Source organism: Dendrobates tinctorius, unplaced genomic scaffold (assembly GCF_039654945.1).
Source record: "Dendrobates tinctorius isolate UK_male_01 unplaced genomic scaffold, ASM3965494v1 ptg000473l, whole genome shotgun sequence".
Classification (NCBI taxonomy): domain Eukaryota; kingdom Metazoa; phylum Chordata; class Amphibia; order Anura; family Dendrobatidae; genus Dendrobates; species Dendrobates tinctorius.
Window position 1 is genome coordinate 702,627 of NW_027362135.1, and position 144,179 is coordinate 846,805.

Here is a 144,179-nt window from a genome sequence, read left to right on the forward strand (position 1 = left end):
GGCTGTAATATTGGTGCTGATCTGTTATCCGGGAGTCTGTGATGCAACATATCGACTGTAATATTGGTGCTGATCTGTTATCGGGGAGTCTGTGATACAACATATCGGCTGTAATATTGGTGCTGATCTGTTATCTTGGAGTCTGTGATACAACTTATCGGCTGTAATATTGGTGCTGATCTGTTATCGGGGAGTCTGTGATGCAACATGTCGGCTGTAATATTGGTGCTGATCTGTTATCGGGGAGTCTGTGATGCAACATGTCGGCTGTAATATTGGTGCTGATCTGTTATCGGGGAGTCTGTGATACAACATATCAGCTGTAATCTTGGTGCTGATCTGTTGTCGGTGATTCTGTGATACAACATATCGGCTGTAATATTGGTGCTGATCTGTTATCTTGGAGTCTGTGATGCAACATGTCGGCTGTAATATTGGTGCTGATCTGTTGTCGGTGATTCTGTGATACAACATATCGACTGTAATATTGGTGCTGATCTGTTATCTTGGAGTCTGTGATGCAACATGTCGGCTGTAATATTGGTGCTGATCTGTTGTCGGTGATTCTGTGATACAACATATCGACTGTAATATTGGTGCTGATCTGTTATCGGGGAGTCTGTGATACAACATATCGGCTGTAATATTGGTGCTGATCTGTTGTCGGTGATTCTGTGATACAACATATCGACTGTAATATTGGTGCTGATCTGTTATCGGGGAGTCTGTGATACAACATATCGGCTGTAATATTGGTGCTGATCTGTTATCTTGGAGTCTGTGATACAACATATCGGCTGTAATATTGGTGCTGATCTGTTATCTTGGAGTCTGTGATACAACATGTCGGCTGTAATATTGGTGCTGATCTGTTGTCGGTGATTCTGTGATACAACATATCGACTGTAATATTGGTGCTGATCTGTTATCTTGGAGTCTGTGATACAACATATCGGCTGTAATATTGGTGCTGATCTGTTATCTTGGAGTCTGTGATACAACATATCGGCTGTAATATTGGTGCTGATCTGTTATCTTGGAGTCTGTGATACAACATGTCGGCTGTAATATTGGTGCTGATCTGTTGTCGGTGATTCTGTGATACAACATATCGACTGTAATATTGGTGCTGATCTGTTATCTTGGAGTCTGTGATACAACATATCGGCTGTAATATTGGTGCTGATCTGTTATCTTGGAGTCTGTGATACAACATATCGGCTGTAATATTGGTGCTGATCTGTTATCTTGGAGTCTGTGATACAACATGTCGGCTGTAATATTGGTGCTGATCTGTTGTCGGTGATTCTGTGATACAACATGTCGGCTGTAATATTGGTGCTGATCTGTTGTCGGTGATTCTGTGATACAACATGTCGGCTGTAATTTTGGTGCTGATCTGTTGTCGGTGATTCTGTGATACAACATATCGACTGTAATATTGGTGCTGATCTGTTATCTTGGAGTCTGTGATACAACATATCGACTGTAATATTGGTGCTGATCTGTTATCTTGGAGTCTGTGATACAACATATCGGCTGTAATATTGTTGCTGATCTGTTATCTGGGAGTCTGTAATACAACATATCGGCTGTAATATTTGTCCTGATCTGTTTTCGGGGAGTCTGTGATACAACATATCGGCTGTAATATTGGTGCTGATCTGTTATCTTGGAGTCTGTGATGCAACATATCGACTGTAATATTGGTGCTGATCTGTTATCGGGGAGTCTGTGATACAACATATCGGCTGTAATATTGGTGCTGATCTGTTATCGGGGAGTCTGTGATACAACTTATCGACTGTAATATTGGTGCTGATCTGTTATCGGGGAGTCTGTGATGCAACATATCGACTGTAATATTGGTGCTGATCTGTTATCGGGGAGTCTGTGATACAACATATCGGCTGTAATATTGGTGCTGATCTGTTATCGGGGAGTCTGTGATACAACTTATCGACTGTAATATTGGTGCTGATCTGTTATCGGGGAGTCTGTGATACAACTTATCGACTGTAATATTGGTGCTGATCTGTTATCGGGGAGTCTGTGATGCAACATATCGACTGTAATATTGGTGCTGATCTGTTATCGGGGAGTCTGTGATACAACTTATCGACTGTAATATTGGTGCTGATCTGTTATCGGGGAGTCTGTGATACAACATATCGACTGTAATATTGGTGCTGATCTGTTATCTTGGAGTCTGTGATGCAACATGTCGGCTGTAATATTGGTGATGATCTGTTGTCGGTGATTCTGTGATACAACATATCGGCTGTAATATTGGTGCTGATCTGTTATCTTGGAGTCTGTGATGCAACATATCGACTGTAATATTGGTGCTGATCTGTTATCTTGGTGTCTGTGATGCAACATGTCGGCTGTAATATTGGTGCTGATCTGTTATCCGGGAGTCTGTGATGCAACATGTCGACTGTAATATTGGTGCTGATCTGTTATCGGGGAGTCTGTGATACAACATATCGGCTGTAATATTGGTGCTGATCTGTTATCTTGGAGTCTGTGATACAACTTATCGGCTGTAATATTGGTGCTGATCTGTTATCGGGGAGTCTGTGATTCAACATGTCGGCTGTAATATTGGTGCTGATCTGTTATCGGGGAGTCTGTGATGCAACATGTCGGCTGTAATATTGGTGCTGATCTGTTATCGGGGAGTCTGTGATACAACATATCAGCTGTAATCTTGGTGCTGATCTGTTGTCGGTGATTCTGTGATACAACATATCGGCTGTAATATTGGTGCTGATCTGTTATCTTGGAGTCTGTGATGCAACATGTCGGCTGTAATATTGGTGCTGATCTGTTGTCGGTGATTCTGTGATACAACATGTCGGCTGTAATATTGGTGCTGATCTGTTGTCGGTGATTCTGTGATACAACATATCGACTGTAATATTGGTGCTGATCTGTTATCTTGGAGTCTGTGATGCAACATGTCGGCTGTAATATTGGTGCTGATCTGTTGTCGGTGATTCTGTGATACAACATATCGACTGTAATATTGGTGCTGATCTGTTATCGGGGAGTCTGTGATACAACATATCGGCTGTAATATTGGTGCTGATCTGTTATCTTGGAGTCTGTGATACAACATATCGGCTGTAATATTGGTGCTGATCTGTTATCTTGGAGTCTGTGATACAACATGTCGGCTGTAATATTGGTGCTGATCTGTTATCTTGGAGTCTGTGATACAACATGTCGGCTGTAATATTGGTGCTGATCTGTTGTCGGTGATTCTGTGATACAACATATCGACTGTAATATTGGTGCTGATCTGTTTTCTTGGAGTCTGTGATACAACATATCGGCTGTAATATTGGTGCTGATCTGTTATCTTGGAGTCTGTGATACAACATGTCGGCTGTAATATTGGTGCTGATCTGTTGTCGGTGATTCTGTGATACAACATATCGACTGTAATATTGGTGCTGATCTGTTTTCTTGGAGTCTGTGATACAATATATCAGCTGTAATATTGGTGCTGATCTGTTGTCGGTGATTCTGTGATACAACATATCGACTGTAATATTGGTGCTGATCTGTTATCTTGGAGTCTGTGATACAACATATCGGCTGTAATATTGGTGCTGATCTGTTATCTTGGAGTCTGTGATACAACATGTCGGCTGTAATATTGGTGCTGATCTGTTGTCGGTGATTCTGTGATACAACATATCGACTGTAATATTGGTGCTGATCTGTTTTCTTGGAGTCTGTGATACAACATATCGGCTGTAATATTGGTGCTGATCTGTTATCTTGGAGTCTGTGATACAACATGTCGGCTGTAATATTGGTGCTGATCTGTTGTCGGTGATTCTGTGATACAACATATCGACTGTAATATTGGTGCTGATCTGTTATCTTGGAGTCTGTGATACAATATATCAGCTGTAATATTGGTGCTGATCTGTTGTCGGTGATTCTGTGATACAACATATCGACTGTAATATTGGTGCTGATCTGTTATCTTGGAGTCTGTGATACAACATATCGGCTGTAATATTGGTGCTGATCTGTTATCTTGGAGTCTGTGATACAACATGTCGGCTGTAATATTGGTGCTGATCTGTTGTCGGTGATTCTGTGATACAACATATCGACTGTAATATTGGTGCTGATCTGTTTTCTTGGAGTCTGTGATACAACATATCGGCTGTAATATTGGTGCTGATCTGTTATCTTGGAGTCTGTGATACAACATATCGGCTGTAATATTGGTGCTGATCTGTTTTCGGGGAGTCTGTGATACAACATGTCGGCTGTAATATTGGTGCTGATCTGTTGTCGGTGATTCTGTGATACAACATGTCGGCTGTAATATTGGTGCTGATCTGTTGTCGGTGATTCTGTGATACAACATATCGACTGTAATATTGGTGCTGATCTGTTTTCGGGGAGTCTGTGATACAACATATCGACTGTAATATTGGTGCTGATCTGTTTTCGGGGAGTCTGTGATACAACATATCGGCTGTAGTATTGGTGCTGATCTGTTATCGGGGAGTCTGTGATACAACATATCGGCTGTAATATTAGTGCTGATCTTTTATCGGGGAGTCTGTAGGGTGGTGGCTTAAGTAACTGACAGTGATAAGACACCGTGGAGGACGTTGTCTGGATTGTCGCGTCAGAGCACAAATCTGTCCCAATTAAGAGTGTGAAGGCTCCCATGACAGGAACAGTCCAATCTCCCCGACGCCGCATTCGGTGAACATCTGGTGATATCTGAGTGCAGTGTGATGTGTCACACGCACCAATAGACTTGTTTGAGTGCGTGCGATCCGAGTTTTGCATGCAATTGCAGCATGCTGTGGATCTTTTTCAGTCTGATCTTGATCCGACTGGAGCTGAAAAAGAAACGCAGATGAGTACACAATCACAGAATAACATTGGTCCAAGTGCAATCCAATTTTTTATCAGATTGCATTTGTTCGATTTCTTCTCAAGTGTGAGCGAGCCCTTACTTTCAACATCAGGAACATCCGTCCATGATGATTTCTCTCAGAACAGGACTGATTCGCTGTGTCTTTTGTGGTTAATCTCATTACTGATTGTATCCACCTATGGAGGTTGCGCTCAGCACTGGACACACTCATCCATGGTGGTCTCCCTTTGCACTGGAAAGATTCCTTCACATTCCCTAAACTTCTGGACAGTTTAGAACTTTTCTCAGGAGATTTAAACTCTTTACGAATCAGAGGACCTTCTGCTGCCACACCTTCTGATCGATGATTGGCTGATGATAAGACAAGTGTGACATGAGTCCTCCCCGGAGACCCCTGTCCATTTATATTCGGGTTCATCTGCTGATTTCCAGCACTTGTCTCGACCCCTGGCTCGTCTTCTCCTGGATCCTCCGAGTCGTTCCAGCACTTGGGGCATTTTGTCTGGTGGTCTCCATGGACTTGCTGTCACATCCTCTTCGGGACATGGAAATTCAGGCTGACACTTCCCTTTGCTCCTTCTCTGCTGCTGATGACTTCTATGACGACACCTGCTTCAACACTTCAGACATGCAGTTTTTTGAAAACCTGGACCCCAGGCTAGTGCACGTCACAATGCTGAAGCCTGAAGACCACCAGCACCATAATGAAGACGAGCATGTCCGAGCCCCCATTGGCCACCACCAGGCAGGAAGGTGTCTACTTTGGGCTTGTAAGGCTTGCAAGAGGAAGACCACCAATGCAGACCGCAGAAAGGCAGCCACCATGAGGGAGAGGAGGCGACTCAGCAAAGTCAACGAGGCTTTTGAGACTCTGAAAAGGTGCACATCCAGCAACCCCAACCAAAGACTGCCCAAGGTGGAGATCCTGCGCAATGCCATCAGCTACATTGAGAGACTGCAGGCTCTGCTCCGAAACCAAGAGGACTCCTACTACCCGGTGATGAAGCATTACAACGGGGAATCCGACGCCTGCAGCCCCAGCTCCAACTGCTCAGACGGCAATGTAAGACGAGACCATCCCAAACTTCTGCTTGTACGTGGAAGAAAAAAAATCCCAAGTGTAGGAAATAGAAGTTCCACTCTGGTTGTATTTGAAAAGTAGAAGTTACATTGTGACTGATAATAAACTGCACATGTAATCCTATCCTCATATCGGCTGCAATATTGGTGTTGAACTGTTATCAGGGAGTCTGTGATACAACATATCGGCTGTAATATAGGTGCTGATCTGTTATCGGGGAGTCTGTGATACAACATATTGGCTGTAATATTGGTGCTGATCTGTTATCGGGGAGTCTGTGCTACTACTTATCAGCTGTAATAATGGTGCTGATCTGTTATCAGGGAGTCTGTGATATAGCATATCGTCTGTAATATTGGTGCTGATCTGTTATCAGGGAGTCTGTGATATAGCATATCGTCTGTAATATTGGTGCTGATCTGTTATCAGGGAGTGTGTGATACAACATATCGGCTGTAATATTGGTGCTGATCTGTTATCAGGGAGTGTGTGATACAACATATCGGCTGTAATATTGGTGCTGATCTGTTATTGGGGAGTCTGTGATACAACATATTGGCTGTAATATTGGTGCTGATCAGTTATCAGGGAGTGTGTGATACAACATATCGGCTGTAATATTGGTGCTGATCTGTTATCAGGGAGTGTGTGATACAACATATCGGCTGTAATATTGGTGCTGATCTGTTATCAGGGAGTCTGTGATACAACATATCGGCTGTAATATTGGTGCTGATCTGTTATTGGGGAGTCTGTGATACAACATATTGGCTGTAAAATTGGTGCTGATCTGTTATCGGGGAGTCTGTGATACAACATATTGGCTGTAATATTGGTGCTGTTCTGTTATCAAGGAGTCTGTGCTACAACGTATCAGCTGTAATATTGGTGCTGATCTGTTATCAGGGAGTCTGTGCTACAACATATCAGCTGTAATATTGGTGCTGATCTGTTATCGGGGAGTCTGTGATACAACATATCGGCTGTAATATTGGTGCTGATCTCTTATCAGGGAGTCTGTGCTACAACGTATCAGCTGTAATATTGGTGCTGATCTGTTATCAGGGAGTCTGTGCTACAACATATCAGCTGTAATATTGGTGCTGATCTGTTATCGGGGAGTCTGTGATACAACATATCGGCTGTAATATTGGTGCTGATCTGTTATCAGGGAGTCTGTGATACAACATATCGGCTGTAATATTGGTGCTGATCTGTTATCGGGGAGTCTGTGATACAACATATTGGCTGTAATATTGGTGCTGATCAGTTATCTTGGAGTCTGTGATATAGCATATCGTCTGTAATATTGGTGCTGATCTGTTATCAGGGAGTGTGTGACACAACATATCGGCTGTAATATTGGTGCTGATGCTGACCTGTTTTCGGGGAGTCTGTGATAGAACATATCGGCTGTAATATTAGTGCCTATCTGTTATCAGGGAGTCTGTGCTACAACGTATCGGCTGTAATATTGGTGCTGATCTGTTATCGGGGAGTGTGTGATACAACATATCGGCTGTAATATTGGTGCTGATCTGTTATCAGGGAGTTTGTGATATAACATATCGTCTGTAATATTGGTGCTGATCTGTTATCAGGGAGTCTGTGCTACAACGTATCGTCTGTAATATTGGTGCTGATCTGTTATCAGGGAGTCTGTGATACATCATATCGGCTGTAATATTGGTGCTGATCTGTTATCGGGGAGTTCTGTGATACAACATATCGGCTGTAATATTGGTGCTGATCTGTCATCAGGGAGTTTGTGATACAACATATCGGCTGTAATCTTGGTGCTGACCTGTTATCGGGGAGTCTGTGATACAACATATCGGCTGTAATATTGGTGCTGATCTGTTATCGGGGAGTTCTGTGATACAACATATCGGCTGTAATATTGGTGCTGATCTGTCATCAGGGAGTTTGTGATACAACATATCGGCTGTAATATTGGTGCTGATCTGTTATCGGGGAGTCTGTGATACAACATATCGGCTGTAATATTGCTGCTGATCTGTTATCGGGGAGTCTGTGATACAACATATCGGCTGTAATCTTGGTGCTGACCTGTTATCGGGGAGTCTGTGATACAACATATCGACTGTAATATTGGTGCTGATCTGTCATCAGGGAGTTTGTGATACAACATATCGGCTGTAATATTGGTGCTGATCTGTCATCAGGGAGTTTGTGATACAACATATCGGCTGTAATCTTGGTGCTGACCTGTTATCGGGGAGTCTGTGATACAACATATCGACTGTAATATTGGTGCTGATCTGTCATCAGGGAGTTTGTGATACAACATATCGGCTGTAATATTGGTGCTGATCTGTTTTCGGGGAGTCTGTGATACAACATATCGGCTGTAATATTGGTGCTGATCTGTCATCAGGGAGTTTGTGATACAACATATCGGCTGTAATATTGGTGCTGATCTGTTTTCGGGGAGTCTGTGATACAACATATCGGCTGTAATATTGGTGCTGATCTGTCATCAGGGAGTTTGTGATACAACATATCGGCTGTAATATTGGTGCTGATCTGTTTTCGGGAGTCTGTAATACAACATATCGCCTGTAATATTGGTGCTGATCTGTTTTCGGGGAGTCTGTGATACAACATATCGGCTATAATATTGGTGCTGATCTGTCATCAGGGAGTTAGTGATACAACATATCGGCTGTAATATTGGTGCTGATCTGTTGTCGGGGAGTCTGTGATACAACATATCGGCCGTAATATTGGTGCTGATCTGTTATCGGGGAGTCTGTGATACAACATATCGGCCGTAATATTGGTGCTGATCTGTTATCAAGGAGTCTGTGATACAACATATCGGCTGTAATATTGTTGCTGATCTGTTATCTGGGAGTCTGTAATACAACATATCGGCTGTAATATTTGTCCTGATCTGTTTTCGGGGAGTCTGTGATACAACATATCGGCTGTAATATTGGTGCTGATCTGTCATCAGGGAGTCTGTGATACAACATATCGGCTGTAATGTTGGTGCTGATCTGTTATCTTGGAGTCTGTAATACAACATATCGGCTGTAAAATTGGTGCTGATCGGTTATCGGGGAGTCTGTGATACAACATATCGGCTGTAATATTGGTGCTGATCTGTTATCCGGGAGTCTGTGATACAACATATCGGCTGTAATATTGGTGCTGCTCTGTTATTAGGGAGTCTGTGATACAACATATCGGCTGTAATATTGATGCTGATCTGTTTTCGGGGAGTCTGTGATACAACATATCGGCCGTAATATTGGTGCTGATCTGTTATCAAGGAGTCTGTGATACAACATATCGGCTGTAATATTTGTCCTGATCTGTTTTCGGGGAGTCTGTGATACAACATATCGGCTGTAATATTGGTGCTGATCTGTTATCAGGGAGTCTGTGATACAACATATCGGCTGTAATGTTGGTGCTGATCTGTTTTCGGGGAGTCTGTGATACAACATATCGGCTGTAATGTTGGTGCTGATCTGTTATCTTGGAGTCTGTGCTACAACATATTGGCTGTAATATTGGTGCTGATCTGTTATCTGGGAGTCTGTAATACAACATATCGGCTGTAATATTTGTCCTGATCTGTTTTCGGGGAGTCTGTAATACAACATATCGGCTGTAAAATTGGTGCTGATCGGTTATCGGGGAGTCTGTGATACAACATATCGGCTGTAATATTGGTGCTGCTCTGTTATTAGGGAGTCTGTGATACAACATATCGGCCGTAATATTGGTGCTGATCTGTTATCAAGGAGTCTGTGATACAACATATCGGCTGTAATATTGGTGCTGATCTGTTATCTGGGAGTCTGTAATACAACATATCGGCTGTAATATTTGTCCTGATCTGTTTTCGGGGAGTCTGTGATACAACATATCGGCTGTAATATTGGTGCTGATCTGTCATCAGGGAGTCTGTGATACAACATATCGGCTGTAATGTTGGTGCTGATCTGTTATCTTGGAGTCTGTAATACAACATATCGGCTGTAAAATTGGTGCTGATCGGTTATCGGGGAGTCTGTGATACAACATATCGGCTGTAATATTGGTGCTGATCTGTTATCCGGGAGTCTGTGATACAACATATCGGCTGTAATATTGGTGCTGATCTGTTATCGGGGAGTCTGTGATACAATATATCAGCTGTAATATTGGTGCTGATCTGTTATCGGGGATTCTGTGATACAACATATCAGCTGTAATATTGGTGCTGATCTGTTATTAGGGAGTCTGTGATACAACATATCGGCTGTAATATTGCAGCTGATCTGTTATCGGGGAGTCTGTGATACAATATATCAGCTGTAATATTGGTGCTGATCTGTTATCGGGGATTCTGTGATACAACATATCAGCTGTAATATTGGTGCTGATCTGTTATCAGGGAGTCTGTGATACAAAATATCGGCTGTAATATTGGTGCTGATCTGTTATCGGGGAGTCTGTGATACAACATATCAGCTGTAATATTGGTGCTGATCTGTTATCAGGGAGTCTGTGATACAAAATATCGGCTGTAATATTGGTGCTGATCTGTTATCAGGGAGTCTGTGATACAACATATCGGCTGTAATATTGGTGCTGATCTGTTATCAGGGAGTCTGTGATACAAAATATCGGCTGTAATATTGCAGCTGATCTGTTATCGGGGAGTCTGTGATACAATATATCAGCTATAATATTGGTGCTGATCTGTTATCAGGGAGTCTGTGATACAAAATATCGGCTGTAATATTGGTGCTGATCTGTTATCGGGGAGTCTGTGATACAACATATCAGCTGTAATATTGGTGCTGATCTGTTATCAGGGAGTCTGTGATACAAAATATCGGCTGTAATATTGGTGCTGATCTGTTATCAGGGAGTCTGTGATACAACATATCGGCTGTAATATTGGTGCTGATCTGTTATCAGGGAGTCTGTGATACAAAATATCGGCTGTAATATTGGTGCTGATCTGTTATCAGGGAGTCTGTGATACAACATATCAGCTGTAATATTGGTGCTGATCTGTTATCAGGGAGTCTGTGATACAAAATATCGGCTGTAATATTGGTGCTGATCTGTTATCGGGGAGTCTGTGATACAACATATCAGCTGTAATATTGGTGCTGATCTGTTATCAGGGAGTCTGTGATACAAAATATCGGCTGTAATATTGGTGCTGATCTGTTATCAGGGAGTCTGTGATACAACATATCGGCTGTAATATTGGTGCTGATCTGTTATCAGGGAGTCTGTGATACAAAATATCGGCTGTAATATTGGTGCTGATCTGTTATCAGGGAGTCTGTGATACAACATATCAGCTGTAATATTGGTGCTGATCTGTTATCAGGGAGTCTGTGATACAAAATATCGGCTGTAATATTGGTGCTGATCTGTTATCGGGGATTCTGTGATACAACATATCGGCTGTAATATTGGTGCTGCTCTGTTATTAGGGAGTCTGTGATACAACATATCGGCCGTAATATTGGTGCTGCTCTGTTATTAGGGAGTCTGTGATACAACATATCGGCCGTAATATTGGTGCTGATCTGTTATTAGGGAGTCTGTGATACAACATATCGGCCGTAATATTGGTGCTGATCTGTTATCAAGGAGTCTGTGATACAACATATCGGCTGTAATATTTGTCCTGATCTGTTTTCGGGGAGTCTGTGATACAACATATCGGCTGTAATGTTGGTGCTGATCTGTTATCTTGGAGTCTGTAATACAACATATCGGCTGTAATATTGGTGCTGATCTGTTATCGGGGATTCTGTGATACAACATATCGGCTGTAATATTGGTGCTGATCTGTTATTAGGGAGTCTGTGATACAACATATCGGCCGTAATATTGGTGCTGATCTGTTATCAAGGAGTCTGTGATACAACATATCAGCTGTAATATTGGTGCTGATCTGTCATCAGGGAGTCTGTGATACAACATATCGGCTGTAATGTTGGTGCTGATCTGTTATCTTGGAGTCTGTAATACAACATATCGGCTGTAAAATTGGTGCTGATCGGTTATCGGGGAGTCTGTGATACAACATATCGGCTGTAAAATTGGTGCTGATCAGTTATCGGGGAGTCTGTGATACAACATATCGGCTGTAATATTGGTGCTGATCTGTTATCTTGGAGTCTGTAATACAACATATCGGCTGTAAAATTGGTGCTGATCGGTTATCGGGGAGTCTGTGATACAACATATCGGCTGTAATATTGGTGCTGATCTGTTATCCGGGAGTCTGTGATACAACATATCGGCTGTAATATTGGTGCTGATCTGTTATCGGGGATTCTGTGATACAACATATCAGCTGTAATATTGCAGCTGATCTGTTATCGGGGAGTCTGTGATACAATATATCAGCTGTAATATTGGTGCTGATCTGTTATCGGGGATTCTGTGATACAACATATCAGCTGTAATATTGGTGCTGATCTGTTATCAGGGAGTCTGTGATACAAAATATCGGCTGTAATATTGGTGCTGATCTGTTATCGGGGAGTCTGTGATACAACATATCAGCTGTAATATTGGTGCTGATCTGTTATCAGGGAGTCTGTGATACAAAATATCGGCTGTAATATTGGTGCTGATCTGTTATCGGGGAGTCTGTGATACAACATATCGGCTGTAATATTGGTGCTGATCTGTTATTAGGGAGTCTGTGATACAACATATCGGCTGTAATATTGGTGCTGATCTGTTATCGGGGATTCTGTGATACAACATATCGGCTGTAATATTGGTGCTGATCTGTTATTAGGGAGTCTGTGATACAACATATCGGCCGTAATATTGGTGCTGCTCTGTTATTAGGGAGTCTGTGATACAACATATCGGCCGTAATATTGGTGCTGATCTGTTATTAGGGAGTCTGTGATACAACATATCGGCCGTAATATTGGTGCTGATCTGTTATCAAGGAGTCTGTGATACAACATATCGGCTGTAATATTGGTGCTGATCTGTTATCAAGGAGTCTGTAATACAACATATCGGCTGTAATATTTGTCCTGATCTGTTTTCGGGGAGTCTGTGATACAACATATCAGCTGTAATATTGGTGCTGATCTGTTATCTTGGAGTCTGTAATACAACATATCGGCTGTAAAATTGGTGCTGATCGGTTATCGGGGAGTCTGTGATACAACATATCGGCTGTAAAATTGGTGCTGATCAGTTATCGGGGAGTCTGTGATACAACATATCGACTGTAATATTGGTGCTGATCTGTTATCTTGGAGTCTGTAATACAACATATCGGCTGTAAAATTGGTGCTGATCGGTTATCGGGGAGTCTGTGATACAACATATCGGCTGTAATATTGGTGCTGATCTGTTATCCGGGAGTCTGTGATACAACATATCGGCTGTAATATTGGTGCTGATCTGTTATCGGGGATTCTGTGATACAACATATCAGCTGTAATATTGCAGCTGATCTGTTATCGGGGAGTCTGTGATACAATATATCAGCTGTAATATTGGTGCTGATCTGTTATCGGGGATTCTGTGATACAACATATCAGCTGTAATATTGGTGCTGATCTGTTATCAGGGGGTCTGTGATACAACATATCGGCTGTAATATTGGTGCTGATCTGTTATCAGGGAGTCTGTGATACAACATATCGGCTGTAATATTGGTGCTGATCTGTTATCAGGGAGTCTGTGATACAAAATATCGGCTGTAATATTGCAGCTGATCTGTTATCGGGGAGTCTGTGATACAATATATCAGCTGTAATATTGGTGCTGATCTGTTATCGGGGATTCTGTGATACAACATATCAGCTGTAATATTGCAGCTGATCTGTTATCGGGGAGTCTGTGATACAATATATCAGCTGTAATATTGGTGCTGATCTGTTATCGGGGATTCTGTGATACAACATATCAGCTGTAATATTGGTGCTGATCTGTTATCAGGGAGTCTGTGATACAAAATATCGGCTGTAATATTGGTGCTGATCTGTTATCAGGGAGTCTGTGATACAACATATCGGCTGTAATATTGGTGCTGATCTGTTATCAGAGAGTCTGTGATACAACATATCGGCTGTAATATTGGTGCTGATCTGTTATCGGGGAGTCTGTGATACAACATATCGGCTGTAATATTGATGCTGATCTGTTTTCGGGGAGTCTGATACAACATATCGGCTGTAATATTGGTGCTGATCTGTTATCAAGAAGTTTGTAATACAACATATCGGCTGTAATATTGGTGCTGATCTGTTATCAGAGAGTCTGTGATACAGCATATCGGCTGTAATATTGGTGCTGATCTGTTTTCGGGGAGTCTGATACAACATATCGGCTGTAGTATTGGTGCTGATCTGTTATCAAGAAGTTTGTAATACAACATATCGGCTGTAATATTGGTGCTGATCTGTTATCAGAGAGTCTGTGATACAACATATCGGCTGTAATATTGGTGCTGATCTGTTATCAGGGAGTCTGTGATACAACATATCGGCTGTAATATTGATGCTGATCTGTTTTCGGGGAGTCTGATACAACATATCGGCTGTAATATTGGTGCTGATCTGTTATCAGGGAGTCTGTGATACAAAATATCGGCTGTAATATTGGTGCTGATCTGTTATCAGGGAGTCTGTGATACAACATATCAGCTGTAATATTGGTGCTGATCTGTTATCAGGGAGTCTGTGATACAAAATATCGGCTGTAATATTGCAGCTGATCTGTTATCGGGGAGTCTGTGATACAACATATCGGCTGTAATATTGGTGCTGATCTGTTATCGGGGATTCTGTGATACAACATATCAGCTGTAATATTGGTGCTGATCTGTTATCAGGGAGTCTGTGATACAAAATATCGGCTGTAATATTGGTGCTGATCTGTTATCAGGGAGTCTGTGATACAACATATCGGCTGTAATTTTGGTGCTCATCTGTTATCTTGGAGTCTGTGATACAACATATCGGCTGTAATATTGGTGCTGATCTGTTTTCGGGGAGTCTGTGATACAACATATCGGCTGTAATATTGGTGCTGATCTGTTATCTTGGAGTCTGTGATACAACATATCGGCTGTAATATTGGTGCTGATCTTTTATCGGGGAGTCTGTGATGCAACATATCGGCTGTAATATTGGTGCTGATCTGTTATTAGAGAGTCTGTGATACAACATATCGGCTGTAATATTGGTGCTGATCTGTTTTCGGGGAGTCTGATACAACATATCGGCTGTAATATTGGTGCTGATCTGTTATCAAGAAGTTTGTAATACAACATATCGGCTGTAATATTGGTGCTGATCTGTTATCAGAGAGTCTGTGATACAACATATCAGCTGTAATATTGGTGCTGATCTGTTATCGGGGAGTCTGTGATACAACATATCGGCTGTAATATTGATGCTGATCTGTTTTCGGGGAGTCTGATACAACATATCGGCTGTAATATTGGTGCTGATCTGTTATCAGGGAGTCTGTGATACAAAATATCGGCTGTAATATTGGTGCTGATCTGTTATCAGGGAGTCTGTGATACAACATATCAGCTGTAATATTGGTGCTGATCTGTTATCAGGGAGTCTGTGATACAAAATATCGGCTGTAATATTGCAGCTGATCTGTTATCGGGGAGTCTGTGATACAATATATCAGCTGTAATATTGGTGCTGATCTGTTATCAGGGAGTCTGTGATACAAAATATCGGCTGTAATATTGGTAATCTGTTATCAGGGAGCCTGTGCTACAACGTATCTGCTGTAATATTAGTGCTGATCTGTTATCAGGGATTCTCTGACACAACATATCGACTGTAATATTGGTGCTGATCTGTTATCAAGGAGTCTGTGATACAACATATCTGCTGTAATATTTGTGCTGATCTGTTATCAGTGAGTCTGTGCTGCAACGTATCTGCTGTAATATTAGTGCTGATCTGTTATCAGGGAGTCTCTGACACAACATATCGACTGTAATATTGGTGCTGATCTGTTATCGGGGAGTCTGTGATACAACATATCAGCTGTAATATTGGTGCTGATCTGTTATCGGGGAGTCTGTGATACAACATATCGGCTGTAATATTGATGCTGATCTGTTTTCGGGGAGTCTGATACAACATATCGGCTGTAATATTGGTGCTGATCTGTTATCAGGGAGTCTGTGATACAAAATATCGGCTGTAATATTGGTGCTGATCTGTTATCAGGGAGTCTGTGATACAACATATCAGCTGTAATATTGGTGCTGATCTGTTATCAGGGAGTCTGTGATACAAAATATCGGCTGTAATATTGCAGCTGATCTGTTATCGGGGAGTCTGTGATACAATATATCAGCTGTAATATTGGTGCTGATCAGTTATCAGGGAGTCTGTGATACAAAATATCGGCTGTAATATTGGTAATCTGTTATCAGGGAGCCTGTGCTACAACGTATCTGCTGTAATATTAGTGCTGATCTGTTATCAGGGATTCTCTGACACAACATATCGACTGTAATATTGGTGCTGATCTGTTATCAAGGAGTCTGTGATACAACATATCTGCTGTAATATTTGTGCTGATCTGTTATCAGTGAGTCTGTGCTGCAACGTATCTGCTGTAATATTAGTGCTGATCTGTTATCAGGGAGTCTCTGACACAACATATCGACTGTAATATTGGTGCTGATCTGTTATCGGGGAGTCTGTGATACAACATATCGACTGTAATATTTGTGCTGATCTGTTATCAGGGAGTCTGTGATACAACATATCGGCTGTAATATTGCAAATGATCTGTTATCGGGGAGTCTGTGATACAACATATCGACTGTAATATTGTTGCTGATCTGTTATCGTGGAGTCTGTGATACAACATATCGGCTGTAATATTGCAAATGATCTGTTATCAGGGAGTCTGTGCTACAACATATCGGCTGTAATATTGGTGCTGATCTGTTATCAAGGAGTCTGTGATACAACATATCGGCTGTAATATTGGTGCTGATCTGTTATCGGGGAGTCTGTGATACAACATATCGGCTGTAATATTGGTGCTGATCTGTTATCGGGGAGTCTGTGATACAACATATCGGCTGTAATATTGGTGCTGATCTGTTATCGGGGAGTCTGTGATACAACATATCGGCTGTAATATTGGTGCTGATCTGTTATCCGGGAGACTGTAATACAACATATCGGCTGTAATATTGGTGCTGATCTGTTATCAGGGAGTCTGTGATACAACATATCGGCTGTAATATTGGTGCTGATCTGTTGTCGGGGAGTTTGTGATACAACATATCGATATCGGCTGTAATATTGGTGCTGATCTGTTATCAGGGAGTCTGTGATACTACATATCGGCTGTAATATTGGTGCTGATCTGTTGTCAGGGAGTCTGTGATACAACATATCGGCCGTAATATTGGTGCTGATCTGTTATCGGGGAGTCTGTGATACAGCATATCGGCTGTAATATTGGTGCTGATCTATTATCAAGTAGTCTGTGATACAACATATCGGCTGTAATATTGGTGCTGATCTGTTATCGGGGAGTCTGTGATACAGCATATCGGCCGTAATATTGGTGCTGATCTGTTATCAAGTAGTCTGTGATACAACATATCGGCTGTAATCTTGGTGCTGATCTGTTATCTTGGAGTCTGTGCTACAACGTATCGGCTGTAATATTGGTGCTGGTCTGTTATCAAGGAGTCTGTAATACAACATATCGGCTGTAATATTGGTGCTGATCTGTTATCCGGGAGACTGTAATACAACATATCGGCTGTAATATTGCTGCTGATCTGTTATCGGGGAGTCTGTGATGCAACATATCGGCTGTAATATTGGCGCTGATCTGTCATCTGGGAGTCTGTAATACAACATATCGGCTGTATTATTGGCGCTGATCTGTCATCTGGGAGTCTGTAATACAACATATCGGCTGTAATATTGGTGCTGATCTGTCATCTGGGAGTCTGTAATACAACATATCGGCTGTAATATTGGCGCTGATCTGTCATCTGGGAGTCTGTGATACAACATATCGGCTGTAATATTGGTGCTGATCTGTTTTCGTGAGTCTGTGATACAACATATCGGCTGTATTATTGGCGCTGATCTGTCATCTGGGAGTCTGTGCTACAACATATCGGCTGTAATATTGGTGCTGATCTGTTTTCGGGAGTCTGTGATACAACATATCGGCTGTATTATTGGCGCTAATCTGTCATCGGGGAGTCTGTGATACAACATATCGGCTGTAATATTGGTGCTGATCTGTCATCTGGGAGTCTGTGCTACAACATATCGGCTGTAATATTGCTGCTGATCGGTTATCGGGGAGTCTGTGATACAACATATCGGCTGTAAAATTGGTGCTGATCTGTTATCGGGGAGTCTGTGATACAACATATCGGCTGTAATATTGGTGCTGATTTGTTATGGGGGAGTCTGTGATGCAACATATCAGCTGTAATATTTGTGCTGATCTGTTATCAAGAAGTTTATGATATAACATATCAGCTGTAATATTGGTGCTGATCTGTTATCCGGGAGTCTGTGATACAACATATCGGCTGTAATATTGGTGCTGATTTGTTATTGGGGAGTCTGTGATGCAACATATCGGCTGTAATATTGGTGCTGATCTGTTATCAAGAAGTTTATGATATAACATATCAGCTGTAATATTGGTGCTGATCTGTTATCCGGGAGTCTGTGATACAACATATGAGCTGTAATATTGATGCTGATCTGTTTTCGGGGAGTCTGTGATACAACATATCGGCTGTAATATTGGTGCTGATCTGTTATTTGGGAGTCTGTGATACAACATATCGGCTGTAATATTGCTGCTGATCTGTTATTTGGGAGTCTGTGATACAACATATCGGCTGTAATATTGGTGCTGATCTGTTATTAGGGAGTCTGTGATACAACATATCGGCTGTAATATTGCTGCTGATCTGTTATTTGGGAGTCTGTGATACAACATATCAGCTGTAATATTGGTGCTGCTCTTTTATTAGGGAGTCTGTGATACAACATATCAGCTGTAATATTGATGCTGATCTGTTTTCATGGAGTCTGTGATACAACATGTCGGCTGTAATATTGGTCCTGATCTGTCTTCAGGGAGTTTGTGATACAACATATTGACTGTAATATTGCTGCTGATCTGTTATCAGGGAGTCTATGATACAACATATCGGCTGTAATATTGGTGCTGATCTGTTTTCGGGGAGTCTGTGATACAACATATCGGCTGTAATATTGCTGCTGATCTGTTATCAGGGAGTCTGTGATACAACATATAGGCTGTAATCTTGGTGCTGATCTGTTATCTTGGAGTCTGTGCTACAACGTATCGGCTGTAATATTGGTGCTGGTCTGTTATCAAGGAGTCTGTAATACAACATATCGGCTGTAATATTGGTGCTTATCTGTCATCTGGGAGTCTGTGATACAACATATCGGCTGTAATATTGGTGCTGATCTGTCGTCGGGGAGTCTGTGCTACAACGTATCGGCTGTAATATTGGTGCTGGTCTGTTATCAAGGAGTCTGTAATACAACATATCGGCTGTAATATTGGTGCTGATCTGTCATCGGGGAGTCTGTGATACAACATATCGGCTGTAATATTGGTGATGATCTGTTATCTTGGAGTCTGTGCTACAACGTATCGGCTGTAATATTGGTGCTGGTCTGTTATCAAGGAGTCTGTGATACAACATATCGGCTGTAATATTGGTGCTGATCTGTTGTCGGGGAGTCTGTGATACAACATATCGGCTGTAATATTGGTGATGATCTGTTATCAAGGAGTCTGTGATACAACATATCGGCTGTAATATTAGTGCTGATCTGTTTTCGGGGAGTCTGTGATACAACATATCGGCTGTAATATTGGTGATGATCTGTTATCTTGGAGTCTGTGCTACAACGTATCGGCTGTAATATTGGTGCTGATCTGTTATCAAGGAGTCTGTGATACAACATATCGGCTGTAATATTAGTGCTGATCTGTTTTCGGGGAGTCTGTGATACAACATATCGGCTGTAATATTGGTGATGATCTGTTATCTTGGAGTCTGTGCTACAACGTATCGGCTGTAATATTGGTGCTGATCTGTTATCAAGGAGTCTGTGATACAACATATCGGCTGTAATATTGGTGCTGATCTGTTATCGTGGAGTCTGTGTTACAACATATCGGCTGTAATATTGCAAATGATCTGTTATCTTGGAGTCTGTGCTACAACGTATCGGCTGTAATATTGGTGCTGATCTGTTATCAAGGAGTCTGTGATACAACATATCGGCTGTAATATTGGTGCTGATCTGTCATCTGGGAGTCTGTGATACAACATATCGGCCGTAATATTGGTGCTGATCTGTTATCTTGGAGTCTGTTCTACAACGTATCGGCTGTAATATTGGTGCTGGTCTGTTATCAAGGAGTCTGTAATACAACATATCGGCTGTAATATTGGTGCTGATCTGTCATCTGGGAGTCTGTGATACAACATATCGGCTGTAATCTTGGTGCTGATCTGTTATCTTGGAGTCTGTGCTACAACGTATCGGCTGTAATATTGGTGCTGGTCTGTTATCAAGGAGTCTGTAATACAACATATCGGCTGTAATATTGGTGCTGATCTGTCATCTGGGAGTCTGTGATACAACATATCGGCCGTAATATTGGTGCTGATCTGTTGTCGGGGAGTCTGTGATACAACATTTCGGCCGTAATATTGGTGCTGATCTGTTGTCGGGGAGTCTGTGATACAACATTTCGGCCGTAATATTGGTGCTGATCTGTTATCAGAGAGTCTGTGATACAACATATCGGCTGTAATATTGGTGCTGATCTGTTATCCGGGAGACTGTAATACAACATATCGGCTGTAATATTTGTCCTGATCTGTTTTCGGGGAGTCTGTGATACAACATATCGGCTGTAATATTGGTGCTGATCTGTCATCTGGGAGTCTGTGATGCAACATATCGGCTGTAATATTGGCGCTGATCTGTCATCTGGGAGTCTGTGATACAACATATCGGCTGTAATATTGGTGCTGAACTGTCATCTGGGAGTCTGTGCTACAACATATCGGCTGTAATATTTGTCCTGATCTCTTTTCGGGGAATCTGTGATACAACATATCGGCTGTAATATTGGTGCTGATCTGTTTTCGTGAGTCTGTGATACAACATATCGGCTGTATTATTGGCGCTGATCTGTCATCTGGGAGTCTGTGCTACAACATATCGGCTGTAATATTGGTGCTGATCTGTTTTCGGGAGTCTGTGATACAACATATCGGCTGTAATATTGGTGCTGATCTGTCATCTGGGAGTCTGTGCTACAACATATCGGCTGTAATATTGGTGCTGATCTGTTTTCGGGAGTCTGTGATACAACATATCGGCTGTATTATTGGCGCTGATCTGTCATCTGGGAGTCTGTGCTACAACATATCGGCTGTAATATTGGTGCTGATCTGTTTTCGGGAGTCTGTGATACAACATATCGGCTGTAATATTGGCGCTAATCTGTCATCGGGGAGTCTGTGATACAACATATCGGCTGTAATATTGGTGCTGATCTGTTATCCGGGAGTCTGTGATACAACATATCGGCTGTAATTTTGGTGCTAATCTGTTATCTTGGAGTCTGATACAATATATCGGCTGTAATATTGGTGCTGATTTGTTATCGGGGAGTCTGTGATACAACATATCGGCTGTAATATTGGTGCTGAGCTGTTATCAAGAAGTTTATGATATAACATATCAGCTGTAATATTGGTGCTGCTCTGTTATTAGGGAGTCTGTGATACAACATATCGGCTGTAATATTGATGCTGATCTGTTTTCGGGGAGTCTATGATACAACATATCGGCTGTAATATTAGTGCTGATCTGTTTTCGGGGAGTCTGTGATACAACATATCGGCTGTAATAAGCAAACTGATTAAACTGATTAAATTTACTGATGACACAAAGCTAGGAGGGATAGCTAATACTAGAGAAGAGAGAGAGAGGATTCAAAAAGATTTAAATAAACTGGAGAAGTGGGCAGCAACTAACAGAATGGTTTTTAACAGGGAGAAATGCAAAGTACTACATCTGGGCAATAAAAATGAAAAAAGCATATATAGAATGGGAGGAATAGGGCTAAGTGACAGCACATGTGAAAAAGACTTGGGTATACTAATAGATCACAGATTGAATATGAGTCAACAGTGTGATGTAGCAGCAAAAAAGGCAAATGCAATTCTAGGATGTATTAACAGAAGCATACAGTCTAGATCACGTGAAGTCATTATCTCCCTCTACTCCTCTTTGGTCAGACCTCATCTGGAATATTGTGTCCAGTTTTGGGCACCACATTTTAAAAAAGACATCAACAAACTGGAGCAAGTTCAAAAAAGAGCGACCAGAATGGTGACCGGTCTGCAAACCCTGTCTTATGAGGAAAGGTTGCAGGATTTGGGAATGTTTAGTTTGCAAAAGAGAAGACTGAGAGGAGACTTAATAGCTGTCTACAAATATCTAAAGGGCTGTCACATTGTAGAAGGATCAACTTTATTCTCATTTGCACAAGGAAAGACTAGAAGCAATGGGATGAAACTGAATGGGAGGAGACACAGATTAGATATTAGAAAAAACTTTTTGACAGTTAGAGTGATCAATGAGTGTAACAGGCTGCCACGAGAAGTGGTGAGTTCTCCTTCAATGGAAGTCTTCAAACAGAGGCTGGACAGACATCTGACTGGGATGATTTAGCGAATCCTGCTTTGAGCAGGGGGTTGGACCAGATGGCCCAGGAGGTCCCTTCCAACTCTACGATTCTATGATTCTATGATTCTAATATTAGTGCTGATCTGTTTTCGGGTAGTCTGTGATACAACATATCGGCTGTAATATTGGTGCTGATCTGTCTTCGGGGAGTCTGTGATACAACATATCGGCTGTAATATTGGTGCTGATGTGTCATCAGGGAGTTTGTGCTACAACGTATCGGCTGTAATATTGGTGCTGATCTGTCTTCGGGGAGTCTGTGATACAACATATCAGCTGTAATATTGGTGCTGATGTGTCATCAGGGAGTTTGTGCTACAACGTATCGGCTGTAATATTGGTGCTGATCTGTTATCGGGGATTCTGTGATACAACATATCGGCTGTAATATTGGTGCCTATCTGTTTTCGGGAGGGAGTCTGTGATACAACATATCGGCTGTAATATTGGTGCTGATCTGTCTTCGGGGAGTCTGTGATACAACATATCGGCTGTAATATTGGTGCTGATGTGTCATCAGGGAGTTTGTGCTACAACGTATCGGCTGTAATATTGGTGCTGATCTGTTATCGGGGATTCTGTGATACAACATATCGGCTGTAATATTGGTGCCTATCTGTTTTCGGGAGGGAGTCTGTGATACAACATATCGGCTGTAATATTGGTGCTGATCAGTTATCAGGGAGTCTGTGATACAACATATCGGCTGTAATATTGGTGCTGATCAGTTATCAGGGAGTCTGTGATACAACATATCGGCTGTAATATTGGTGCTGATCTGTTATCAGGGAGTCTGTGATACAACATATCGGCTGTAATATTGGTGCTGATCAGTTATCAGGGAGTCTGTGATACAACATATCGGCTGTAATATTGGTGCTGATCTGTTATCGGGGAGTCTGTGATACAACATATCGGCTGTAATATTGGTGCTAATCTGTTATCAGGGAGTCTGTGATACAACATATCGGCTGTAATATTGGTGCTGATCTGTTATCTAGAAGTTTGTGAGACAACATACGGCTGTAATATTGGTGCTGATCTGTTTTTGGGGAGTCTGCTACAACGTATCTGCTGTAATATTAGTGCTGATCTGTTATCAGGGTGTCTCTGACACAACATATCTGCTGTAATATTTGTGCTGATCTGTTATCAGGGAGTCTCTGACACAACATATCGACTGTAATATTGGTGCTGATCTGTTATCGGGGAGTCTGTGATACAACATATCGACTGTAATATTTGTGCTGATCTGTTATCAGGGAGTCTGTGATACAACATATCGACTGTAATAATGTTGCTGATCTGTTATCGGGGAGTCTGTGATACAACATATCGGCTGTAATATTGGTGCTGATCTGTTGTCAGGGAGTCTGTGATACAACATATCGATATCGGCTGTAATATTGGTGCTGATCTGTTATCAGGGAGTCTGTGATACTACATATCGGCTCTAATATTGGTGCTGATCTGTTGTCAGGGAGTCTGTGATACAACATATCGGCCGTAATATTGGTGCTGATCTGTTATCGGGGAGTCTGTGATACAGCATATCGGCCGTAATATTGGTGCTGATCTGTTATCCGGGAGTCTGTGATACAACATATCGGCTGTAATATTGGTGCTGATCTGTTATCAAGTAGTCTGTGATACAACATATCGGCTGTAATATTGGTGCTGATCTGTTTTCGGGGAGTCTGTGATACAACATATCGGCTGTAATATTGGTGCTGATCTGTTTTCGGGGAGTCTGTAATACAACATATCGGCTGCAATGTTGGTGCTGATCGGTTATCGGGGAGTCTGTGATACAACATATCGGCTGTAATATTTGTGCTGATCTGTTATCAGGGAGTCTGTGATACATCATATCGGCTGTAATATTGGTGCTGATCTGTTATCAGGGAGTCTGTGATACAACATATCAGCTGTAATATTGGTGCTGATCTGTTATCAAGAAGTTTATGATACAACATATCAGCTGTAATATTGGTGCTGATCTGTTATCGGGGAGTCTGTGATAAAACGTATTGGCTGTAATATTGGTGCTGATCTGTTATCAGGGAGTCTGTGATACAACATATCGGCTGTAATATTGATGCTGATCTGTTTTCGGGGAGTCTGATACAACATATCGGCTGTAATATTGGTGCTGATCTGTTATCAGGGAGTCTGTGCTACAACATATCGGCTGTAATATTGGTGCTGATCTGTTATTAGGGAGTCTGTGCTACAACATATCGGCTGTAATATTGGTGCTGATCTGTTATCAGGGATTCTGTGATACAACATATCGGCTGTAATATTGGTGCTGATATGTTATCAGGGATTCTGTGATAAAACGTATCGGCTGTAATATTGGTGCTGATATGTTATTAAGGAGTCTGTGATACAACATATCAGCTGTAATATTGGTGCTGATCTGTTTTCAGGGATTCTGTGATACAACATATCGGCTGTAATATTGGTGCTGATCTGTTATCAAGCAGTTTGTGATACAAAATATCGGCTGTAATATTGGTGCTGATCTGTTATCCGGGAGTCTGTGATACAACATACGGCTGTAATATTGGTGCTGATCTGTTTTCGGGAGGGAGTCTGTGATACAACATATCGGCTGTAATATTGGTGCTGATCTGTTATCGGGAGTCTGTGATACAACATATCGGCTGTAATATTGGTGCTGATCTGTTTTCGGGAGTCTGTGATACAACATATCGGCTGTAATGTTGGTGCTGATCTGTTATCGGGGAGTCTGTGATACAACATATCGGCTGTAATATTGGTGCTGATCTGTTTTCGGGAGTCTGTGATACAACATATCAGCTGTAATGTTGGTGCTGATCTGTTATCTTGGAGTCTGTAATAAATATCGGCTGTAAAATTGGTGCTGATCGATTATCGGGGAGTCTGTGATACAACATATCGGCTGTAATATTGGTGCTGATCTGTTATCTAGAAGTTTGTGAGACAACATACGGCTGTAATATTGGTGCTGATCTGTTTTTGGGGAGTCTGTGATACAACGTATCGGCTGTAATATTTATGCTGATCTGTTATCAAGGAGTCTGTGCTGCAATGTATCTGCTGTAATATTGGTGCTGATCTGTTATCAGGGAGTCTGTGATACAACATATCGGCCGTAATATTGCAAATGATCTGTTATCGGGGAGTCTGTGATACAACATATCGACTGTAATAATGTTGCTGATCTGTTGTCAGGGAGTCTGTGATACAACATATCGGCCGTAATATTGGTGCTGATCTGTTATCAGGGAGTCTCTGACACAACATATCGACTGTAATATTGGTGCTGATCTGTTATCGGGGAGTCTGTGATACAACATATCGGCCGTAATATTGCAAATGATCTGTTATCGGGGAGTCTGTGATACAACATATCGACTGTAATAATGTTGCTGATCTGTTATCAGGGAGTCTGTGATACAACATATCGACTGTAATAATGTTGCTGATCTGTTTTCAGGGAGTCTGTGATACAACATATCGGCCGTAATATTGGTGCTGATCTGTTGTCAGGGAGTCTGTGATACTACATATCGGCTGTAATATTGGTGCTGATCTGTTGTCAGGGAGTCTGTGATACAACATATCGATATCGGCTGTAATATTGGTGCTGATCTGTTGTCAGGGAGTCTGTGATACAACATATCGGCCGTAATATTGGTGCTGATCTGTTATCGGGGAGTCTGTGATACAGCATATCGGCCGTAATATTGGTGCTGATCTGTTATCAAGTAGTCTGTGATACAACATATCGGCTGTAATATTGGTGCTGATCTGTTATCCGGGAGACTGTAATACAACATATCGGCTGTAATATTTGTCCTTATCTGTTTTCGGGGAGTCTGTGATGCAACATATCGGCTGTAATATTGGTGCTGATCTGTTTTCGGGAGTCTGTGATACAACATATCGGCTGTATTATTGGCGCTGATCTGTCATCTGGGAGTCTGTGATACAACATATCGGCTGTAATATTGGTGCTGATCTGTTTTCGGGAGTCTGTGATACAACATATCGGCTGTATTATTGGCGCTGATCTGTCATCTGGGAGTCTGTGCTACAACATATCGGCTGTAATATTGGTGCTGATCTGTTATCTGGGAGTCTGTGATACAACATATCGGCTGAACAGGAGAAGTGCCAGAAGACTGGAGAAGAGCAAATGTTGTTTCTATCTTCAAAAAGGGGAAGAAGGTGGACCCAGGCAACTATAGGCCGGTGAGTCTGACTTCTATACCAGGAAAGATCTTTGAACAAATTATTAAACAACATGTATGTCAATACCTGGATAAGAATGAAGTGATTAAACCGAGTCAGCATGGGTTTGTAACTAATAAGTCATGTCAGACTAACTTAATTTCCTTCTATGACGGTATCACTGATTGGGTGGATCAAGGAAATGCTGTAGATATAGTATATCTTGACTTCAGCAAAGCATTTGACAAAGTATCTCATACAATCCTTATTGAAAAAATGACTAAGTATGGAATGGACAAGGCATCTGTTAGGTGGATTCATAACTGTCTTAGTGATCGGACTCATAGAGTGGTCGTAAATGGCTGCACATCCAGTTGGAAGAATGTCTCAAGTGGGGTACCACAGGGCTCTGTCCTCGGCCCTGTATTGTTCAACATCTTTATCAACTATTTAGATGAAGGAATTGAGGGTAAACTGATTAAATTTGCTGATGACACAAAGCTAGGAGGGATAGCTAATACTAAAGAAGAGAGAGAGAGGATTCAAAAAGATATAAATAAACTGGAGAAGTGGGCAGCAACTAACAGAATGGTTTTTAACAGGGAGAAATGCAAAGTACTACATCTGGGCAATAAAAATGAAAAAAGCATATATAGAATGGGAGGAATAGGGCTAAGTGACAGCACATGTGAAAAAGACTTGGGTATACTAATAGATCACAGACTGTATATGAGTCAACAGTGTGATGCAGCAGCAAAAAAGGCAAATGCAATTCTAGGATGTATTAATAGAAGCATACAGTCTAGATCACGTGAAGTCATTATTTCCCTCTACTCCTCTTTGTTCAGACCTCATCTGGAATATTGTGTCCAGTTCTGGGCACCACATTTTAAAAAAGACATCAACATACTGGAGCAAGTTCAGAAAAGAGCGACCAGAATGGTGACCGGTCTGCAAACCCTGTCTTATGAGGAAAGGTTGCAGGATTTGGGAATGTTTAGTTTGCAAAAGAGAAGACTGAGAGGAGACTTAATAGCTGTCTACAAATATCTAAAGGGCTGTCACATTGTAGAAGGATCAACTTTATTCTCATTTGCACAAGGAAAGACTAGAAGCAATGGGATGAAACTGAATGGGAGGAGACACAGATTAGATATTAGAAAAAACTTTTTGACAGAGTGATCAATGAGTGGATCAAGCTGCCACGAGAAGTGGTGAGTTCTCCTTCAATGGAAGTCTTCAAACAGAGGCTGGACAGACATCTGACTGGGATGATTGAGCGAATCCTGCTTTGAGCAGGGGGTTGGACCAGATGGCCCAGGAGGTCCCTTCCAACTCTACGATTCTATGATTCTCGGTATCCAAGTTCCCGCAACGTCTGCTAGTCCTTGGTAGTGCTTTATAGCACAGGTACCTCCTGCTTAGTAACCGTGTTCCAGGACCATCAGCTGGTCCACGGTTGTGCCATTGGCTCTTGTTCCTTCTGCTGCCCATCTGAGTTCCAGTACCATCAGCTGGTTCTCGGCAGTTTCTCAGCCTTCTTGTACCTTCTGTTACTTTTCAAAGTTCACGCTTGTGGAAATGGTTTTTGGTTCTGACTCTGGATCTCCCTGATGATGACCCTGAAGACGACGACCCTGAAGACCACACCGAAGAAGACCAAAAAGATGACCCTGAAGAAGATGACCAAGAGGACAAAGAACATGAAGACAACCACCAAGATGCAGAACAACAAGAGACAGAAGACCAAGAAGCAGAAGAACAAAAAGCAGAAGGACCAAAAGCAGAAGAACATTAAGCATAAGACTAAAAATCAGAGCAAAAGATATTATCTAAATTATAAGCAGAAGAAGACTAAGCAGTGTATGGGGGTGAGTCCGTTCCTCCTCGTGGTGCCCCTGGAAAATGCCTGCTTGCTGCAGGCCAAACTGAACACAGACAAATCCTGTTGTAAATATTTTGTTACAGGCAGAACGGAAGGTGTAATCTTCAAACTTTTATAGATAACAACTACAGGAATGCCTGTCACAAATAAGAATATGATGAAGAAGAATAGAAAGAAGATGAAGAAGAAGAAGAATAGGAAGAATAGGAAGAAGATGAATAAGAAGAATATGAAGAATGTACAAAAAAAGAATAATAGGAAGAAGATGAAGAATGTAAAAAAAAAAGAATAATAGTAAGAAGGTGAAGAAGAAGTTGATGAAAAAGATGCTGCTGCTGAGGATGATGAAGGAGAAAGTGTTGGAGAAGTAAAAAAGAAGGTGAAGAGCATGGAAGTAGTGAAACGTACATATCTAACAAAATATACAAAAGGTTAACATAGTCAATATCTTTGTAACTCCGAACATCTTTAAAAAAAAAGAAAAATTATTCCTGCTATTCCATTTGATTGGGCTAAACCTCTATGCCTTTAATGTCTCCTCCGCCTCCCCCAATACATTCTACATTATTCTTAGTTGTTTTTCGTCATGTAGAATTAACCTACAAGGAAAGAAAGGGTTTATTTTAATTCCGATATTTCTGTCCCATTGACTTGAATGGGGCTTCCGGTATCGGAATCGGCGATACTGATACTTTTTGGGGTATCGGTCCGATCCAATCCGATATTTCCCGATATCGGAAGGTATCGCTCAACACTAATAGCCATATAAATATAAAAAAAATGGTGTGGGCTCCCGTGCGATTTTCTGCACCAGAGGGGGAAAGCCGACGACCGGGGGCAAATATCTGTAGCCTGTGAAGGGGGTAATGCCCATGGCCCCTTCCCAGGCTATGAATATCAGCCCACAACTGTCTGCATAGCCTTTGCTGGCTATTAAAATAGGGGGACCTCAAAAAAAGAATGATGTGGGGTCCCCCTATATTTTATAGCCAGAAAGGCTAGGCAGACAGCTGCGGGCTAATATTCATAGCCTAGGAAGTGGCCATGGATATTGCCCCCCCGGCTCCAAATACCAGCCCGCAGCTGCCCCAGAAATGGCGCATCTATAAGATGCTCCAATTCTGGCACTTAGCCCCTCTCTTCCCACTCCCGTGTAGCGGTGGGATATGGGGTAATAAGGGATTAATGTCACCTTGCTATTGGAAGATGACATTAAGCCCGGTTAATAATGGAGAGGCGTCAATAATACACCGATCCATTATTAATCTTATATTAATAAAGGGTTAAAAAACACACATAAGAATAAAGTATTTTAATGAAATAAAACATGACACAGTTTTCATATTTTTATTGCACGCTCGGATCCAAGCGACGCCCTCGTCTCCTAGAAAAAATAAAAAAATAAACCAACTGTATACTCCCTGTCCAACGCAGTCCAAATAATAACATGGGTCCCACGACGATCTCCCCTATAGAACAGTGACATCACCAGATGTGACTGCTCTATGGGGCCTCCCAGTGATGAACTGACAGGAGTCAATGCCTCCTGCAGTCCATCACTGAGGTTACCTGAGTTCAGAGTCTCACTTTACAGCACTGCTGCATGAGAATTAGGGTTACGGGAACTCTTTCCCGGCGGAGGGATTCACAATGGAGGATTACCCCCGCCTGTCATTTCAGTGCAGGAGCCCCTGGAGAGCGGTCGCATTAGCTGAAGCTGCTGTTCTCCACGTGAGAGCGTCGTGGGACCCTCGTTATTAATGGACTACAGCGGAGAGGTGAGTATAGGTTTGTTTATTATTTTATGTTTATTACAGGAGATTGATGGCTTCGGGGAATTAGGTGTGTGCGGTGAGTATGTACTCTGTTATGTGTTGTATGTTCTGTATGTTGTATGTTCTGTATGTAATGTATGTGTTTTTCTTTTTACATGCAACACATTAGCCGGTTGATGGGACTACTACTGTCCCATCATTGGCTAATGTGTCACTCACCGTCAGGGTAGCGGGCATCGCCCGCTGGGACTTGTAGTCCCATCGGACGATGCCTGCATACACACACATATATATATACATACACACACACCACAGAGCCCCCTGCTGAGGCCCGATCACCCCCGCACACACCCCCGACAGCCGGATGAGACCGTAGACCCCCGCACACACCCCCGGACAGCCCGATGAGCCCCGCAGACCCCATACACACACATAGCCCGCACACACATACACGCCCAGTCACCGCCCACACACCATACATGCACAGTCACCACCCACACTTCGCCCACACTCTCCCCCCCCTCCCGATCTGCAGAGTTTCATCCACAGCAAAACCACAGATCTTTTTGAGACCTGCAGTTTTGCTGTGTATCAATGCAAGTCACTGGGTGCAGAAACACTGCAGAACCGCCCAAAGAATTGACATGCGGCGGAAATAAACCCGCAGCTAATCTGCACAGATATTTCCGCAGCATGTGCACAGCGTTTTTCAAATTCCATTGACTTTAATGGTACTGTACAATGCAGCAGAATCTGCTGCGGACCCGCAGGGCCAAATCCGCTGTGGATCCGCAGAAGAATCCGCAAAGTGTGCACACACCCAAAAGGTTATACAGTGTCTGGTTGCATCTGTGCAGTGAAACCGTTATACAGTGTGTGGTTCTATCTGTACAGTGAAAAGGCTACACACTGGTTGCATCTGTGCAATTAAGAGGTTACATAGTCTCTGGTTGTATGTGTGCAGTGAAGAAGTTATAAAGTGTCTGTTTGTATCCACGCAGTGAAGACGTTACATATTGTCTGGTTCTATCTGTGCAGTGAAGACTAGGTTACAAAGTGTTTGGTTGTATCTGCAGTGAAGTTACATAGTGCCTGGTTTTATCTGAAGGGAAGAGTTTACATAGTCTTGTAGTTTCTGTGCAGTGAAGATGTTGCACACTGGTTGTATCTGTGCAGTGTAGAAGTTACATCTCGTCTGGTTGTATAATATAATAAATTTTATTTCTATAGCGCCGACATATTCCGCAGCACTTTACATTTCAGAGGGGACTTGTACAGACAATAGACATTACAGCATAACAATAATCACATAGATTATAACACATACCAAGAGGAATGAGGGCCCTGCTCGCAAGCTTACAGTCTATGAGGAAAGAGGTAGACCTGAAAGGTGGGTGGTAACAGTTGCGCTGATTGTATGGACCAGCCATAATGTTAAGTGTGTGACAGTACAGACACAGAGGGCTGATGGATGCATAAAACATGTGGGAACATGATGCAGGGAACCTGGTTATGGTAAAACTTTTGGCTGTGTCACACAGGGATAGATTAGGTTAATGTGTTGAGGCGATAGGCCAGTCTGAATAAATGCGTTTTCAGGGCACGCTTAAAATAGTGGGGATTGGGGACTAATCGTATTGACCTGGGAAGTGCATTCCAAAGAATTGGCGCAGCACGTGTAAAGTCTTGGAGACGGGAGTGGGAGATTCTGATTATTGAAGATGCTAACCTCAGGTCATCAGCAGAACGGAGGGCGCGGGTAGGATGGTATACTGAAACAAGGGAGGAGATGTAGGGTGGTGCTGAGCCATGGAGGGCTTTGTGGGTTAGGGTAATAAGTTTATACTGAATTCTGGAGTGGATGAGTAGCCAGTGTAATGACTGGCACAAGGAAAAGGCATCAGTGTAACGATTGGTGAGGAATATGATCCTGGCTGCAGCATTCAAGACACATTGGATGGGGGAAAGTTTGGTATACATGCTGTGAAGACATTACAAAGTGTCTGGTTATATCTGTGCAGTGAAGATGTACACACTGGTTGTATGTGTGTGTGTAGTGAAGAGGTTACATAGTGTCTGGTTGTATCTGCAGTGAAGATGTTACACACTGGTTGTATCTGTGCAGTGAAGACATTACACACTGGTTGTATCTTGTAGAGATACAAGGTCGGCTGCTCTCGTCCACTGGCCCAGCTGTATTTAGACTGCATGGACCAGGGCTCATACCACTGAACGCCCGCGCTCTCTCCCTCTGGGTACAATACTACTCAGACAACAGAGGGTGAGGGTAAAACAGTGTGACAATAATTTATTGAGCCACCAACAAACAATAGCGTACAGAACAGTCTCAGCAAATACCCAAGATGGTGCAATTTACAGAGCTCACCCTTCCGCTGACTTGTCAGGATTAGAGCTGTTTCCAGTGGCTCTCTGCTTTTGGAGGGCCCCCACAGTGAGGAGTTAATGACAAGCCTCGGAAGCTGACAGTTGATGTATGAGGCCAGGTGACCTGATTGTCCCAACCTGGATTCTCTAAACGTCTTTGAGGGTTCAGTGATGGTCAGTGAGGCCGCTCTGTGTTGTTTCAGTTGGAGCCATGATGCCATGACTTCTGTAATGTAGAGTCTCTCTAGATGTCTTAATTAATTTCTTTTAATTTTTTTTATTTTTTTCATTTATCTCATTTTCCTTTTTTTCCTTTTTCTTTTTCATTTCATCACCAATTCTTTATTTGCCTCTCTGTAGGTAATACCAATCATTGTAGAACTAATGCATGTTCTACCAATTATTATTTTTATTCCCTATTTTTATTACATTTTTTATTTATTTTTTATCACTTTTTTGATTCCTCAATTTTCAGCTGCAACATCATTTTCCTTTGTCCATATTTACTTATCCATACCCCTGTGTTATACACCAAGCATTTCCCACATACATCTTAATTAGCATATGAAGTGTGTATTCACAAACACTGGTCTGTCCTCTGCACTCTCCTCCTCTAGCGCGTTCCCAACCCCAATGCCAACACATGATGCCTTACGATCTATTTACCCACTGCAGTCAGGTGACTGCATTGCGCGCACACATTGCGGCATGAGCTCCAGACCTCGCTCTGACATTAGAGCGGCCACTTCCAGCGTCCCGATACTGGAAGTGCAGCTCCCAGCGCTTATTTAGACTGGTGAAATTGCACTAATTTCAATAAAGTGTATCGTATACACAGCCTACTTCTTCTGCTGCACCACACAGCAACTTCCTTTTATGAGCACAGTGGTGTAATCCATGAGGCTCTTCCCTTTCCCTTGGCGTCATGCCTCACAGGAGCAACTCCATTCTAGACACGATGGAGATAGATGTGGCCTGTGCCTTCCGAGCACTGATACTCTGAAGGCTATGGCCCTGATTGTAGCTCGCAGTGACTGGGACGTCGCAGCCGGTGAGTTTTGCAGGGTGGCTTTCGAGGTAAATGTGTCTCCGCCCCATGTGCGCTAACAACATGGGCCGTGTGGAGTGAGTGTGGCTATGTGGAGTGAGCATGGCTTGATACACACACACACTGAGCTTTATATATATATAGATTGATTTTGCGTAAATGCACAAAAAATCTTTTTCTTTATTGTGGTGTATTTACATGAATTAAATCAATTACGGTACTTTGCTTATGACTGAGAGTGATTTAACTTCTATACCTTTGATTGTGGATATGTCCAGTTCAGCTAGCAACTCCTGTTCTCTTCAAACTGTGTTATCCTCCTTTCTACTCTTTGGCTGAATCTGTCTGTGTTCTCTGAATACAGGCAGATCCTCCTTTTTTTTCAACTTTTCATTTAGGCATTCCACCACAGACTTGGGGGAAGATGGAAGGAGGCCATCCATCATGTAATGGGGTGTTCAAACAACATGCATATAGTGTCCTTCATAAGCAGGGCACCAATGGGTCATCAACATCCTTGTTCTAAGTTTTTGCCCTGTTTCCCCTATATACAGGCCAACAGCTGGACATTTGGTACATATAATTAAGTATACCCCATTAGTTAGTTGTGATGCAGCTGAACGTACCTGGGATCCTGTAGTCCTGATGTGAGTTGGGGATCTTTATCTTGTCTGTGGTCATTATAAATACACAGGTTTTACATTTTTTCTGGCTGCAGAGAAAGGTTCCTGTAGCTGTTGGAGAGGACAGGTGCTGCTGACAGTGACATAAGGTAAAAAAAGTATCAACCACTGAGGACTTTCAATACTTAATATTTTTCTACTGGCTAACACGATACAAAGATATATTTCCTGTATCACTTGTGTAAAGAGGAATTCATAATAAAAGTTTACCAATCAGCGGTGGTGTTGTGCCACCGGGTCAGACCCTTAGGGTTAGGTTTTATTGGCAGATAATGGATTATATATTTTCTGGTTGCAACAGTGCGGTGAAACGATTACTTGTTTAATCAGTGCAGTGAAGCGAGTTCTCTACGGACTAGTTACGGTATATTTGATGTGGACATTGTACATTTAATTTTGTCATCCCTCTGATAGAATATGAAAGATTTGGATGTTATGTAGCCTTATAATCAAGAGATATGACACTAAGCCTTTTGTTCACAGACAGATTACACTGGATCTACATTCAACTCTCGTAGAAGGAACAGTTATCACAACAGTTCTTACTCCCAGGTATCAAATGGTGAGTTTCTGTCTGTATTTAGTAACACTCTCTCTCTCTCTCGTATCTTCTTTTTTTAAATCTCTTTTCATTCCTTTCACCCATCTCTCACTTCCATCTTTCTAACTCTTTTCTATCTCTGTTAATCCCTCTCACCATCTCTCACATCCATCTTTCTAACTTTTTCCCATCTCTTTATCCCTCTCACCCATCTCTCACTTCCATTTTTCTAACTTTCCCATCTCCCTTTATCCCTCTCACCTCCATCTTTCTCTTTCCCATCCCTCTTTATCTTTCTCACCCATCTCTCACTTCCATCTTTCCAACTCTTTCCCATTTCTCTTTATCCCTCTCATCCATCTCTCACTTACATCTTTCCCTTTCACATCTCTCTTTATCCCTCTGTCCCATTGCTCACTTCCATATTTCTCTTTCCCATCCCTCTTTTTCCATCTCACCCATCTCTCACTTCCATCTTTCTAACTTCCCATCTCTCTTAATCCCTTTCACCATCTCTCACTTCCATCTTTCTAACTCTTTCCCATCTCTCTTTATTCCTCACCCATCTCTCACTTCCATCTTTCTTTTTCCCATCCCTCTTTATCCCTGCCACCCATCTCTCTTTTCCATCTTTATAACTCCTTCACATCTCTCTTTATCCTTCTCACCCCTATCTCACTTCCATCTTTCTCTTTCCTACCTCTGTTTATAACTCTCACCCATCTCTCACTTCCATCTTTCTAAAACTTTTCCATCTCTCTTTATCCCTCTCGCCCATCTCTCACTTCCATATTTCGCTTTCCTATCCCTCTCACACATGAAATGAGAGCATTTCCATCTTTCTAACTCTTTCCAATCTCTATTCAAATGAGCTTTATTGGCAGGACTAAGTACTTGTTAGCATTGCCAAAGCAAATGGTAAAAATAGGGGGATGGGGGGTAGGGGGGCATATAGGAGTCCATGACATATCATGCTCTTAGTCGGGAGATAGGGACATGTCCGGGGTGGGGTATAGGAGTCCATGACCAATCAGTCTCCTCTTAGTCTGGAGATAGGGACATGTCCAGGTTGGGGTATAGAAGTCCATGACATCTGCCTCCTCTTAGGCTGGTTTCAGACTAGCGCATTTTACATGCAGCGCACGGCGCCGCTAAGCCCCGCCCCCTGCCGCCCTGTCCGGTCATTTCCTCCTACTATCGCATACGGCTGCATGCGATCTGGTCATACAAGCGGTGGATACCGCGTTTTGATCTACATACCCCAACCGACCTCCACAAGCTTTAGGGGATACCACTACATTGATTACACCGCTTATCTTGTGCTCCCTCTCAGCTACAGTCCTGGATGGACCTATGGTTCAAGAGCACTTAGTTTTTCATATCAAACGCCTATTTTATATGGCCAAGCATCTCACAATGTGCATCATCCTAATTTGAATCCAAGGAGTTAGATACCGCACCAAAATCAATATATTTTGAGTCTGGCTAGTTTACCAGCCCATACGCAAACAGTATCAAGTGAGTGCACAGTGCACATCAGCACCAACTTGATAGCAGGAATCAATATATACGAAATTTTGGACTTGCATTTAGTCACCACACTGTGACATCAGTCGGCAGACCGATGAAGGCCTGTTGTGTGCCGAAACGTTTCTGAGACTGCACATAATAAAATTTTCTTTCAAAAAGGATCATTCAAGTTGAGTGCCAAGTTACTATTTGTTATTCAAAAGGGAAATATAGACAGGTACAATAAACATGTGTAGGACAAGGGACACACAAGTACAGAAGGAGAAAGGACCCTTCCCGCGAGGGCTCACAGTCTACAGGGATGGGTGAGGATACACTAGGAAAGGGTAGAGCTGGTCGTGCGGTGGTTCAGTAGACCAAGGATCATTGCAGGCTGTAGGTTTGTTGGAACAGGTGGGTCTTCAGGTCCTTCTTGAAGGTTTCCATTTTTGGTGAGAGTCTGATGTGTTGCGGCAGAGAGTTCCAGAGTATGGGGGAAGCGCGGGAGAAGTCTTGTATGTGGTTGTGGGAAGAAGAGATAAGGGGGGAGTAGAGAAGGAGATCTTGAGAGGATCAAAGGTTGCGTGCGGGTAGGTACCGGGAGACCATGTCAAAGATGTATGGAGGAGACAGGTTGTGGATGGCTTTGTATGTCATGGTTAGGGTTTTGAACTGGAGCCTCTGGGCAATGGGAACCTAGTGAAGGGCCTGGCATATGGGGGAGGCTGTGGAATAGCGGGGAGACAGATAGATTAGTTGGGCAGCAGAGTGTAGGATGGACTGGAGTGGTGCTAGAGGGGAGGCCAGAGAGTAGGAGGTTGCAGTAGTCGAGGCGGGAGATAAGAACGTGCACTAGTGTTTTTGTGGTTTTATGGTTGAGGAATGTGCGGATCTGGGAAATATTTTTGATTTTGAGGTGACAGGAGGAGGCAAGGGCTTGGATATGTGGTTTGAAAGAGGGCAGATGCGAGGATCACCCCAAGGCACTGAGCGTGCGGGACTGGGGAAAGTTAGCAGCCATTGACATTGATGGATAGGTCTGGTGGAGGGGTAGAGTGAGATGGGGGTAAAGATGATGAATTGTGTTTTGTCCTTGTTCAGTTTAAGAAAGCGAGCAGAAAAGAAGGCTGAGATAGCAGACAGACATTGTGGGATTTTGGTCAGTAAGGAGGTGAGGTCAGGTCCAGATAGCTAGATCTGCGTGTCATCGGCATAGAGGTGATACTGCAAACCGTGGGATTCTATGAGCTGTCCCAGGCCGAAGGTGTAGATGGAGAAGAGTAGGGGTCCTAAGGCGGTCCTGAGGCGGTGGTGTGTGAGAGGGAGACACTAAATGTTTGGTCTGTTAGGTATGATGAGATCCAGGATAGGGCCAAGTCTGTGATGCCAAGAGATGAGAGAATCTGTAGCAGGAGGGAATGGTCCACGGTGTCGAAGGCAGAAGGCAGGTCCAGGAGAAGGAGGACAGAGTAGTGTCGCTTGCTCTTGGCGGTTATTAAGTCGTTAGTGACTTTAGTTAGGGCAGTTTCAGTTGAGTGATGCATTCGGAAGCCAGATTGTAACCAGTCAAAAAGGGAACAGGAGGAGAGGTGGGAAGACAGTATCCCATCCCTCTTTATCCCTCTCACCCATTTCTCACTTCCATCTTTCTAACTATTTCCCATCTCTCTTTATCCCTCTCACCCATCTCTTACTTCCATCTGTCTCTTTCCCATCCCTCTTTTTCCTTCTCACCCATCTCTCACTTCCACCTTTCTAACTCCCATCTCTCTTTATCCCTCTCACCCATCTCTCACTTACATCTTTCTAACTCCTTCCCATCTCTCTTTATCCCTCTCACCCATCTCTCACTTCCTTCTTTCTCAGGGTGGTTTCACATTAGCATTTCAGGCCGCAGCGTCGGCCTGCGCACAGCCGCCTCCTTCGGTAGCTCCGCCTAGGGCCGCATGACGCTGCATACGACCTGCGTCCCCTATCTTTAGCACTGGGGACGCAGGTCGTGCGCAGGTATGCGTTTGGCGGCGCATGCGTCCTTTTGACGGTGCGCCGAGCGCACCACATTGCAACAGGATGCGTTTGGCGCTGGTCGGCGCACCATCAAAAGGACGCATGCGCCGCCGAATGCATACCTGCGCACGGCCTGCGTCCCCAGTGCTAAAGATAGGGGACGCAGGTCGCATGCAGCGTCATGCGCCCCTAGGCGGAGCTACCAGAGGAGGCGCGGCAGGGGGCGGTGCTTAGCGGCGGCCTGAAACGCTAATGTGAAACAACCCTTACTCTTTCCCATCTCTCTTTATTTCTCCACCCATCCCTCACTTCCCTTTTTCTAACTCTCTCATCCCTTTTTATCCCTCTCACCCATCTCTCACTTCCATCTTTCTAACTCTTTCCCATCTCTCTTTATTTCTCCACCCATCTCTCACTTCCATCTTTCTAACTCTTTCCCATCTCTCTTTATTTCTCCACCCATCTCTCACTTCCACTTTTCTAACTTTTTCTCATCCCTCTTTATCCTTCTCACTCATCTCTCACTTCCATATTTCTAACTTTTTCCATCCCTCTTTATCCCTCTCACCCATGTCTCATTTCCATCTTCCATCTTTCTCTTTCCTATCTCTCTTTATCCCTCTCACCCATCTCTCACTTCCATCTTTCTCTTTCCTACCTCTTTATCCCTCTCACCCATCTTTCTAACTCTTTCCCATCTCTCTCTATCCTTCTCAAACATCTCACTGCCATATTTCTAACTCTTTCCCATGCCTCTTTTATCCCTCACCTATCTCTCACTTCCATCTTTCTAACTTTCACATCCCTCTTTTCCCCCTCATGCATCTCTCGCTTCCATGTTTTTAACTCTTTCCCATCCCTCTTTATCCTTCTCACCCATCTCACTTTCATCTTTCTAACTCAATCCCATGTCTCTTCTTCCAAATCCCTCCCTCCCACATCTTTCTTTTCCATCTCTGTCTCCTATCTCTCTATCTTCTAGTTTTCTGTTTCCTTTCTCTCTTTTTTACTGTAATTCTCTCATAATGTGATGTATTTATGGTTGTGAGGAAAAGAAAGCAGGATCCAGCTTCGTCCGGTAAAATAAAAAAGTCTTTATTTGTTTTGCATGTAAAAGAATTGCTGCTATGACATAGTGAGCCAGAATCAACCAGAGGGAGGGTGACAATAGAGAAATGGACGCGTTTCGAACCTGGTGCGTGATATAAAAGTGCGCTCAAACTTCTGCCATTTGTGGCCTCCATTTCAATTTTGTTGCAGTGTGTTAGCACAGTTATTAAGTTTTTGACACCAGTTTGCTGTTAAAAATAGTTACCTACAGGCCAGCTATTTAAAACTGTGGTTTTCCATCACACAGATCACATATAAGTTCGCTCCAAATTCAGCCATTTGTAGTGAACGTGGAAAATATTGTCTTCTGTTATGAATGGGTCACCGAGGAGGATGGCAGGAACAGGCTAAGCCACCAGAAAACCAGGGAGGTTGGTAACTAAGCGGATTGCAGACCCCTGATCCTATCCACACAACTAGCCGTAGCCGTGGAGCGTACCTACGATGCCCTAGATGCCTCGGCACAGCCTGAGAGCTAACTAAGCCTAAAGCAAGAAAGGTGAAATCTAAACTGCCCTGGAGCAGACCCCAAAAGGAATGGATAGCACCCAAACATACATTGTCGGTGAGACAAGATGAAAACACAAACGCAGGTAGGAAAATAGACTGAGCAAACGATGGGGCCCACACTGACTAGACAGGACAGAAAAGGAAAGACACTGTCTGCAATCACGCAAAAACCCTGAAAAATCCATCATGTCTGATGTACAAAAAAACACTGAAGTCACACAACTTCGCACCCATTATATCAGAACTCCGTTATGAACTGGAAGCAAAGCAAAAGATGCTAATATAATAGGGGACTGAACAAACTGACACAGGCTGCAACATATGGAGCAGTGGTCCAGCACAGCCCCCAGAGGAGCAAGCTGAACCCGCACAACAAGCAAAGAGAGACAAAACCAGATCAGATGCAAAGGATTAGAATCATAGAATCGTAGCGTTGGAAGGGACCTCCTGGGCCATCTGGTCCAACCCCCTGCTCAAAGCAGGATTCGCTCAATCATCCCAGTCAGATGTCTGTCCAGCCTCTGTTTGAAGACTTCCATTGAAGGAGAACTCACCACTTCTCGTGGCAGCCTGTTCCACTCATTGATCACTCTAACTGTCAAAAAGTTTTTTCTAATATCTAATCTGTGTCTCCTCCCATTCAGTTTCATCCCATTGCTTCTAGTCTTTCCTTGTGCAAATGAGAATAAAGTTGATCCTTCTACAATGTGACAGCCCTTTAGATATTTGTAGATGGCTATTAAGTCTCCTCTCAGTCTTCTCTTTTGTAAACTAAACATTCCCAAATCCTGCAACCTTTCCTCATAAGACAGGGTTTGCAGACCGGTCACCATTCTGGTCGCTCTCTTCTGAACTTGCTCCAGTTTGTTGATGTCTTTTTTAAAATGTGGTGCCCAAAATTGGACACAATATTCCAGATGAGGTCTGACCAAAGAGGAGTAGAGGGAAATAATGGCTTCACGTGATCTAGACTGTATGCTTCTGTTAATACATCCTAGAATTGCATTTGCCTTTTTTGCTGCTGCATCACACTGTTGACTCATATTCAGTCTGTGATCTATTAGTATACCCAAGTCTTTTTCACATGTGCTGTCACTTAGCCCTATTCCTCCCATTCTATATATGCTTTTTTCATTTTTATTGCCCTGATGTAGTACTTTGCATTTCTCCCTGTTAAAAACCATTCTGTTATTTGCTGCCCACTTCTCCAGTTTATTTAAATCTTTTTGAATCCTCTCTCTCTCTTCTCTAGTATTAGCTATCCCTCCTAGCTTTGTGTCATCAGCAAATTTAATCAGTTTACCCTCAATTCCTTCATCTAAATCGTTGATAAAGATGTTGAACAATACAGGGCCCAGGACAGAGCCATGTGGTACCCCACTTGAGACATTCTTCCAACTGGATGTGCAGCCATTTACGACCACTCTTTGGGTCCGATCACTAAGCCAGTTATGAATCCACCTTACAGTTGCCTTGTCCATTCCATACTTAGTCATTTTTTCAATAAGGATTGTATGAGAGACTTTGTCAAATGCTTTGCTGAAGTCAAGATATACTATATCTACAGCATTTCCTTGATCCACCCAATCAGTGATACCGTCATAGAAGGAAATTAATTTAGTCTGACATGACTTATTAGTTACAAACCCATGCTGACTCTGTTTAATCACTTCATTCTTATCCAGGTATTGACATACATGTTGTTTAATAATTTGTTCAAAGATCTTTCCTGGTATAGAAGTCAGACTCACCGACCTATAGTTGCCTGGCTCCACCTTCTTCCCCTTTTTGAAGATAGGAACAACATTTGCTCTTCTCCAGTCTTCTGGCACTTCTCCTGTTCTCCAAGAATTTTCAAAGATTATGGAGAGGGGTTCAAAAATTTCTTCTGCTATCTCCTTCAGTACTCTGGGATGTAATTCATCTGGACCTGGAGACTTGAATTCATTTAAGTTAGCTAAGTGTTTCCTCACTATCTTTCTGTTTATAGATATCCTGGATTCTTCTATTTCCTTAATAGGACAGTGAATAACAGTTGATGTTACATTTCCTTTCTGAGAGAAAACAGATGCAAAATAGGAATTTAAAAGTTCAGCCTTCTCAACATCCTGTCTTATCATTTCATCATTTTCATCCTGTAAAAATCCTATAGCATCTTTGACTTTTCTTTTACTTTTGACATATCCCCAAAATACTTTATTATTGCTTTTGACATCTCTTGCAAGCCTCAATTCATTTTCAGCTTTAGATAATCTGATTTGTGCCCTGCAGGTTCTGCAGACAGCATTATATTCTTCTTTAGATATGCCTCCCTCTTTCCATTTTATAAACATTTTCTTCTTCTTTTTAGCATGTGCTTAAGTTCTGTGTTCATCCATCCTGGTTTCCTTAAATGCTTCCTATTCTTCCCTCTTTTCGGAATTGTTAACAACTGTGCTTTGAGAATTTCATTTTTCAAGATTTCCCATCCTTCCTGGACATTTTTGTCTTTAAGGATATCCAGCCATTGGATCCCTCCAATTCTCTTTCTGAATCCCTTAAAATCTGCCTTTCTGAAATCTAACCTTGACGTTTGAGTCTTCACAGGTCTTCCGCCTCTAGTTATCCAAAATTCTAAAATAGCATGGTCGCTACCTCCTATTAGCAAATGAACCACATAGCTGAACAATGCAGGATCAGGGCAGGAGACATCAGACCTCTGAATGCACAGGAAAGCAATCACCAGCAGGGATTGCAGGAAGTCTGCAGACTTAAATACTCCAATCAGTAACCCCAGATCTCCAATTGTCATCATCATCATAAGGTGGCAGACCTCTGTCAATCTGGCCAGCTCCACTGCCTCCAGTAACCACCGGAGGGAGCAGGGGGAGCTTCGGCTCAGAAGTCTGAGCCAGGGAATTCACAACAGTCCTCCTTTTAAAATGGGCAAGGCATGTGGCAAGGGATGGGGAACTGGACGTGATGGTGCATGCAGAGGCCTTGACTGTGGGCAAGCTGAAATTGTACCACAACAAACACCCACATCTTCTCGCCCGACCTTCCTGTCCCAATTACTATGGGACTGCAGCAGCACACCACTATTGAACCCAGAGCAGTGATAAAAGGTTGTTAGTTGGATAGCGGCTAATGCTTTCAGTCACTTTGCCACCACCACCACCCTGTCTTCCACACGGTCAAGTCTCAGTAGTCGTGAGTCTGGATCGCATATTCCTCACCCTGATCCTCCGTCCTCCCACCATGCCAAGTGCCTGGAGACAACTGATCCCACACTTGAACACTCTGAAGAGCTGTTCAATTTTCCATTTATAGCTTCGGGCCACTTGAAATGGACCAAGAGGAGATTGCATGTAGCGATACCCAAATATTTGAGCAGCCACAGTCACATGAAGGCGACGGTGGGAAAGTGTCACAAGAGGTGGATGATGATGAGACACAATTGCCAGAAAGTCAGGAGGAGGACCAGGGTGCGGAAGTGGAAGACAAGGTGGTGGATGATATAGTAACTGACCCAACCTGGCAGGAGGACATGCAAAGAGAAGACAGCAGCACAAACGAGGAGAGAGGCGTAGCACCCCAACAGGCAGGAAGAAGCAGTGTGGAGGCCACAGACAGAAGGCGGACAACTGTTCCCCGTAACACCAATATGACGGAAGTTGCCAGTACAACTGTTAGGTCTTCTCGAGCCTGCTTGTTTTGTAACCCCTTTACCCCCAAGGGAGGTTTGCACGTTAATGACCGGGCCAATTTTTACAATTCTGACAACTGTCCCTTTATGAGGTATTAACTCTGGAAAGCTTCCATGGATCCCGGTGATTGACATTGTTTTTCTCGTGACATATTGTACTTCATGTTATTGGTAACATTTCATTCATATAACTTTGCATTTATTTGTGAAAAAAATGGGAATTTGACGAAAATGTTGAATATTTCGCAATTTTCCAATTTTGAAATTTTATGCCCTTAAATCACAGAGATATGGCACACAAAAAACTTAAGTAACGTTTACTTTACAACAGCATAATTTTGGAACCAAAGTTTTTTTGTTAAAAGTTGACCAGCGATTTCTCATTTTTACAACACCATTTTTTTTTAGGGACCACATCACATTTGAAGTCATTTTGAGGGGTCTATATGATAGAAAATACCCAAAAGTGACACCATTCTAAAAACTGCACCCCTGACGGTACTTAAAGCCACATTTAAGAAATTCATTAACCCTTCAGGGGCTTCACAGGAATTTTTTGAATGTTTAAAAAAAAATGAACGTTTAACTTTTTTTCACAAAAAAAAATTACTTCAGGTCCAATTTTTTTATTTTACCAAGGGTAACAGGCGAAATTGGACTGCAAAAGTTATTGTGCAGTTTGTCCTGAGTACGCTGCTACCTGATATGTAGAGGGGAACCACTGTTTCAGCAGATGGCAGAGCTCGGAAAATTGTTTTTTCAACGCAAAATTGGCTGGAATTGAGATCGGACACCTTGTTGCTTTTGGAGAACCCCTGATGTGCCTAAACAGTGGAACCCCCCCACAAGTGACCCCAAGGAACTTGTCTAGATATGTGGTGAGAACTTTTAACCCCCAAGGGCTTCACAGAAGTTTATAACATACAGCCTTACAATTAAAAAATATTTTTTACACAAAAATGATCTTTTCACCCCCAATTTTTATTTTTCCAAGGTAAACAGGACCCCAAAAGTTATTGTGCAATTAGTCCTGAGTACGCTGATACCCCACATGTGGGGGTAAACCACTGTTTGGGCGCATGGCAGAGCTCGAAAGGGAATGAGCGCCATTTGACTTTTTCAATGCAGAATTGGCTTGACTATTATTATTATTTATTTATAAACTATTCTCTCACAAGACAACTATATCCTGGAAATAGTTAACTAGGGAGTGAACATATATTTCCTTATAAAAACTCGATTTATTAGATTGTGTTAAAAAACACCAACCCAGTGAAAAATAAAGGTATATACCCAGATACACCAGAAATGAGCCTAATCTATTAGATCCCCTACAATATGCCTATACTTTTTCCTACCTGACTGTGGATATTGGCACCCTAAAAGGACGATTTTGGCGCTCCCACTCAGCGTAGGCTGTCCCTCACTCCCCTAAAGCACCCTATGATGAAAGGTGGGAAAACAATGTCCAATAGGGCAGAGGTGAAGAGAGTCTTTAAGCTATAACGGTAACCAGTAGGTAAAAAACAAAGCCCAAGTTCATGATAATATCCTCTTACTTTACTCCACAAAATTCAAGGGGACGGCTCAATCACAGGAATATCACAATGGCAAATATGACAAAATCTGTTAAACATTATTGTCTAAAAATAAATATGGTGTTAAGGCGAGACATACAGTATATATAGCAGACAATTCCAATGGTGGTCATAAAAAATAAGCAATGAACATATAGTGAGGACCTCTATATTCATAAATTTCCAATGTTTGATACTGTCCAGACTCGTATAAGACCAAAACATTGGTTCCATCACAGTCTCATATTTGCTCAAACACCAATATACATAACACCATAGATATGCCATATAGGTTCCCCATAGGGTAAGGCTTATTATGACTCAGGTGCACCCCGACGCGTTTCCCCGTAGATGGTACGGTTCATCAGGAGGTTATATGAATATGGATGCCATGGTGGATGACGACATGCCGCAGCCCCACAAAGAGTGGACTTAAATAACCACCCACCCTATCGCAGGCTCAAAAAAACCGGCTCATATGTTATGCCGCAATAAAGATAAAGCTTACCCGAGTATAGGACGCCACCTCATTTCCGGTGAGCACGATAACCTGCTCAGCTGAGCGTGGTCAGGACGTAACTCCCGCTTTACCGGAAGTGCCTTGCGCTCCAGAAATTGCATTTTTTGTGCAAAAAATGTGTGTTTTTTATGCGTTTTTTTCCGTAGCGCCCCCAGTCTCATATAAAATATCTAGATATGCGGAATTTTCCGCACACACATACTATATACACATATACAGACACACACACTGTATACTACCCATGAACACACAGATATATATGTATACTTACCCGGTCCTGATGTCACTTGTGCAGATCTCAGGACAGTGATGTAGGAGCAGCCATGATGAGGAAGGGGGAACGCACAAACAGGGCTGCAGATATATCCTGCCCCAGGTCCGACATCTGCTGTGCTGTGCCCCTCCCCCTCATCTCCTAACCTGACACTGCAGGGGAGATAGAGGGGGAATTGAGGGGGTTTGCGAGAGACGATCAAGGACTGCAGAGGATCCACAGCGTTATTCACTGTAAGTAATGCTGTACACCCTCTGGGCACTTCATAAAGGGGCTGCAGACACAGGGGCCCCCTTTGTGGGTGGGGACCCCAGGCAGCTGCCTTGTCTGCCTGCCCCAAACACTGGCCCTGGAGGTGGGGACAGAGAAAGGTCTTTACGTGATCGAGAAGCCTGTTGGATTTAACTTTTGAAAACTCGGGTTCCAGCAGGCTTGAATCTGAAGAGGGAAATTATGTTACATTACTAATAATTTAAACTCCGCTTTTCTCTGTATATTTTTGCTGATTTCTGTATATATGTCTTTTTTCTTCAATTTATTGTATTATTTCCTAATGATTGATTTGTCCTATTATAGCAGTTCTCGTTGCGGTCATTAATATGTTGTCTTTTTTGAGGATTACTCACATATGTTTCCTAATTAATTATTTTGTTTTCGCCTGGTCTCTGCTTTTATATTTGTTACTGCTTTCACATATTAGACCGAGTTTAAGAACACACATCGTGCTCGAAACGCGTCCAGTTCTCTTTTGTCACCCTCCGTCCGGTTGATTCTGGTGCAATATGTCATAGCAGCAATTCTTTTATATGCAAAACAAAGAATTTTTTTTATTTTATCAGATGAAGCTGGATCCTCCTTTCTTTTCCTCACAAGTGTTCAACCCTGCGTCGGGCAGAGACGCGATCCTTTGCTTCTCCTCAAGTTCATCAGGAACTAATCAAGTGTGAGCTGAAACAACTACTTCTTTTCTCTGGTATTTATGGCCCATACCCCCCAAGCCTGCTGCAAATGATACTGCCAGATACAGTCGCATGTAAAAGTTTGGGCACCCTCTGTAAAAATGACTGTTATTGTGAACAGTTAAGCAAGATGAAGATTAAATGATCTCTGAAAGGCCTAAAGTTACAGATGAGACATTTCCTTTGTATTTTAGGAAATGATATATAACATCCCACGCACTATGCTGTAACATCTGGCTGCTGCAGACTGGACGCTGTGGCTGTACGCAGCGTCCAATCCGCAGCTAATACTGAAACATACCCTTAGGGTTATGGCTCATTCACTATCATCCTTAGGAAAGGCCAGGCGATGCAAATTTCCCAGCTTTATAAAAACCCATCCTGCTGTAACCTTGTGCCAAAAAACAGCAGCCATGGGTTTTTCTAAGCAGCTGCCAAGCACTCTGAGAATGGTGAAGGCCACAAAGCAAGGGACGGCTATAAGAAGAGGGCAAAGCGTTTTCAAGTTGCCCTTTCCTCAATTCAAAATGTAATTAAGAAATGGCATTTAATAGTTTATGGGGTGTTAGTTTCCCCCGACTAGTCAGCCCTCTTTCCATGTTATCATGCCCCTGTAGGCGTGATAACATAATTTTGCAAGAGCTGTCGTCATCGCCAGCCCCTGTAAATCTCACGCATGAGTTGCACACTTCCTGGCTTCAGAGGCGCACTGCGCATGACCGGAAGTCATCTTCTGATCATGCACAGTGCGCCTTTGAACCCTGTGATGGTATGGAAAGAGAAATAACTAGTCAGGAGCAACTAACGTCCCATCGACTGCTCAAAACCCTGATTAGCATACCACATGGGGCTAATCTAAATGCTTTTTTTGAACCTCATTTTTACAGACACATTTTATACAGGGCTGGTTAGGCATGGATTTGTCGTAAGTAACTGAATGCTGCTGGGTTGGAGGGCATGGGGAACCTTAAAGGTTCCCTTTAAGTCCTTCATCCTGGCCCCCTAGGTTCCCTGGCTGTGGTCCCTTGGCCCTGGCTGTGCCCCCTAGGTCCCCTGGCCAAGGCTGTGGCCCCTTGCCCCTTGGTCCCCTGGCTGTGCCCCCTAGGTCCCCTATCATAGGGGACATGGCCAGCACCAAGGGACCTAGGGGGCACGTCCAGGGCCAATGGAACCAAGGGGGCACGTCCAGGGCCAAGGGACCTAGGGGGCATAGCCAGGACTAAGAGACCTAGGGGCCTTATGTTCCTTGAACCTGGCTGTGCCCCTTAGGTCCTTTGGCATGGCCCCAGCATCATGCTGCATCCACAGTGACAGAAGGGGGAAAGAGGAAGAAAAAAAATAGAATAGGATCTCTTACCTGCCTGTGCTCCCGGCGCCAAGCAGCATTCTCTTCTTATAGATCCGGTGTGCCAATGTTAAAATGGCTGCAAACCAAGAAGAGGCCGATGGCTGTCGTGAGAGTACTGCGTGACAAGGGCGTCATACACCCGCAATGTCACTATCATGCGCAGTACCACACAGGTCAGCTGCTGGCCTCTGCTAAGACTGTGGACTATTATAACAGCGACAGGGCAATACATTTCAACTGAATGTGTGTCCAATGAAACCAGCGGGTCTACTCTATTCCTGCTTGAGGGGCCTGCCAAGGACCTTGGGTTCACAGGAGAAATTCCAGTTTGCCAGTCTGACCCTGGACCCAGGAATCTCACAGAACTGGAAGAATTCTCCAAGGAAGAATGGCAGAAAATCCCTCCAACAAGAATTGAAAGACTCTTGTCTGGAAACAAAAAGCGTTTACAAGCTCTGATACTTTCAAAAGGGGGAGCTACAAGGTTGTAACAATTTGATATAAACGCATGGGCCATGCACACAGTGGGCAAGTCTGTAGGACAGTGTTCACACCACCAATCTTTTGGAGCGTACTGGACAATACAAGGCGGAGTGCGCTAGATACAGGATAGTGCAAGGCGGGTACACGATAGCACGTATGGCGTGCACCGACAAGCTCGCCCGGGAGAGAGCAAAGCAGGGCATGTGCTAAGGAGCACACCAGAGTGCAGAGATAAACAGAGCGCGTGCATAGAAGCACGCCAGAGTGCAAGGCTAGGCAGAAAGTGTGCCAGGAGGCACAACTGAGCATAGAGCAGAGTACAGGATCAGAGCGTGTGCCAGGAGGTACAACCGAGCACAAGGCAGAGGACCCAAATACAGCGTACAGCCAGGCAAGGACAAGGCAGACCAAGCCAGGAAGCACAATAAGCAGGCACCTCCCATAGGAAGAGGTAGCCTGATATAGCACATGATCACTAGGACTTCCGGGTCAAGTCCTCCAATACCATAGAGAGGACAGGCCCGGAGACAGAGCTGAGAAGAGCACGCGTGCGCACAAAGAACATGGTGCGAACATGAACCTAAGTAAGAGGTGCGCGTGGGCACCCGACGGGACCCCCGGAGCGGCCGCCCCCAGGTGAGAACGGCGTGACAGGCGGCGTGACAGTACCCCCCTTTACGCCCCCTCTTTCTAAGGCTGGAGAGGAACTTAGACAAAATCTGGGGTGCGTGAATATTCTCGTTTTGTTTTAAACTTCTTTTTATTGATTTTAAACAAGAAGTAAGAAGATTACATGTGACAAATAAAATATATTTTCCAAAAAATCAAGGCTATCATAGTCCTTCCTTCTGACTCCATATCGGTGTATTTTTATTGCCACATGGCACACAGGGTGGCAGCGTTTCTTCGAAGTTGTCCAAGCAGAAGGTCGACATCGGATCTTTGGCATACGTTTCATATGAATATGCCAACCTTTGACGCAGTGTAAAAAAGATTTTTAGCTGAATAAACAGGATAGAGATTTGGGATAGAGTGAAAGTCTAGAAAGAAAAAGAATTTGGGGGTAGATTGGGGTGGGGAGAACAATGGGGGTTAGTGTCCAGTCAGCAATGTGTTTCCCTTATCCGCAACTCCCTCTACCCTCCACCAGCTGAACTTTAAGATAAATAAGAGATGTTCTACTGGGAGTTTAGAAGTTGTAAGTACTCATCTGACTCTCTAAAGAGTATCCACGGTGCCCAAACCAGGTTGAACCTACTTAACCCAAAGGTCGTGCTGGCTATTACCTCTTCAATATGGTAGATTTGGTTAACTTTATGTAACCATTCTGCAATAGAAGGACAGGTCTGAGTCAGCCAATACAGAGGAATTAGCATTTTAGCTGCTGCCAGTAAATACATAAGAAGTTTTTTGTGTTTAAATTGTGCTACTTCCCCAGACCAGTTCAAAAAGATCAGTCTCAGGGATGGGGGGGTCCGGGAGCCGACAAAGTTTTGTCAAAATTTTAAGCAATTTACGCCAAAATGGCTGATTTTTATCGCACTGCCACCAAATGTGCATATAGGTACCCTTCTCCCCAAGGCATCTCCAGCAATCCGAGGACGCCTCAGGTTTCCATTTCTTTTTTACGTCAGGAGTGGCATACCACCTAGTAAGCACTTTGTAGGAGTTTTCTTGGATCTTTACACAGCCAGATGGACCATGCGAATTTTTATATATCTTGTCAACCTCCCATTCCTGCAACTCCACCCCAAGATCCCCCTCCCACTTTAATATGAACGCTCTTTTGACTGAGGTGGAGTGGGTCAATAGCATCTGATAAAGTTTGCCTAACACACCTCTAGGTTTGTTTGTCTGGGTCAACATCTTTTCAAATGCCGTCAACTCTCTGAGTGGGAATCCGGATTGTAAATATGACTTGAACGAGTTTTTGAGCCTATTGTAATGAAGAAAGTTAATGTGTTAGTGCGGGAATTTCACTTGCAAACCCTGCATAGGGAGGATCACTCCATCCTCCATAAAATCATCTAGGTCGTCTATCTTGTGCAAAGTTTCTGTAACTATTATCCGGACGATCTAGGTAGAGGCCAGGAAGGTCTCTTACCTTTACCAGAGGGGACGGAAGCGGCATCAGTGAGGATGAAAATTTGGACCAGGACTTAATCAAATTCTTTGTTATTGCATTTTGGGAGGAAACTTTTTTTAAAAACACCGTAGATGAATGGAGTAAAGTGGTAATTGGGACCGACAATGACTCTTTCGCTATTTCTATCCAGAGTTTGTGTTCCCTGTCCCTCACCCAGTCAACCAGAAGAGACAAAGTCACCGCTGAATGATATTTTTGTGGATCCGGCATTCCCATACCTCCTTTGTGTTTAGTCAAAGAAAGTGAGTTATGACTTATTCTGGGTTTTAGACCCCCCCATATATATCTTCCTAAAAGAGATCTGGCCTTCTGGAAGAACGTGTCTGGAACTATAATTGGTAACATTCTGGAGATATAACTATAGTTGGGTAATAGAAATCCTTTGATGAGATTTTTTCTTCCCATCCATGAGATATAGGGGGCTCTCCACGACTTAATGGCTTCTAGAGCATTATTAAGTAGGGGCATGAAATTGAGTGAAAAAAGGGAATTCCAATGTGGGCTTAGTTTTAAAATACCTAGGTATTTAATATATTTAAAATTCCATCTAATTGGAAAGGCTGCTTTCAGATTTTGGACTATTTTAGGTCTTATGTTTATTCCCATCGCCTCAGATTTCTCTAAGTTGATCTTGAAGTTCGATAGCTCTCCAAAAGCCTCAAACTTCTCTAGTAATAATAATAATAATAATAATCTTTATTTATATAGCGCCAACATATTCCGCAGCACTTTACAATTAAGCGGGGAGTTGTACAGACAATAAATTCAATACAAGTTAAGACAATTCAAACAATGACATTAGGAGTGAGGTCCCTGCTCGCAAGCTTACAATCTACAAGGAAATGGGGGGACACAGTAGGTGAGAAATGCTTGTTAATTCAGGTCTGGCAATTATAATAGGGATTTTCATATAAAGCTGCATGATCCGGTCATCAGCCCGTGTGTTTAAGTGCAATAGACAAGTATCAAGTGCAGTTATCATGTGCATGAAGGGTGTGGAGACAGATGAATAGTAGGGTGCAGATTCAGAATAATATTTGGAAGGAGGGAACAGGGCAAAGTTAGCTTGCTGAGTAGTTGATGTGATAGGCTTGTTTGAAGAGATGGGTTTTCAAAGCGCGCTTGAATAGGTCAGGGCTAGGTATCAGTCCGCTGGGTACCGCTGGGGTTTCTCTCACCGGGTCTGATAGAAGCAAGAGAAGATCATCTGCAAACCCCGCCACTACATGTGAGGTGCCCGCAATCCTAATGTCCTCTACTGACGGGTGTTGTCTAATACTCTGTATTAAAATCTCAATAGTTAAGACAAACAACGCTGGTGAGAGGGGGCAGCCCTGACGTGTGCCATTTTTTATCTCAAAGGGGGGCGAAAAATCCCCATTTACTCTTACTTTTGCGGATGGAGATTTGTACATTTGAAAGATGGCCTCAATAACCACCGGGGGGAAACCGAAACTTCTCAGGGTCTCATGCATAAATGTCCAGTCCACCCTGTCAAACGCCTTCTCTGCGTTGGTACCCATCAAGACCAGGGGCTTATGATGGTTATGGGCATGTTGCATCAGGTACAGTACTCTCAGGGAGTTATCCCTCCCCTCTCTTCCTTTCACAAAGCCAACCTGATCCGGAGAGATGAGTGTGTCCAGGACCAGGCTAACCCTCGAGGCCATCATCTTTGCGAATAGTTTTAGGTCATTATTAAGAAGTGAAATCGGTCTATAATTACTACACAACTCGGGGTCTCTGCCCTCTTTGTGTATTAATGTAATGTGTGCTTCCAAGGTTTGTCTCTCAAAAGTTTCACCCTTCAAGATATCATTACACAACTTTAACAAATGCGGACCCAACGTCTCCCAGAAAGCCCTATAATAGGATGTCGGGAGACCATCTGGACCCGGGCTCTTGCCCATAGGACAGCTCGACAGGGTGGACGTGGACTGGAGCTCCCTGAGCGTAAAAGGGCAGACAGCTCCTGTCGCTGAGATTCAGATAAAGTTGGGAGTTTTAAATTTTGTAGGAATTCTTGTATTCTAATTCTTCTTTTTTCTAATTGATCTACACTGTCTCCCGGTCTTAAATTGTACAGGGCTGAATAGTAATCTTTAAAGGCGGAAGCTATTCCATCTGGATTTGTGATTTTGACACCATCAGGGCGTTTAACCGTATAAATAAGAGATTTAGCTTTACGTTTTTTGATCATAGTTGTCATGAGTTTTGTCATTTTATCCCCATGTGAAAATATTCTGTGTTTCCATCTGGGGTAGATTTTTAACGATTCTTTGTTTAGCAAATCTCTAAGAGATTGTGTCCTCTGAGTGAGCAGGTTTAAAGTGCCAGGGTCCAGAGTCGCCTTATGGTCTTTTTCTAGTGTTTGAATTTCCTTATGTAATGTCTCAATTTTTTCTTTTCTGTTTTTGTTCCTATGCGAGGCCATAGAAATAATTTCACCTCTGACTACGGCCTTGTGAGCCTCCCAGATAGTTGAGAATTTGATATTTTCACTCAAATTGAGCTCAAAGAACTCCTGGATTTTCTTTTTTATTTTATCTCTGGAAGACTCATCCGCAATCAGAGTTTCATTCAGCCTCCAAGAGCTATTATTTGGTCTATGGCCTATCATAAGTTTGTTCAGCAAAATAAAGTGATCGGAATGTACGCTCGAGATTATTTGTGAATCCCTCAGATATGCAGATGTTTGGAATGGAACGAATAGATAGTCTATTCTACTGTAGGGCGATTGTGCCTGCGAGAAATGTGAAAAGTCGCGTGTCATAGGGTTAAGGAATCTCCAAGTGTCAATTAATTGATGGACATGTAGGGTTGTTCGAATACGTGTTAATGCGTTTTTTGAGATGTTAGACTTCCCTGTAGAGGAGTCTATTTGCGGCTCAAGAGGGACATTCAGATCTCCCCCCAAAATCAAAGTTCCCTCTGTAAATTGACTTGTCTCTCTCATGATTCTAGAAAACCAGGTGTCTTGGTTTACGTTAGGGTCATATATACAACCTATCGTGACCAATTTATGTGCTAAAATCCCCTTTATGACAATATATCTACCATCTTTGTCGTGGAGCTGATCAAGATACTGAAAGGGTGTATTCTTTGCAAGAGCAATTGCTACTCCTCTTCCCTTCCTAGAAGAGGAAAAATGAGTGAAACCATGTGTTATAGTAGTGTTTCTCAAAACACGGGGTCTTTTCCTGGATGAAGTGGGTCTCTTGCAGGAGTGCAATGCCAGTCCCTAATTTCTTAATGTGTGCCAGTACCTGTGCTCTTTTAACTGGTGCGTTCAGTCCTCTTACGTTGTATGATGCAATTGTTGTCTCTTGCATTCGGCCTGCCATGTCAGGTCAGTGGATACCAGGGCTCGGGATGGGATAACAGATGAGTTGCCGACAGACAAGGGAGAAGTTGTGAAAGGAAAGAAAGAAAAGCAAAAGACAGAAACATTAGCATATAATCAACAACAGGGGCTGGTTGCCTCAAATTAGCAACTTTTTTTGATCTCAATGAAATTGCAGATGCCATTATAAACATCATCGGGGGGTATAATGTAATGAAACATAACTAAATTATCTTATTGTTCCATGTGAAGGTGGGATAATCCTAATGGATCATCTAAGAGATTGCGTGCCAGGAGAGTCCAGGAACAAGAGTCATTGATTCAATCAGTGGAGGGGTTTTGTCTCCCTGCTTGTCTTCTTCTGTTTCTTTGTTCTTTGGAGTTTCCTACTTTTTTCCAAGGTTCTTGTAGTGCCGGGTCTGGGAGGCTAAACTCGGTGCGGGCAAGGCGAAGATCCGGTATCTGGTCCAGTTGTATGTCCAACTCTGTGCACACCCTGACAATGTCAGGGGATGACTTAACAGTAAATCTTTTGCTGTCTGCGGTGATGAAGAGGCCGAATGGGAAAAGCCAACGAAAAAGAAATTGTCTCTGTTTGAGAGCATCTGTAAAAGGTTTCAGCAGATATCTTTTGGACAAGGTTGATGGTGCCAGGTCCTGAAAAACCCGGATTTTAGAGCCCTTATACTCCAGGGTGTCAAGCGACCTTGCCTTTTTGAAAATCTTTTCTTTCATGCGGAAGTCCAAAATTCTACAAATTATATCTCTTGGGAATTCCGATTGTTTGGGCTTGGGTTTTAATGCCCTATGTGCTCTCTCAAGGACCAGCCCTTTTCTCTCCTCCGGGTCCAGCATCGGTAGAAAAATGATCATGGAGAATTGCTGGCACGTCTTCTTGGTCCAGGGCTTCTGGGACTCCCCGAATTCTGAGATTGTTCCTTCTGTTTCTATTTTCGATGTCTTCCATCGCAGTGTAAAGGGAGTTGATATGATCCGCTTGTTGCAGGAGACCAGATTTCAGAACCCCAGAGAAGGCAGATAATTTTGAATGTGCTTCTTCCAGCTCCTCCTCTCTGCCCCCTATCTGCTGAATCTCTTTTTTAATTGTAGATAAGTCTTTTGCCAAAGGAGCCAAGGCTGAGGATAAAATACTTTTGATAATCGGTTTATCTGAGTCCGAAAAATCAATAGGATCCTCTTGCATATCCTCTGGCCCTAGGACATCATCTGCGTCCTTAAATTGCGATGACCCTTGCTTAGTGCCACTTTGTTTCGTGAAAAATGTTTCCATCTTTTTGGACGCTTGTGGGCCGCTGTTAGCATTGGCATCAGTTGGTTTTCCAATCTTGACCATGGTCCTTTTCCTATAATCGGCACCAGAACTTCAATGCGTTACCGCACCGAGAACTGCAGACGAGAATCAGTGTGGACAGCTGTGAAATCAAATAGCAGGGTATTGACTGGAATAAAAGGGAGTCTCGCAGTTGATATTTCTCAAATGTCCACTAGATGGGGGTCACGTGCTATTTTGTTCATATAATACTCAGTAGCTCCTCCATTCTTGTATTTTGTGACACAAGGTTAGAATGGAGGAAGAACAAAGAATTTTCTTAATGGATTTTATCAGCAGTGAGCATTACATTATGATATAGGAACCATCTTCTCATTATCTCCTGGGAGCCTCCTCTCTCACGATCAACATGGAGCTGTTGTACATATTTCCCCCCAGTGGGCAAAGTATCTTGCTTTTTAAATCATGGCATTAGAAAGGGATTGAGCAATTCCCTTAAGGGGGTTTTACACATAGCGATATCGCTAGCAATATCGCTAAAACATCACTGATTTTGTGACGCAGCAGCGATATCGCTACATGTGATACTTACCTCCGACCGGCTCCCCCGCTGGTTATCGCTGATCGCGTGGCTCCATTTCTCGTCGTCTGCTTCCTGCTGTGTGAGACGAGCGACGCTGGAGGCGGGCGGGAGGACGTCTGGATCGCTGTGTGTGAAAGGTGAGTATCGTGCGCTGCGTCGCTGCTGCATCGCTGTGAGGTCTGCCTGTGTGACAGCCACTAGCGATCATTTAGTGACGCACCAGCGATCCTGACCGGGTCGTATCGCTAGTCGGATCGCTGGGGCATCGCTAAATGTAAAGGGGCCTTTAGACAAGCAGACCCACTTATCCCAGCAGAGAGAGGCTGTCTTTACAGCCGATCTTCAGAGCAGATAGGAGATGTGTAATTGTGCTCAGGGTTTCCTGTCCTGTCAGAATTATCTGTAAAGCCAGCACAGGACCAGTAGGCTTTATAACAATAACAGACCCTGCAGATTCAGGGCCAGGTTTTGCTCTTATCAGAAGCTGGCAGCGTATTTGCTTCCCACCGCTGAGTCAGAGGAGAGTGACAATCTCCTACCTCCCCCCTCACCCACCTCCCGAAGGCTTCTTCTCCGTCTTCCTCTCCCTGGGGTAGATGGAGTGGTCAGTGGATCTGTGTCTGTGCCCGGGAGAGGCTCGTGCGGCTGCAGTAGAAGCTGAACGCTAGGCCTCCTGAAGGGGAATCCCCGCCGCGCGTCTCCTCTCTCTCACCGGCCTCTGCTCCCTCGTTCTTCCTATCTCCCGTCTCTCAGGGCTCCCCGTTCCAGTACCTGCTAATATCAGCAGCGGTCGGTGGTTTCTCCGCTCCTTTCTTGCTGTGAGCGGTCGGCACAAGCCACAGCCTTCTGGGTCCTATCTCTGACCCACGCTCCGCCGTCTCCCACGTGTATCAGGTATACTTCTTCTCTAAGTGGGAGAGAGGGCTTCTGGGCTGAAAATAAGGCAACCTCTGATGAGGTTGGATGGACTTAGTGGCTCCGGGGGCTTTTTTTTCTTTAGCTCCGAGGCTCACAGTGGTGGATCGCTTCAGATGAAGCAGAAGCACTATATAACGTGCCCTACTCCTTCGGCGGCCATCTTGGATCTCCTCGTGCATGAATATTCTCCCTGGGTTCCCATGAGCTTTCCTCAGGGCCAAAACCCTTCCAATCAAATAACAGTGTTTTCTCTAGTCACCTTCCACGACAGCCACCTTGGAGGTTGTCTCCCCGCCCTAATAGGGGACAGGAACACAAAGAGGTTAAATAGCCCTCCCCTTCCTGCTACCTCAGTGTTTTTCCTGTCCCCTATCGGGGCATGAAGAGGTCACAAGGGGCTGCCGTGGCCAGCGAGCGGAGCCCCTAGGTACTTACAGAGCTGGGCAGTCGAGGTCGGGGGGTGCGCCTCTCCTCCTCCGTGCGCTGCTCCCGTCTCCACCGCTGGTGTGACTCGGGCACGTCGGCCGCCCCTCCCGCGCCCTCCGGGGTAAAGCGGGGCGGTACGGTGCCTGCCGGGGTCCTGCACAGCTCCCTGGTCTCCTCCTTCCTCCCAGCGCCACATTGGAGGCAGGGCGCGCGCGTCAGAGGGGGCGGGCAATCGACCGGAAGTGGCAGTGACGCGCACTTCCGGTTTGCGGCCTCCGGCGTCCTGTACAGGGGAAACGCGCGCCGGCACCCGGGGAGACATGGGAAACGATCACAATGGCGGTGGGGGTCGAGCATATCCTCCCCAGGGACCAGGGAGGAGGGAGGAGCACCAGAAATGAACGCCTCAATCACCCTTAAAAGGGAGCAGCAACTCCAGGTAAGCGCAGAGTGTGTGTGCAGAATGGACTGTGAGAAGCCCTCGACTGCAGCATCTGCGGAGCCCAGCGTTCCCCCTCCTACAGTGAGTAGTGGGGCCGGTCCCTTGCCTGTCAGACGACTGGTGCACAGGTCTGAGTAAGCATTCTTTTCTCTTGCAGGAAGACAAAGCCTCTGCCCCTAAAAACCCCCGCAAGTGTGGTATATGTGGTGCCAGGTTTCCTTCTGATTACAGAAAGAAGTTATGCCAGCCTTGTACGCAAAATATACTGCATACCGAGCAACCCTCCCTGTTTGACAGCATAAAGACTCTCATTAGACAGGAGGTTCAGACCTCCATAGCAGCCCAAAACCCGGCTCAGGGCCCTGCCCCAAAATAAGAGGAAAAGGGTACCTATAGAAGCCGACTCAGACTCGGGAGAGGTCCGTTCCTCGGGGTCGGAGGAGATTTGGGAAGATGAGGGCTCCACGTCCACCTCCAGTCATGATACAAAAAAATACTATTTCTCCTCGGAGGATACAGAGGAGTTAGTTTCCATGGTAAGAAATACCATGGGATTGGAGGAGGTTAGGCTATCAGTCCAGGATGAGATCTTTGGAGGGTTGAAACGCAGAGGTAGAAAGGGTTTCCCGGTTCATGAGGTTATACAGGATTTAATAGCTCAGGAGTGGTCCTCCCCCGAGAAAGCACTTACGGTGCCCTCTGAGCTAAAAAAATAGGTTCCCTCTAGAGGGAGATCCCTAAAATAGACGTCCAGGTGTCTAAAGTCACTAAGAAATCGTCTTTGCCTTTTGAGGATGCCTCCCAATTGAAGGATCCGATGGATCGCAAAATAGAGAGCCATCTTAAAAAGTCCTGGGAAGCCTCTACGAACCTGCTCAAAGCAAATATTGCATCCACCTACGTAGCCAGATCATTGTTTTTCTGGCTACGTACGTTGGAAGACCACCTGTCGGGGGGCACTCCAAGGGAGGAAATCTTAGACTCCCTGTCAATCCTCCAAAAGGCAACAGGCTATTTAGCTGACGCTTCAGGGGAAATGGTACGGGTGGCAGCAAGGTCCCTAGTCCTCTCAAACTCAGCCAGGAGAGCCTTGTGGCTGAAGTCATGGGGAGGCGACATCACTTCCAAGACGAAACTCTGTTGTGCCATCCCCTTCCAGGGACACCACGTGTTCGGGCCGGTCCTCGATGACATCCTTGAGAAGGCTTCTGACAAGAATAAGTCACTGCCGGAACAGAAACCCACCAAAAGGCAGTTTTTTCGTCCCTCAAGGGAACAGACTTCTCAAAGGACGTCAAGAGGGAAGGGCAAAACGGGTCGATGGAGCTACCTGAAAGGGGGTAAAGGAAGAAACATCCTTGTGCCCCAACAGCAGCAGCTCCTGCAAAAGCAGTGACTCCCAGGTAGGGGGTCGACTCGCACAGTTTTTCGCCCAATGGCAGGCCACGACCTCGAACCAGTGGGTCCTGCACACTATTCAGTTTGGGCTAAAACTGGAGTTCGAGCACCCCCCCCCCCCCCCGCATGCCCTAAGGATTACCCCAGTGCAATCCCCAAGTCTGCAAAAAGTTCTGTGGCTTCAGATAGAAGAACTGCTACGGGAACAAGTGGTCTCATATGTACCTCCACAAGAGGAGGGCAGGGGACATTATTCTCGCCTGTTCCTGATAAAGAAACCCTCAGGTAAGCACAGGCTCATTATAAATCTAAAACCCCTGGACCACTTCATCAAGTATCGAAGGTTCAAGATGGAGTCAGTAAGATCAGCTATTCCTCTTATTGGACGAGACTGGCAGATGGCGACAATAGACCTAAGGGATGCATATTACCACGTACCCATTCATCCGGACCACCGGAAGTTTCTGAGGTTTGCGGTCACCCACAACCGAGGAATCAGCCACCTTCAGTTCAACACCCTGCCGTTTGGGGTATCCCCAGCACCAAGGGTGTTCACGAAAATCATGAAAGAGGCAGTCATCTTCATTCGGCTTCAGGGGATATGCATTGTACCGTATCTGGACGAACTGCTGATCGTCGCCCCATCAATAGACCGACTGAACCAGGACGTATCAAGAACCCTACAGATTCTCGAAACTCTAGTGTGGATACCAAATCTCCAGAAGTTGGCCCTCTGTCCTTTCCCGAGGAAAAAATTCCTAGGGATTCTCTTGGATTCAGAGAAGAGGACGTCCTTTCTTCCCGAAGATTGTCAAAAAGACCTGCGGCAGAAAATAATCCGGTTCAGAGACCAAAGGGCGCCGACGCTAAGGGACGCCATGTCCATCCTGGGTTCTCTGACCGTGCATTCAGGCGGTATCCTGGGCACAAGCTCACACGCAAGTCCTCCAGTCGTATGTCCTGATAAATATGAAGAAATATCCAAACAACCTGTCAAAAAGGGTTCTACTTCCAGGACATGTAAAATCGACCCTCTAGTGGTGGCTGAGCTACCGAAACCTGAGGCGAGGAGTAAGCTGGGATCAGCTTCCTCTAAGAATACTATGCACCGATGCCAGCCTGAGGGGCTGGGGGGCTGTGGTCGAAGATTCATACTTCCAGGGGCAGTGGCCCCAGAACGTAAGGGCCGGATCTTCAAACCTAAGGGAGCTGACTGCGGTGGAAGAGTCACTGAGGGCCGCAGCAGCCCTTGTCAAGAATCATCATGTTTGGATATACTCCGACAACGTGACCACGGTGGCATACCTCAGGCATCAAGGCGGCACAAGGTACGCCAGCCTAAAGAAAGTAGCAGCAAGGATCTTCCTCTGGGTAGAGAAGCACCTGTTATCCATTTCTGCGGTACACCTGAAGGGGTTGGAAAACATCCAGGCAGACTTCCTGAGCAGGAAGGACGTCCATCCAGGAGAATGGTGTCTGAACCAAGAGGTGTTCCAGGCTCTAGCCTCAAGATGGGGGGATCCAGAAGTCGACCTGTTCACGAATGCACAAAATACAAAGGCTGCGACCTACTTCTCCCTCAGTTCCTCGTACGGAGCCAGGGGGACGGATGCATTTGCCCATCCATGGGTCTTCAGACTGGCCTACGCCTTTCCACCAATCCCGATGCTGGCAAAAACCCTACAAAAGATCAGGGCAGACGGAGTCAAGACGATCCTGGTGGCTCCCATGTGGCCAGGACGAAGCTGGTACAGCGCTCTGTTGGACATGGCCCAAGAAGGTCCCTTGCTATTACCCCAGAAGACCGACCTTCTTTTTCAGGGTCCGTTGCTGCACCCGGACCCAGCCAAGCTATCCCTAGCAGCCTGGTTATTGAAGCCAACATTTTGAAGGCCAAAGGGTTGTCGGATGAGGTAATCCGGACCCTTCTAAAAGAGTAGAAAGCCAATAACGAATGCAATTTACAGCAAGATATGGAAAAGATTTTCCTCCTGGTGCCTCCCGAGGGTCCCTGACCCCGCCCATCCAAATATTGCCCAAATACTAGACTTCCTACAGAAAGGGTTAGATCTAGGGCTTACTCCGAGTACGTTAAAGGTACAGGTATCTGCTCTAAGTACCTTTTTTGACCAAGACCTAGCCAAACACCGCTGGGTCAAGCGGTTCATGATAGCAGCAGGCAGGATTCGCCCTTCGCTCCCTAGCCGGGTTCCCCCCTGGGATCTTAATTTAGTGCTTAATAGCCTAACACAGGCCCCATTTGAGCCCCTGTCAGAAGTTCCATTAAAAATGCTCACACTCAAAACAGTGTTTCTTGTGGCGATCACATCGGCTAGACGGGTGGGGGAGCTACAGGCCCTTTCGGTACAGGAACCTTATCTCCTACTCAATTCAGACAGTATAGTGCTACGCCTAGACCCCTCCTTTATGCCCAAGGTGGTGTCAGACTTTCATAGAAGCCAGGATATCGTGTTGCCCTCATTTTGCCCAAATCCTTCTAACCCGAAGGAACCGAAATTTCATACCCTGGATGTCCGCAGGGTAGTTCTCCGTTACCTCGAAGTAACCAAGGATTGGAGAATCGATCAGAACCTGTTCCTTCAGTATTTAGGAAGAAATAAAGGGAAGAAGGCAGCAAAGAACACGATAGCGGGCTGGATCAAGCAGTCCATCTCTCTGGCATATTCTGCAAGACATCTCTCTCCTCCAGAGTCGTTAAAGGCCCACTCCACTCGATCTGTCGGCACGTCCTGGGAAGCAAGGGGAAATACGTCTTCCGAGCAGATATGCAGAGCAGCGACCTGGTCCTCTGTGCACACCTTTACTAGACACTATAGACTGGATTTCAATAGGGATCTGACGTCCGGTAGACGCGTCTTGCAAGCCGTAGTCCCTCCCTAAAAAATTAACGTTGTCATGACTCCAAGGTGGCTGTCCTGGATGGTGACTAGAGAAAATAGAATTAGACTTACCGGTAATTCGGTTTCTAGGAACCTTCCAAGACAGCACTAATTTCCCTCCCTATGATATATTTGAGGTAGCAGGAAGGGGAGGGTTATTTAACCTCTTTGTGTTCCTGTCCCCTATTAGGGCGGGGAGACAACCTCCAAGGTGGCTGTCGTGGAAGGTTCCTAGAAACCGAATTATCGGTAAGTCTAATTCTATTTTCCCTCTTACCTTCTTCATGGCCAAAATGTCATTCACTTCAAACTCATCCCCCATGCCAACAGGCTGGGGAGTGTGGCCACAGGTTTAAGGAGTCACACATGGAAGGAATTGGGGATACGGTGCGAAGGGGGTAACTTCAGTTTGTATGCAACATCATTAATACGCTTGAGGACCTGAAAAGTACCAATGTAACAGGGACCCAGTTTGTAAGATGGTACCTTGAGGCGGATGTATTTGGAGGAAAGCCACACCTTGTCACAGAGAGATATGGAGGAACGTCCAGGTGCCTCTTGTCAGCGTGTAGTTTCATTCTGTCTCGTGCTTTCTCGAGAGCAGTTTTGGTCTCCTGCCATACCCTGGTGAACTCCACGGACAGAGAGTCGGCAGCAGGTACCCCCGAGACAGGAAGTACCAGTAGAGGCACACTGGGATGTTGTCCAAAGATGATGAAGAAAGGAGACTTGGTGGACGATTAACTGTAGTGGTTATTGTAGGCGAACTCAGCCCAAGGAAGTAGACTGACCAAGTCATTCTGATGATCATATGAAAAGTGCCGGAGATAGGATGTAAGGATTTGGTTGGTACGTTCCACCTGCCCATTGGTTTGGGGGTGATAGGTGGAAGAGAAGTCCAATGATGACACTTTCATGAGTCCGCATAGAGCTCTCCAGAACCGGGAGATGAATTGTACTCCTCTGTCAGACACGATGTGTAGAGGAAAGCCATGAATTCTGAAGATGTGGGAAATGAAGATCTTTGCCACGTCAGGTGCAAAGGGAAGACTGGGAAGAGGAATGAAGTGGGCCATCTTCAAGAATCGATCTACAACCACTAGGACCACAGTACAACCAGAGGAATGAGGCAGATCAGTAATGAAATCCATGGCTATGTGCTGCCATGGAGCCGACGGTACGGGAAATGGGAGCAGAAGACCGGAGGGTAGTTGTCTGGGTATCTTGTTCTGGGCAAGATGCCACTAAGTCTTTAACATCCTGGGAAAGGGAAGACCACCAATAGTATCGAGAGATTAGGGAAAAAGTCTTTTTGACACCAACGTGGCCGGCAATCTTGGACGTTTTCGGTTGTTCTCAGCCACAAAGGTTCTTCCCGGAAGTAATGTGGTTGACTTGATAGGAGCCACGGTAATTACCTTGGACAGGTCAATGATATGAGAAGGTTCTTCTGTATCAGACAGAAAAGATCTTGACAACGCATCCGCTCTAACGCTTTTATCGCCGGCCCGAAAATGTAGTTCAAAGTCAAAGCGGGCAAAAGACAAGGACCACCTGGCTTGCCGAGGGTTGAGCCTCTGTGCAGACTGGATGTACACCAGGTTCTTATGGCCCGTGAAGATCTTGAACGGATGTATGGCACCTTCCAATAAGTATCTCCATTCCTCCAAAGCCAATTTAATGGCCAATAGCTCTTTGTTGCCAATGGACTAGTTCTGCTCAGTTGAGAATACTTTAGAAAAGAAGCCACAGGTGACTAAGCATCCAGAAGAAGATTTCTGCAGAAGGACTGCGCCGACCCCGGTAGAGGATGCATGCACCTCGAGAGTGAAAGGTCTACTAACCTCAGGACGATGAAGCGCCGGAGCAGAGGTGAAGGCTTGTTTCATGGACTGGAAGGCCTCTTCAGCCTCAGGGGACCAAGCATTTGGGTTGCTCCTTTATGGATAAGGGATGAGATGGGGCGAACCAACGAGGAGAAATGGGGAACGAACTGTCGGTAGTAGTTCGCAAAACCAAGGAAGCGTTGGATTGCCTTCACCCCATGGGGCCGTGGCCAATCCAGAACGGCAGACACCTTTGCCGGATCCATGCGTAGTCCAGAGTCTGAGATAATGTACCCCAGGAATGGCAAGGATGTCTGCTTGAAGGCACATTTCTCGAGAGTGGCGTAAAGGCGGTTCTCCCTCCGATGCTGGAGGACTTGACACACGTTCTTTCTGTGGGCAGAGAGATCTGGAGAAAAAACGACGATGTCATCCAAATAGACTACCACGCAGGAGTACAGCATATCCCGGAAGACGTCATTCACAAACTCCTGGAACACCGCTGGGGCATTGCAGAGGCCGAAGGGCATGACCAAGTACTCGTAGTGACCGTCTCGGGTGTTAAAGGCGGTCTTCCACTCGTCACCGGAATGAATGCGGATCAAGTTGTAGGCCCCACGAAGATCCAGTTTGGTGAAAATTCGAGCTCCTCTAAGCCGGTCAAAGAGTTCTGGGATCAATGGCAATGGGTACTTGTTTTTGACCGTGATATCATTCAGCCCTCAGTAGTCTATGCAGGGACGAAGGGAGCCGTCCTTTTTGACAAAGAAAAATCCCGCTCCTGCGGGTGAGGAGGACTTATGGGTAAAACCTCTAGCAATGGATACACTCAGACATGGCTTGGGTTTCAGCAGGAGATAGCGGCTATATTCTACTCCTGGGTGGAGTAGAACCAGGAACGAGGTCAATCGGACAGTCGTATGGCCGATGGAGAGGCAGAGTCTCTGACTCCTTTTTGTCAAAGACATCTGTAAAGGACCAGTAAGCCGACGGCAGACCTGTAGGTACTGAGGACGGAGAGGCAGGTCTCATAGGATGGACGGGCAACAGGCACTTCTCCTGACAGAACGGTCCCCAGCGGAGTATATCGCCCTACCGCCAGTCCAGGGTTGGCTCATGAGTCCGTAGCCAAGGGAGACCTAGAAGAAGCGTGTGAGACATGGTAGACAAGACGAGGAAGGAGATCTCTTGGTGCAGGGCTCCAATCTGCAGCTCGATCTCTTCGGTGGCCTGGGTAAAGGTCTCCTGCAAGGATGTACCGTTGACCGAAACTATCGACCGAGGAGTCTCCAGGGATCTGACAGGAATCCCGTATTTTTTAACCACCTCGAGTGTGATAAAGTTCCCAGCCGCGCCAGAATCTAGAAAAGCCTCCTCTGAATAAGGCTTGGTACCAAGATTCAGTAAAACAGACACAATCAAGGAGGGAGAGGAATCACGTACACCTAGGGACACCTCTCCTAACAATCCTAGGCAGAGAAGTCTCCTGGCTTCTTGGGACAGGAACGTAGGAGATGAGAGGGACTCCCACAGTAAAAGCAGAGACCAAAAGTAAGCATCTCCTCGTGACGCTGTTCGGCCGACTTGCAACGGTCCACCTCCATAGGCTCTGCCACGGAGACCGCAGAAGGCACAGGGCGCGAGTGGAGGACTGCGGGAATGTGCAAAGCAGGGACACGCCAGGTACAGGACGGTATAGGGCGAGTGTACGGAGGCACGGAGAGTACTGGACAATACAAGGCATGTGTACAGGAGTGCGCTAGATACAGGATAGTGCAAGGCGAGTACATGAGAGCACGTATGGCGTGCATAGACAAGCACGCCCGGGAGCGAGCAAAGCAGGGCGCGTGCTAAGGAGCCCACCGGAGTGCAGATTTTAACAGAGCGCGTGCAGAGAAGCACGCCAAAGTGCATGGCTAGGCAGAAGGTGTGCCAGGAGGCACAACTGAGCATAGAGCAGAGTACAGGATCAGAGCGTGTGCCAGGAGGCCCAACTGAGCACAAGGCAGAGTACAGGATCAGAGCATGTGCTAGGAGGCACTACAGAGCACAAGGCAGAGTACAGGATCAGAGCGTGTACCAGGAGGCACAACTGAGCACAACACAGAGTACAGGATCAGAGTGTGTGCCTTGAGGCACAAATGAGCACAAGGCAGAGGACCTGAATACAGCGCACAGGACAAGGCAGTCCAAGCCAGGAAGCACAACAATAGTCAGGTGCCTCCCATAGGAAGAGGTAGCCTGATATAGCACATGATCGCTTGGACTTCCGGGTCAAGTCCTCCAATACCATAGAGAGGACAGGCCCGGAGACAGAGCCGAGAAGAGTGCGCGTGCGCACAAAGAACATGGTGCAAACATGAACCTAAGTACGAGAGGTGTGCGTGTGCACCTGACGGGACCCTCGGAGCGGCGACGGCTCTGGAAGAGGTGACGTCGGGACCAAGGTCCCGCCCCCAGGTGAGAGTGGCGTGACAACGACCAGGTGTTGGGCAAAGCTGAAAATTTGACTCATGAGAGATTACCTTACTCCAGTCCTCTGTAGTCCAATCCTTATGGTCTTTCACAAACTTCAGCCTGGCTCTCGTTTGCTTCTCATTGATGAAAGGCTTTTTTCTAGCTTTTCATGATTTGAGCCCTGCCTCTAGTAGCCTGTTATGAACTGTTCTTGCTGTATACTTCACCTCAGCTGCCATTTGCCATTCCTTTTGTAGGTCACTTGATGTCTTCCTGCAGTTGCTGAGTGACATTCGAATAAGATGACTGTCATCCCGGTCAGTGGAGAGGCGTTTTCGCCCTCTGCCGGGCTGTAGCTTTGTTGGCACCAATGTCTGCTGCTTGACCTTGTTGTAATGTACTGCATTATTAGAAATGTTAAGGATGGAGACAACATGAAGCTCACTGTATCCCTCTGCTAGTAAAGCCAGAATTGAGCCCTTCATTTCCTCACTAAGACTCTTTTCATCTCCTTTGGCGTGGTTAAGTTATTTTCTCCTTCGTCTCATTGGGGGACACAGATACTGTGGGTGTATGCTTCTGCCGCTAGGAGGCTGACACTAAGTGGAAAAAAAAGAGGTTAGCTCCTACTCCGCAGTATACACCCTTGCCCCTATTGCAGGTGGAAATCAGTTTTTTGCTTAGTGTCCTATGGAGGCACACACAGTCTGGATCTCTCCAGACTATTCTTTTCTATTTTTTACTAGTTTACTATGAAGATGAGATAGGGGCGACGGATCCTATTGAAAGGGTCCGATCTCCCCAAACCATCAACGGGCGAGCACACGTTGAGTATCGTCTCCGCGTATACTTTCCTGCACCGAGGGACATATCTGGGACTTTTCCCCAGACTTCTATTTTTGTTTGTTATTTTATGAAGATGAGACAGGGGCAACGCATCCTATTGAAAGGATCCGATTTCCCCAAACCATTAACGGGCGAGCACGTGCGAGTATCCCTCCACGTATCCTTTCCCGCGACGTGGGACATTATGCCAGACTTAGCCCTGTCCACCCCTAGGTATTGAAACCATGGGCTTGCACAGAGGCACAAGACTAGTCTGTGCGGCCCCCACTGCTCCACCAACGCTAGACGGCGGTGCTGCAAGGTGGCGGACGTTCCCTCTCCTCACCCCCTGAAGGGGTTAGATGGAGTTAGGGTGCCTGCACCGTCCTATTTTTTATCAAAGACCCCCTCACATACCTGCGCTCAGGCTGAAGAGGATCATCGGTGAGGAGAGGGTCGGGGAGGGCTCCTGTGAAGATTTCGAGCTGGAGCCCACAGCCGCAGCACGCCTCGCGGCGTCCACTAGCCATGCAAGAGAAGGGCTGGATCCGTCAGGGACAGGAACGCTGTGCCGGTCAGTAGCGCCATTTTTTGGTACTGCGGCCCCCCCCCAGTCGGGTAGGGGAAAAATTGAGGCCGCGGCTTCAGCAGGAGCTAGGCCACGGCCGGAAGTTCCGCCCTCGGTGCCGCGTGTCACTTCCGGCAGCCCGCCCCGCACTCGGCGGCGGTAAAAATCGAGGCCCCAGCTTCGGAGCACGGGCTAGGCCGCAAAGTGGGAGTACCGCCCCTAGAGCGATTTTACAGGCTGGTGCGCGCCACAGATGTCGGCGCGCGATTTAAAGGAAGCATCCAGGTCGGGGGGCGCAGGACTGGGGTAAGTGCTGCCCGAGAGGACACGCTATAGGGAAAAACGAGGGGCTACCTCTTCCCCATATCCCCAGCAGCGGACAGATACAGCATGTCCGAAAAAAGCAAAGACGCACACGTTCTTTTACGCGGCATGCATCTCTTGTCGGGCTGCGTTTCCGCGGGCGCAGAGCAAGCGTTTATGCGAAACCTGCGAATCCAAACGAGCCCAGGAGCCCTCCCCTGCAACCGCGACCAATGGTCAAATCCCCCGTAGTGGGCCCGATCACTGTCACAGTACATGGCGTCACTTACAAGAGCAATAGCATCCCTTCAAGCCCCAGATAGGGGCAGGGACAGTGTCTCGCCGCCTTTAGAGGGAATCTCCACCTCACAGGAGCCTCCGGCCTGCAGGGGCCGCCCTCACTCCAGGCAGACCCGGGGGAAACGAATCCACACGGTGTCGCCCAGTCCATCCGGTGCCTTCGGCATCCGTAAGATCTGCTTCTCGCTCCCCGTCACCAGTGGTTGATAGCGAGCAGACCTCAGATTGCGACTCAGACGAGCCCATTGACCTGGACACTCCAGAGTCACGTGAAACAGTGGACAGCCTCATAGAAGCCATCAATCAGACCCTGGGGATTGAGGAGAAGTGGCATGTAAACGAGTGAAGCGGCCGCACAGAATTTTTTCCTCTCTCCCTGAGTTTGAGAACATAGTGCAGCGGCACAGAGATCGTCCAAAACAGTGTTTTTCTCGGGTTAAAGGGCACTCGAAATGCGTTATCCGTTTGCTCCGGACCTGCGTAAACAATGGATGGAATCTCCCAAAAGTGGATCCTCCGGTTTCACGCCTGGCCACTAAGACCCTGTTATCTGTCCCTAGGGTTTCCTCGATTAAAGATCCCACGGACTGCCTTATTGAGAGCCTAGCTCGTTCAGTATATGAGGTGTCAGGGTCTGCACTCGCTCCCTCGTTCGCAGCAACTTGGGTATGATATCATAGTCAGAAACATTAAACAAGGTCGCGCAGGAGCAGGATCTACCTGCAGAGATCTCGGAGGTCACAGGTCAGATGACGATAGCCAGAGATTATGTAATGAATGCGTCTTTGGATGCGGCCAATTGTTCAGCACTTGCTGCTGCTAATGCAATCTCTAACTGAAGAGCCCTATGGTTGAGGACATGGCGGGCCGATTCTACTTCCAAGAAGTCCTTGACTTCCCTGCCTTATCAGTGCGGCCGCCTATTTTTGGATCAACTTATCTCCGACTCCACAGGAGCAAAGAGCGGGTTTCTCCCTCAACAGAAGGTTAAACCGTTTTTTCGTCACCCGGTTCAGGCACGGTTTCTGGCCTTTCGCAGTGCCACCGGCCATTCTAGGCCAGGCATGACGGCATTGGTCAGGTGGCGGTCGCTAAGCAGCCTGAGCCTGGTCCGGGACCCGAATAGGAGACCGGTCCGGGGTCATGCGTTAAAAGACTCCGGGTGGACTACGGGGCCCAATTCCGCCACCTCAGGCCGCCCCAACCAGGATAGGGAGCGGCAGGTCATATAGAGCCAACCCATTGGGGAGAATGCGTGCTCAACAGGCCAGATCGAGGGGACCCAGATCCTAAGGATCATCGGCCAAATGACTCGAGGTCTTTACCAGACGACACCAGCAAAGTGGGCGGCCGCCTACTCTGTTTTCACCACGTCTGGGCCAACATCGCTCACGACGCATGGGTAAAAGAATTGGTGTCCTCAGGTTACAAAATAGAATTTGTCAGATACCCTCCAAGATGGTTTTTTCTTTCCCGGCTTCCCAGGGTGGATACCCAGGTAAGGGCTCTATTGGGAGCCATCAAGTCGCTCCTGCACAACGGAGTCATTGTTCCAGTGCCGGAACACGGAAGAGCTCAGGGGTTCTATTCCAACCTTTTTGCGGTTCCCAAAAAGGACGGGTCTGTCAGGCCTGTTTTGGACCTAAAGCTTCTGAACAAATTCATCAGGATCAGACATTTCCGGATGTAGTCTCTCCATTCAGTCATAGCGGTCATGGAGCAGTGAGAATACTTGGCCTCAATTGACAGCCAGGACGCATTTCTGCATATTCCCATTTTTTCCTCCTCATCAGAGGCGTCTACGCTTCGCCATCAGCGTTCAGCATTTTCAGTTCGTAGCGCTACCCTTCAGGCTAGCCATGGCTCCCAGAGTGTTCACAAAGGTTATGGCAATTGTCAGGGCCACACTGCATTCTGGAGGCATAGTCGTCTTGCCTTATCTGGACGACCTCTTGGTCAAGGGCCCGTCAATACGGGCATGTGAGGAAGGTGTCAGCATCACGCTAGATACTCTTGCCGCTTAGATGGTTGGTCAATGCAAAGAAATCATCCCTTGTGCCAGCTCAGAGGCTCTCCTTCCTAGGAATGATCTTTGACACTTGCTGAGGGTTGATAATTCTCCCTCAGGAAAGGGCGCGCCAACCAGTCCCTCATACCATCCGATCCGCGATAAGGATCCTAGGGAAAATGGTGGCAGCAATCGAAGCGATACCTTTCGTCCAGTTCCATCCTTCACCCCCTGCAGCACGCCTCGTGTCAGCCTGGCACAAGAATCCTTTCACGCTCGATCAGCGGTGCAAACTGTCCTCTCAAGTCAGGCAGTCGTTCGGATGGTGGATAACCAGTTCCTCTCTGGCCTAGGGGAAACCTTTCCCCCCATGTCATGGGCTGATAATGACAATTGACACCAGTCTCCTCGGTTGGGGAGCGGTGTTTCGCCACCACACAACCCAGAAACGGTGGTCGCCACAGGAGGCACGCCTCCCGATCAACTTATTGGGGATACATGCAATTCGGCTGGCTCTGCAGTTTCATCACTTTCTAGCAGGCCGCCCCGTCCGGATTCCATCAGACATCGCCATGGTGGTGGTTTACATAATTCGTCAGGGGGCAACCGCAGCAGAACAACCATCCATGCGCAAGGTGGAGCACGTTCTTCAGTGGGCCGAAGCAAACCACTGAATGATTTTGGCTGTCCACATCCCGGGCGTGGAAAATTGGGCGGCAGACTTCCTCAGCCGGCAGAGTCTTGCATCCGGAGAGTGGTCTCTACATCCCGAAGTTCTTCAACAGATTTGTCAACTGTGGGGAGCTCCGGATGTGGACCTGATGGCTTCCAGAGTGAATGCCAAGGTGCCCACATATGTCGTTCGGGCCAGGGACCCGCAGGCATTCGCGGTGGGCGCGTTGGTTCTGCCATGGAACCAGTTTCGCCTCCCATATCTATTTCCTCCACTGCCACTACTCCCGAGAGTCAGCAAAGGGATCAAGACGGAAGGGGGGCCGGCGATTCTGCTGGCCCAAGACTGGCCCTGTTGAGCGTGGTACGCAGAGCTAAGGCAGCTGCTCGCTGACGTTCCTGGGCGCCTGCTAGAGCGCCCAGATCTACCGTCTCAAGGGCCAATTTGCCACCCGAACTCAGGGACCCTGTGTTTGACGGCAGGGCCGTTGAATCTTGGATTCTAACCCAGGCAAGGTTCGGGAGCAAGGTGGTCGCTACAACGATTAGCGCCCGGAGGCCTGCTTCAGCATGAATTTACCACCACACCTGGAAGGTGTTCTTTGCTTGATGTCGAGGCCGCGGTGTTTCTCCGCTAAGATTCTCGATCTCCAACATCTTTGTTTTTCTCCAGTCGGGCTCAGAGAGCCCAGATAGCTCAGTCGGTAGAGCATTAGACTCGGGCTTTGCCCCAGGTTTCCGCAGGAGACAAATGTCGGCCTTATCCGTCCTGTTCCAGTGCAGGGTTGCTACCAATTTGCAGGTGAAAACTTTTCAACCGGGGAGTGTCCCACTTGATACATCCCTATAAGGCGCTGATGGATGCCTGGGTTCTTAACATGGTCCTAAGTGTTCTACAGGAAGCTCCATTGGAACCGCTTCAGGATATCGCTTTGAGGTACCTTTCCTGGAAAGTTGTTCCCCTAGTGGCCATCACTTCCATCAGGCGGGTTTCAGAGCTGGCGGCTCTATCCTGCCGAGCTCCGTTCCTCACTTTCCATAGGTATAAAGTGGTCCTCAGACCAGCCCCTCCTTTACTACCGAAGGTCGTGTCATGTTTTTCACATCAATGAAGATGTTGTTTTGCCTTCATTTTGTCCAGCATCGGTGCACCATGTGGAAAAAGGCTCTTCACACGTTAGACCTGGTAAGAGCCCTCCGGAGGTACGTGTCGCGGACGGCACCCTTTCCTCAGACGGACACGCTGTTCGTGCTCCCTGAAGAATGCAGGAAGGGACTCGCTGCCTCAAAGTCGTCCATAGCCAGATGGATTCGTTTGATTATTCAGGAGTCCTACTGCATTAGAGGCACGCCGATTCCAGCAGGGATCAGAGCGCACTTCGGCTTCGATGGAACAGGTTTGCAAGGCAGCAACCTGGTCCAGCCTGCACACATTTGCCAAACATAATATCCATGCTCAGGCCTCGGCGGATGCAAGCCTGGGTAGAAGGATTCTCCAAGCAATGGTGGTGCACCTTTAAACAGGAGGTGCATGTAGCTTGGATCGGTGAGTCAATCTCCCACCCAGGGACTGCTTTAGGACGTCCCACAGTATCTGTGTCCCCCAATGAGACGAAGGAGAAACATGGATATTTGTGAGTACTCACCGTAAAATCCTTTTCTCCGAGACGCTCATTGGGGGACACAGCAACCACCCTATTAGCCAGTTGGCTCTTGTTTAAATGAATGTGTTTACTTATTTGATATAAGGGTGATGTTTTCCTTTGGACATGTTGTACCTGTATTAAGGCTGATTTGTTGTCCTCCTACTGCTTTGGCACCAAACTGATTTCCACCCGCAACAGGGGCGAGGGTGTATACTGCGGAGGAGCTAACCTCTTTTTTTCACTTAGTGTCAGCCTTCTAGCGGCAGAAGCATACACCCACAGTATCTGTGTCCCCCAATGAGCGTCTCGGAGAAAAGGATTTTACGGTGAGTACTCACAAAAATCCATGTTTTTCATTCCTATTACTTTTTGGATATTACTAGCACTTGCTTTGTCATCCAGCTTGTCCTATTGCAAGAGGATTGTGAACACTATAGCACGGTTGTTTCATTTGAATTCTTTCTTCTCTTCTTTTGCCCCTTTTTTACCCACAGTATAAAATCATCATTATGCCTTAATCTCTTTTTTGTCACCTGTCATTAGGATTTCCACATGTATATATGTATTTATATATATATATATATATATATATATACCTTTTTGTCGCTATTTATATAATTTTTTCCCCCCATTTTTTGTATATCATGTTATTATGATGATTGTTTTGATGCTGTACGCCTTGCTCCGTTGACCTATCTGTATGATTGATCGGAAGTCGGGCATACTTGATTGACATGAGTTATGTGCTCTCTGGCAGTGCCCAATAGGAGCCCATATTTGAGTTCCTGTAAGTGATTTTGTGCGCTTTGTGTGGCGGACTACTGTTTGCCGGCTTATGTTTTCACAGACCGGAAACCGTGCCCCCTATACTGTTGCACCCTATAGAATGAATAGGTGGCTGTATTAGTGTTTTCGGAAGTGATGCGGTGCGCTTCGTCAGGCGGACTACTGTTTGCCGACATATGTTTCTCAAACCGGAATCCGGATTCTTTATGCAACTGCATCTTACGTGGTAATGGTATCGGGGGTCACGTTGGGCTGCACCCGCCAGCGTGCGCTCCGCTGACTGGAAGCCGGGCGCATTTCCTTGGTGCACTCCGTGAACTGACGTCACTGGAAGTGAGGTCAGCGTCTCAATGAGTGGTTTCACATTTGCCGGCGTGCGTTCCACAGGCCGGAAGTGAATGTGAGCAATGGTGTTCGCTCAGGACGCTGGCAGTGCGTGACCTAGATACGGGAAGTGAGCATACATATGGGGTGATAAATTGCGGTGACAGGTGATAATGATTTTGTGTGATTCCACATTAAGTGACGATCTTTATAAATATGCCCTCTTTCCTCCACTCTCTGCAGACAGCATTGAGAGTAGAAGGATTTATGTCTCTCTAGTTAGAGCACTATGGCACTTTATAACAAGTTAGTCCCTGAAGAGTTTACTTGGATGAAACGCGTTGGGACACCCTTTTAGGGAAAGTTCAGGGCATGTGCAATACAGGGTGAGCTGTGGACTGTCCTTGTCAGAGTGGGAGTTTGGGGATTAGATGACGGTTAGCCCCATAGGGATTTGACAGGGTATTGTCTTCCCATCGCTGTTTTCCATTGACTATACAGAGGATCTTTGGAGACTCCCGGCCCTTCATCTTTTTTGGTGAGATTGTTCCTTTTCTTTATTCATGTTTCACCTTTTTGCGAATATATGTGGCCATAAAAAACTCTTTTTGGCCCTGGTATCATGAATATATATGTGCAATCAGGCTATGGCATTTGTGTTGAATTGTTATTAATTGCTGTATCCTTCAGATATTTTGTTACCTATATTACAGATTATTAGGTGGCAATTTACATCCTTTATAATGCATTCAGGTGGTCTCTTATTCCTTCCAGGGACCTCCCATTAAATTTGCATTTTTAAACTTTATTCACATTTGGGTGACACACAATTATCAGTTATTTTAATTAACAGATTAAAAGCTTTGTTTTAATTCCACCTATTGCTGTATATTCCTCAATTTTTGGGTGAGATCTGATTCGTGTCAATTTTTGACAGAAATTGTCTTGTGCTTTATTGAACACCACAGCAGGGTTTTATACTTTCCTTCGTTAGATAAGATTTGGTTCAGGTGATCACCTAATCAGAAGCACATTAAGTAGAATGAGGTGGACTCTGGATGGAATTCAACTGACACTGGAATGGAATGGCGGTCAGACACGGAGAGAAGCTGATTCTTATAAAACACCGCAGTGGGCTCTAACTTTTTGCCAAAGCTGTGTGTGTGTATATACATATATATATGTGTGTGTGTGAAAAAAGGGAAAAAGCAGCACAAAAATTGAACAGACAATGTGAGTGCAAGCCTTCCAGGCATATACCAAACCTCAAAATAGTCCTCTTGATGAACGCAGCACACCAAAAGAGTTCCAGTCAAAGTGCTATTTAGTAGCCCGTCTGGCTAGTTGCCCATACAGCGACGTTCGGTCCTGGGAGTTGTGGACCGTTCTCAAGCAGTGTAACAATGCAAAGTGAGTGCTATGTAAAGCTCACCAATCATACAGGTGTTTACAAACAATTAGATAATATACATTGTGCAAGACATCGTTTTACAAAACATGAGTAACAATCAAAAAGTGCATTTATCGTGCAATGTGCAGAAGTGCCTCAATTGATGAAAAGATATTAATCTCCGCTTAAAAACCATTAATATCTAGTAATGTCCTATCATTTCAAATCAGCGGCAGCTGTGTTAACATAAATGAGCAAGACTCACCCCATAGTGACCATTGTAATCGCGCCATGTATCGGCGTCTCACACTGCGCAATGCGCAGGACCGGAAATCTAACATGGAAACGTCACATTCATCCCACCCATGCGCACTGGCACACGATCAGTGTCGGCGCCATCTTTACTGGGGGAAAGAAATACAGCGCAAGTCTGTGTGATAAAGAGTAACCTCATCTGACATAATTCAGAGATATAGGCGCTCCAATAATAGCGCAGCAAATCAAAATAAATTCAAAAAAGAAAATAATAAAATAAAAAAAATAAAAAGATGAATGCAATGCCATTTTTGTAGCTTATAGCAAAAGGGACTCACGGTAAGTGGATTCATCCATGTAGGTAATAGGGACACCTCCCATTAGCTGGGATAGGTAACCTACACCTAGATTGGGGAAGAGAAGTGGTGAACCTCGCTAAAGGCCCCACACTCCACCTCTCCCAAAAAAATGGATATTTTGTTCCAAGAAACCGTTAGTTCAAATCCCAATATAGGCACATTCACCACAAAAGAAAAAATAAATAAAAAATACATAGAAAATATATCATAGAAATAACAAAAGAATATTTGAAACCAGATTTTGCGCATATGACATGTTTTTATTGAAAAATACATACATTTTGTTTTCATTCAAAAGGGGAGTCATGCATTCCAATATCAGTCTGCTGCCGCATGATCTGAAAAAAAACAAAAATACCAATAAAATAAACACCTTAAAAAACAACCCAGATTCATAAAGAGGAAAAACAGTAGCTCATAGAGGAATCTATTACAATTGGCTTATAGAGTAATCTGTAGCTTGTAATCGACATTTAAACCAAAAGGTTTTAGTGTGTTTAATTTTTTAATCCATTGTAGCTCCCTAATTTTCAATAATTTAATTCTATCTCCCCCTCTTCTCAAAGGTGGAATTCAGTCTATCACTCTAAACGTCAGATCCTTTTCTACATGTTTAAAATCTGTAAAATGTTTGGATACCGGTAAATCTTGTCTCTTTTTTCTAATGCTATGTCTATGTTGATTGAAAGGGAATCTGTCACCTACCCTTTGGCGGGCGATGAAAACGAGGTTGGTGCGGTCCGATGGGCGGTGTTCCCGATGTGTACCACCTCCCCATCCTTGCCCGCCGTCCGCAGGTTATTACTGAATTGGAGTAGGTGTAGGCCATTTTTTGCGCGTGCGCTAAGCATTCATAGCTAGCGCACGCGCAGTATGCTTTGCCCAACTGCGGGCAAAGCCGAAAAGCCGGACTGCGCATGCGCCGGTTAACTAAGCCCTGGAACACAGCAAAATACTTCCAGGGCTTAGTTAACCGGCGCATGCGCAGTCCGGCTTTTCGGCTTTGCCCGCAGTTGGGCAAAGCATACTGCGCGTGCGCTAGCTATGAATGCTTAGCGCACGCGCAAAAAATGGCGTACACCTACTCCAATTCAGCAATATCCTGCGGACGGCGGGCAAGGATGGGGAGGCGGCACACATCGGGAACACCGCCCATCGGACCGGACCGACCTCGTTTTCATCGCCCGCCAAAGGGTAGGTGACAGATTCCCTTTAATCTCACTTTCAGTTCGCAGGTGGTTTCACCCACATAGTACAAATTACATGGACATTTTAAAAGATAAATGACTAATTCTGAAGAACACGTCAAAAAATGATTTATTTTAATTTCCTTATTAATATGCAGATGTTGGAAGGAACTGCCTTTTACCATATATGTGCAATTCACACAATTAAGACAAGGGAATGAACCAACCCTAACCCTACCAGTCAATGTGGTCTGGAAATTTTTCTTTTTTGAACCAATATCTGAATGTACTACTATATCCTTTATATTTCCGTTTATAAGAAATTAGCGGTGGAGACCCAAACTCCCTTACTTCTGGATGACATTTACCCAATGTAGACCAATGTTTCCTTATAATAGAGACAATACGGTCACTCTCTTCACAATACGTGGTAACAAATGGAATCCTATATTAATAGTAATAAATAGCACTTTGACTGGAATTCTGTTGGTGTTCATCTTACATAAATATTACCGTTCAAAAGTTTGGGGTCACCCAGACAATTTTGTGTTTTCCATGAAAACTCATACTTTTATTAATCAGATGAGTTGCCAAATGAATGTAAAATCTCGTCCAGACATTATGTTCGAAAAAAAGATTTTTATTTGAAATAATAATTTTCTCCTTCAGACTTTGCTTTTGTCACAGAATGCTCCTTTGCAGCAATTCCAGCTTTGCAGACCTTTGGCATTCTAGCAGGTAATTTGCTGCGGTAATCTGGAGAAATTTCAGCCCATGCTTCCAGAAGCCCCTCCCACAAGTTGGTTTGGCTTGATGGGCACTTTTTGGTACCATACGGTCAAGCTGCTCCCACAACAGCTCAATGGGGGTGAGATCTGATGACTGCACTGGCCACTCCATCACAGATAGAATACCAGCTGCTTGCTTCTTCCCTAAATAGTTCTTGCATAATTTGGAGGTGTGCTTTGGGTCATTGTCCTGTTGTAGGATGAAATTGGCTCCAATCAAGCGCTGTCCACAGGGTATGGCATGGCGTTGCAAAAAGGAGTGATAGCCTTCGTTACTCAAAATCCCTTTTACCTTGTATAAATCTTTCACTTTACCAGCCCCAAAGCAACCCCAGACCATCACATTATCTCCACCATGCTTGACTGATGGCGTCAGGCACTCTTCCAGCATCTTTTCAGTTGTTCTGCATCTCACAAATGTTCTGTGTGATCCAAACACCTCAAACTTGGATTCGTCTGTCCAAAACACTTTTTGCAATCTTCCTCTGTCCAATGTCTCTGTTCTTTTGCACATATTCTCAGATAAGGCTTTTTCTTTGCCACTCTTCCCTGAAGGCCAGCATCCTGGAGTCGCCGCTTCACTGTAGATGTTGAAACTGGCGTTTTGCATGTACTATTTAATGAAGCTGCCAGTTGAGGACCTGTGAGGCGTCGATTTCTCAAACTACAGACTCTAATGTACTTGTCTTGTTGCTCAGTTTTGCAGCGGGGCCTCCCACTTCTCTCTCTACTCTGGTTAGAGCCTGTTTGTGCTCTCCTCTGAAGGGAGTAGTACACAGCATTGTAGGAAATTTTCAGTTTCTTGGCAATTTCTCACATGGATTAGCCTTCATTTCTACGATCAAGAATAGACTGTCAAGTTTTACATGAAAGTTCTCTTTTTTTCTGGCCATTTTGAGAGTTTAATGGAACCAACAACTGTAATGCTCCAGATTCTCAACTAGCTCAAAGGAAGGTCAGGTTTATAGCTTCTCTAATCAGCCAAACTGTTTGCAGCTGTGCTAACATACTTGCACAAGGGTTTTCAAGGGTATTCATCCATTAGCCTTCTTCCACAGTTAGCAAACACAAGGTACCATAAGAACACTGGAGTGATGGTTGTTAGAAATGGACCCCTATACACCTATGAAGATATTACATTACAAACCAGACGTTAGCAGCTATAAGTTATTTACCACTTTAACAATGTATAGAGTTCATTTCTGAGTCATTTAATTTTAACTTCATTGGAAAAAAAACTGTGCTTTTCTTTCAAAAATAAGGAAATTTCTAAGTGACCCTAAACTTTTGAACAGGTGTGTGTATATATATATATATATATATATATATATATATATATATATATATATATACACCTAAAATACAGCATAAATGTAACTTTAGGCTTTTTAGATATCATTTCATCGTCAGTTTGCTTACTGTTTACAATAATAGTAATTTTGACTAGGGGTGCCCAAACTTTTACATGCCACTGTAGGTGGCGCATTGTATGTATAGGAGCAGTGCATGCAAGTTGTATTTCTCTGTGATATGACACTTTCTATTCCCATAGATATGCGACCAGGAAAGAGCGCTGTCGTCTCCAGTTTAGACTGCCTGTCCAGCATTGTGGAGAGAATCTCTACAGAAAATCTAAATTGTTCTATAGTCCCTGCTCTGGAAATGGGATCAGAAGATAGTCCATGCTCTCCCCTCGATGGGGAGACACTAAGAGACATGACCATCAGCATTCCCTCCCCAAATGGCTGCCCTCAGATACCTGCGGACAGAAGCACGTCAATCTACCAGACCTTATAAGACTAGAGAAGACCAATGATTGTGGGCGCCGTCACTATTACTTTTCAGATTTGTATTTATTTCCAGTTGATTGTGACTTGAACTTTCCCATCCTTCTGGTTCTAGTCTGGCAGGATCACAAGAAATGATGGACTTTTCAGAGGCCAAGGCCCCTATCATGTTCTCCAGCTTTTACCCTGCTACTGTCTGCACTATGGGGGGGACACAGCACTGAGCAAGGCCACAGACATGTGTGGACCACTTTTATAACATTTTCTACGTGTAATGTACATAAGAGTTGTCTCTAGATATTTAATGCCTCCGAATTGTGTCAAGTTACATATGTTATATATTTATAAGGTGTGAATGCTGCGGACGTTTCCAATACTGTTCTAAATAAAGATCCCTATTTATACACCCTGGAATGTCCGTACAAAGCGCGACCATATCAAACTGATGGCTGAAATCCTATCCAAACTCACAGGGACATTTGTCACAAATCATGTATCCAGCAGACAAAACGTGAAAGATCCAAAAATAAGGTGATGGATTATGAGTAGACATGGGCGGACCCCTGGATGTTTGGGTCTGGCCGAACAGTTAAAAGGTCTGGGTACCAGAACAGTAACCGGATCCCATTAATTTGAATGGGCGACCTGAACATCTAGTGTTTGCCACGCTGTCATGTGCATGACAGTGCGGCAAACACTTCCTCTGATCGGTTTTAAAATCATTAACGCTCGTCAGATAGCCACGGTTCCCCTGTATTTTCGATAACCAGCCAGCAAAACTGACAGCTGTGGGCTACAACCCTCAGCTGGCAGCTTTATCAAGGTTGGTCATCAAAAATAGAGGGGTCCCCACACCATGTAAATAACAAAATAAATTTTTTTTTTTTTTAAAAACAGCATGGGGTCTCACCCATTTTTGACAACCAGCCAAGCTAATACAGACAAGGGAAAATGCATGAAGTGGTCGGCACTCCATGTTCCGGTGTGGTGCTCGTAGGGGGAAGTATAAATGGGAAGGCAAAGAATCCTAGCACTCACGTATTTGTCATAATCCAGACCGGGGTTTGAGTCCTGTTTTCACTTTTTCCCGGTCTGGTCATATAAGAGTTAACCTTTCTCAGCCTCAGTCTGGGTTCAGGTTGGCTATTTATCGCCGCTGCTTCCTTCAGGCGATGTCAGTTATAGTTTTTGCCTAGGGCTGCCGTATCTGACTGATTGCTCTGATTGGTTTTGCTACATTTGCTATCTGATTCCGTGTCTCTGTTTTCCCCTATTCCTGTCCTGACTCAGTGTTTCCCTTTAGTGTACTAACTTTCTGGTTTTGACTTGGCTTGTATCCTGACCTACTTCTGTCTCTTGTCTGATCTGCTTCTGACTGTTGCGGATTCCCTGGCTTGTCTCTGACCGTGAGTTTGCTTAGTCCTTTGGTACAGAGCTACAGTCTAGGATTTGACCCGGCTTGTTTTACTATTCTGCTGCCACCTGTGGTAGCCTCATTGCTGCACTGCAGGCCAGCTCTGTTTAGGTGCAGTCCTGCTTCCTCTCTACTGCCACCTTGTGGAGCCAGCACCTACCTGCATTGCAGCAGCATGATATTATTGAGTAGCAGCTGTTTTATTGCAATCAAAGCAAATCCATTGACGTTTCAGCCCATCCCGGGATTTTATCAACAATCATTGGTATAATATTGAAATATTGATAAAAGCCTAAGATGGGCTGAAACATCTATGGATTTGCTTTGATTGCAATAAAACAGCTGCTACTCAATACGTAAGTGCCAGAATTCTTTGCCTTCCCAAACTAAAGCAGACAACTGGGGGCTGGTATTCTCAGGCTGGTAAGGGGTCATGGATATTGCCCCCCAGCCTCATATAGCAGCCCGCAGCTGCCCAGTGGTGGTCTCAAGTGGGGTTGGTGTCACCTTTGTATTGTCCGGTGACATCAAGCCCACGTATTAGTAATGGAGAGGCGTCTATAAGACACCTATCCGTTACTATTCCTATAGTTATATGATAATTAAAGACACAGACAGAATTAAATCCTTTTTTTTAAATAAAACAAAACACAGATTTGCTATTTTATTTAAAAATAACAAACAGTTATACTCACCTAAAGCCTAATTCCACTGAAGCCCTCGTCATTGAACAGAAACACGGACTTCCTGGTGAAGTCTGTGTTCAGAGTCCATGCCCAAAGAGTAGGTGTTCAGTACGGACGCCAAACTTTACTGTTCAAGTCTGCCCATATCTAATTATCAGATGATGTAAAGGAGATGATGAATTATCAGATGATGTAATCGGAATGAAGTTATGGTCTGTATGAAAGTTCTTGTCAAGTGCTTGAGGGGTTAATGCTGTTGGCCTCTCTGGCTGTGGGAGGGCTTTAAATAGCCTCTTTCTGTCCATTGTCAGTGATACTTTTGACCTCAGCTGAGTTCCTGATCCCCATGTATCTGAGGATATTGTCTGACTTTCTGTGATTGCTTGTGTATGACCCGGTCTGTTCTTGTTTCTGAGTTTGCTACCCGATTCTGTACTTTTTTAGACTCTCTGTTTTGACGTCTGCTTGTTCCTGACCTTCCGCTTTGTGTTTCTCATCTGATACCACACTGCTATCTCCGGCTTTCTGACCCTGGATTGTTATTGACCACGTCTCTGTCTGTTTCCGTCTGCACTGTGTTGTCTTTTGGTTGACCCGTGTCTGTCTGGCATCCCCCTGGGCTTCTCTAGCCCGAGCTCTGTTCCCCAGAGTCCGGGGATTGTTTCCACGACCTGACACTCCCCTCGCAGTCACGTGCTTCAGGTCCTTTTTACCTGAAGCACGCTTCTCCACTGCAGCCATCCTGTTCCTCTGGAATCACTGGGCACCATCCGCTCAACTCAGGGCATGCGCACAGACCCGGTAAGCAAGGGTAGTGCGGTTTCCGTTACATTATCACTGACCCTAAAATTTCTCCTGTGCTTGGGGTTTTTTTTTATCCAAGGGTATAATGGATCCTATGCGTGCTCTCTCTGAGCAGGTGAAAAATCTGCCGCAGATGATGCAAAAATTGAATGTTGAACAACGAGCCCTTGCTCAGTCTCAGCAGCAGGTGACTGATGCTGTGCAAGGGGCTTTGTCCTCGGGGATTTGGAGGACTGATGCCACTCATGTTACCCTTATTTCTCCCTGAGCCTCTTGTTGCCAGACACCTTTTCTGGGGATAAAAAGAAATCCAGAGTCTTCAGGGAAGGATGTAAACTTTTTTCTTAAGACCCCGCTCTTCAGGGGATGAAAGTCAAAGGGTGGGGGTTATTTTTTCTCTGTTAAGAGGACCACTTCAGGCTTCGACTTTCTCTCTTCCTCCCACGGCCCCTGAGAGAATGTCGGTGGATGCGTTTTTTGAGACCCTCGGGCATATCTATGATGAACCTGATCCTGTGCATCTGGCTGAGGACATGGTTATGAGTGTTTGTCAGGGGAAGCATTCAGCCGAGTGGTTTTGTTCCAAGTTCAGATGCTGGGCTGCTGAGTTTTTTTGGGACTACGCTGCCCTCAGGGGCCTGTTCTGCGGAGGTCTGTCTGAGCGTTTGAAAGATGCCCTGGCATTACATCCTCCACCTGATTCTTTGGAGGATGCCATGACCCAGGCTGTCCATATGGACCATACTGTGGGCGAGAGGGGTGATGTAACCCCAGTAAGAGCGAAACTCTGTCCACAGCTGAGTCCATGAAAGTGGGCGCCATCGCCTACAAAGAGAAAGAGAGGAGATGCCGTCGAGAGAAGCAGCTGTGCTTTTATTGTAGTGAATCGGGACACTGGAAAAAGGACTATTCCTCCCGTCCTTCATTGGCCAAGGTGTCTGGAAACGACTAGGTCTGCGTAGTTGTCAAAGAGACTACCCAGACCCTCAGGTACATTTTTCCTCATTTTCGAAAGTTTTGCTGCCAGTGGAACTGCTGATTGTCCTTTTTCTATGGCTTTTGTTGATTGCAGTTCATTCATCAATTTGGTCGACTCCCGCTTGATATCTCAATGCAAGATAGGAACAGTTAGGCTTGAGACTCCTGTTAAAGTGGTGGCCATTGACTCCTCTCCTCTCACCAAAGAAGGGATTCTCCATGTCTCAGAGGTCTTTTCACTCAAGGTGGGCTCAGCTCATGCTGAAAAAATAAGTTGCTTTGTTTTGGAAAATCTGCCTGCGGGTTGGTGTTGGGGATGCCCTGGTTACAACACCACAATCCAGTCATCAATTGGGAACACTGGGGAAATTGTTCAATGGGGGACTAACTGTGCCAAGCAATGTTGTAAATCTGCATTGTTGTCTAAACCTCTTAAATCTGTCTCTGTGTCGTCTGTCGGTCTGGAGGGTATTCCGGAGTAGCTAAAAGACTTCGAAGACGTAATCTCCGAAAGCAAGGCTGAGGTCTTACCGCCACATAGACCCTTTGATTGTGCCATTGAGTTGATTCCTGGGGCTAAATTGCCTGAAGCTCGTCTGTATAATTTGTCCAGCCCTGAATGCTTAGCCATGAAGGAGTATATTGCGGAGAGTTTCCGCAAGTGGCATATACGTCCCTCATTCTCTCCTGTGGTCACAGGGGGGTTTTTTGTAAAGGAAAAAGATGTCAGTTTATGTCCCTGCCTTGAGTTTCGGGAACTTAACAAAATTACCGTGAGAAACACGTACCCTCTTCCTCTTATTCCAGAATTGTGTAACCAGTTGTCAGGAGCAAAATGGTTCTCCAAATTAGATCTTCGCGGAGCCTATAATCTGATAAGAGTTCGAGAGGTGGATGAGTGGAAGACTGCGTTTCTCACATCTGAGGGGCTTTTTGAAAACCTTGTTATGCTGTTTGGTCTTAAAAATGCTCCCGCCATATTTCAAAATTTCATTAATGTGGTGTTTGCTGATCTTATTGGTCGTGTTGTTATCTACCTTGATGACATTTTGGTTTACTCCCCCTGATAGTCATACAAATCTGCAACATTTACATACTGTTCTCCAAGAAAATCAACTGTTTGCCAAATTAGAGAAATGTTCATTTGTTGTACAGGAATTGTCTTTTTTTGGCCTGATTGTGTCCTGTGAGCAGTTTCGCATGGATCGATCCCAAGAAGGTGCAGGCTATTGTTGACTGGGTCCAACCCCGGGACCTGAAGGGCCTCCAACGCTTCTTGAGCTCTGCCAACTATTATCGAAAATTTATTGGGTTTTTTTCACAGGTGGTTAAGCCGCTTACTGATCTTACACGCAAGGTTGCGGACATAAGAAATTGGTATGTATCTGCCAAAGAATCCTTTTTGACGCTGAAAAAGTGTTTTATGTCCGCCCTGATATTGGTGCAGCCAGATTTTCCAAACCTTTTATTGTAGAGGTGAACGCTTCTGAGGTGGGGGTGGGAGCAGTGTTGTCTAAGGGACCTGCCACTTTGACCGATCTCAAGCCATGTTCCTTCTTTTACATGAAGTTCTCTTCAGCCGGGAGAAATTATGATGTGTGCAATAGATAACTTATTGCGGTCAAATTGGCATTAGAAGAATGGAGGCACTTTTTGGAAGGGGTGGCTCATCTGATCACTGTGATTACGGATCATAAAAATTTAGCCTATATTAAGTTTCCTAAAAGATTGACTCCCAGATAGGCCCACTGGTGGCTTTTTTTTTCTCGGTTCCAGTTTTCCATTACTTTTTGTCCTGGGTCCAAAAATGTCAAGGCTGATGCTTTATCTCGAAGTTTTGATTCTGTGTCTCTCCCCGAACAGCCGTCCTCCATTCTTCATCCCGGGGTGGTGGTGGCTGAGGCAGTCTCTTGCTCCTGCCTCTAACTTGGGGGGTAAATTCTTTGTCTCGGAACAATTTTGATTTTGGTATAGACTCCTTCAAGAGTTTCATGAGTCTAGGCTTAGTGCTCATCCTGGAATTTCGGTCAAGCTAGAGGCTGTGGCAAGTGTTTTTTGGTGGCAATCATTAGGTATGGATGTAAAAAAATTTGTATCTGTGTGTGGGGTTTGTGCCCGTTCTAAAAGCTCTCATAGCTGGCCGGCAGGGGAACTGGTACCTTTGTCGGTTCCTGATAGACCATGGACTCAACTGTCCATGGACTTTACCACCAATCTCCCTCCTTCCAGGGGTAATACTGTTGTGTGGGTGGTGGTGGAAAGGTTTGCTAAGCAGGCCCATTTTTGTCCCCCTGTCCGCATTACCCTTAGCTGAAATCTTGTCAAAGCTGTTTGTGCAACATGTGGTCCGTTTGCATGGGGTACCCATGAATGTGGTGTCTGACAGAGGTGTGCAATTTGTGGCTAGGTTCTAGAGGGCATGCTGTAAAAAATTGGGTATTACATTGTCTTTTTCTTCTGCGTACCAACCTGAGAGTATTGGTCAAACTGAATGCACCAATCAGTCTCTTGAACAAATTCTTAGATGTTTGGCCTCTGTTAGGAAGGATGATTGGCATGATGTTTTGCCGTTGGCTAAGTTCGCCTTAAACAGCTGTGTGAGTCAGTCCACCGGTACGTCCCCATTCCTGGTTAACTATTGGTTCAGTCCACATTTTGGGGAATTTTCCCGCTTGGATTCTGGTTGTCCTGGGGCGGAGGGGACTGTACAGTGTTTAAAAAAAATCTGTGGGCTGAAGTCCATCGTAATATCTCCAAGGCTCAGGGAAGGTATAAGGTCTTCACAGACAAGAAGAGTCTTGGGTCATACATTTCAGGTTGGAGAGAAGTTTTGGCTTTCCACGCGGAATATCAAACTCAAGGTTTCGTCAGCCAAGTTGGGTCCAAAGTTTATTGGTCCATATGAAATCGTGGAAATAGTCAATCCTGTAGCTTATAGGTTACGCCTCCCAGCTTCATTCAAGATTTGCAATGAGTTCCACAAGTCCCTTTTAAATCCCTTGTGGTCTGTTAAGGAGGGTTCTGTGTCAGCTGTTCCCCCCGGTGTTGGTGGAGGGTCACATGGAATGAGGTTGGACACATTGTAGATTCTTGTCTTGTACGCCGCACCTTCCAGTATCTGGTACACTGGAAGAGGGGTATGGTCCAGAGGATCGATCTTGGGTCCCTGCCCAGTCCAAACACACTGATCGTCTGGTTCGGGCGTTTCATGCCAGGCATCCTGAGAAGCCTGGGGCTCCAGTGGCCCCCCATTGAGAGGGGGGTACTGTCATGATCTCTATGGAAGTTCTTGTCTAGTGCTTCAGGGGTTAATGCTGTTGGCCTCTCTCTGGCTGTGGGAGGTCTTTAACTAGCCTCTTTTGGGCTCTGTCCATTGTCAGTGATACTTTTGACCTCGGCTGAGTTCCTGATCCCTGTGCATCTGAGGATGCTGTCTGCCTGTGTGTGATTGCTTCTGTATGACCTGGTCTGTTCCTGTTTCTGAGTTTGCTACCTGATTCTGTACTTTCTTAGTCTCTCGGTTTTGACCTCTGCTTGTTCCTGACCTTCCGCTTTGTGTTTCCCGTCTGATACCACGCTGCTATCTCCGGCTTTCTGACCCTGGATTGTTATTGACCACATCTATGTCTGTTTCCATCTGCACTGTATCATCTCTTGGTTGACCCAAATCTGTCTGGCATCACCCTGGGCTTCTCTAGCCCAAGCTCTGGTCCCTGGAGTCCGGGGCTTGTTTCCGCCCCCTGACACCCCCCATGCAGTCACGTGCTTCAGGTCCTTTTTACCTGAAGCACGCTTCTCCACCGCGGCCATCCCGTTCCTCTGGAATCTCTGGGCACCATCTGCTCAACTCAGGACACGCGCACTGACCCGGTAAGCAAGGGTAGTGCGGTGTCCGTTACAGAAGTATTACCAGATGATGTATTAGATGACATAGATATGATTATATATTCGCAGATTATGAATTATCACATTATGTATTATCAGATGATTTAGGAAGATACACGTTGGGGTTTGATGACAGTGACTAAAAGAAATGGGATGTTATAGACCATACACATAAAACTAAGAAGGCCTCACAAAGAGGAGAGGTTGTCAGTTTTTCAAGCTGAATGGAAAGTGGGAAAGCGAATAAATTAGTAGGGACGTGGGTGATTACCTAGTGTTACACACCTGTCCCAGGTCCAGGCTCTGCTCCCTTCATCCCAGTCTTCTAAGCTCTCATGGATTCCATTTCAGGCTTTGTAAGTAGCCTGGGGTACTCCCATGTAATCATCTATGTAGGCCTATATAAGACTCACCAAGACACGCACCTGTGCCTTGGTATTAAGACTGTCTGTGGTTCTGGTACCCATTTTCATCCTCCAGTACCTCTGCTACCAGCTTCCCAGTATCCTGTCCCTGTGATCTCCAGGAATTCTGCTGTTACCAGTCTCTAGTCTGACTGTGGCTTCTAGAACCTCTTCTACCTGTTCCCAGCCGTCTGTCTAACTGCAGTATCCAATACCTCTGCTACCTGAATCCTGCATACCTCACCTGCCTGTTGTACCAACACCTGTGGCCTGTGTACCCACCTGCACCTTAAGCTTGGAGAATCCACCTCACCAGATGAGCCCTTAATAGAATTTGAAGACCATGGATACCAAAGATGCAGCAACTACACCATTGTCAACAGAGAGTTTGTCAGCAATGGTTTTGCAACTTGCTACAAGTAACTGGTCCTGGTCCAGGCTATATGGGATCTCACAGCCCGTGTGGACGCTTTATCTCAGATTGCTGTAACTTAACCACCAGTTCCACAACTCCTGCAGCAGCCTAATACTCATCTGCAGCACTCTGCCTGAGACATATTCATGTTTATCCACTCCTGCACATTTTGATGGAGGAGACATTCAGGGCCGGCCGGGGCTTTGTAAACTAATGCACTGCACCCATTGAGTTATGTCTGCAGCAATTTTTTTCTGACTGGTCCAAAGTGTCTTATATTTGGTCTTTGCTATCTGCTCATGCTTTGGCATGGGTTATGCCATTGTGGCTGCCGGATGACTCTATGATGCATTCCTTGCCATCTCTCCTGTCTTCCTTAAAGCGTTTGAGGAACCGAGTCTTATCCACTCCATTGCTGATTCTATACTGCGGCTCAGACAAGGGACTCGCTCCGTGGGACATTATGTCATCCAGCTCTGCACTCTTGTCTGCTGTATTGACATGGAAACAACTGTTTTCTATGTTGGCATGTCTAGTGAGATTGCAGGATTTGGGAATGTTTAGTTTGCAAAAGAGAAGACTGAGAGGAGACTTAATAGCCGTCTACAAATATCTCAAGGGCTGTCACATTGTAGAAGGATCAACTTTATTCTCATTTGCACAAGGAAAGACTAGAAGCAGTGGGATGAAACTGAATGGGAGGAGACACAGATTAGATATTAGAAAAAACTTTTTGACAGAGTGATCAATGAGTGGAACAAGCTGCCACGAGAAGTGGTGAGTTCTCCTTCAATGGAAGTCTTCAAACAAAGGTTGGACAGACATCTGACTGGGATGATTTTGCGAATCCTGCTTTGAGCAGGGGGTTGGACCAGATGGCCCAGGAGGTCCCTTCCAACTCTACGATTCTATGATTCAAAGATTAACTCACTGCTAGAGATTTGCCAACCTTCCGCGATTACTTGATTTCCCTGAAATACCTCCAGCTTACTGAAGCCTCTAGATTCACCTCTCATTGCCCTCAAAAAGTATGATGCTAACAAAAGTGCCCAATAAACACAGTAGAATACCCCCACAGTGAATGTGTCCACAGTACCCTCCACAAGCACAATATGATGACCTTACCTTACTGTACCCCTCTGGCAAAGTACTGTGACCCCCACACAGTATGTTGCCTTAACTTTGACCTAACAGAGCCCTCCAAACAATATGATGGCCCCCACACAGCCCTCCATATAGTATATTGACCCTTACACTTCTCCACATAGTATGATGGACTACACACAAACCTCCACACTGTATAATTATGTCAGCCACATAGCCCTCCAACCATTATAATGTCCTACCACATAGCCCTCCAAACAATATAATGGCTCACAGTCACACATATCCATCTGTATGGTAACATGGCCCTCTATATGGTATAAAAGTCCCCATAATGCCCTCCAAAAATAACAGCCCCACATAAGGTAATTCTTCAAAAAGTAGAATAGCCCCTACATAAAAGTCCAAAAAGTATACTGGCCCTCACATAGTCCTCCAAATAGCATAATTACATATAGCTCTGCAAACAGTTTAGAGGCCCCCAATTTCCTGCACACAGTATAGAGCCCTTCACAGTCCTGCAAAGAGTGTAATTGCACCCTACAGCCCTGCAAACAGCATTATTCCACCCACAGCGCTCCAAACAGTATAATGGCCTTCATATAGTCCTCCATATAGTATAATTGCCTCCACAATGTACTCATTGACTAAATAAAAAAACAAAACTCACCTCTCCTCGTTCCCCCACTACTTTTGTCTCTTTAGTGTGTCTTCTGAAGATTTGCACCGGTCGACACAGTGGGCGCAATATAGGGACGTTGTAGCGCCGGCGCCCCTGCATAGTTCTGGTTCCCTTCCCCTGCAGGGACACCGACGTACTCCCCTTTCCTGGCCCGTTCCCCGGTACCCATCTGTTACCTCGGGACTGGCGCCTCTGCATGATTCCCATCAGGGACGCCGATCCTCTGAAGCCTTCGTCCCATGTCATGCGTTTCCTTCCTCTGATGCTGCTTCCTGGACTCTGCGCGCAGCCCGCAGGTATCCAGGCACAGCTCTGAGGGCGCGCGCACACTTCCGATTTCTTAAGGAGACAGCGTCCTATTTCCTAAAAGGGTCTCAACCAATGGCTGAGTGACTTGTACTACTTAAATAATAGGAGAAAAGGGAAGGGAAAAAGGGCAGCTCACCCGATCTTCAATTTGTATCCATAGCTTCCAAGCGCACGGAGCCGCCTGAATCACGGCATTGTCGAAGCAAACTACAAGGAGAGAGAATCTCCAGCGCTTATTAAAATACAAAAATTTATTTAAAAAATTATTTTAAAAAAATGAAGACTATACTTCAAAATACATATATGAAAAATTAATAAATGGACATGACAGTAGATGGTGGTATAACCAACGAGTTTCAACCTCAGCGGGTCTTATTCATGGTTCGTTAGAAACTCATACTGCCAACTACATACAGTCATATGTTAAAGTTTGGGCACCCCTATTAATGTTAACCTTTTTTCTTTCTAACAATTTTGGTTTTTGCAGCAGCTATTTCAGTTTCATATATCTAATAACTGATGGACTCAGTTATATTTCTGGATTCAAATGAGGTTTATTGTACTAACAGAAAATGTGCAATCTGCATTTAAACAAAATTTTACCAGTGCAAAAGTATGGGCACCCTTATCATTTTCTTGATTTGAATACTCCTAACTACTTTTTACTGACTTCCTGAAGCACTAAATTGGTTTTGTAACCTCATTGAGCTTTGAAGTTCATAGCCAGATGTATCAAATCATGAGAAAAGGTAGATTGCACATTTTCTGTTAGTACAATAAACCTCATTTGAATCCAGAAATATAACTGAGTCCATCAGTTATTAGATATATGAAACTGAAATAGCTGTTGCAAAAACCAAAATTGTTATAAAGAAAAAAGGTTAACATTAATAGGGGTGCCCAAACTTTAACATATGACTGTATAGCACAAAAACAAGTTAAAACACAGGTGCAAATTTAGTCAATTAGCAAAGTCAAGACACAATATTAACCCATAATATTCTGTTATTTCAGTTTGTTGATCGAGTCTTGTTCCCAACTTTTTATGTATATATAGACGGACTGTAACACTCTTTAAAATGGATATTGATATAGACAGAAAAAGACAAAGCAAGTTTGCTTCGATTTTTGATTCCACAGATAGTGGTACCAATGTCAGCAGTGGTGGGTCTCAGGCGTAAACTATTGAGAATCTTTTTTACAAGTTGGAAAACCGTAAAAATAAGGAAACCAGATTATGGTGGGATATGACCACAGTAAAGTCCTAGCTGACTAAAAAACTCATTTCAAGAGGACTAAGACTGACTGAAAAAAACTACTTTTTTCTATACAGATGCATTTTTGACAGAGTGGGAGCAGATTCTTTCTTTGAGTTCCTATAAACTCATGGAACTAATTATCAAATACGGAGAACAGGAGATTTCTGCCATCAAGGAAGATATAACTAAGATACAAACTTAATAAAACAAGTCTCCAAATCATAATATATAATTAATTATAACTGGCATAAATGCCACATTAATAATAGAGAAAATGCATAGCAACAACGACTCAAGTAGATCATGAAAGACCGGAGAAAAATAGAGTCTAGGCTAGTTAGCAAACAATGAACAAATATTTTATTGATCATAAAAAGTGACACAAGAATGTCAATATATGCAGAAAAACACACTGAACACAGTATATAAGTGAGCAGACAATATGAAAAAGAAGTACTTATATAATTGATAGTGACCTCAAAACCCTAGAACGTGGCATGAGAGTCCTGGAATCACGCTTAGTGCATATAGGGTAATGTAGATGTATATGTATACTGCCACCAATCACAGTAGTCTGAGTAGGCAAAAAATAGTCCCAAATATAACAGGCATGATGCTTAAGCCCAGATACCGGAGTTCCTCCAATTACAATCAATGTCATGGAAAATTAGGGTTTTTCCTCCTGCCCTCACGCTTGGTAGCATGACGGGTAACTATATATCAGCAATGTGATTTGGTTGGGTTATCTTCTCCCACTGTTCTGCCCCATATATTCCTTACTAGTGATGGATTTGTAGTCCCTCTTTATGTCTCAGTATCCGGGGCCCCTCCATATCATTGTAGCACTGTTGGATTTATTTTTCCATGACATTGATTGTAATTGGAGGAACTCCGGTATCTGGGCTTAAGCATCATGCCTGTTATATTTGGGACTATTTTTTGCCTACTCAGACTACTGTGATTGGTGGCAGTATACATATACATCTACATTACCCTATATGCACTAAGCGTGATTCCAGGACTCTCATGCCACGTTCTAGGGTTTTGAGGTCACTATCAATTATATAAGTACTTCTTTTTCATATTGTCTGCTCACTTATATACTGTGTTCAGTGTGTTTTTCTGCATATATTGACATTTTTGTGTCACTTTTTATGATCAATAAAATATTTGTTCATTGTTTGCTAACTAGCCTAGGCTCTATTTTTCTCCGGTCTTTCATAAGATACAAACTTCTTTGAATAAATTTAATAACCTGACTGACTTTGAGAGACTGAACACAAAATGGAAAAAAATCTCTCTAAACTGGAGGAATATGTGGCAGAATTGAAACGCAAGAAATTTGCGAGGGATAAACGTGATTTTGAATTGAATCAAGTTTATTCTTGGAAAGAAAGTCGTCCAAAAAATGGAAATAAAAAATGGAACTATTTTCCAGGTACTAAAAATCGCAAGGTCTGCTTCACTATGTCCCATGATTCCACATTATCCTCCAATTCCAACTTATATACTTCTGATGATTTTTATGACACTTCTTTGAACATTGGTCGCTCTAATGAAGCACGTCAAGACAGAAATGTCTCTCATTTTTCAAAAAACGACATAGAAGAGCGGCGAGGAAACATATGAACAAAAAATTATTACTTCAGACACAGGAAGAGATACTAAAGTGTCCAGTAATCAATCTCTCAAGCTATATCTTGTCAGAAGCTCTTTAACCCTTTTGAGTAAAGGTCTGGGCTTTAGTACTACCAACAAATTCAACATCTACCAGACACTTTTAAATGTCAACAGGTTTGCCAGAAATTTAACTCTTAAACGCCATTTTGAGTGCCAAACCAGCACCTTGGATAATTCTACCTGCCTTGATTCTATTGAACCCCAATCCTTGGAAGAACCTTAAGCTCTGGACTTAACTTATAGAAACCTTTCATTTCAGGACCTTATGGGTTACTCGACTCTCAGAGATTTACAGTCCCATTCTCTATCAAAAGGTATGGTCTTAAACAATTCTTTTCACATGTCCAATCCATGATTTTATCCTGTACATTCCAGACCCACTATTCTGGATACTTTCCAGGAACTATTAGAAAAAGATTTGTTAAATTTTGAGAAAAAGACGGGAAATTATTGTGATAATTTAACGGTAGAGGAAAGATCGGTAATTCAGGATATCAAAGATAATAGGGATATGTTGATTAGACAAGCGGACAAAGTAGGAGGCGTCGTTGTACTTAATGCAGGTTTATATCACTCTGAAAACCTACGTATCCTTAATGATTCTGCTACTTATGTTAAGATTTCTTATGATCCTACTGCTGATTTCTTATGTGAATTAAAGATTTTGTTAGATGAAGGGTCACAACAGGAGCTATTACACAAAAAATGTATGATTATATGTAAAAAATCCTGTTATTCCCATTTATCATGCCTTTCCCAAGATCCACAAGGATATCTTCCCTCCCCCTTTAAGAGCGATAATATCTGGTATTGGCCCTCTCATGGAAAAATCACTATCTGCAACCCTTAAGCTGGAGTCACACATAGCGACTTACCACTGATCCCGACAATGATATCAACGTGTCAGGATCGCTGGTAAGTCGCTATGTGATCGCTGGTGAGCTGTCACACAGACAGCTTCACCAGCGATTAGCACAGCGATGCCGAGCGCGTGGCATCGCTGTGTTCGTTATTAGCGCTGATGCTAATAAAAAAATAGAATTAAAATAAAAAATATAGTTATTCTCACCTTCCGATGTCCAGCGCAGCCATCCTGCCTCTCTCCACGCTCCCAGTGATCCTTTGCGAGAATGACCGCGAGAATGTCACGGTCTCGCGGGAGCGTGACGTCTCGCGGTCATTCGTGCAAAGGATCACTGGGACCGGGAGCGTGGAGAGAGGCGGGATGGCTGCGCGGGACATCGGAAGGTGAGAATAACAATATTTTTTATTTTTTTATTATTTTACAGCTGATCGCTGGTCTCCCACCTGTCACACGCAGCGATACGTGCTGGCCAGCGGGAGGTCAGCGACGAAAAAAATGTCCAGAGGTTTCTTGCAGCGATCAGCGATACCGGCAGGGGGGCCGGTCGCGGATCACTGTCACACACAGCGATCTCGCTGGTGAGATCGCTGTTGTGTCACAAAAGTTGTAAGTCAGCAGCGATCTCGCTAGCAAGATTGCTATGTGTGACTCCAGCTTTAGTGATGCTTCTCCTGGGCTACATTAGGGATACAAAAATGTTAATTTCAGCGGTGGAAAATTGAGTGGTCTGATGATTTTTTTATGGATAACCTGTGACGTAGGTTTGAATCCGTCAATACCACACCCAGTTATTTTTTCTAGTCTAAAATACTTCTTGCAAAAATATAGTACATATACATCTGCGATTCAATAATTTCTATTTGATGCGGTTTCTTTTCTTCTTTTGCACAATTATTTTTCTTTTGATAGAGTTTTTTTTTCTCCAAAAGCATGGAGTAAGTATGGGAGGTAAATGCTCTCCAGCTTTGGCTAATTTAACAGTGGCCGTTTTGGAAGAAAAGTATATTTTTTGTAATCATAATCCATTCTATAATAATATACAATTACATGGCCCCTACATAGACGATTTAGGGTATGTGCACACGCTGCGGATTCCGCTGCGTTTCCACAGCGGTTTTGGCCGCTGCGTACCCGCAGCAGTTTTAGCTGTGGTGTACAGTACCATTCAAATGAATGGTAAAAAAAAAACGCTGTGTAGACGTTGCGGAAAAATCCGCGCGGATTTGCTGCGGTTTTGAAACCGCAGAAAGAAGTGACATGTTAATTCTTTCTGCGGAATCCGCAGCTGGTTCCTATCTCCACCATTGTGGAGATGGTGAATCCGCAGGACCAAACCGCAGGCAAAACTGCAGATAATCCGCAGGTCTTTTGACCTGCGGTTTATCTGCGGTTTTTGCAAAATCCGTGCGGATTAATCCGCAGCGGATTCCGCAGCGTCTAGTCTTGATTTGGAAAGGGGATAAAATGGGAATCTCGGACTTTATGAATTAGGCCTCTTTCACACATCAGTTTTTTGCCGTCAGGCGCGATCCGGCTTTTTTTTGTAAAACCGGATCCGGCAAAATGCAATGCCGGATCCAGTTTTTCCCCATTGACTTGCATTAGCGCCAGATCGCGCCAGATGGCATTGCGTTTCATCCGTTTTTTGCCGGATCCGGCTACTTGTCTCATTCCGGCGTCTGGAAAAAACGGCCACTGTAACGTTTTTTGTCTCCGGCGAAAAAGCCGGAAGCGCCGGATCCGGCGCTTCCAGCTTTTTGCTACAATGAAAGTCTATGGGCGCCGGAATGCGCCGGATCCAGAAAAAGACGGATCCAGCCACCGGATCCGTTTTTTTAAGTCTGCGCATGCTCAGATCCAATTGGCCAGCCCCCAGGAAACAGATATAACCTGCTAGATGGATCCAGCAAAAAAACGGATCCGTTTCTACAGTTCTCCAAAATTTATGCCGGATCCGTTTTTTCTAAAAATAGCCGGATCCTGCCTGACGGCAAAAAACTGATGTGTGAAAGTAGCCTTATATCAATGGAAATGAATTTAACCTTTGTTTTACTTCTTTGGTCTCTGAGCTTTCTATCAATTATCTTGATGTTACTTTGTTTGTAGACATGGATACTAAAAAAATTCAAGTTGCCCCATTTAGAAAACCCACAGATACTAATTATAGTGGTTTGAAAAAAACACTATATTGTAATCCGAACGCTGCTAACTTCTTCTTCTTCTTCTTCTTCTTCTTATTATTATTATTATTAAGTTGATTTCCGCAATTAATGCAGCCCGAACCGCTACACGCACAGACTCCGTTGAGGTGTCGTTTCGAAGCCAGCGTCCATGAGAGGTGTGCTAAGTATTTTTCGTGTCGATCGGATTTGTAGTTTTTGCGCAATTTGCATTTGAAAATTTTTTTTCCCGTCATTGGAATGCACTGTCTCCAATGCTTTTCAATGGGAAGCTTAAAACGTGCCCTGAGGCGATTGAAATGGCAGTTGAGCTCATTGATATGCGCAGGCAGACCCAGTTACTATGCCAACGCCTACGAACGTCACATGACATCTCCAGAACAGAGCCTCTGCCACATAATATCAGCTCTTAAAGCTAAAGGACGAAGAATAAAGGACGAACTGGCGGGCCGGGATGTTTCTACATCTCTGGATGACCTTTTATCCCCGGTGACCCGGATCGACCTCCGGTTTCAAGAACACTCGAGGGAGACTAAGCAAGAGAGGAGACCTTATCGCTTGACTCCCAGTTTCTAGAGGCTGATTGTTTCTCAGATCTCAGCTCTCCCCCCAGAGGCTATGCAAGTTGACCGCGTGAGCTTGGCAAAACAGTGCCAGGAGATGCGCGGCTCGGAGGGGAGATGTTTCTACTGTGGCAGTTCCAAGCATTTGACACGCTACTGTCCTGAGAGGCTGGGAAACTCCAGAGCCTAGGGTCTGTAGGAGAGACTTCCCTGGGTAAGGATCGTTCCTGTCCTCTGCTGACGACTGTGTCCTTGTCCTTCGGCACTGTAAGTTTTTCCGAGTCAGGCTATCTGGATTTCGAGTCCGCTGGGAATTTCATACTGCAAGCCATGGTGGACCGTGCCGGATTCCTGTCCAGCATCTCCAGAACCCTATACTGGTGACCTCCGTGGTTGGCAGAGCCCTGACCGAGCCCGTTTGTTTCAAGGCTGAGCCAGTGGAACTTCGGGTAGGTCAGACACACTAACAAAATCTGCTTTCATGTTTTGCCTGGTTTGTCTCACCCCTTGCTCTTAGGTCTACAGTGGCTTCAAGCGCCCAAGCCTGTGTTAAATCGGAAGACTGGTGAATCCCTGGGCTGGGGAAACTTCTGTTTCAACAGATGTCTTGCCCCCATCCATCCTGTTCACCTTCCTGTGATGCCATATATCCTGCCGGGTTTACCATCCTCCTACTGATCATTCTCCGCTGTCTTCGATAAGAAAGAAGTGGAGATGCTGCCTCCCCATAGGTCGTATGACTGTCCTATTGATCTGCTCCTAGTGTCATCTCCTCCTTGAGGTCGTATTTATCCTCTATCCCAAGCAGAGATCCAAGCCATGTCAGAGTACATCAAGGAGAACCTAGTTAGAGGATTCATCCAGAAGTCATCTTCTCCGGCGGCGCAGGTTTCTTTGTCAAGAAGGATGGATCTCTATGGCCCTGTATTGACTATAGGGGCCTAAGCCAGATCACTGTAAAAAAACAAATACTCGTTGCCACTTATTTAGGAGCTGTTTTACTGTCTCAGGGGAGCCAAAATATTTACCAAGTTGGACCTCAGAGGGGCCTACAACCTGATCCGCATATGCCAGGGAGACAAGAGAAAGACGGCCTTCAACACCCGAGATGGTCACTATGAATGCCGTTCGGGCTCAGTAACGCTCCCGCGGTCTTTCAGGAGTTTGTGAATGACATTTTTAGGGATCTCCTCTATTCTTGTGTTGTCTACCTGGATGACATCTTGATCTACTCCCCAGACTTAGCCACGCATCGGAGGAGTGTCCGCCAGGTCCTGCAGAGACTCAGGATGAACAGGCTGTATGCCAAGTTTGAGAAGTGTGTCTTTGAGCAACCCTCTCTGCCCTTCCTTGGCTATAATGTCTCGGCCAGTGGTCTGAAGATGGATCCTGAAAAGTTAGCCTCTATCCTCAAATGGACTTGCCTGACCGGGGTTAAGGCAATACAACGGTTAGAATCATAGAATCATAGAATCGTAGAGTTGGAAGGGACCTCCTGGGCCATCTGGTCCAACCCCCTGCTCAAAGCAGGATTCGCTAAATCATCCCAGTCAGATGTCTGTCCAGCCTCTGTTTGAAGACTTCCATTGAAGGAGAACTCACCACTTCTCGTGGCAGCCTGTTCCACTCATTGATCACTCTAACTGTCAAAAAGTTTTTTCTAATATCTAATCTGTGTCTCCTCCCATTCAGTTTCATCCCATTGCTTCTAGTCTTTCCTTGTGCAAATGAGAATAAAGTTGATCCTTCTACAATGTGACAACCCTTTAGATATTTGTAGACAGCTATTAAGTCTCCTCTCAGTCTTCTCTTTTGCAAACTAAACATTCCCAAATCATGCAACCTTTCCTCATAAGACAGGGTTTGCAGACCGGTCACCATTCTGGTCGCTCTTTTCTGAACTTGCTCCAGTTTGTTGATGTCTTTTTTAAAATGTGGTGCCCAAAACTGGACACAATATTCCAGATGAGGTCTGACCAAAGAGGAGTAGAGGGAAATAATGACTTCACGTGATCTAGACTGTATGCTTCTGTTAATACATCCTAGAATTGCATTTGCCTTTTTTGCTGCTGCATCACACTGTTGACTCATATTCAGTCTGTGATCTATTAGTATACCCAAGTCTTTTTCACATGTGCTGTCACTTAGCCCTATTCCTCCCATTCTATATATGCTTTTTTCATTTTTATTGCCCAGATGTAGTACTTTGCATTTGTCCCTGTTAAAAACCATTCTGTTAGTTGCTGCCCACTTCTCCAGTTTATTTAAATCTTTTTGAATCCTCTCTCTCTCTTCTCTAGTATTAGCTATCCCTCCTAGCTTTGTGTCATCAGCAAATTTAATCAGTTTACCCTCAATTCCTTCATCTAAATAGTTGATAAAGATGTTGAACAATACAGGGCCCAGGACAGAGCCCTGTGGTACCCCACTTGAGACATTCTTCCAACTGGATGTGCAGCCATTTACGACCACTCTTTGGGTCCGATCACTAAGCCAGTTATGAATCCACCTAACAGTTGCCTTGTCCATTCCATACTTAGTCATTTTTTCAATAAGGATTGTATGAGAGACTTTGTCAAATGCTTTGCTGAAGTCAAGATATACTATATCTACAGCATTTCCTTGATCCACCCAATCAGTGATACCGTCATAGAAGGAAATTAAGTTAGTCTGACATGACTTATTAGTTACAAACCCATGCTGACTCTGTTTGATCACTTCATTCTTATCCAGGTATTGACATACATGTTGTTTAATAATTTGTTCAAAGATCTTTCCTGGTATAGAAGTCAGACTCACCGGCCTATAGTTGCCTGGGTCCACCTTCTTCCCCTTTTTGAAGATAGGAACAACATTTGCTCTTCTCCAGTCTTCTGGCACTTCTCCTGTTCTCCAAGAATTTTCAAAGATTATGGAGAGGGGTTCAAAAATTTCTTCTGCTATCTCCTTCAGTACTCTGGGGTGTAATTCATCTGGACCTGGAGACTTGAATTCATTTAGGTTAGCTAAGTGTTTCCTCACTATCATTCTATTTATAGATATCCTGGATTCTTCTATTCCCTTAATAGAACAGTGAATAACAGTTGATGTTACATTTCCTTTCTGAGAGAAAACCGATGCAAAATAGGAATTTAAAAGTTCAGCCTTCTCAACATCCTGTCTTACCATTTCATCATTTTCATCCTGTAAAAATCCTATAGCATCTTTGACTTTTCTTTTACTTTTGACATATCCCCAAAATCCTTTATTATTGCTTTTAACATCTCTTGCAAGCCTCAATTCATTTTCAGCTTTAGAAAATCTGATTTGTGCCCTGCAGGTTCTGCAGACAGCATTATATTCTTCGCTAACTATTACCGCCGATTTATTCCACACTTCTCATCTCAGGTGGCTCCCATCTCAACTCTGACCCGAAAGGGCGCCAACTCCAAGGATTCCTCTCCTTAGGCGAAGGAAGCTTTTACTTTGCTGAAGAAAGCCTTCTCTTTTGAGTCTGTGCTCCATCGACCTATCGCGGATAAAAAATTCTTCCTCAAGGTGGATGCTTTCTCCACAGGCGCTGGAGCGATTCTCACCCAGAAGTCTTCCACCGGGTGAATTATCTCCTGTGGCTTCTTCTCGAAGATTTTTTCTGCTATGGAGAGAAACTATTCAATTAGGGATCGAGAGTTGCTGGCAATCAAGTTGGCTCTGCAAGAATGATATCATCTTCTTGAGGGAGCAGTCCATCAGATTGTTATATTCACTGACCATAAGAACCTAGCCTACCTCCAGTCTGCACAGACGCTGAATCCACGCCTGGCCAGGTGGTCCTTGTTCTTCGTACGATTCAAGTTTGTTCTTCATTTTCACCCTGTCAGCAAGAACATCAAGGCCGATGCACTCTCTATGGCTTTTCTGCCCCCTGACTTGGAGGAAGAGCCTCAGGACATCATTGAGCTGTCCAGAATGGTGACTGTAGCCTCTGTCAATCTGTCCCAGGTTCCCCCCCCCCCGGTAAGACATTGGTATCCAGTTTGGATAAGAGGTGAGTTTTTCAGTGGGGTCACTCTTCCAAGTTGGCCGGTCATGCCAGGCAGAGGAAGACTTTGCAACTTATTTCCCGTCACTATTGGTGGCCTACCATGGGAAAAGACATCTTGGAATATGTCTCGACTTGCCCCTCCTGTGCCCGAAACAAAACTGCGAAGCACCTTGCGTCTGGACGCCTTCTGCCGCTTCCCATTCCTTCAGTCCCCTGGCAGCACATAGCTAAGGACTTCATTACAGACCTACCGGTCTCCTCTGGCTGCTTCGTTATCTGGGTTGTGGTGGATCATTTTTCCAAGATGGCTCATTTTATTCCTCTGTCAGGTCTTCCTTCTGCTCCTGAACTTGCTGACTACTTCATTCAGCATATTTTCCGCTCCATGGGTTTCCTCTCCATATTGTGTCCAACAGGGGTGTTCAGTTCACTTCTAAGTTTTGGAAGGCGACCTGTAAACTATGAACGTGGAGCTGGATTTCTCTTCTGCTTATCATCCCCAATCCAATGGTCACGTGGAGAGGATCAATCAGATCTTGTCCGGGTTCCTGCGTCACTTCATTAACGTGCATCACAATGACTGGGTCAAGGTACTACTGTAGGCGGCGTTCTCCTATAACAACCATGTAAGTGAGTCCTCTGCCAAGTCTCCCTTCCAGATTGTGTTTGGACTCCAACCCGGAATCCCTCTTCATATCTCTGGGTCTTCGGGCATTCCAGCTGCTGATGCTCTAACTGAGGATTTCTCTAAAGTGTGGAGAGACACCAAGACCACTCAAGAGAGAGCGTTGCAGCATATGAAGAAGCATGCAGACAAGAGACGCCTGGATGCTACGACCTTTCAGCCTGCCTGGGGATAAAGTGTGGCTCTCCTCAGTACATCCATCTGAAGATGCCATCCTACAAATTGGGGCCTCGCTTCATTGGTGCCTTCGAGGTCATAAAACAAATTAATGCGGTTTTTTACAAGTTGAAGTTGGCTGCCTCATTGCGTGTGCCTAACTCCTTTCATATTTCCCTCCTCAAACCAGTAATCTTGAGCTCTTTTTTAAGGACCCGTGTACCACTCCTGATCCCATCAGTGAGGATGTCTTTAAGGTAGAGAATATTTTGGCCACAAAAAGAGTAAGAGAAAAGACCTTTTTCTTGGTAGATTGGAAGGGCTTTGGTCCTGAGGAGAGGTCGTGGGAGCCCAAAGAGAATATTCAGGCCCCTCTCCTACTGGAGAGATTTTTTGCAGGCTTAAAGAGTAGGCGTAAAGGGGGGTACTGTAGCGCCCACGACCCTGCATAGTTCCAGTCCCCTTCCTCTGCAGGAGCACTGCCATACTCCCCGTTCCCAATCTGTTACCTCGGGACCGGCGCCTCTGCACGATTCCCAGCAGGGACGCCGATCCTCTGAAGTCTTCGTCCCATGTCCCACGCTTCCTTCCTCTGCTGCTTCCTGAACTCTGCGCGCAGCCCGCAGGTCTCCATGCAAGGCTCTGAGGGCACGTGCGCACTCCCGGTCTCTTAAGGAGACAGCGCGCTATTTCCTAAAAGTGTCTCAACCAATGGCTGAGTGACTTGTACTGTTTCAGGCACCTCTGTCCTATGAGAGGTGCCTGAGCAACAAGTGTTTCCTGTTGCTATTTCACGGGTTCCCCGTACCAGCATGCCTGTGTTCTGCCAGTATCTCGCTAATACCAATTTGTCTCCTCAGTGTGCCTGCCATGCCTTCCCACACCTCCTATTACGACGCCAGAACCACCTGCGCCTGTTCCGTGCCAGCTGCTGCCCGCTACCCGATTCAGCCGTTTGCCATCTGCCAAGTTCTCTGCCACCTGCAGTTCCTGCCAGCCCACCTGTCCAGCTGGGTCAGCTTCCACGTGTCCGGGGTCTAACTGGAGGTAGCATCTTGCGTTCCCTGGGTATTCCAATCTGGCCCAGTTTGAGGGGTCTTACTACAGGTGGATGGGGTTTGCATAGTCACGCCCCCTTCGGAGCCCCCTGGACAATGGTCCCGTGGTTCCATGAAAATTTCAATAAACGAATGTACACTTCAACATCTGCATCTCAGTTTCCATTCATTACAGACGTGCCAGCTTTGATATGATGTCAGAGCTCAGACGCAGAGGGAGAATGATTTAGAAGGTCAGCTCCCTCTTCCATTATTTCTTTCACCTATTGAAAATGCGATGCCGGGCAGTTAGGCCCTTGCACTGGGCCTCCGAACTCACGGGTCACATAGTAACCAAGTGATCTACCACTATTGACGATACTTCACTGGCTATTTCCAATTCCAGACAGTGACAGTAACTCTCCAGACTGATGCACTACACATGGAGGACATATTTTTTTAGTTTTACCACTCTCTGGTGCACTTGTGCTTTTGGGACTTCCGTGGCTATAGATTCATACTCAGGTAATTGATTTGTCATCCTACAGATCGGACAGTGGGGATCATCTTGTCATATTGAGCAATATAATACCGATTAGGGGATGTGCACACATGGAGAAAAATTTCTGCACCGTTTCTGAATCTCTTGGCAGGAAAAACGCAACTGCAAAAATGGGAAGAAAAACATTAGAGACGAACATGAAGCCAGAAAATATACTGATGAAGGATATGAGGTGCGGCAAAGAAGACCCAAGACAACATACTCGGAACATACTAAAACAATCCACAGTGAGGAGATTGGAACAAAGCAAAATCTTCTAAACTGCATGCTCGCAAACGCCAGAAGCCTGACAAACAAGATGGAAGAACTAGAAGCAGAAATATCTACAGGTAACAGTGAAATAGTGGGAATAACAGAGAAATGGTTAGATGAACCTTATGACTTGGCAGTTAACTTACACGATTACAGTCTGTTTAGAAAGGATCATATAAATCAGAGAGGAGGAGGGGTGTCACGATGTGACCGAAGCGGTGTGACACGACCCCACGAAAGGTCGGTCAACGGACAGCACACCACACAAGGGAACACCAGGGAAACTTTAACAGTGGCCTCTGTCGATAGGAAATGGGGGAAATGGACACCTCCTGCACTCACCTAAGGAAATGCCCTGATCTTACTAATGTCCCTATATAGGTTCTTTCACCCCATCGCCGAGCAGGATACCTAATCCCTCACTTGGCAGGTGAGAACACTGGTCCCACCGCTGCACTAATGCAACAAGAGGTAAGGACAGACAGACACCAAAAGGGACAGGGTAAACAAAAAGCTCCCTCTGCTGCAAAGCGTCGTACAGCAGAGTAAGGCACCTGACAAGCAAAGTCAGCAAAGCACCAATGCACCCAGAGTGCTCCTTCCTGCAGCTTGGTCGCTGTAGAATGAACACCGACAGTCAGCTGATGCATAAGGTGACCTTTTAAAGGATGTGGGAGTGGTCACCACCTACATCAGCTGACCCAGCAGCAATGCAATTACACCAGTAGGCCAACGGGAAAAAAAACTGCATTAACCCCTGATGGCCTTAAAGGAAAAAAGTTTTAATCTGAGAACCAGATCTGCCACAGATCCAAAAAATGGATGGTGACAAGGGGTTTGTCTTTATGCAAGTCTTGTCTAAAGTCCACTTTAAGGGAGGATATTAGCAAATGGAATGAGGATGTCGAGTCCATCCATATGGCTTGAAATACATGGAAGGAAAAATAGTAACAAAATTCTCATTGGGGTCTGTTACAAACCTCCAAATATAACAGAAATCATGGAAAGTCTACTACTAAGGCAGATAGATGAAGCTGCAACCCATAATGAGGTCCTTGTTATGGGGGACTTTAAACACCCGGATATTAACTGGGAAACAGAAACCTGCGAAACCCATAAAGGCAACAGATTTCTGCTAATAACTAAGAAAAATTATCTTTCACAATTGGTGCAGAATCCAACCAGAGGAGCAGCACTTTTAGAATCTAAACATAGAATGGTAGAGTTGGAAGGGACCTCCTGGGTCATCTGCTCCAACCCCCTGCTCAAAGCAAGATTCACTAAATCATCCCAGTCAGATGTCTGTCCAGCCTGTTTGAAGACTTCCATGGAAGGAGAACTCACCACCTCTCCTGGCAGCCTTTCTAATATCTAATCTTTGTCTCCTCCCATTCAGTTTCATCCCATTGTTTCTAGTCTTTCCTTGTGCAAATGAGAATAAAGATGATCCTTCTACACTGTGACAGCCCTTGAGATATTTGTAGACAGCTATTAAGTCTCCTCTCAGTCGTCTTTTTTGCAAGCTAAACATTCCCAAATCCTGTAACCGTTCCTCATAGGACATGGTTTGCAGACCGATCACCATTCTGGTTGCTCTTCTCTGAACTTGCTCCAGTTTGTTGATGTCTTTTTTAAAATGTGGTGCCCAAACTGGACACCGTATTCCAGGTGAGGTCTGACCAAAGAGGAGTAGAGGGCAATAATGACTTCACGTGATCTAGACTGTATGCTTCTGTTAATACATCCCAGAATTGCATTTGCCTGTTTTGCTGCTGCATCACTGTCACGGTTGGCTGGCGAGTAAACTGGGACCAGGGGCACCTTTCTTGGCCCTGACACCAGGGGGCACCCTAACTCGCCCTGTTCCCTGGGATACCTCAGATGGCGAGGATGCTGGGGCCTCCACCCTAGCCCTGTCTCCTAGCTTTAGCCCTGCATCTGTCCCCTTCCCCCCACCCGGGGAAGGGAGGCGCTACTGTGTACCCAAGTACACCAACCTGACAGACAGGGGAACGAGACAAGGGTAAATGAAAATTCCACTCACAAGTAATACTCTCACAAACAACAGAGATATACACCAGGGTGTGAAGGACGGGAGGGAGTGAAAATAAAGCAGGAATGGATAAGGAGTCTCCAAGCATTCAAACCAAGCAACAGTCGCACAATAAACTCCTCCAGCTCTCCAAACACCAGCTTCTCCCTCTCTAGATCTTTGTAGCAAATGCTAACTTGGACAGTGATCTGGCCTGCAGACCTAGCTTTTATAGGCGAGAGGAGTGGTTAACCAAGCACAGCTGCAAGCAGGGATTTCCACATGGTCAATTAACCCCTGTCCTGCTGAAAGAAAACAAACACCCCTAATACTCTGGAGAAGTGCTTCTTCTCAGCGGCAAAGCAGGAGCCATCAGACGCTGTGGTCTTTTGGCTCTGTTCTGTCGGGGTAACCCTGTGACAATCACACTGTGACTCATGTTCAGATTATGATCTATTAGTATACCCAAGTCTTTTTCACATGTGCTATTGCTTAGCCCTATTACTCCATTCTGTATATGCTTTTTTCATTTTTATTGCCCAGATGTAGTACTTTGCATTTTTCCCAGTTAAAAACCATTTTGTCAGTTGCTGCCCACTGCTCCAGTTTATATCTTTTTGAATTCTCTATTCTCTAGTGTTAGCTATCCCATCTAGCTTTGTGTCATCAGCAAATGTAATCTGTGTACCCTCAATTCCTTCATCTAAATCATTGATAACGATGTTGAACAATGCAGGGCCCAGGACAGAGTCCTGTGGTTCCCCACTTGAGACATTCTTCCAACTAGATGTGCAGCCATTTACGACCACTCTTTGGGTCTGATCACTAAGCCAGTTATGAATCCACCTAACAGTTGCCTTGTCCATTCCATACTTAGTCATTTTTTCAATAAGGATGGTGCGAGATACTTTGTCAAATGCTTTGCTGAAGTCAAGATATACTATATCTACAGCATTTCCCTGGTCCACCCAGTCAGTGATTCTGTCATAGAAGGAAATTAAGTTAGTCTGACATGACTTATTAGTTACAAACCCATGCTGACTCTGGTTAATCACTTCATTCTTACCCAGGTACTTACATACCTGTTGTTTAATAATTTGTTCAAAGATCTTTCCTGGTATAGAAGTCAGACTCCTCAGCCTATAGTTCCCTGGGTCCACCTTCTTCCCCTTTTTGAAGACAGGAACAACATTTGCTCTTCTCCAGTTTTCTGGGAGCTCTCCTGTCCTCCAGGAATTTTCAAAGATTATGGAGAGTGGTTCAAAAATTTCTTCTGCTATCTCCTTCAGTACTCTGGGGTGCAATTCATCTGGACCAGGAGACTTGAATTCATTAGTTATCTAAGTGTTTCCCCACTATCTTTCTGTTTATAGATATCATGGATTCTTCTATTCCTTTAATAGGCCAGTGAAGATCAGTTGATGTTACATTTCCTTTCTGAGAGAAAACCGATGCAAAATAGGAATTTAAAAGTTCAGCTTTCTCAATATACTTTCTTACCATTTCATAATTTTCACCCTGTAAAAATCTTATAGCATCCTTGACTTTTCTTTTACTTTTGAAATATCCCCCATATCTTTATTTATTGCTTTTGACGTCTCTTGCAAGCCTAAATTCATTATCAGCTTTAGATAATCTGATTCGTGCCCTGCAGGTTCTGCAGACAGTATTATTTTCTTCTTTAGATATGCCTCCCTTTTTCCATTTGATAAACATTTTTTTCTTCCTTTTTAGCATGTGTTTAAATTTTGTGTTCATCTATCCTGGTTTCCTTAAATGCTTCATAGTCTTCCCTGTTTTTGGAATTGTTAACGATTGTGCTTTGAGAATCTCATTTTTCAAGATTTCCCATCCTTCATCGACATTTTTATCTTTAAAGATATTCAGTCATTGGATTATTATTATTGTTATTATTTATTTATATAGCACCATTGATTCCATGGTGCTGTACATAAGAAGGGGTTACATACAAATTACAGATATCACTTACAGTAAACAAACTTACAATGACAGACTGATACAGAGGGGAGAGGACCCTGCCCTTTCAGGCTTACATGCTACAGGATGGTGGGGAAGGAGACAGTAGGTTGGTGGGTTGCAGCAGTTCTTGTGTTGAGCGAGATGATATCTCCGGTAGTGGTGAGGAGGTAGTGGGGTCATTGCAGGCTGTAGGCTTTCTTGAAAAGGTGGGTTTTCAGGTTCCGTCTGAAAGACCCGAATGTGGTTGATAGTCAGATATGTTGGAGCAAAGAATTCCGGAGGATGGGGGGATATTCGGGAGAAGTCTTGGAGGTGGTTTGGTGAGGAGGGAATAAGTGTTGAGGAGAGAAGGAGGTCTTGGGATGACTGGAGATTACTTGAGGGAAGGTATCGGGAGATTAGTTCAGAGACATATGGGGGAGACAGGTTATAGATGGCCTTATAGGTCAGTATTAGTAATTTGAACTGGATACCCTGAGGGAATGGAAGCCAGTGAAGAGATTTGCAGAGTGGAGAAGCAGAGGAGTAGTGTAATATACTGTGAAGATGTTTCTAGAAACTTCTAGAAGTCTCCGTTTTCTTATCAGGACATTGCAGCCTGCCGTGTAGCTGCAAAACCCCCCTTTATCTTCCCCTACACACACACACACACACAGACCAGTGCCCCCCTGCTTGCAGCTCTGTGAAATCTGAACTCACACTGAGGGATTCTTCCCTCCCCTCCCCCTGCAAGGGATGTTAATTAGGCTGAGTGGAAATAGGGTCTTTGTTCTCTAAGACATGTGCTGGGATCTATATGGGAAGTATTAAAACAAGTCATATCGTGGAAACCATATGCAGCAGAGATAAAATAGTCATATTTCCGTGATTTGCACGAACCCAGCTTCGCTACGGTGCCTCTTGCGTAGTTCTAGGACCTCCAGAAACTGATAGATGGATTGCTCCCAAACAGAGCGTCCTGCGTACGGCATGCTTGGTGTCTTCGGATTCTATTTGGTGAATCACAAACAATGATGCCCTATGTGTGTTGGTACGGGGATTTATCATTTAGATATAGTTATTCTAAGTTTTGTAGCTTGATTCTAAGTCCAAGAGTAGGGGGCAGACCCTCTCCAGACTGCCCCTTCCATGATGTCACACAGCAGAGGCTATAAGGCATTCCCTTGGCAAAACCAGCGCAGAGCAGCTCAAGTCCTCGTGCCAGAGAGACGTGCAGATGAGTGGAGACGTGTAGCTCCGCCTTCTCCTCCCAGCCACATGGTTTGCCTGATAACAACTGACCACATGTGAGTGTACTTTCTTCTTTCATCCACTTAGCTTTATATTTGTATTGTACATATGTAATGTCTCAACTTTATAGCAACTTTTATCTGTAATCACTGCCCTTTTGGGAATAAATCGTACAATTATTTAGTCTGCCTCCATGCTCTAAGAAACGAACTATACGCCTTGTTTAGATAATCGCTACTAATTTGTGGGGTTTGTGACCCTCTTAATTTAACACTGTGAATTAGGAAAAGCGTGGATGGTGGCAGCGTGGTGTGTGCGGTTGTTTCGGCTAGTTGGCAGCTCCAGAAGGGTCTTATATTGCTGAATGAGGGGCTGCGGCCACAGCATTGATAATTCCCTTACTGCAGTAGCCTAATCGGCCGTGCACAACAAGCAGCCCGTCCGGCGACTAATTAACCTAGGTGCAGTTCCCTGACAGACCTGAGGGTAAAGGGGGGCGCCGGAGAGCTGCAAGTTCCAAAGTGGAACTGAGAAAGTGGGATATACATAAATCCCAGCAGTCCGTAGAAGGCTGTTAGTAGTGGTGGGGCTTCCAAAATACCCCCTTGCGGTAAATTGTTAGAGCAAGGTTAGCTTGCTGCATTTTTTGTCACATGGTGCCAGTGGTGGGATAACTAAGATAAGCCCCCACTGTGCCTGTGATTGCCGTGTGTCGCGTCCCTCCGTCCGCTGATATACCCGTGTCAGCGGTGGGATTGTGACATATTGGTGACACAGGGTCCGCTGTCCATCACGTTTTGTTGGCAGCGGGACCCCCGTTCGTCACGCATTGGTGAACAGCGGTGGGCTGTTCGTCACATATCGGTGGCAGCGGTGGGCTGTTCATCACAAGTAGTGAGGAGAGATGATTTAGTCGGGCAGCAGAGTTAAGGATGGACTGGAGAGGTGCGAGGGTGTTAGCAGGGAGACCACAGAAAAGGATGTTGCAGTCGAGGTGGGAGGTGATGAGGGCGTGCACAAGCATTTTAGTAGATTGAGGGTTGAGGAAAGGATGGATTCTGGAAATATTTTTGAGCTGGAGGCGACAGGAGGTAGAGAAAGCTTGGATGTGTAGTTTGAAGGACAGGGCAGAGTTAAGGGTTACTCCGAGGCAGCGGACTTCCGGTACTGGGGAAAGCATGATGTCATTAATTGTGATAGATAGGTCAGGTAAGGAAGATCTGTGAGATGGAGGAAAGATGATGAGTTCAGATTTGTCCACATTGAGCTTGAGGAAGTTAGAGAAGAAGGATGATATGGCTGATAGACACTCCGGGATTCTGGACAGCAGAGAGGTGACGTCTGAGCCAGAGAGGTAGATCTGAGTGTCGTCAGCATAAAGGTGGTACTGGAATCCATGGGACTTTATGAGTTGACCTAGGCAAAGGGTATAAATTGAGAAGAGTAGGGGTCCTAGAACAGAGCCTTGGGGACTCCAACAGAGAGAGGGTGGGATGAGGAGGTAGTGTTGGAGTGGGAGACGCTGAATGTGCAGTTGGAAAGGTATGAGGAGATCCAGTATAGGGCGAGGTCTCTGATGCCAAAGGAGGAGAGGATCTGTAGTAGGAGGCAGTGGCCAACTGTGTCGAATGCAGAGGACAGGTCTAGAAGCAGGAATATAGAGTACTGTCCGTTTGCTTTGGCTGTAAGTCGTTAGTAATTTTGGTCAGGGCTGTTTCAGTGGAGTGATGGGGGCGGAAACCAGATTGTAGATTGTCAAAGAGCAAGTTAGATGAGAGGTGGGAGTAAAGTTCAGTGTGGACATTCAGCTCCAGGAGTTTGGAAGCGAATGGGAGCAGTGATATTGGGCGATAGCTGGACATAGCGGTTGCGTCGAGGGTTGGCTTTTTAAGGATAGGCGTGATTGTGGCATGTTTAAAAGCAGAAGGGAAGGTACCGGGCGTTAGCGATAGGTTGAAGAGGTGGGTTAGGGATGAGATAAGTGTGGTTGTGAGGTTGAGGAGGAGGTGGGATGGGGTCAAGTGCACAGGTTGTGAGGTGCGATTTGGAGAAGAGGCGATTAAGCTCCCCTTCAGTGATGTTGGAGAGGGAGGTTATGGGGTTTGGGCATTGGTCTGGTATACAAAGGGGTTGTGGTGGTTGAGCAATGAAGACTTGCCTTGTTTGGTCGATCTTATTTTTGAAGTGTGTGACAAAGTCCTCAGCAGAGATGAGGGAGGTTGGAGGGAGCAGTGGTGGGCGGAGGAGGGAGTTGAAAATTTCTCTTTCTGAGTCCCTTAAAATCTTCCTTTCTGAAATCTAACATTGAAGTCTGAGTCTTCACAGGTCTTCCTCCTCTAGTTATCCAAAATTCTAAAATAGCATGGCCACTACCTCCTAGGGTCCCAGCCACTCTTACCTCATCAACCATTTCCTCCCTGTTAATAAGGATTAGATCCAAGGTAGCAGATCCCCTTGTTTTCTCCCCTACCTTTTGAAACAAAGTTGTTAGCAAGAGAGGATAAGAATTTGCTTGACCTGTTAGTTTTGCTTGAGAGAGATTCCCAACAAATGTCTGGATAGTTGAAATCTCCCATGACCACTATGTCATATTTCTTGGAGAACTTGGCCATTTGAAGCATAAAGAGTTGATCCACATCTTCAGATTGCACAGGCGGCCTGTAGTAAATGCCGACAATGGTGTCCTTTCCGTTGTTCTCTCCTTGTATTCTTACCCAGTTTCCAGAGAACTCCCAGTCTCTGAAGTTTCAATCTGTGCAGATATACGCGTTTCTAGCATACAGTCATGGCCAAAAGTTTTGAGAATGACACAAATATTATATTTTCACATGATCTGCTGGCCTCTGGTTTTTATGTGTGTTTGTCAGATGTTTTTATCACATACAGAAATATAATTGCAATCATATTATGAGTAACAAAAGGTTATATTGACAGTTAGAATGAGTTAATGCAGCAAGTCAATATTTGCAGTGTTGACCCTTCTTCTTCAGGACCTCCCTGGCATGCTCTCAATCAACTTCTGGATCAAATCCTGACTGATAGCAGTCCATTCTTGCAAAATCAATGCTTTTATTTTGTCTGAATTTGAAGGTTTTTGTTTGTCCACCCGTCTCTTGATGATTGACCACAAGTTCTCAATGGGATTAAGATCTGGGGAGTTTCCAGGCCATGGTCCCAAAATCTCTATGTTTTGTTCCCTGAGCCATTTAGTTATCACCTTTGCTTTATGGCAAGGTGCTCCATCATGTTGAAAAAGGCATTGTTGATCGCCAAACTGCTCTTGGACGGTTGGGAGAAGTTGCTCTTGGAGGACATTCTGGTACCATTCTTTATTCATGGCTGTGTTTTTAGGCAAGACTGAGAGAGAGCCCATTCCCTTGGCTGAGAAGCCACCCCACACATCAATGGTTTCAGGATGCTTGACAGTTGGCATGAGACAAGACTGGTGGTAGCGCTCACCTGGTCTTCTCCGAATAAGCCGTTTTCCAGATGTCCCAAACAATCGAAAAGGGGATTCATCAGAGAAAATGACTTTACCCCAGTCCTCAGCAGTCCACTCCCTGTACTTCTTGCAGAATATCAGTCTGTCCATGATGTTTTTTCTGGAGAGAAGTGGCTTCTTTGCTGCCCTCCTTGAGACCAGGCCTTGCTCCAAGAGTCTCCGCCTCACAGTGCGTGCAGATGCACTCACACCTGCCTGCTGCCATTCCTGAGCAAGCTCTGCACTGTTGGTAGCCCGATCCCGCAGATGAAACACTTTTAAGAGACGGTCCTGGCGCTTGCTGGTCTTTCTTGGGCGCCCTGGAGCCTTTTTGGCAACAAGGGAACCTCTCTCCTTGAATTTCTTGATGATGCGATAGATTGTTGACTGAGGTGCAATCTTTCTAGCTGTGATACTCTTCCCTATTAGGCCATTTTTGTGCAGTGCAATGATGACTGCACGTGTTTCTTTAGAGATAACCATGGTTAACAGAAGAGAAACAATGATGCCAAGCACCAGCCTCCTTTTAAAGTGTCCAGTGGTGTAATTCTTACATAATCATCACAGATTGATCTCCAGCCCTGTCCTCATCAACACCCACACCTGTGTTAATGGAGCAATCACTGAAACGATGTTAGCTGGTCCTTTTAAGGCAGGGCTGCAATGATGTTGAAATGTGTTTTGGGGGATAAAGTTAATTTTCTAGGCAAATATTGACTTTGCAAGTAATTGCTGTTAAGCTGATCACTCTTTATAACATTCTGGAGTATATACAAATTGCCATTAGAAAAAATGAAGCAGTAGACTTTGTCAAAATTAATATTTGTGTCATTCTCAAAACTTTTGGCCATGACTGTACAATGCAACACCTCCTCCTCGTTTATCAAGTCTATTTCTTGCAAATAAGTTGTATCCTTCTAGCCTTGTATTCCAATCATGTGTATTGTCCCACCAAGTTTCAGTGATTCCAATGACCTGATATTTCTTCTCCAGTATTAATAGTTCCAATTCTCCTTATTTGTTGCCCATGCTTTGTGCATTTGTATAGAAACATTTTAGTTTGTGATTGGTTTCTCTTCCTCCAATATTTTTATTATTTTTTGTCTTTGCTCTTCCTTTCTACTTCTAATAGCAGAGTTCTCAATAGTATTTGTCAGGTGTATGGCTTTTTCTGGCCTTTTGCTTCCCTTCCCACATTGTTCTAGTTTAAAGCTCTCCTGATGAGTGTAGCAAGGTGTCTTCCAAATACATGTTTTCCAGTCTTCGTAAGGTGCACCCCATCTCCAGCAAGTAGTCCATCGTATAAGTAATTCACTCGGTGATCCAGAAATCGAAATCCTTGCTGACGGCACCATCGACGTAGCCAGTTGTTCACCTGCAGAATCTAATTCCACCTCCTTGTTACATGGTCTGGGAGGATGAAAGAGAAGACCACCTGCGCTCCCAGTTCTTTCACTTTCTTACCAAAGTTTTCAAAGTCTCTGCAGATGGTTTCCAGGTCATTACTTGCTGTGTCATTTGTCCCCACAAGTATTAGCATGAATGGGTAGTCATCAGTAGGTCTGAAGAGTCCTGATATCCTGTCAGACACATCTTTAATTTTTGCACCTGCAAGACAGCACATTTCTCTTGAAGTTATATCCGGTCTGCAGATAGCGGCCTCTGTTCCTCTCAACAGGGAATCCCTCATGACCACAGCTCTCTGTTTCTTTTTCACAACAATTTTCTTTCTCCATCCAGGAGGACTCGGAGGGCGTACAAGGTTATTCTTTGTGGGTAAAGTCTTATCTTGATGTATTTCTTCATCATTCTGTGTGAGAGTCTGGTACTGATTCCTGAGGATTATGAGTGCTGACTGCCTCCTGATCCTCCTGCTTCTCTGTGTCACATGCTTCCATTTCTCTGTTTCTTCAGGTGCCCTTCAAATTTCTTCTCTTTCTGTAACTTAGAGATAATTCTGCTCTGTCTAAGAACGCTTCACCTTCCTTAATGATTTTCAAAGTAGCTAACCTCTTTTCTAGATTTAATCAGTCGCCATGACAGCACCACGAGTGAGGGGATCCGCCCTTCGGGGACAGGAAACCTACAGATATAAAAAGGGTGGCCCTCTCTCCCGCCTCTGTTGGTTTCCTGTCCCTGACAGGGGATCCCTTCAGACATACCTCTTCAGGAGTTCAGTATGGAATCCCATGCCCGGCAGGCCGATTCAGGCAGCAGGGGTCCCCTGCCTCGGTCTGTCCGGAGTATTGGAAGCGCCGCATGGCAGGGGGACTGTTGGTGCAGACAGCAGCAGGTGGAAGAGGCCTTCAGGGGGAGAGCCTGCTTCTGGGGGCCCGACGCCAGTACCGGGTAGGTAGCTCCGGGCATTCCTTCCTCTTCCGATACTGGGGGGCGACGGTTGCCTTCGGCAGGGGGCGCGGGCCCGGGGGCATCCGCGGCGTAGCCCGGGGTGTCTGCTTCCGCCGGAGGTGGGGGCCGCTGGTTCACGGGCGCGGACCGGTGACGCGGCCTGGTCGCGGCGTATGACGCGCCGGACGTGCACTGTGGGCCACGGCTGTGGCGTCAGGGGTGTGCGCCTCTGGGGGGGTGGGCGGCTGGGGCGCGTGCGTGTGTGGCATGCCCGGGGCGGCACGCGCCCGGTCGGGGGTTTCCGGTCCCTGCCGCAGACACGGTCGGGGGGGAGGAGCCGGACATCAGGGGGTACTCGGCAGGCCTGGATGAGGGACACCTGTGAGCCCCATAGGGGGCGGTACCGGGGGTTGGCCGGCTACTTAGCTGCCTCAGAGAAGCTGCGAGGCGCTTCTGGCCCTGTGTTGTTTGATAATGGCGTCGCAGGAGCAGGCAGAGGCTCTAGACGAGCATCCACAGACGCAACCTCAGCCTTCAGAAAAATCCCAGCAGCGGTCTAGCAGCAGCCGCTCTGAGAAACATAGATCTACTCAGAAGGCGAAACCAGAAAAGTCCACAAGCCGTAAAGGATCGGCGGCTCCGATGGACCCCCCACAGAACCCGGTACTGCGCCGTTTAAAGCCAGGGTAAGTGAGCTGCGAGGAAGTTCACCGTGGTGATTTTCTGTTTCCCCGTATGTTCCTTCTCTCCATTCTGCCAGGGGAAAAAGTGCTCTGGGAAGAGCAAGCACAGAGAGTGTGCTGAATGCGGGGTTCCCCTCTCAGACGGTCAGGGAAGGAAGTTATGTAGACCCTGCATACATCGCCTAGTCACAGAAGAGACCGCTGACTTTACCTCCAGTATACGGGAGATAGTCAGGCAGGAGGTTAGGAGGTTCGGTTAGATCCCTATCTCCGGACACGGGGTTCAGGGAGAAATCCCCTAGATCCCCCATTCTGGTCTCCGATAGCGACTCGCAGGAGTTAAAATCAGATTCATCCTCATCATCTGAAGCCAGATCAGGCCACTCCTGTTTTCCACTAGAACGAGTCAATCATCTAGTAAAGGCGGCAACCACCACAGTACAGGATTCGATGTTCCGGGGATTGGACTGAAAAAATCGAAGGTCCTTCCCATTGGTAGACAAGATTAGTGCCCTTATTACAAGGGAGTGGAAAAAACCCGAGAGGTAAGGCTCCCTGCCTCCTGCCTTCAAAAGAAGGTATCCATTTGAGGAAACAGCTTCATCCTCATGGGACAAAGCCCCAAGATTGGACACGGCTATAGCCAAAGCGTGCAAAAAGACGTCCCTACCTTTTGAGGACCTTGGTAGCTTAAAGGACCCGCTGGACAGGAAGGCGGATGTGTTCCTCAAAGGAACCTGGGAAACATCAGCTGGAGCCCTACAGCCAGCGATCGTTGCCACGTGTACTGCCAGGTCCTTAATGGTATGGTTGGACCAGGTGGAAGAGCAGCTTAGAGATAAGGTCCCAAGACAGGACATTCTTTCCTCCCTCTCTACAGCCCAGGGAGCGGCGGCCTTCCTCTCAGACGCGTCGGCAGACTCTGTGAAGTTAGCAGCCAGATCCGCGGCCCTCTCCAATGCCACCCGCAGGGCCTTGTGGCTCAAATGTTGGCCAGGTGACATGCAGGCCAGATCAAAGTTATGCGGTATCCCATGCGAAGGGGTTTACTTATTTTGTAAAGTGCTTGATGAACTGTTAGAGAAAGCTGGCGACAGCAAGAAACGCTTTCCCTATTTAGGAAGACCGCCTTACAGAAGAGACTCCTTCAGAAGGTGGCTTGACCGTAGGAGAACAACAAGAGAAAGACCCAGATATGATGCCAGGAGGAAAGGTAGGGGGTATATGTTTAATACCCTTCGGGACCGCAGCGATCCGAAATGACTGCCGAAACAGGTGGGGGGAGGTTGTTGTCCTTCTACCCAGCCTGGTCTCGTATTTCAAACAGTCCTTGGATACGGAACATTATCAGAGCAGGACTGAGGTTTGAGTTCCAGCATACTCCTCGTAGAAGTTTCTTCTAACCCCTATCTGTTCTTCATCTACAGAACAGAAGGCGTTGGAGGTGGAGATTCCAGCATCTTCTCCAGAAGGGTGTCTTGGTGAAGGTTCCTGAGCTACAAAGAGGTAAGGGGTTTTACTCCCCCCTCTTTCTAGTCAAGAAGCCAGACGGCTCCTTCCGCACCATTATTAATCTCAGAAGCCTTAATAAATTCATTGAAATTCACTCTTTCAAAATGGAGTCTGTAAAATCGGCGGTTAAATTGGTATTCGGTGGGTGCTTTATGGTAGTCTTAGACCTTAAAGACGCCTATTATTATGTCCCGATACACGCATATACTAATGCACAAAGCATGGGCAACAAACAAGTAGAATTGGAACTACTAACACAGGAAAAGAAATATGATGTCATTGGAATCACTGAAACTTGGTGGGACAATACACATGATTGGAATACAAGGCTAGAAGGATACAACTTATTTGCAAGAAACAGACTTGATAAACGAGGAGGAGGTGTCGCATTGTATGTTAGAAACGAGTATATCTGCACAGAGATCCAAGCTTCAGAGACTGGGAGTTCTGTGGAAACTGGGTAAGAATACAAGGACAGAACAATGGAAAGGACACCATTGTAGGCAATTACTACAGGCCGCCTGTGCAAGCTGAAGATATGGATGATCTCTTTATGCATCAAATGGCCAAGTTCTCCAAAAAATATGACATAGTTGTCATGGGAGATTTCAACTATCCAGACATTTGTTGGGAATCTCTCTCAGGCAAAACTAACAGGTCAAGGAAATTCTTATCCTCTCTTGCTGACAACTTTATCTTCCAAAAGGTAAGAGGAGAAAACAAGGGGAACTGCTACCTTGGATCTAATCCTTATAAACAGGGAGGAAATGGTTGAGGAGGTAAAAGTGGCTGGGACCCTAGAGGTAGCGACCATGCTATTTTAGAATTTTGGATAACTAGAGGAGGAAGACCTGTGAAGACTCAGACGTCAAGGTTAGATTTCAGAAAGGCAGATTTTAAGGGATTCAGAAAGAGAATTGGAGGGATCCAATGGCTGGATATCCTTAAAGACAAAAATGTCCAGGAAGGATGGGAAAACTTGAAAAATGAAATTCTCAAAGCACAATTGTTAACAATTACGAAAAGAGGGAAGAATAGGAAGCATTTAAGGAAGCCAGGATGGATGAACACAGAACTTAAGCACATGCTAAAAAGGAAGAAAAAAATGTTTAGAAAATGGAAAGAGGGAGGCATATCTAAAGAAGAATATAATGCTGTCTATAGAACCTGCAGGGCACAAATCAGATTTATCTAAAGCTGACAATGAATTGAGGCTTGCAAGAGATGTCAAAAGCAATAATAAAGGATTTTGGGGATATGTCAAAAGTAAAAGTCAAAGATGCTATAGGATTTTTACAGGATGAAAATGATGAAATGGTAAGACAGGATGTTGAGAAGGCCGAACTTTTAAATTCCTATTTTGCATCTGTTTTCTCTCAGAAAGGAAATGTAACATCAACTGTTCTTCACTGTCCTATTAAGGGAATAGAAGAATCCAGGATATCTATAAACAGAAAGATAGTGAGGAAACACTTAGCTAACTTAAATGAATTCAAGTCTCCAGGTCCAGATAAATTACACCCCAGAGTACTGAAGGAGATAGCAGAAGAAATTTTTGAACCCCTCTCCATAATCTTTGAAAATTCTTGGAGAACAGGAGAAGTCCCAGAAGACTGGAGAAGAGCAAATGTTGTTCCTATCTTCAAAAAGGGGAAGAAGGTGGACCCAGGCAACTATAGGTCGGTGAGTATGACTTCTATACCAGGAAAGTTCTTTGAACAAATTATCAAACAACATGTATGTCAGTACCTGGATAAGAATTAAGTGATTAAGCAGAGTCAGCATGGGTTTGTAACTAATAAGTCATGTCAGACTAACTTAATTTCCTTCTATGACGGAGTCACTGATTGGGTGGATCAAGGAAATGCTGTAGATATAGTATATCTTGACTTCAGCAAAGCATTTGACAAAGTATCTCAAACAATCCTTATTGAAAAAATGACTAAGTATGGAATGGACAAGGCAACTGTTAGGTGGATTCATAACTGGCTTAGTGATCGGACCCAAAGAGTGGTCGTAAATGGCTGCACATCCAGTTGGAAGAATGTCTCAAGTGGGGTACCACAGGGCTCTGTCCTGGGCCCTGTATTGTTCAACATCTTTATCAATGATTTAGATGAAGGAATTGAGGGTAAACTGATTAAATTTGTTGATGACACAAAGCTAGGAGGGATAGCTAATACTAGAGAAGAGAGAGAGAGGATTCAAAAAGATATAAATAACTGGAGAAGTGGGCAGCAACTAACAGAATGGTTTATAACAGGGAAAAATACAAAGTACTACATCTGGGCAATAAAAATGAAAAAAGCATATACAGAATGGGAGGAATAGGGCTAAGCAACAGCACATGTGAAAAAGACTTGGGTATACTAATAGATCACAGACTGAATATGAGTCAACAGTGTGATGCAGCAGCAAAAAAGGCAAATGCAATTCTAGGATGTATTAACAGAAGCATACAGTCTAGATCACGTGAAGTCATTATTTCCCTCTACTCCTCTTTGGTCAGACCTCATCTGGAATATTGTGTCCTGTTTTGGGCACCACATTTTAAAAAAGACATCAACAAACTGGAGCAATTTCAGAAAAGAGCAACCAGAATGGTGACCGGTCTGCAAACCCTGTCTTATGAGGAAAGGTTGCAGGATTTGGGATTGTTTAGTTTGCAAAAGCGAAGACTGAGAGGAGACTTAATAGCTGTCTACAAATATCTAAAGGGCTGTCACATTGTAGAAAGATCAACTTTATTCTCATTTGCACAAGGAAAGACTAGAAGCAATGGGATGAAACTGAATGGGAGGAGACACAGATTAGATATTAGAAAAAACTTTTTGACAGAGTGATCAATGAGTGGAACAAGCTGCCACGAGAAGTGGTGAGTTCTCCTTCAATGGAAGTCTTCAAACAGAGGTTGGACAGACATCTGACTGGGATGATTTAGCGAATCCTGCTTTGAGCAGGGGGTTGGACCAGATGGCCCAGGAGGTCCCTTCCAACTCTACGATTCTATGATTCAAAGATGAACTCACTGCTAGAGATTTGCCAACCTTCCGCGATTACTTGATTTCCCTGAAATACCTCCAGCTTACTGAAGCCTCTAGATTCACCTCTCATTCTATGAGATCATCAGCAATTTCTAAGGGTGGCTATTTCACTGGGAGGAACTATAGGCCATTTCCAATACAGGGCACTTCCCTTCGGGGTGGCACCCCGGGTCTTCACAAAGATAATGGCGGAGGTTATGGCTCATTTGCACGAACAATACATTCTCGTGATCCCCTGTCTAGACGATCTACTAATTGTGGGGCGCTCGGAGTCTCACTGCACCACCCAATTAGGGAAGGTAATATCCAGCCTCAGGGTTCTAGGTTGGATCATTAATTTTAAGAAGTCACGACTGCAGCCCCTAAAAGTGCAACAGTTCCTCGGCCTTATCCTAGACTCTGATATACAGGAGTGTCGGTTACCAGAGTCTAAAGTATTCAACATTCAGCGTCAGATACTCAGGGTAATAGACAATCCATCGATTACTCTTAGAGGGGCAATGTCACTGTTGGGCTCACTTACAGCATGTATACCAGCAGTACTCTGGGCCCAATTCCACACCAGAACCCTGCAGTGGGACATTTTACACAACACCCGTCAGCTAGAAGGTCGCCTCGAGGGTAGAGTTACCTTACTAATCGATACCATTCAGTCCCTACGTTGGTGGTCGCTGATTCCAAATCTGCGTAGGGGAGTTCCCTGGGTAAACCAGATCTCCCGATTTCTAACCACGGATGCTAGCCCTAGAGGCTGGAGAGCTCATATGGGGGATAAATGGGTCCAGGGAGCGTGGACACCGTCAGAACAGAAATTTTCCTCTAACCTTAAGGAGCTGTTAGCCGTGGAGCGGGCTTTAGTGCTTTCCTTATGTCCCTACAGGGCGAACACGTCAGACTTTTCTCAGACAACCAGGTAACTGTAGCCTACATTAACCACCAGGAGGGAACCCGGTCCAGGCCCTTAATGGATATGTTGAATCGTATCTTTCAGATCGCCGAGGGTCACCTTCTATCCCTTACAGCCCTCCATATAAAAGGAAAACAAAATTTAACAGCCGATTTCCTAAGTCGCAACAGGCTCAAACAGGAAGAGTGGGCACTAAAGAGGGCCGTCTTCGGACAGATTGTACACAGGTGGGGTCTCCCAGAAATAGACTTGTTCGCCAGCAGAAGGAACAGACAGCTCCCTACATTTTGCTCTCTGGATCCCAGAGAGAACCCGTATGCAGTGGACGCTCTCCTGATCCCGTGGAGCTTCGACCTGGCGTATGCCTTCCCCCCCCCCCCACTGAATCTGATCCCGATGGTAGTGAGGAAGATCCGGGAGGACAGGGCTTGTTATCTTAGTAGCCCCTTTCTGGCCCAGGAGACCATGGTTTCCTTGGCTGAGGAAGATGTCTGTATCCCAGCCATGGATTCTCCCAGAGCTCCCGGACCTTCTGTCCCAAGGTCCAGTGTATCACCCATGGGTTTCCAACTTACACCTAGCGGAGTGGAGTTTGAAGGGGAGCTGCAAAGGGGGAGGGGGTTTTCCCGGGGACTAGTCAAAACCCTATTAAAAATCAGGAAAGCCTCCACAACAAATATCTATGCCAGAGTCTGGAAAAGATTCTTATCAGTCTCGGGGGCGGAGGTTGGTCAGAAAATCCGCATTGACCAGATACTGGAATTCCTTCAGAAAGGGTTGGAGATGGGTCTAGCCACAAATACGCTTAGAGTCCAGGTTTCGACTCTAAGGGCATTTTACAACTGCAACCTAGCAAACAATTACTGGGTGGCAAGATTCATTAAAGCAGCAGCGAGATCCAGACCCATCATTAAACAGAAGCTGGTTCCATGGGACCTCAACTTAGTTTTATCAGCTCTAACAGAACCCCTCTTTGAGCCTATTGATTCTGTCCCCATAAAAATCGTTTCCTTCAAGACTGCCCTGTTTGTTGCCCTAACGTCAGCCAGGAGGGTTAGTGATCTACAAGCCCTCTCTAGGATACCTCCATACACCCAGTTTGGAGAAGATAGGGTCACCTTAAAGCCAGACCCCTTGTATCTGCCCAAAGTTGCCTCAAAGTTCCACAGACTACAAGAAATAGTCCTCCCATCCTTCTGCCCGAACCCCACTAACCCGACCGAGCAGAAGCTCCATTCCCTAGATGTAAGAAGGTGCCTCCGTAGTTACATTTCGGCCACAGAACCATGGAAAATGGAAAATGCCCTGTTTGTATCTTTTCAGGGAGCCAGAAAAGGACTTAGAGTGTCCAAAAACACCCTAGCTAGGTGGATTAGGGAGGCAATTTCTTTTGCTTATACAGCAGGTGGGCTGGAGATTCCGGAAGGCATAAGGGCGCACTCTACTTGGGCCGTGGCAACATCCTGGGCAGAGAGATTGGAAGTATCCATCAAGGACATATGTAAGGCTGCCACGTGGTCCTCTCCATCCACGTTTTTTAACCACTATAGATTGGATTTAGGCAGGTCCGCCGACCTCACGTTTGGGAGAAAGGTGCTTGAGGCAGCTATCCCTCCCTAAGAGTTCTCTTCATCTCTGTAAATCTCTCGTGGTGCTGTCATGGCGACTGAATAAATGCTCAGCTACTTACCGGTAGCGGTGTTTTTCAGGAGCCCATGACAGTACCTTTATATTCCCTCCCTCTGCTCTCACGTCTTGGATCAGCACCTTTTTTCAGTTAAAACGTTAGTCACAAGGGTTAAGAATATTTAGTTTGACTGTGTATATATGAATTGCTACTAACCAGGGAGGTCCTGTCATGCTCTGTAATCCAACTGAGGCGGGAGAGAGGGCCGCCCTTTCTATGTCGGTAGGTTTCCTGTCCCCGAAGGGCGGATCCCCTCTCTCGTGGTGCTGTCATGGGCTCCTGAAAAACACCGCTACCGGTAAGTAGCTGAGCATTTTGCAACTTTTCCTCCAACAGGGACACAAGCTCACGGGGTTATGAACAGTTGGATATGTGACTGTAAAAGCTGTATGTACTCCTTATGTCCGAGTAAAGGGGTCTTCAGTGAACATAGTGATGTCTAGCTATCTTGAACACAGTAATATAGGGAATTAACCAACAACTAACACCAGAGTATTTCACAAATCTCGTGTATCCAGAAACTGCGTAGTATAAAAATACCTTATAAATTGTTAAAATTTCTGTTTCCTCAAAACTTTCGCTCTAAAACCTTTCAAAGAAAACATCTCATAGAGAAATGTAGTGACATTAGTAAAACAATAACTAAAAAGTAACAATAGACCTCGGATCTCACAGAGATATCTGTACAAATCAAGCAATTACCATTCAAGTAATTCTCTTTCTACCTGAACAAATTTTTTTAACAACTAACCTTATAATTATAGTATACAGAACAAAACCAGTTTATCCAATTCTCTAATTTCACATCATATATAGAGAGAGGCAAAGCAGATAAGGCAGACAATTAAACTTTTAGATTACCGTAATTATAAATATGCTTGAAGGGATATATATGTATACTATAAAACAACTTATTACATTTTATATTTTATATCCTCCGGACTGAATACAGATAATGTAGCGTGATTGTTAAACACTTTGGATTCAGGAAATGCAGCTGAAATAGCAGTCTAACCAGTATGGCAGTATATTCAATATGAGAGCTGCGGACAGGCGTGTCTCAACAATGCATCAATACTTCAAACATTAAAAAAAAAATCTATTATGAATGTATTCCTTATCCCTTTCACTGTTCTTTTGTTACCAAGGCAACTAGGGCTGGGCTTTTTGTCACTTTAGGTATAGTAAATAGTGGTAATCACCTCTAGATAGGTGGTTGATATTTCAGCAGAGGGGGGAAAAATTAGTAATCACCTCTTTCCTTAAAAATATGTATATGCCGTGTCATTCACGTCACCGGGCCCAGTTTATACTGTGGGCGTATGGCCGGACGTGAGCACCTATATGTGTATATATATAATATATACATAACTTCTTCGACCGTCTAAGGTCGGAACCGGGGTGATATCCCAGTGGAAACATCCCCTTTGTACTCTGCTCTGTATGCTTCTAGTAGCCCTAGTGCAGTATGAAATAGTTTTTATCAGATACTAGATGGATTCTAGATACACCCTCCGAATTGGTTAGACCGGATAATACACACAGACAATTAAGGAATTATATACCTGACCGGGTCCGTAGGCTCAGGACTTTCAAACGTGGTCAGTTTAAGGGTTCAGAGAAGACAGCCAACTATCTCCTCCCAGCCGGACGTGAATACAGAAGGGTAGGTAAGATGATATATTTTCTCACCAGGTCTCGAGCTGCAGTCTCGTCCCGCTGGAAAGACGTCCGTCCTTGGGGGAGATTTTGTTGCGGCTGTGATCGTCTGGTATCGTCTTGAGCCCCACTGTTTGAGCGCCAACTGTTGATTCTGCCGCACTAGGGTGTGGCCCGTCTTAATTGTCTGTGGCCAAATTGGATCTTTGGTAGAGATTTTACGTGCACGGAGAAAAGAATACACAAGACAAGGTGTATCGTGTCAGTATGATTCTTCTCTGTCTTTAATCCAAAAATGAACAGCTTTTATACAGAGTTTGTGTTATTACATCATGGGTACGTTTCCAGGTTACTATTTGTCATTCCCATACCGCTACACAATCATTATGTACGTTTCCACGTTAATATTTACTGTTCTCATACTGTTCTCATATCTCTACACAATACTTATGTACATAAGTATTGTTTTCTAGCCCGATCCACCCTAATCCACCCAGTTCATTAAATATTAAATGAAGCTTAGGTGGGTGATATCATACAGAAACAATTAACAGAAAATCAGAAATATCTTAGAGAATCAGAAATATCTTAAAGCAACATGATCAACAAAGCGTCCATATAGTGGTACAGTTTTGATTCTTGTATATATTCATGTGCCATATATTTTCCCCTTAACAGTCCCTCCTTTGGAGATATGCAAAATCAAAATCCTAATCTCGTCGAACCTATCGATCTGTCCTCCCGGCCTACCTATCTCAACAATGCTGGAACCTAACTAACTAATCTTCACCGTATATACGAGACGACCCATCTCTAGTAGATGGACCCCCTCCTAACGGACTTTGCACAGGAGGAAGTCAGATCCTGGACTTTCCCTCGGTTTGCTTCAGGCAGGCATATTCCGGAGGTGGTGCTTGCATGTTTTCATCGGGACATTTTTCATACAGGGGATCTTCGAAATCGGCATGCATGGTCATCACTGTGGTTTCCATTGTTTTCATCATCATTTTCTTAAGACATGGAACTATGCAGCATAGAATTAAGGAAAATATGATCAAAGGACGTAAAATAACTTTTGCAAACTTAATGGGTCAATAATTGCCTTTATGGCATCCCCAGTGTATTTTATAAACCGTTGTTGATTATTGTATAAATAGTTTATCCGCATTGCATTCTTATTTACGGGGATGGTGGTTTAAACACAACTATTGTCTCGTTCTTGACTTTGAATTTGTCAAGTGCTCCCTGTGTGCCCCCACTTGTATCTATGCTTCTTAGCCAAAATTTACCTTTTGTGTCACCATTTTCCCTCCCAAGTTTAGTACTTGAGCCTAGTACATATAACCCTTGCTCATTCTCTGAGGGGGTTCTCAATGGTGAGGTACAGAACTATGCATCCCTCCTTGGGGCAGTGAGCGGCAGTGACGGGGAGTATTGCATCTGGAAGGCCACTCTGACCCTTAAAATGGGCTTTGGACAAGGTCATGCGACTTAATAGGCTTATTCCCCATTTGTCCCTTCGCTGTAGGGCCTGGGCTGGTTGATGTCTCTAGTCACTTTCACCAGTGTGCCACCCAACAAGAGACTAATCCTCCCAGTTTGAACCTTCCCCTATTTCAGCAGTAGTGACACAGATGAATTGTGTATTAAACCTGATATGAAACTGTGCCATGAGGCCTGGACATTCTTATTGTGAGACAGTAGTCAAATTGATATGTTACTCTTGGGGTGGAGACATTATACCAGAAAGTCAGTATGCCCTTCTCATGAGTGACTACCCCTTGGTGACTGACTACCCCTTGAGCTAGGAAAAGGATAAGTGCCAGATGGATGAAGAGTGGCAGCCGCTACTGGACTCTGGATCCGGCATCTCCTTGCAGTGGGAAGCGAGGACCCATGGACTGCTGCGATAGTTGACAGGACTTGGAACAGGCTGTCATCTCTAGGTTCAAGGGTACGTCTGTTGAACCTCTTGGTGATGAGGACTCAGTCACCGGGCAGGATCTGGTGGGCTCCTATGTCCTCAGGTTCTGGGATGGATGAAAAGACTCGAAAATGCATTTTAGTCACATGTTTTTAAACTTAGTCTACATATAGGCAATTATACTTGTGCGTGTATGTGACCCAAGGGAAAGACTAAACTCTTATGCTATGACGTCCCTGTTTCCTGTATAGCATCAAATATGTAGAGTTTTGTTTGAGGCCTTAAATTTTCCTTGTTCATCCTTAGGCATATTTCATCCTGTATAACTTCATCTTAGGTCCATTTCTTCTTTTCTTCCTTGGATACTTGTTTCTGGAGTGTCAGAACATCTTTTTCCAGGGTTATTCCTTTTCCTCTGTTTCCGTGTCAACCGGTATTACTGCTGCTTCTTTTGCTGTTACTTCAGCTAGTCTGTTGCCCACTGCTTCCCTTGAAGTGTCTCCAGTGTGTGTGCTTTTACTTTTACCACCGCAACTCTTCCTGCCAACAACAAGGACTCCATTAATTCTTGTATGGCTTTGTGGTGTCAGACTGGCGTTCCGTTAGCCGTGATGAAGCCTCTTTCCCTCCAGATTGATCTTGACAGCTTCATGTTGAGTGGACCTCTCGTATGCTTCTGTCAAGGCCCGCAGTCCTGCCTTTGGATGTAGGCAGTGGTTTTGCTGGCAGCAAGTTACTTCTGTGGCTACTGCTATACCAGTGTGCGAACGGCCTTCTTGGTCTGCATACCTTGGTCTATCCACAAAGAGCATCAGGTCAGGATCTTCCAGGTGTTCTCTTGCCTCATGACAGCAAGACAATCGCGTTCAGCCATTTCAGAGTCGACTACCTCTTCCACTAATGTGTCAGAGATGTGGTTTTCATCCTCCATCTTCCTCCCCTCTTTGGCAGAGGTAGAAGAGTAGCTGGATTATGGACAGCACATCTGGAGATGGTGACGTTGTCTGGGAGCAGAGTAGGGCATTGCAGACAGAAATATCAGAAGCTTTATCCAGCACAGGTGGGTTGCAAACACGGTTCTCATGCAGGTTTGGACTTCACGAGTCACTTGGTCAGGTTTTGGAGAGTAGAAGCCAGGAGGGCATTGTCTTCCTCCGGGAAGCTGTGTTAGGACTCCATTTACATGGTCAGGCTTCTTCATGACAAACAGACAAAACAGTTCAGTATAGCGTGGCAGTCCTAGAGCTGTGAAAATGTGATTGCAATTTAGCATATAAAACACACTGATACCTTCTTGGAAAGTCTTGAAATAATTATAAAAAGGTTGCATGTGTAGAAGAGCAGTATTGGTTTGGCTGTCTTCAGTCAGGGTCGGAGGTCATCCATATGTATTGTAAAAAAAAAGTGGCTGTGAGATGTATCCTCTTCCAGGGCTCCAGGACCGTGGTCATGGCTCGGGTGAACATAGAGAGGCTATAATGTGCCCCTTGAGGCATCATAGTCCAAATATATTGCTGGCCCTCGTGTGAAAACAAACAGGTACTGGCTTGCAGCATGTAGAAATAAACTGAAGAAAGCATTGGCCAGGTCAATCACCGTGAACCATAGAAAAATAAATAGAATTGATAAAAACAAAACATAGTGTGTGGGTTTGGTACCATAGATGTGTTCAGTACTATAACTTCATTGACAGCACATAAGTCATGTATTATCCATAACTTCATAGAAATAATTGCAATTTATGAAATGGAGGGTAAATATTGCAATTTCCTTGGCAGCTGGGCTACTGGCTTCTGCCCCACCTTTACAAACTGGATTTTCAGCCTGCCAATATTGAGTCTGGGATCAGTGCCATTAGTTCAACGCCCACATGATCTACAGATGTGTCCTGTAAAAAAAAAGAAAAGACTACATACTTCTTCAGCAAGTAGATCAATGTCCCTGATCAATCTTCTGATTGCATCGGGACCCACCAGGAATTTGAGAGGAGTATCCTCAACCTCTGTCTGGGTGAGAGATGTTGTTTCTCCATTGTATTTTTGTGGGGGGGGGGGGCGAGCTGTAAGAGAATACGTACTTTCATGGGTTGTGGACTCAGTATGCCAATACCCTATTAAAATCTGGAGCTCGATGTTGGTGGGTGTCAAGCTTCTTCCAACTGGGAACTAATTTGCATTTCAAATCTGAGATCCAGAAACTTTTTGTTACATCGGTGGAAGAAACTATCCACAGGTTCTCCTTTTCCCTGCATGACATCCTGGAGAATGGGGGGTCTGGCAAGCTGCTTACTAGGGTATCTGTCTCCTGGTATTTCCAGGAGTCCTTGTGTGGAGTAGATTGTGTACAAAAGAATGAGCTTTGAGGCTTAAAAGATGATGATGATGATGATAATTATGTCCCCTCACCATATAACGAAAAATACTGTAGATTATCAGTCTGAGCTATTTATTTCCTGTCTCTTCCTGTTCTGTTTAATTATATACCTCCATGTCATATTCATCTTTTTCTTCATTATTCTTTTCATAAACGACATTAATTAATAAACCTATAATGGATGCTGGACAGGATGTAGCATAAGACGTGCCGTCTATATAAATAGTTGGAAAGAAGGTACGGCTCTTTGGGTTGGTCATCTGACAGTCAGAACAAGTCTCACGATATTCTGCATTCTGCGTTTGACAGCTGGCAAACGTTCAGTCATCGGGAATGTATATAGAAGTATAAATGAATGTAATGCAGATATTGCAACTGACATCTTCCTGTGTAAATATTTGTTTTGCACAAAATTCAGCAATCTTGTTATATTCCTCTCCTCATCCCTTTTTTCCTAACTTCCTCTGCCTTCTTATAAAATGCTTCAGGGTCCTGTAACACCTCATAATACCTGAGGCTGGGACGCTGCTCTCCACTCATTAACACATTCTTCTATCCCTTCTTATCTAATGCTCCTCCCCTCGTGATCGGAGGGTTTCTTAACGTACATTTTCTTTCTCACTCCACTATGGGTCATATCTGTCTTATAGATATTGACTGACTGCTCCCACCCATTCTATCATCTGAATTCTGAGTATATCTGAAAAACATATGTATGTGTGCGTCTTAAAACAAATTCTCACGGGGTTATGAACAGTTGGATATGTGACTGTAAAAGCTGTATGTACTCCTTATGTCCGAGTAAAGGGGTCTTCAGTGAACATAGTGATGTCTAGCTATCTTGAACACAGTAATATAGGGAATTAACCAACAACTAACACCAGAGTATTTCACAAATCTCGTGTATCCAGAAACTACGTAGTATAAAAATACCTTATAAATTGTTAAAATTTCTGTTTCCTCAAAACTTTCGCTCTAAAACCTTTCAAAGAAAACCATCTCATAGAGAAATGTAGTGACATTAGTAAAACAATAACTAAAAAGTAACAATAGACCTCGGATCTCACAGAGATATCTGTACAAATCAAGCAATTACCATTCAAGTAATTCTCTTTCTACCTGAACAAATTTTTTTAACAACTAACCTTATAATTATAGTATACAGAACAAAACCAGTTTATCCAATTCTCTAATTTCACAACATATATAGAGAGAGGCAAAGCAGATAAGGCAGACAATTAAACTTTTAGATTACCGTAATTATAAATATGCTTGAAGGGATATACACTCACTGGCCACTTTATTAGGTACACCATGCTAGTAACGGGTTGGACCCCCTTTTGCCTTCAGAACTGCCTCAATTCTTCGTGGCAGAGATTCAACAAGGTGCTGGAAGCATTCCTCAGAGATTTTGGACCATATTGACATGATGGCATCACACAGTTGGCGCAGATTTGTCGGCTGCACATCCCTGATGCGAATCTCCCGTTCCACCACATCCCAAAGATGCTCTATTGGATTGAGATCTGGTGACTGAGGAGGCCATTTGAGTACAGTGAACTCATTGTCATGTTCAAGAAACCAATCTGAGATGATTCGAGCTTTATGACATGGCGCATTATCCTGCTGAAAGTAGCCATCAGATGTTGGGTACATTGTGGTCATAAAGGGATGGACATGGTCAGCAACAATACTCAGGTAGGCTGTGGCGTTGCAACGATGCTCAATTGGTACCAAGGGGCCCAAAGAGTGCCAAGAAAAAATTCCCCACACCATGACACCACCACCACCAGCCTGAACCGTTGATACAAGGCTGGATGGATCCATGCTTTCATGTTGTTTACGCCAAATTCTGACCCTACCATCCGAATGTCGCAGCAGAAATCGAGACTCATCAGACCAGGCAACGTTTTTCCAATCTTCTACTGTCCAATTTCGATGAGCTTGTGCAAATTGTAGCCTCAGTTTCCTGTTCTTAGCTGAGAGGAGTGGTACCCAGTGTGGTCTTCTGCTGCTGTAGCCCATCTGCCTCAAAGTTCGACGCACTGTGCGTTCAGAGATGCTCTTCTGCCTACCTTGGTTGTAACGGGTGGCAATTTGAGTCACTGTTGCCTTTCTATCAGCTCGAGCCAGTCTGCCCATTCTCCTCTGACCTCTGGCATCAACAAGGCATTTCCGGCCACAGAACTGCCGCTCACTGGATTTTTTTTCTTTTTCGGACCATTCTCTGTAAACCCTAGAGATGGTTGTGCGTGAAAATCCCAGTAGATCAGCAGTTTCTGAAATACTCAGACCAGCCCTTCTGGCACCAACAATCATGCCACGTTCAAAGGCACTAAAATCACCTTTCTTCCCCATACTGATGCTCGGTTTGAACTGCAGGAGATTGTCTTGACCATGTCTACATGCCTAAATGCACTGAGTTGCCGCCATGTGATTGGCTGATTAGAAATTAAGTCTTAACACACAGTTGGACAGGTGTACCTAATAAAGTGGCCAGTGTATATGTATACTATAAAACAACTTATTACATTTTATATTTTATATCCTCCGGACTGAATACAGATAATGTAGCGTGATTGTTAAACACTTTGGATTCAGGAAATGCAGCTGAAATAGCAGTCTAACCAGTATGGCAGTATATTCAATATGAGAGCTGCGGACAGGCGTGTCTCAACAATGCATCAATACTTCAAACATTAAAAAAAAAATCTATTATGAATGTATTCCTTATCCCTTTCACTGTTCTTTTGTTACCAAGGCAACTAGGGCTGGGCTTTTTGTCACTTTAGGTATAGTAAATAGTGGTAATCACCTCTAGATAGGTGGTTGATATTTCAGCAGAGGGGGGAAATTTAGTAATCACCTCTTTCCTTAAAAATATGTATATGCCGTGTCATTCACGTCACCGGGCCCAGTTTATACTGTGGGCGTATGGCCGGACGTGAGCACCTATATGTGTATATATATAATATATACATAACTTCTTCGACCGTCTAAGGTTGGAACCGGGGTGATATCCCAGTGGAAACATCCCCTTTGTACTCTGCTCTGTATGCTTCTAGTAGCCCTAGTGCAGTATGAAATAGTTTTTATCAGATACTAGATGGATTCTAGATACACCCTCCGAATTGGTTAGACCGGATAATACACACAGACAATTAAGGAATTATATACCTGACCGGGTCCGTAGGCTCAGGACTTTCAAACGTGGTCAGTTTAAGGGTTCAGAGAAGACAGCCAACTATCTCCTCCCAGCCGGACGTGAATACAGAAGGGTAGGTAAGATGATATATTTTCTCACCAGGTCTCGAGCTGCAGTCTCGTCCCGCTGGAAAGACGTCCGTCCTGGGGGGAGATTTTGTTGCGGCTGTGATCGTCTGGTATCGTCCTGAGCCCCACTGTTTGAGCGCCAACTGTTGATTCTGCCGCACTAGGGTGTGGCCCGTCTTAATTGTCTGTGGCCAAATTGGATCTTTGGTAGAGATTTTACGTGCACGGAGAAAAGAATACACAAGACAAGGTGTATCGTGTCAGTATGATTCTTCTCTGTCTTTAATCCAAAAATGAACAGCTTTTATACAGAGTTTGTGTTATTACATCATGGGTACGTTTCCAGGTTACTATCTGTCGTTCCCATACCGCTACACAATCATTATGTACGTTTCCACGTTAATATTTACTGTTCTCATACTGTTCTCATATCGCTACACAATACTTATGTACATAAGTATTGTTTTCTAGCCCGATCCACCCTAATCCACCCAGTTCATTAAATATTAAATGAAGCTTAGGTGGGTGATATCATACAGAAACAATTAACAGAAAATCAGAAATATCTTAGAGAATCAGAAATATCTTAGAGAATCAGAAATATCTTAAAGCAACATGATCAGCAAAGCGTCCATATAGTGGTACAGTTTTGATTCTTGTATATATTCATATGCCATATATTTTCCCCTTAACAGTCACAAGGGTTAAGAATATTTAGTTTGACTGTGTATATATGAATTGCTACTAACCAGGGAGGTCCTGTCATGCTCTGTAATCCAACTGAGGCGGGAGAGAGGGCCGCCCTTTCTATGTCGGTAGGTTTCCTGTCCCCGACGGGCGGATCCCCTCTCTCGTGGTGCTGTCATGGGCTCCTGAAAAACACCGCTACCGGTAAGTAGCTGAGCATTTTGCAACTTTTCCTCCAACAGGGACACAAGCTTTTAGACCTAATACTATCTAATAGACCTAAGATTGCTGTAAAAGAGAAATAGCGCAATAGTGCATTATCCGGTGTGCAGATAACAATTGCAAGTAATACACTCACCAAATGGAGTTTTGTAACAGGCAATGGAGGATTCGCTGCTGCAGAACCACAGATCCATGAGGGACCAACATAGAAGATTCAGAACAGGAAAAATGTGGTCAGACAATCCACCATGGTTTTTTCCTGAGGAAGGAGTTCTGTGAGACTCTGAAACGCGTAGAATAAAGACCACTGTATTAATAATCCGAGTTTTTAGTGATTCGCAGCGCGGATTGTCTGACCACATTTTTCCTGTTCTGAATTATCTAATAGACCTGACAGAATAACAAATCTGAAGGTCATTGTGCATCTAGGAAATAGCGACCACAATATTGTATAGTTTCACTTGTCTTTCGCTAGGGGGACTTGTCAGGGAGTCATAAAAACATTGAACTTTAGGAAGGCAAAGTTTGTGTCACGGAGTGACTGGCCTAATGCGACACGACCCAGCAGTTGGTCGGTCACCAAAAAATTAAGCAGTCAAGGGTAAACGTTTCGGTCAATACATCTGACCTTCATCAATACACCAACTGCTCCTGAAGTATCCGTATAAACAGAACACGGGAGATACTCCTAAGAGCTTGACTCCCAATGAATAAACGTGCAGGGTCCTGTGGAGTAGTGTAGGCCAAGTAAGGGCTCAAATACGAGACAAATATTCAGGTGTCTTCCACCCATAGAGTCATAATTTGATAGCTGGTTCGAAGTGGATGCCACGTTCTGGTTTGGCAGATGATACCACTAACCACCACCGATAGTCTATTTATTCTACTGGTCCCCTATTGAGGTCCCCACTGAACACGACTATTGTATGGTCTCACTATTGCACAAATATGCAGACCCATTGATCCTTATTTGAGGTCCGTGTCGATCGCTATCAGTTTATGACTATGGGTGGAAGACACCTAAATCGCATACAATATTTGTCTGGTATTTGAGCCCTTACTTGGCATACTCTACTCCACAGGACCCTTTCAGGACCCTGCACGTTTATTCATCGGGAGTCAAGCTCTTAGGAGTATCTCCCGTGTTCTGTTTATACGGATACTTCAGGAGCAGTGGGTGTATTGATGAAGGTCAGATCTATTGACCGAAACGTTTACCCTTCACTGCAAATAAAATTCATTCATCATCTGTTTCCAAGTTGAGTGCCCAAATTTATTTAATTATTACTCTGGTGTGGGAACCTCTTTTGAGCAACGACACAGCTGTGCAACGATATACTTGTTAACCAAAAAATTAAGCGACTCAACGCCGATGGAATAGGGGAGAGGAAGGCCTGACAATAGGGAACCAGGGACTGTCATCTCCTGAGCGCAACCTGAGCCTGTCCCTGGTCTAACCCAACACCCTATGCAGGTCCTTGCCCCTGCCGACGTCAGAATAACTCGTCCCTAAACTGTCCGCTTAAACTGCCTTCGCTAGTGCACTGGCCGGCTTAGGATGCTAGCCTAGCCACTACTGCTAAGAAACATAGGGGAAGGGAGACAGACACAGAAAGGACAAGGTAACAAAAGTACAACACTTAGCTTAAGTACCGTTGTAAACTCCACACCACAGATAGCACAGCAACAGGACTCCAATACACCAAACTTGGCTGCACACCAGAGAGCTGCTCCTGCTTTGGTTAGTCTCCAGGGAGGACCTGTATCACCAACCGTCAGCTGATGCCTCAGGTGACCGTTTAACCCCTTCGTGACCGGGCCAATTTTTTATAATTCTGACCAATGTCATTTTATGTGGTCATAACTCTGGAATGCTTCAACAAATCCCAGTGATTTTGAGACTTTTTTCGTGGCACATTATAATTTATGATAGTGGTAAATTTAGATTGATATATTTTGTGTTTATTTATAAAAAAAACAGAAACTTGACAAAAATGTAAAAAAAAATTGCAATTTTCAAACTTTGAATGATTATCCCTTTAATCCAGATAGTCATACTACAGCAAAACCTTAATAAATAACATTTCCCACATGTCTGCTTTACATCAGCACCATTTTTAAAACGCTAATTTATTTTGTTAGCCTTTTAGGAGGTTTAAAAATGTAGCAATAATTTTTCATTTTTTCAAGGAAATTTACAAAATTTATTTTTTTTGAGGGACCTATCCAGGTTTGAAGTGACTTTGGGGGTGATATATATTGCAAAACCCCAAACATGTTACCATTTTAAAAACTGCACCCCCTGACATACTGAAAACTGCTGTCAGGTAGCTTATTGACCCTTCAGGTGATTTTCAGGAATTAATGCAAAGTGGTATAGCCGGAATGAAAAAGTGTTTGTTACCACCTAAATGTCACTAACTTCTGAACTGATCACTATAGCCGGCAGACTCTTAAGGCCCCTTTACATTTAGCGATGCACCAGCGATCCCGACCACGATATGACCCTGTCAGGATCGCTGGTACATAGCTAAATGGTCACTAGTGAGCTGCCACACAGGCAGATCTCACAGCGATGCAGCAGCGATACAGCGGTCGTTACTTACCTTTCAGATGCGGCAATCCTGACGTCCTCTGTCCGCGTCCACGCGTCGCTCATCGGCGCCAGCAGGAAGCCCAGCAGGGAGCGCCCGACGAGAAATGGAGCTGCACGATCTCGCACGATCAGCAACAGACAGCGGGGGAGCCGGTTGGAGGTAAGTATCACACATAGCGATATCGCTAGCAATATCGCTGCTGCGTCACAAAATCGGTGATGCTTTAGCGATATTGCTAGCGATATTGCTATGTGTAAAACCCCCTTAAGGCCGCTATTTGGCCATGAACTGCTATGGCAAACATCAGGACCACACAATCATGATTTCAGTGTGTCAATTAGATTAAAGTGCAAGCCCCCACAATCTATTAGCCATTTATTTGATGTAGTCACTTTTGACAGCAGCAACTAAGGGGTTAAACAGATATGGATGGTGCCAACACCGATCATTTGTGATACAGCAAGTTGTCAGATTTAGTGGACAGCCGACAGCTGCTGGATTGTCACCTCTATGGGGATGATATTCCCTTATACAGTTGTGGCCAAAAGTATTGACACCCCTGCAATTCTGTCAGATAATATTCAGTTTCTTCCTGAAAATGATTGCAAACACAAATTCTTTGGTATTATTATCTTCATTTAATTTGTCTTAAATGAAAAAACACAAAAGAGAATGAAGCAAAAAGCAAAACATTGATCATTTCACACAAAACTCCAAAAATGGGCCAGACAAAAGTATTGGCACCCTCAGCCTAATACTTGGTTGCACAACCTTTAGCCAAAATAACTGCGACCAACCGCTTCCGGTAACCATCAATGAGTTTCTTACAATGCTCTGCTGGAATTTTAGACCATTCTACTTTGGCAAACTGCTCCAGGTCCCTGATATTTGAAGGGTGCCTTCTCCAAACTGCCATTTTTAGATCTCTCCACAGGTGTTCTATGGGATTCAGGTCTGGACTCATTGCTGGCCACCTTAGAAGTCTCCAGTGCTTTCTCTCAAACCATTTTCTAGTGCTTTTTGAAGTGTGTTTTGGGTCATTGTCTCATTGTCCTGCTGGAAGACCCATGACCTCTGAGGGAGACCCAGCTTTCTCACACTGGGCCCTACATTATGCTGCAAAATTTGTTGGTAGTCTTCTGACTTCATAATGCCATGCACACGGTCAAGCAGTCCAGTGCCAGAGGCAGCAAAGCAACCCCAAAACATCAGGGAACCTCCGCCATGTTTGACTGTAGGGACCGTGTTCTTTTCTTTGAATGCCTCTTTTTTTCTCCTGTAAACTCTATGTTGATGCCTTTGCCCAAAAAGCTCTACTTTTGTCTCATCTGACCAAAGAACATTCTTCCAAAACGTTTTAGGCTTTTTCAGGTAAGTTTTGGCAAACTCCAGCCTGGCTTTTTTATGTCTCGGGGTAAGAAGTGGGGTCTTCCTGGGTCTCCTACCATACAGTCCCTTTTCATTCAGACGTCGATGGATAGTACGGGTTGACACTGTTGTACCCTCGGACTGCAGGGCAGCTTGAACTTGTTTGGATGTTAGTCGAGGTTCTTTATCCAACATCCGCACAATCTTGCGTTGAAATCTCTTGTCAAATGGGGTCACTTGTGGGGGGTCTCCACTGTTTAGGCACATCAGGGGCTATGCAAACGTAACATAACGCCCGCAGACCATTCCATCAAGTCGGCATTTCAAAATGTCACTACTTCCCTTCCAAGCCCCGACGTGTGCCCAAACAGTGGTCCCCCCCACATATGGGGTACCAGCATACTCGGGACACACTGGACAACAACATTTGTGGTCCAATTTATCCTGTTACCCTTGTGAAAATAAAAAAATTGTGGGCTAAAAATCATTTTTAGAGGAAAAAATGATGATTTATTTTCACGGCTCTGCGTTATAAACTTCTGTGAAGCACTTGGGGGTTCAAAGTGCTCACCACACATCTATATAGGTTCCTTGGGGGGTCTAGTTTCCAAAATGGGGTCACTTGTGGGGAATTTCTACTGCTTAGGCACATCAGAGGCTCTACAAACGTACATGACTCCCGCAGACCGTTCCATCAAAGTTGCCATTTCAAAATGTCACTTCCCTTCCGAGCCCCGACGTGTGCCCGAACAGTGGTTCCCCCCCACATATGGGGTACCAGCATGCTCAGGACAAACTGTACAACAACTTTTGTGGTCCAATTTCTCCTGTTAACCTTGTGAAAATAAAAAAATTGCGGGGTAAAAATTCATTTTTTGAGGAAAAATTATTTTTTTATTTTCACAGCTCTGCGTTATACACTTCTGTGAAGCACCAGAGGGTTCAAAGTGCTCACTATGCATCAAGATAAGTTCCTTAGGGGGGTCTAGTTTCCAAAAAGGGGTCATATGTCGGGGAGCTCCAAACTTTAGGCACACAGGGGCTCTCCAAACACGACATGGTGTCCGCTAACGATTGGAGCTAATTTTCCATTCAAAAAGTCAAATGGTGCTCCTTCCCTTTCGGGCCCTGCCGTGCGCCCAAACAGTGGTTTATGACATGGGAAAAGTTCTTTATTAACTATTTTGTGTCACATAACTCTCTGGTTTAACAGAATAAAAATTCAAAATGTGAAAATTGCGAAATTTAAAAATGTTTTGCCAAATTTCTGTTTTTTTCACAAATAAATGTAAAAAAAAAAAAAAACCCGAAAGGTAAAAAAAAATTAAAACCCCAAAAGCAAAACAAAACCCAGAAAGAAGAAAAAAAAAAAAAAAATGCAACGTTCAAACTCTCTCTATAATATCATTCAATCCATTTGGATATAATGTTCCCAGACGATATATCCAAAACGTTCCTTTCCGGTTTAAAAGAGCCCTGTGCAGACACTGCGGTTCCGCATTAATGGTCACAGAAATAGAGCAAAAAACGGCTTTTTAAAACGTAGTCTCTCAAGGCATCTCCTAATCAAACATAACAAAATTTTTAACATAAAAGTAACTCCGGTGGAGCAGATACCCTCTGGTGTTGCAAATAGGAATGCTCTTTTAAGCCGGAAAGAAACGTTTTGGATATATCGTCTGGGAACATTATATCCAAATGGATTGAATGATATCATAGAGAGAGTTTGAACGTTGCCTTTTTTTTTTTTTTTTTCTTCTTTCTGGGTTCTTTTTTCCTTTTGGGTTTTTTTTTATTTTTTACCTTTCGGGGTTTTTTTTTTTTTCCTTCTTGCATCTATGTTGTCAAGGTTGGATCAATCAGTGAGTGTGTTCCTGAACTTGGTCCACACCCTAAATCAAGTTTCTGAGACTGAGATAAAAAGGTTGCTACTATATATAAGTGTAGCTGAATTTCATACTATTAGGATTTGTACTGTGTTTTTATGATACCTGATGAAGGATATACACTGTATCCAAAACGCGTTGTATCTCTTTTTTAACCTATGAAATAAAAAAATGTGAAATATCATCTTTGGATGTGAGTCCTGGGAAGCGCTGCCGTTTATGGGCTGGATGTGCCTTTCTTGATTTACTCATCCTGTGTGAGCCTGAACCTGGCTCTTTCACTTGGATCCACCAGAGGCAAGCTGCAAGCCCTGTCTACTGAGAAGTATCCCAAAAGGAAGGATTCTTGAGGATACACAATCTAAAGCTATATTAGTCTTCTGTGAGGTGAGTGCATAAAATTATGCACCCTTTAAAGACTACAATATTGTGTTTACGCACTTAGGGCGCCGCGATTTGTCTCTTCTTCTCCCCCAAACAGGGTTTTTTTTGCATATTGTAGAAAGTAGAGTTGAGCGACTTTTGGTTTTTTAGGGTCGCGTTTCGTTTCGTGAAACCCGACTTTTCCAAAAGTCGGGTCGAGCAAGATCGTCCGATTATAGGGAAAAGTCGGGGTCGTCCCGAAACACGAAACCCAATGTAAGTCAATGGGGAATAAAAGTCGGCAGTGAGAGGAGGACAGGAAACACACCAACAGTGCCCATTTGAATGCCAAAAGCATCAATTCTTCTTACTTAAGCTTGTCAACCTTAATTAACTTCATAATACAAGTTACACACTGAAAAATGGGGGTTATTTGGCTGCAGACTGTGGGGGGGAGGGCTGGCTCCAGGTTTTCATGTGCCCTGGGTGAAAGAGCGCCCCTTTAACCCATACCACAACTCATCATGCTCCGATACGGCAGAGAAATAGCGGTATAGTACAATGAAAAATACCTCACTTTTTACATCTCATGACGAGGCCCATCTATTTCTCCATACAGAATCATTGGCCCATATAATGTTTGAAACAGTATATGATGAGCTCCACATAATGCTACAGTATATGTTGGTCCCCATGGATGAAGCTCCACTGTCTTATGGGCCAAAATAATGCTCCAAACATAATGGGCCCCATTTCTAATGCTCTAGTGTATAATGGGCCCTGTAAATGCTGCTCCAGTGTCTGATGTCCACCTTTGGAATGTTCCAGTGTATGGTGGGCCCCATCTATCATTCTCAGACGGTGTTAGGCCCAGTATGGATTGCACGTGATTGCACAAAGGTGAGAAAGGGTACCGTATCCCCAGATAACATGTATGGATAGTGTACACATTCAAAATATATGTCTATACATCAGGAGGCAGGCTCAGACGGTGTTAGGCCCAGTATGGATTGCACGTGATTGCACAAAGGTTAGAAAGGGTACCGTATCCCCAGATAACATGTATGGATAGCGTACACATTCAAAATATATGTCTCAGGAGGCAGGCTCAGACGGTGTTAGGCCCAGTATGGATTGCACGTGATTGCACAAAGGTTAGAAAGGGTACCGTATCCCCAGATAACATGTATGGATAGCGTACACATTCAAAACATATGTCTCAGGAGGCAGGCTCAGACGGTGTTAGGCCCAGTATGGATTGCACGTGATTGCACAAAGGTTAGAAAGGGTACCGTATCCCCAGATAACATGTATGGATAGCGTACAAATTCAAAATATATGTCTCAGGAGGCAGGCTCAGACGGTGTTAGGCCCAGTATGGATTGCACGTGATTGCTCAAAGGTTAGAAAGGGTACCGTATCCCCAGATAACATGTATGGATAGCGTACACATTCAAAATATATGTCTCAGGAGGCAGGCTCAGACGGTGTTAGGCCCAGTATGGATTGCACGTGATTGCACAAAGGTTAGAAAGGGTACCGTATCCCCAGATAACATGTATGGATAGCGTACACATTCAAAATATATGTCTCAGGAGGCAGGCTCAGATGGTGTTAGGCCCAGTATGGATTGCACGTGATTGCACAAAGGTTAGAAAGGGTACCGTATCCCCGGATAACATGTATGGATAGCGTACACATTCAAAATATATGTCTCAGGAGGCAGGCTCAGACGGTGTTAGGCCCAGTATGGATTGCACGTGATTGCACAAAGGTTAGAAAGGGTACCGTATCCCCAGATAACATGTATGGATAGCGTACACATTCAAAATATATGTCTATACATCAGGAGGCAGGCTCAGACGGTGTCAGGCACAGTATGGATTTGACGGCCCAGATTACACAGCGGAGGAGCAGAGAGAGGTAAAGATTGCAAATGCTGGGGCCCTGCCCAAGCAAGGGGGGCCCACTCGTGGGCGTCGGTACTGGCACTGGGCCCCTCATAGTACAGCGGTGTGCACCACCACCGTCAGAGACACTTGATTGCACTATGAGGGACCCTGTGCCAGTGCCCGCGCCCAAGAGTCGGCCTACCCACCTGTCCAGGGCAACGGCACTCGCACGGTGTCGTGCGCTAGGTGGTGACCCCGGCCATGGGGGGGGAGGCAGCACAGTTAGAGAGTTTTAGAAAGTGGCATATGTTGATGTTGGACATTCAGCTGATGCAAAAGGCGAAATAGGTGAAGTACCAGGAAGAGGTGGACCAAAGCAAGCCATTTTTCTGTCACCCTATGTGTCATCAGGGGAAGGTGGGACAAAATCCTTGGAAACCCATGCGTGGTTCATTTTAATGAAGGTTAGATCATCCACATTTTGGGTTGACAGACGGGTCCTTGTTTCTGTCAGGATTGATCCAGCTGCACTGAAGACTCTTTCCGATAGCACACTTGCAGCTGGGCAAGCGAGCTCCTGTAAGGCATATTGGGCCAATTCAGGTCAGGTGTCCAGTTTAGCGGCCCAATAGTCAAAGGGGAATGACCTGTGTGGGAGAACATCGATATGGGAGGAAAAGTAGTTTGTAACCATAGTTGACAACTGCTGTCTCCTGTCACTTTCCATTGATGCAGTATTACCAGTTGTGTGAGCGGTATTTGAAAAATCAGTCCACAACATTGTCATGAAACCCCTGTCTCCAACGCCACTTCTGCTGTGTGCACCACGAACACCTCTGCCAAGCTGCCCCCGGCCCGTACGGCTCGTGTGAGAACCATCACCGCTGCTGTGTGCTGGGAATGCCTCAAGCAACCGATTTACCAGAGTTGCTTGTTTATTAGCCAATATTAGGTCAAGGTTCTCCTGTGGCATGATGTTTTGTAATTTGCCTTTATAGCGTGGATCCAGGATGCTGGCCAACCAGTAGTCGTCATCGTTCATCATTTTGGCAATGCGGGGGTCCCTTTTTAGGATCCGCAAGGCATAATCTGACATGTGGGCCAATGTTCCTGGTGTCAATGATGCACTGCGAGTGCTGGGTGGAGGAGCACTTTCTGGCAAATCCACATCCCTCCAGTCACGCACAAACCCTATACCAGACCTTGCCACGCCAACATTTTCACTTGCCCCACGAGATGCATCCTCCTCCCCTAAGTAATCATCCCCATCATCATCCTCCTCCTCCTCTTCTTCCTCCACCTCGTCCAGGAGAGGTCCCTGAGCAGACAATGGCTGAATGTCATCAAGGATTCCCTCCTCCTCTTCCTCCTCATCAACATTGGCTGCAGACGCCTGCTCCTTAAGGTGCGTCAAAGTTTGCATGAGCAGACGCATAAGTGGGATGCTCATGCTTAGGATGGCGTCGTCTGCGCTTACCAGCCGTGTGCATTCCTCAAAACACTGAAGGACTTTACAAAGGTCTTTCAGCTTTGACCACTGCACACCTGTCAACTCCATGTCTGCTCTCAAAGTGCCTGGCCGTGTATCCTCCCACAAATGCATTATGGCCTGCCTCTGCTCGCACAGCCGCTCCACCATGTGCAGGGTGGAGTTCCACCTTGTTGCAATGTCGATAATGAGGCGGTGGTTGGGAAGGTGGAGCAATCGCTGCAGCTTCTGCATACGAACGGAGTGTACAGGCGACCGGCGGATGTGCGCGCACAGTCTTCGCACCTTCTGGAGCAGGGCTGTTAACTCCGGATAATTTTTGAGGAAGCACTGCACCACCAGGTTCAAGGTGTGAGCCAAGCAAGGTATGTGGCTGAGTTTTGAAAGGGCTATGGCTGCCACAAAATTACGGCCGTTATCACTAACTACCTTGCCTGCCTCAAGATGTAGACTGCCTAGCCATGACTCAGTTTGTCGCTTCAAGTACTCGGCCAGCACCTCGGCGGTGTGTCTGTCGCCCAAACACATCATCTGCAACACAGCCTGCTGACGCTTTCCACTAGCTGCTCGATAGGGGGACACATCGTGTGCAACAGTGGCAGCTGCAGATGGACTGCTCGTACGACTGCGCTCTGTGGACGAGCTTTCGCTTCTGGAGGAGGAGGAGGAGGAGGGTCGAACGCCTACAGCCAACTGTTTCCTATACCGTGGGCTAGGCAGCACTGTCCCACCACCGCTGTCCCCTGTGGACCCTGCATCCACCACATTAACCCAGTGCGCAGTGATGGACACGTAACGGCCCTGGCCATGCCGACTGGACCATGCATCAGTTGTGAGGTGCACCTTTCCGCTCACTGACTGCTTGAGTGCATGGACAATGCGGTCTTTCACATGATGGTGGAGGGCTGGGATGGCTTTGCGAGAGAAGAAGTGGCGACTGGGTAGGTCATAGCGTGGTACTGCATAGGCCATGAGTTCGCGGAAAGCTGTGCTTTCCACCAACCGAAAGGGCATCATCTCAAACGAGATTAGTTTGGCAATGTGGGCGTTCAAACCCAGTGTACGCGGATGAGAGACTGAGTACTTTCTTGACCTACTCATAGTGTCTGGGAGGGTGAGCTGGACTTGAGAGCTGCATATGGTGGAAGTAGCGGTGGACAGGGCGGACTGAGAGAGGGTTGATGATGGTGATGGAGTTGGTGTTCTTTCTGATGGCCTAGAATCAGTCTTTCGTTGATATAACAGTGGGATTCCCTGACTGCTGTGGTCTTGCAACGACACCTCAACATTTGCTGCTGTGCTAACCGGTGGGCTTACAGTGGGGGAA

General features: G+C 44.8%; 1 protein-coding gene across 1 annotated transcript; it reads left to right on the forward strand.

Annotated features, from left to right (window-relative positions):
* Nucleotides 1-5,399: 5,399 nt before the first annotated feature.
* MYOD1 (myogenic differentiation 1) lies at nucleotides 5,400-80,674 on the forward strand. The gene is made up of 3 exons (XM_073564685.1): nucleotides 5,400-5,984; nucleotides 35,303-35,381; nucleotides 80,036-80,674. The coding sequence occupies exons 1-3, from the start codon at nucleotides 5,436-5,438 to the stop codon at nucleotides 80,278-80,280; spliced, it is 873 nt and encodes a 290-aa protein (XP_073420786.1). The 5' UTR covers nucleotides 5,400-5,435; the 3' UTR covers nucleotides 80,281-80,674.
* The last annotated feature ends 63,505 nt before the right edge of the window (nucleotides 80,675-144,179 follow it).

Coding starts and splice junctions, on each gene's coding strand:
- MYOD1 (XM_073564685.1), top strand. CDS start 5,436: ATGGACTTGCTGTCACATCCTCTTCGGGACATGGAAATTCAGGCTGAC. Junction 5,985..35,302: donor CCAACTGCTCAGACGGCAAT/GTAAGACGAGAC, acceptor TTTTGTTCACAG/ACAGATTACACTGGATCTAC. Junction 35,382..80,035: donor TTACTCCCAGGTATCAAATG/GTGAGTTTCTGT, acceptor CTATTCCCATAG/ATATGCGACCAGGAAAGAGC.